Here is a 133414-nt window from a genome sequence, read left to right on the forward strand (position 1 = left end):
TGTGTGTGGGGGGGGTGACAGTGTCAGCACTGCTGCCACGTGCCACCCTGCCTACTTTGGAGGATAAATAAGAAGGCTTAGTTAGGTGGTTCGCCAAAGGCTGCAGGGTGTTTCAGTAACCCTTTCGGCTTTACCTGCCTAGCAGGTACGGGAAACAAAAACCACTCCCAGTCCTTTCCATGGAAGACAGACAACCAGTCTGACAGGTGAAATAGTGTTGCGCCTGTGACCCTTCCCCTGGCTCAGGTCACTGGCAGTGTGAGTGGCTGAGCTTCCCACCCGCCTGTGTCCAGGCAGTGACCCCGCACGGGACAGGAGGTGGCCACATTTCTCAGGCTTGTCCAACGGCCACAGAGTGGATATAAATTGAGAGCAAATCCTGGTGAGTTGCCTCTGGGCTGTGTGTGGCCTCCCCTGGTGACAGTAATTTCTTCCTTGAAGTAAGGAGGGGAACCAGTACCCTGGAAGCGTCTTGGGCGCTGTGGTCAGACCTCCACTGAGTGACAGCACCTTGTCACAGCAGAAAGCATCCAGCAATGGCACCTGCTATGTCTCTAATACATGACTCTTAAGTAAGGTATAACGTGAGCAGCACTTTGGGAGAATGGTCACCTTCTCATGCATAATTTGTCATATACATTAGATTTTTTTCTAATTCTTTAGGCTTGAAAATAAATAACCAGTGTCAGTAATTAAGATTTGGGAAAGGAGTCTACTCAACCAAGTGGATCACTGCCTTTATTGCGTCTTCACTGTGAGTTTTGAATAAAAATGCAGAGCACAATCTAAATTTATAGAAAAATAAAATTTTGGCAAAACAAACTGTTTAGGGAAATTAAATTGTATACTAATATTTTTCATATGTACTTAGCAGTGAAATATATTACAACATTCTAAGATGTCGGTTCCGTGGTTATAAAAAAAATTTAAGTTAATGAAATTTACAGTCCATATTGAAATTATACAAATTTATATTTTTGTAGTAATAAGGAAGCCCAGTTTGCTAAAGTAGCATTAATATCATTCACATTAGATTTTAATTTGTTAAACATCTTTGTAGTTCAGCAAATGCCCTTCATAATGAAAAACAATCAAAAAGTATTAGTTACTAGGACAAAAATAATGATCTATATAAAATCGGGGGGATGACCAAAAAGATTTTTTATATCCTTATTTAATTCAAAGACAGAATTTCATGAATTTTAAAAGACTGGAGATACTCAGACACTAATAGAAAATCATTAGACTCATTTGACTGTTCAAAGCTTATGCGAAATTTCAATCCATCTACTTTTAGGAAACCAGAACTTTGAACACAAACCAAAGCATAAACGTTTCCTAAGTATCAAATTGCATCAATTTATTATGAACTAAATTTAAAGAACATCACATTTAAAAGTACAGGCGTGCCTGATTCTTGTTAATTCCACAAATACTTCGCATCCCGAGGTAACATGTAAACAAGCCTCTCTGCTTCTCCATGAATTCTTTCCCATCTCAGACTAAACTAAAGGGTCTGGAGGTCCCACCTACGTAGTACCCGACCGCCCTTCATGGAAGCCTGGTTTCATTCCTTGCTTCGTATCAGTGATGTCGCAACGAGGGAACATTTTCCGCTATTGGGTTTATTTAAAACAACTCGACAGGTTCCAGCACCCGTCTTCAGAAAAGCCAGCAGCATTTTTCACACAGTCGACATAAGATTTGGCCTGAGCCCTTAAATACGTTCCTGAAGCCATGTGCCTCAGCCCTCAGGGAACGCTCCGGAGGGCAGGGAGCAGCCCCCACTTTTTCCCTGGATTCGGGAGAAACAAAGGAAAGCAAATCCAGATCATTTCTGAATGAACGGCTGTCGTGTTGAATGCACTTGGGGCTCTATAAAACTAGAGCCGCCATCACATATGCTTATAGAGATAGATGCTTATTTTTAATAGTCTCTGGTTTCAAAATTTAAGTCTGATCTTTTTCCTGGTCAGTCATTTCAAGGGAACAATAAATAAAGTAAAAAAGGATGAATTATTTTGCTTGCATATTTCTGTGGAAGAACGGAAAACATTTCTACTTGGAGACGTTCAGAAAATTCACTGTACAGAACGAACAGCTTGTACAACGTATCTGTGCAACTTTTCTTGGCTGGGTTAGTGAAATGCAAGCGCTCCTCCAAGACAAGAAGTCACGTTTATTCTTGTCCAAATCCTTCTGTCTCTTCTATAGCAAAAAGAAGTTTTTCCTTTAGCTGTTCATAACTCTTATATGGTGGTAGATCCAAGCGATTAAAGCTAAACAAAACAAAATCAGACGTTTTCAATAAAACAAACTGCAAAGACTTGTAATACAGTATTTTTAAAGCACATCTGAAAAACGAAATGAAAACTAGTTTTTGACTAGGATACTACTTCATTAACACAGAAATCTTAGAGCAGCCACTCCGACGGAAGCCCTAGTCCTAGGAGCACTTACATGCCCGGAGAACATGGGCCATCACTCGCATCCCTGCTTTGCTAAGGCTCACATCTTGTGTCTCCCTCTTGAACTGACTAATCAGTTAAGCTCCTGTCCTCAATGAATTCAACCTCTGTTCTCGCTCCTGTGCTTGAGCGGGAAATCCTGCTCCCAGGCCGTCTGCTGTCACTTTAGATGAACGGGATCCAGGGGGTGACCCACTCTTGCCAGCACCTCAGCCCGTGCCCCAGTACCTGCCTGTCGGCTCTGCCCTGACAACTCTCCCATTCTCTTTCTCAGTTTTTCCTTTCTTCACTCACCTTACACTTTGAGAAAACTGAAACTAACAGTTGGTAACTATTTTCCCATCACAGAATCGAAAATCTACATAGTTTCCCACCCACTTTCCTTCCTCCCCCTTTCTTAGAGGGGCCTGTCCTTTGGGTAGGAACCTGCCTCAGCTGCGCCTTCCCCGCTGGGCTCACCAGCTTCATCTCGGCCGGGATCTAATGTCTGTGGTCACAGGATCCCTTTTCACACTGAAAACACTGAAAACCCCAAGGAGCTGTTGTTTACGGGGAGTATATTTGTTGATATTTACTATATTAGAAGTTGAAACTCAGAAATTTAAAAATAGTAGTATTTCACAAAATAGTGTAAAGAGAGACACTGGTTTTTTGCAAATCTTTTTAGTTTCTGCCTTAATAGAAGGCATGTGCTTTCCCTCTTCCACTATATTCTGGTGAGAACCTGTCCCCACAGATACGCAGTTAGGAAACAGAGATGCGCTCTCATCATTTTCTCACATAACTGTGGCTGTCCCTTGCCCCCCTACTAGAGTCACAAGGTTACAATGAGTTCTTGTGCTCTACTGATTTCTTTCTCTCTTCCCCACGCATGATTGTGTAACGTGCATTTGTCATTTGGAAATACTGTTCACCAAGTTACAAAGAATTTCCGAATGTGACACATTTAATTATACAATAGGGGGAAAAAATCACTCCTGTCAGTACCACCACCAGTCTCACCAGAAACGTCTTGAAGCGGCCCAGCTCATGGTGGCAATATACCAGTTTTCCAAAATTCTAGCTTTTGCTCAAAACCTCCACTTTTACCATTGCCCACAAATGCTGTCAAGTCATCCCTGAAGTGACAGGTTTGCTTTACACTTCAAGAAAATGTTTCCCAAATATGTGATCTGAATACACAGTTTGCCTGTTAGCCCTTCGTTCAAGTCAAAAGCGTTCTGTAGAAAAAGCAAGCTGATCAGCTTCCAGCTCAGGCAGCATTTGTCCTGCGAGTCCTGAGGACACACACTCCAGCTCAAGATGAAGGCAGGGGATTTCACCACCTCGCCTGCGGAAGAGCCAGCTCTGCCCTGGCTTCTGTGCGTTCAGCAGGGGACACGGCGGGGACGCGGCCACTGCGCGGCCTGTGCTGAGGCAGCAGCGTGTGCGTGACAGTGCCAGGTCGGAGCAGCAGCAGGGCCGTGAGGGCTCAGCAGGCGGCTGTGACCCCAGGACCCGTGCCTGCCGGCCAGTGGCTGTCCCTGACCACCCGCCGCGGCCACGCCTGCACCCGGCTCCTCTCCCGTCCGCCAGCTGTCTGAGCCTCTCCCAAGTCACCTTCTCCTACCGCCTTCCCGGGGGCCCGCCAGCATTCACAGGCTGTCACAGGCCCCACCGTCGCAGGCTGTCTCTGCAAGCTCACTCTAACGTGGGCGCCCTTTGCCCCAGAGGCCCCTCTCGCAGCACCTCTGTTTCCATCAAGGACTCCCTGGAACTTGCAAGCAGCCACTTGCTGACCTGGGCGCCTTCCCCAGGGAGCGCAAACCTCACGGGAGGCGGGGAGCAGGCGGGGCTTCTGTCTCACGTGCAGTGGACACTACGTACGCGCCGCATCGCGTAGGACGCGGGCGCTACCGTGAGCAAGTAGGCGCGGCCCTACAGGGTTCCGGACAGGAGGCTGTGCTGCCAGCCTGTTCTCCCGGCAAATCCTGGCTCTGATGAGTCCGCAGTTACATCGGGTCTTGATTGAAAATCCAAAAGACTGACGTTCCTAGTTAGGAATCTGGAACTTACCATGTATGGCTTCTTGGTAACCAGGTGTCTTTGCCAACTTTTTCAATGCAGAATTTTTGAGGCCCATTACTTCCTAAAGCAGAAAAATAAGACAACATGTATCTGGTCCTTTAAACTGTTTGGTTTTGACAACTAGTTAAATAACAGAACATGTCACACACAGTCCTATGAACTGTACAGAATAAACTAGTGTCACTTGCTTCTGCCTAGAGAAGGTCCTTAGAGCTGGAAAGCTCGTTGCAGCCCCCTCTCCCCTTCAGTCCCCGAGGAGCAGAGAGCAGCCGGGCTGTGACACGCGTGCCGGTCTCACCGCTGTACCTGATACTAAGCACGAACTTGCTTCCCTCTGGGCCCGCCGTCCACGAGCACACGCCTGACCCTGACGTCCCAGCGCACTCACCCATGAGCTCGGCAAAGCCTCCCAGCGGCAGGCGGCAGGTCCCAGTGACAAACTGCAGCAGGCGCATTCGTACTTCATTGTCTGTCTCCTTCACAAACTGGAACGGAATCAAAGTTACTATAAAATAAACGCTCAATTACCTTCAATAGGAAAGTAGTAGACACTTATTCCTACATTTCTTCTAGAAAATTAAGAGTCAACTTGAACAATAAGAGCTTTCACACTGAAATTCGTTCAAAAGCTGTGTGATAAAAAGTTGTCGTGTTGTCATCAGAGGCCGAGGGCCCTGCTGACAACAGACATCGTCTTCTGTCAGGGTCACGACACTGTAGGTCGGGCACCGTTACGCCCACCTCGCAGACAGGAAGTGGGCGCTGAGCAGTCCTCCTTGTCTCAGGTCGCTCGCTGAAAGGGCCCCCCCCCCCCGCTGTCACCTAGCTGTCACCTTGGGAGGGTGCCGACGTATCCCGACGTATCATCAGCATCCCCAGGAGAGAAGGAAACAGGCTTGGAGAGGACAAATCACCCGCCCTGAGTCAGCTGTAAGGAGGCAGAGCTCACACTCAAATCCAGTCTAGTCAGGCTCTAAACCTGTCCCCTGACCTGAGCCAACTACCCTGGTCCCCTTTACGGCACCAAAGCCAAACGCACACTTCCCAGCTGCTACTGGGTAAACACCGTTCTCCCAGCTCCGCTCTTCATAGCTGAAAACCCAAAGCAGGCCCTCTGAACTCTAGTTCACGGTGTGTTTTCAGAGGGTCACACAGCGGATGTGCTGAAATGCTGACGTGAACCGTCTTGAGTGTCTTTGGGGCACTGAGTAGAACTGTGTCTTACAGACGGGACAAAGGACAAGGCCGAATGTGCCAGTCGCCAGCACCTATCCATGCACAGCTGTGCTCACGCACATGCTTGGTCAACACACGAGCAACGACTTCGGGGCCAGTGGTGGCACACACCTCACCGCTTCCCTGAGACGAGCCCCACTCAGAAATCACAACTGTTCGGGCACTTGGGTGTGCAGACACCCACACAGCACGTCGGGACAGAGGACCACAGACCCTGTGCGATGCACTGTGTCAGAGCCGACCGGCCGGATTCCTGCCTGTTTAGTTTATACCAAGTGACCACAGGGCACAGCAGCACTCGGTACAGAACTCAAAGGGTGACAGCAGCTGTGGCACTCACGTCCAGCGGCTCCCGTGCCGTTCACACATGGGCTCACACACATGCTCTGACCTCAGACCACAGGCGCCCTTTCACCAAATGCACGTCACACACTCCGTCCGTCCCCCTTAGCGCTGTACTGAAACATTAGCTAATGTTTTTGTTCATTTGCATTTTTTAAAAGAAGGATTCCAAGGCACAGAGTTACAGAATGGGCATGTTGTAATTTTTACTGGCTCCCTCCTCGTGGGCCTGCAGGTGTCAGGCCTGGCTGTACGCAGTAACACTGCAGGAAGTCCTCGGGCACGTGTAGGTATGCTGAAACATACCTACAGGACAGATTTCTAGGAACATCCACACATCTTTAAAGTATTAGGCAATAATCACATGACACATGTCCTTATGAAAAGATGCAACTTTTGGAAAACCTTTCTGTAGCTACAAATACTTTTCACCCAAAAGTGACAGTTAAACATAAGCCAGGCCAGTCACTAAGTTGCTCAAATGAGTCTCAATTCCTAGATTTCTGTGAATTCGCTCCCAGGCCAGAGATCGTAAATTTCACATAGACACAAAACCAAAAGTCTGTTAAGTACCATGTGCTTCACGTGACTGCGCAGCACGTGGTCGGGGAAGTAGGTCCTTGGACATGACCCTTTAGGTTGTTCTAATTCCCTAGCATATCAGCACCTTCAGAGGAATTAAGCGTCTGCGCTGACTTTCTCAGTAAAACCATACTTGCTCCTTTACTTCTAGAATTACATAGAATTTGTACAATACTTTGATGTTGCTAGAAAAACGCTACACCTAACCACTACCATTAAAAACTATTACTGAGAGAAGAGTCTGTCATCTTTCATTTACGAAGACGCTTATTTAGTCCAAACACGCATCTCTAGACAAGTACTCACGTTATTCATTTTGATGTAGAATGCAGAGACTAAAACCCATGTCCAAAGCTGTCTCAATTTATAAATGAACTCTATTTTAAACCACTGTTTCATTAGAAAACATTTTCTTAGAAAACTTTCTTTAAGAAGATAAAAGCCAATACCTGCCAAAACCAAATGATTTGCTTGCTGTTCCTGGTGTAGTGTCGGTACACGGTATTCCTCTGCCAGTCGGCCAGGTCCACCTCCTGCATGCCACACAGCATGACCTGGGGACGAGCAGAGCCTCCGGTCAGTCAGGGTTCAGCCAGGGGCTGGTCTGCCCAGCATGGTTATGCACGCGCGACGAGGAACGGTCACATTAAGCAAACCCCACAAAATCTGCCCATTTATCCAAAAAAGGATTCTTTGGACTTTACCTGATTGAGAAAATTCTTTATTGTACTCAAACTGAAAACAATACTTAGAGTAACTATTCAAGAAAACCATTAGCTGTGCTAAAAAGAGTGCCTTTACTGTAAATAGATCCTAAGTTAGGTATCCAGATTGTTGATGTTTCAAACTAAACTTCTGGGTTGTTGTTTTTTTTAATCTATGCTATCTTATTTACTTAAAAATATACTCTGTTATTCATTTATCCAGGCTTTTGGATTAAAGTACATACGTGCAAGTTTCAAATAACCCCAGTTGATTATATATGGGCTGAAACTATTTTATGTCTAACAAAAGAAACAGTGTAAGACCTATTTTGATGTACTTCTCTTAAATCAGCTTTGAACTGTAATTTACAGACAGTAAGATGCGGTCAGTCTTCTAGGCACAGTTAGATGAGTGCTGACAGATGCGTACACCTGTGGTACCACAATCGTGCGGAAGTGTCCATTCCGTCCCCTCCGTCAAACCGCGGTCCCATCGGCCCCGGGAGCCCACGGGCTCGGTTTCTGCGCACCACGCAGCCTCCGCTCACTTCCTCCTGCTCGGCCCCCAGCAGCGTTACGTGAGCGCGCTCGGGGCTGTGGGCAGCAGACAGACCCGTGTTGCTGACGAGATCTCATCACGGGAAGTTCCTGGTTTATCCATCACTGGGTGCTGGGCACTGACGGTCCTGCAGATGCTTGGCTGACACATCAAGCTGCGCCGAGCGCTGGGGAGGCTGTGTGCTCAGACGCGTCATTCCATTCGGGTACATAAGGACCCACTAGTGGGGGCGCTGCCGGCCTACGGGTGATGGGAGTCACACCTGAGGACTGCCACGCTGTCCCCAAGTGAGGTTTCACGGGCTTTAGCTTGCATTTCCCACTGGCTGACGCGCGTCTTCACATCTTTACCCGCCATCACTGAGCTGCTTTTGTGGAGAGTCTCTGCCCCTTTAAAGAAAGGTTTGCCTTGTCATCGAGTTACAGATTCTGGATAAAAGACCTTTGTCTCGTCGTCTCCAGTGTGCAGGCTGCCGTTTCATTTCCGTGACGGTATCTTGCAGAGCAGGAGGTTTTAGTTGGGACCAGGTGCAGTCTAACCTCTGGGCGTGTGTTCCCCGTATGGGCATCTTCCTCCACGGGGTGCCCTGTGGACCCAGCATCACCTGTTCAAAACACTTCCCTTTCCCACTGAAAGGCGTGAGCCCCGCTGGTAAAAATCAGGTTGCAGCGCACGTGGGTCCTATGTCTGGACTGCCTAGCGTTCCAGGCCCGTCTGCCCTCCCCCAACCACACTGCCCGAGTCACCACTGCTCCGGACTCACTCCTGACGTCAGGCAGTGCACAGCCTCCAAGTCTGTCCTCTTCCTAAACTGTCTGGCTAATCTAGAGCCTTGTGCTCCCCAGTAATTTCAGAATCTCAGGGGAGATGCTGACTGGGATTGCGCTGAGTATACAGAATAATTGGAGAACTGACATTTTTACAACAGTGGGTCTTCTGATACCTAACATCGTGTATCACTCCATATATGACAGGCACCCTTAAGTTTTCTGAGCAATGTTTTGAGTTTTTAGTATAGAGATCTTATAATGTTTCCCTGAAAATAAGACCTAATGCGTCTTTTGGAGCAAAAAGTAATATAAGACCCGGTATTATATTATAAAGACCCGGTCTTATATTATATTAGAATAAGACTGGATCTTATATTAATTTTTGCTCCAAAACATGCATTAGAGCTGATGGTCCAGCTTGATCTTATTTTCGGGGAAATATGGTACATGTCTTTAGTTAAGTTTGTTCATTTTTTGATGCTTTAAATTTCAATTTCCAAATGTCTGTTGCTAATATAGAGAAGATACAAACTGATTTTTTCATTTCTGATCTTGTGCCTCGTTGTCTTGTTAAATTCACTATGACTTCTAATAGTTTTTTGGTAGGTTCCTTGGCATTTCCTAAGTTGACAATCACCATTGTGAATAAAGACAGTTTTACATCTTCCCAATCTTTGTGCTTTTTCTTTCCGCTTTTGCCTTACTTTGTGGGGGGGCGTCTCGTTCAGAGTAGAGTGGACATCTCTGCCTCGTCCCGTCTGTGAGAAATACTCAGGTGTCAGTTAGGATGACATTAGGGTTCACCTTTTTCGTTGATGCCCTTTATGAAACTGAGAAAGGTGCCGTCTACTCTTGCTATGGTGAGTGTTTATAAAGAATAACTGTTGTACCTTAAAGTTTAAACAGGTTTTTAACCCGTAAAAAGGGGCACGATTATGAACAAGCATTATTTTAGATAACGGTTTAAATACCCATTACTGGGATGTTATTCATGGTTAAGAGACACATGAATGGGAGTAAAAGAATAGACTAGAAGTAAAAACCAAAGCAAAGCAAAACCAAATAAGGACGGATATTTTCTCACAGCTCTGTGCTATGAACTGAGGGCAAATCAGTAACCATTCAGGACATTAGTCTCCGTAAGTGCAAATTATCGAATAGCCAAACTATGTCACAGGGAAATAAGCCAGCCACTGTGAGACCAAGGATGTCTGATTTCACTTAGACATGGAAACAGGAAGCCGATGGTGGGTGCCAGGGACTGCCGAGGGGGGAGGGGTGCTCTTTAATGGGTGTAGAGTGTCAGTTTTGTTAGACGAGAAAGTTCTGGAATTGGCTGCATAATGTGCACATACTTAACATTACTGATCTCACACTTAAAAATGGTTAAAATTGTAAATTTTCTTTTATGTGTATTTTATTACAACCCCCCGGACCCCCCCCCCCCAGAAAAAGAATTCCTGATATACTTTTAAGAAGTCTAAACACAGTTAAGACCACAAGGAACTCATGACTTTAAAATCTGATCACGGGCGGGAGAGCTCGGACCGTCCCCAAGTCCAGGATTCACCCCAAACGGCCTGAAGGGCAGCCCGCCTCCCAGTACCCACAGCGCACGGCGCACAGCCTGACCTCCAGCTCCTTCTCGTCGAAGTACTGCAGCCACTGGAGGGGCACGACTTCGTTGAAGCCGTCGAGGAAAGCTTTGGTCTGCTCCTGAACGCCTCGGGAGAAGCGCCACTCCGTCATCAAACTGAAAAGAAAGCCGGTGTGAAATAGGTTAGGTGAGTGGGGGCGAGGTAAGCGGCTCAGACACACCGCGCGCTTCTCAAAGACCCTCTCCTCTCCAATAAGGGCGCCGCAGACTCGCACACGTGGAACTTTCCAGCGCCTGCGAGGAGGTCAGCGGCAGCGCATGCACAGGTGTAAGAAGGGAGGCCTGTCAGCGGCCAGGTCCCAGCACCACTGGTTCCTATCGGACACGTCACTCCAGGCGCTGCCGCCACAGCAAGGGGCTCAGCAGCCCTGCACACGGGGAAGCCCCCTGCGGGCCAGGAACGGAGCGGGTCATGGTCCCCGTCTGAGGACTGGGTCTCTGCAGGCTGACTTGCTGGGGAACCTGGAGGTTTCCTAACCACAAGTGAGGAAGGCATTTACGGTGGAAACAAACGTCCGAGGGGACGCACAGACCAGCGGTGGAGCAGGGCACTAATGAAGGGAGAGGAAGAAAACCTCAGTGGCAGCAGCTGCGAAGGAGAAAGGAACGCCGACCTGCCCGCCCTCCGTTCCAGCCGCCCGTTCCTGAGGCAAACCTGTCCCGCAGCCTCCAATCCCCCGTCAACTCTGCGCCCCCTGCCTCAGTGCCCTCCTCACTGGCTCCAGCTACCTGTCAGCCCTGCACCCAAAGTTTAAAGCACTGTAGTCTGGCTTCCCACGTCTTCACCAGCCTGGCCCCAGCATGAAAAAAGTTCCCTCACAGTGTCACCCACGAACTGGAACTGCCCGGCCCCAGCCCTCCTTTCCGGGCCTGAGCCCCGAGCGTCCCACGACGAGCAGCCCAGCCACAGCGCCCGGCCCCAGCAGCACCCCTGACCGGCCTGGCGCTGGCTGCTCCTCGGTCCCCTCACTGGGGTCATTGTCCCACAACTGCTGGTGTCACTGACAACTCTGCCTTCTTTTCTAGCCAGTCTCTATCTAAAGATGATTTCACAATTACCAGCTTCAACCACCACAGAACAGCTACTCGTTCTGAAATTCCCAAATCCTGCTTTCCTCTGCAGTTAAGGCATTTGTAACTCATCTCTCCTTGGATAGCCTAACACATCCAACTGTCGGCCGATCTGTGACCTCAGCCAACAAATACTTCATGTACGTGTCTCCCCACCATATTAAGTAAGGACCGAACCTGAACCCTTCTCGTCCTGTAACATCCTCGGACCCCATCCTCGTCATCCCATCTGCTTGGTTTTCACGAGTCTTCTGTTACAGCAGAAACCCAGGCTTTTTACACATCACGTAGGCTCTTTAGACTAAGGCACGGTCTCCACGCGAGGCTCCTACGTAGCTACTGCTTCTCACCACCGCCTACATTCCCACAGCCAAGTAGCTGCAGGGCCCAGGATAAAACCATCCCTGCATTCTCCTGGGTCCTCTCCTCCCGCTGGACCCGCCTCCTAAAAGACTGTACCGGGCCCTACTGTGTGCACAACTGAGTAGCACAACTAAAAAACAAGTGTCATCACAGGATTTTAAAGAACAAGATTAAAAACAAGGTTAAAGTCTGTTAGTGTATCAGAGACTGAAACAAAATCCTCCCTAAATTGATACTTCAGGATCAGATACCATCTCCCAGTAGTCTACGCGGGGAAGATGCGCTCCCGTTAGCGCAAAGGGGGACAGAGGACTGCCGGCTGTGGCCTCTGGGAGACCTACCCGCACACACAAAGCTGCCTTGTTCGCAGTGGCCCGAGCTGGACAGAACTGGAATGACACAGATCGGACACACCGCCACTGAGCAAGCGCTGAGGGACGAGCCAGCCCCCCGAGGCCCTGGTGAGAGCATGCTGACAGTGCATCACAGGGTCCCACTGGACAGAATTACAAAGACAGACAGACAATCCGAAAGGAAGAGACAAGATGACACTGAGAACCCAAGTCTAAAAGGAGGGGTGAAAAGGAAGGACCAATAGTAAACAGGTCCGGGAGAGGCAACAGGTAGAAAACGTGAGCCACCTGATTGTGACACATTAGATTACACACAGGTGACATAGGTCAGGAGTGGGCAAATGGCCTGTTTTCTGTATGGCGTGTGAGCTAAAACTACGCTTTAGTTTTCAAAAAGTGGTTGAAAATAATAAGACTATTCCACAATTTGAAAATCAACGAAATCCAAGTTCAGTGGCCAGTGAGTGGTTCTGCGGGAACAGCCAACCTGCCCTCACATCCGGCTGTGCTGTTGTGTGCTGAGCGCGGAGACCAGGTCATAGACCGTACGTGGCTCAGCTAAACTATGTGTCGTCTGCTGCTTTCCTGGAGTCTGGATTTACCTGGCTGGCAAATGGAAATTATTCCTGAAGTTCAGACGTTAGTGTAACAAAGAACTGACGCCATGGCAGCAGCTGAGTAAAGGGACAAACGTCCACGTTCAGCAGGAGATTCAGAGAAGCATCGTGAAAGGAGAAGTGAAGCCAATCGGGAGGGCGTGGGCGCGTGGGTTTGGGAGGGGCTGTGGGGGGCCTGCCCGTGCCGAGGGCCGCGCTCTGCTCCTGTGCTGTCTGGTGCACAGAGGACGCACTGGCACCGCTGAGAAGACACACGTGGCACAGCAAGAGGACGAGTGCTGTGGGGCCTGTTCACAGACGGGGGCACGCTGAGGGGACGGGGGCTAGAAAGCGTGGGGGACAGGGACAGCAGGCGCACGTCACCCACCCGATGTACTCGTCCTTGTTCTCCTCCGTCACCAGGATGTTGGCGCCTCCCAGCTTCAGGTCGTGCGAAGTCACTTTTCCCAAAATCTCCATGTCAACGGAAAAGTACATTTCCAAGCCGCACTCTTCAATGTTGTTGTCTCTGCGCGACAGAAACATGTGTACACACCCATTAACCAGCTGCACGAGCTGCTTCCAGAAAACGCCTCCCTGGAGCGAGCACAGGCCTGCCAACCTTATCCAGATGAGCGAGTTATAAAACTCGGTGTCGATGGACTCCAGGTCCTTGATGGTCAGCTTCTTACTCAGCATCCGCTTGTAGAACGGCAGCGAGAAGCCGGTGTCAATGAACTTCCCGTGGAAAAGCGCCTGCCAAGGAAAGACAAGTTGTACTTAGCTTCAGAATCACATTCCTACTGAGAGCACAGGAAGCAGGGAAATCGTCAGGCTTGAGGGCACAAACGAGCACGTCAGTAACCAGCGTGAATCATGACACTACAACGTAAGTGCTGAGGATGAAAAGCAAGTTAAACAAACCAGCGAACTGAGGTCAGACACTCAGCGGCACGGGCCGGTCCCTAAGTAAGAGGATGACAAAGCAGCTTTCCTAACCCCACCCTCAGACTGTCAGTTAAGCTCACCCAGCGCTGGGCTGCTTCCTTACCCCCCAGTTGCCCAGGAGATTCCCGGGCTGACGGGCACATTGTGCCTTTGCTATGGCAACAGCCAACGCACGGCCCCTCAGTTGCCCAACCCTCAGCCCCATGGCCTATCCACCCAGATATCTGGTCCCCCCCGCCCCGCTACATGTCCCGAAACTCCCCCAAACACCTCTGCTGTGCCCCGTGACTGAGGCACAGAACCCATCCATGGCGAAGCCCCAGGCCCTCAACTGTTCCTTTAAAGATCCTTTAGCGCCCTTACCAAAAACCTGCCATTTCTCTAGGGACTCGGCTTCCCCTGCAGTGCTCTCCAAGTGGTGCTGTTTCTGTGCCCCGTCACCAGGTCTGGGGGGGGGGGGGTTGCTCCTCACTACCGACCGCCCGCCAGCCCTGCAGCTCGCTGGAGACGACCCACGGCATCCTGTCCTCACTGCGTCACTCACCCTTTACACCCCGGGGCTCCTCGCCCACCCAGTGTCACGTGCTACATGAGTCCGGCCGGAGATGCCCACGCCCACGCACGGGGCTGCCTAGGCCGCGTCTCCGTGTTTCTCGGCACCACCGCAGGGGCTCTTATTAGTGGGACTGCACTTCCGTCCTGCTGTCAGTGTCCAAGCCACCTGGCGCGCAGCGCCCCCTTCTGGACACCGGCCACTTCCGCCCGCGGCGTCACCCGCCACCTCTAGCCCCGCCCTCCTTTCTCCCTCCTCCGGGCACAGCCCGCTGCCCGTTGTCAGGTGACCCTGATACCTTCAGACCCTGCGTCTGGCAAAATCCCAAGCCCAGCGTCTACACCCTGCCTGCGTCTGGGTGGGAGAACGTGCTCGAATGTGCACACATCCACGCTGGCTGGTCCATGACCAGCAGCCTCCAGGGGCTTGGAGCTGCCTGTCCCCGTCACCCAGGAAACCAGCCATCACCGAGGACTTCTGTGTCCCCATGTGCTCATAACTAGCATGGGGGTCCGCAGGCCCGATGGCACACCAGCTTCCTGCTTCCTGTGCCCACACAGCGCTGTCCCGTCCCCGACTTCCTGTGCCCACACAGCGCTGTCCCACCGTCCCCGACTTCCTGTGCCCACATGGCGCTGTCCCCGTCCCCGACTTCCTGTGCCCCACACGGAGCTGTCCCACCGTCCCACTACACAGACCGTCACAGTCCCCTCCCACTCTCTGCTCCGTCACTGCCCACTTTCTCAGGACCCACACAGCTCTCATGATGTCACGGCCCTCGGTCATTCCTCTACCACTCCTGAATGCCTGTCACCTGGTCACACCCGATGTCCCTGCTCAGCCTCTCAGCCTGGGGCACAGTTATCAGTCCTTCCTTCTTCCTTCGTCCTCTGGGAAGCATTCTTAGCAGACTGTCTGCCTCCCTGTCCCCAGCCCTTCTGCTGGTTCCCTGTCGCCTCCCCGCCGTACGAGTGTCTGTGCACACTGCTCCTGGAGCGAGCACACAGCCTTACCGCTACCCCCTCATCGCCAGGCTCATCCACTTCCCACTGTGGGGACCACAGGCAGCTGAAACTTCACAAACCCTACCCAGAGGCTGGATTCCCCCAGACCCCAAATCTGCTCTTGCCCCAACCCTGCCACCTTAGGAAATGGCAACTGCAATCAGCCGCACAGGCCTGCACTCGGCACCACACTCTCCCCTCAGCTGGCATCCAAACCATCAGGAGACACTGTGGACTCTCACGGCAGAGCACCCAGACTCCTGTCACCTGGACCAGGGCACCCCGAGTCCCCTGCCTGTGCCCAGACCGCGGCACATGGCCTTCCACTGTCCCAATGAGTCTCTTCATGCAGCAATGAAAGCGCAATCAAATCCCAGTCAGGTCGTGTCACTCAGATCCTGTCCCCGCCCTGCTCTCCCCTCCCCTTCCTTCCGTGAGCTGCCTAAGGCCCCCTCCTAGCCCGTCCCGTCCACGCTCCTACACGGCGCCAGTCAGGACGCTTTCCGTCCGGGATGTCCTCCCACCTGGGACACTGTCCCCTCTGCCTCACTGTCCCCTCTGCCTGGGACGTTGTTCTACAAGATCCCTGCGTGATTAGGAACAGACACCACCAAGCCCCTCTCTAGAAAACGTCTGAAATGAGCAAAGTGGAAGTGAATGGCACGGAAAGTCGGGGCTCACCATAGCAATAAAGCGACCGATGAAGCAGAAGTAGGAGAGGTGGTCGGGGTTGATGGTGGACGCGGGGTTTATCTGCAGACAGTAGTTGTTCTTGCCAGCGTACTCGAACAGGCAGTACATGGGGTTCAACACTTCGTGTGAGAGCAAGAAAAACCACTCTCTACAAGAAAATAAGTCAAGGTTACTTTTTAGCATCCACATATACATGAATTTAAGAACAGACCATAACTACGCAAGGTGACCTGCCAGGTAGTCCCTGCGTGGCCAGCATGAGCCGGAGTCCCCACACCTAACACGCCCGCCTGTCTGGGGACGTCCGCTGTGTGGTGCCTACGTCCAAGGCAGCCTGGAGAGCCCACGTTCTTTCAAGTTCGGCTCAGCGCCATCCCACCTCCACAACTCTGACTGCCAGCGTTTCATCTGTGTCACTAACAGCCTCACACGCAGCGTCTGCAGATGACCTGCCCGCCCACCAGAAAGAAGCGCCTCAAAGCCAAAGCCCCGTCTTCGCACCCGTCACTCTCGCAGGCATTGCAGGGCGGACACGCAGTAGGAGCTGGTGGCACTGAGATACACACCACTGCTGCTGTGAAGCTGTCATTCTACTGCCAACGCATTAAAAGTGGAACTGAAGTTAAAAAGGTGCGATCTTTAAATGCTATAAACATTCTGTAACTTACTACCACCTGTTTGTCTCATTTGTAGAAGTCAATGCACGAAATCTAACTAGAGAAAGGACAAATAACTTATATTACAAAATAAGCTCGATTTGCAAGACTCTTAAACCCAACTTCTCCTGAAGCAGGACGGCAAACTCAGGCCGCGGCGGCCAGTGGAGGCTCCCCTCTCATGACGGGCCTCGCGCTCTCCTCACCACAGCCCCAGTCCTCTGCGTCTCCCATAAACATCAGCTTTAATGGGAAATGCCTTCTGGGCACAGCCCCAGTACTTACAGGACAGGCTGCTGGCGGGGGACTGCAGAGCCTCCACTCCCTCTCATTCGGCCAGTGGAGGCCACGTGAGAAGACGGGAATGTGGATCTCATGTTTTTCAAAAGAAGCCAGAAACCTCAATTCTTAGGCATAATCTACTAATTTTCTTTAATGTTGTTAAGTAATTAAAAAAAATTTGAAATCAAAATGAGGGCCACCACTATACAGACTAGATCTGGCCTGTTTACAAATGTTTTTCTAAAGATTTTAAAACACAATCTGGGAAATGCCTGAAGGGCAGACAAGGGAGCACCCAAACAAAATCTCCTAAGAAATAAGTACCTATTCCTAACCCTAAATCCAGTCCTGGGGGACGAGGGGAAGTGAGAACTGTGTTCAGACACACAAAACTAGAAATAAAATTTCCAGTTGCTGCCGGTCAGTGTCAGCAAGCAGAAGCCTAGAGAAAACTAAGTCCATCCACAGAAGAACGACTGCCATGTGGCGTCTAACCTGTACCCTGACACAGCAGGACACCCCAACTCGCAAGAGGCGGACAGCACCCTTTTCTCAACGAACCAGAGACAGTGGCTGAAAGACCTGGGACAGCAGAAGAGCTAGCAGAGGACAGAGAAGAGAGTGCAGAACACAGGAAAACCACTAACGAAGAAAAATCACATTAGGAGCAGCAAAAGGCAAACAGTGACATGAGGACAGCTGTGAGAAAAACCAACACAAATGGAAAAGCACAGAGGTGAAGATCAGAAAAAAGATGAGACGTGTAAGGCTGACAAAGGAGATTCCACGTACCCATGACTGACGTTCCTGAAGAAAAATGGAACAAAGGGAACAGAAAAAACATTCAGACACAACAGAAGAAAATTTCCCCTCAATTATGGAAGATCTTACTGTGCTCCTAGAATACGTGTAAGACAAGCAACAATGAACTTAGTGAGTGTCAAGGAAAAGGGCCGCGTGGGTGCCCAGAGGAAAACGCTGCCCACGCGGCCGGGCTGCACTGCCCAGCGCTGTCGCTGCCAGAGGACAGGCAACCACGTCCACAGGGCGACTGCGCAGAAACTAACATCCGGTCAAGTTGCTGCTTATGTGCAAAAGCAATGGGAAACATTCTTAAACATGCAAACCTGCAGGAATATTTCACCCTTGTGAGTTCCTGAATAAACCCAAACCAGTACACAAATCAAAGAATTTGGAGTAAGAAACTTATGGTACGGAGGAACTGACTATATGCATTAAAACCGTCAAAGCATAAAAGTAAACCAAAACCACTGAGGAGAATAAGGGTTCAGACAAGAATGGGAATGTTGCAAAGTCAGACACTGTAAAAACAACACCGTTATTTCATTTCTAAGATGTACCATTCTTTGTAAAGTCTGCAAATTTCTGAAATTGAGATAAATCACAATAGATGTCATATAAACAGTTATTGTGATAGGTAGTGCTTCTTTTCTGAACAATGTTTCCGATGAGAAAACATGCCGATACACCCAAAACTCTGACTGTCCCACATACACTTTCCCACCAATTGTGCTGATCCCACATCTTTTTGCCAGTTGTACTAAAATTGTGATTTTGTAATTCTGTACACCTGTGAAATACAAGTTCAAAAAGAGTTGTTTCTATGAAAAGCAAGTTTAACTCTTTGGAAAAATTTAATGAAAGTATTTTGCTAAAAAGCAAATTATTGTCAAATTAGGTTTCGGCAAATTGAGGGGGAAAAAACATTAAAAGATTTCCCACTCATATCTTCACAAGTGTCTACTGTGAACAATACATTTAGTGAATGTAGAAAACTTTATATTCAAAAGAACTCAAACTAGATTAAAACCCAAACATAAAACCGACATACACTTGTTATAATAGCAAAATAAGAAATAACTTTATACATGCTGACCCATTAATTACAATATCTACATGTAATGGAATACTGTGCAGCCATTAAATAAAAAGTTTTAGCTCTATACACGATATGGAAAGATGCCCATGATATATAAAATAACAAAATCCAGTTGCTATTTGGGCACACTATACAACCAATTCTCCTTAAAACATAGCAAACACGTACTATGTATGTCACACTTACATACAAATTTAAGAATGTGCAGAGGAAATTTACAGGTTAAATAAAGAGTAACAAGAATGGTCACCTCTAGAATGGTGTGACCATTTTTGTTTTCAAATCAACCCTGGATTGCTACTAGCAAATACATCTTTTCAAGAACACAGCACTGCGACAGCGGAGACGCTACCTCACAGCAGACAGAGCAGACGTGCTCTGCGCTTTACCTCGCTAAGCCGCCGTAGTCGAGTCCTTCTTCTCCTCTGAATATTACGTACAATCTCCTCCTCAAGTCATAGGGTTTCAACGCCATAATCTAATTAAAAACAAAAACACAGATATTTAAACACTCATATACAACGCAAGTTTCTTCCAAAAACAATTCAAGTTAAATGTCATGTATTTTCAAAATGAGACATTTTCTCATCTCATGTGACAATGCCCTTCATGACTCTAGAGACCCATGGATTTATTCCACAAATGGCCAGGACGCTCTTACGTAAAAGCTTTCTCAGAATGTCACGTCCTCTCTCCCCCTCGTCTCGCACTAAAAGGTGGTCCCACCTGGGTTCAGTGGCAGGAGAGGAAGAGGCGGCACAGAACACTCAAGGTGAGGGAAGATTCCCTCCCGTGTCACTCCCCCAGTTTTACAAAATCCCGTGAGAGGTGACGTGTCCCCTTTCTGCCAGCAGCACTTAGTGAGAGGCACAGGGTTTTGCTGTGGGCCCTGTTTACGCCACACACTGCGTTTCTAAGCAGGAGAGGAACCCCACTCCAGCAAGGAGTCATTTCTGAGACGTGAATTTAGACGGCACACGGCACATCGGAAGGCAACACCTGGGTCCCTGTCTCCACAACCCTGATGGCTTCATGCGGTTACCAGTAAACCAGGTTTCAGTTTGGGGTAAAAATGAATTCCTTCCGCCCACGTGTGTCAGAACCCGAGCCGAGACCAGCACGTGTGGGCCTCCACCGCTCAGGCAGGCGCGTGGGACAGATGTGGCTCTCCCTCAACAGAGTGCGGAGCAAAGTCAAGTCCACCATGAATTTAGATGTTTGCTCCCTAAAATAATACTTAGGCAGTGCTGGACCACGCTGACCCATCTGACACTTCCTTTGCTACGAATTTGGTCACTCAAACCAAGAAAAGCCTTGACAGTAGCTGTGTGACGTCTTGCCCAAAGGCGGATGGTTGGTGGTGTCGAGCAGGCCATACAGGGGAGCGCCCCCACAGTCCCGGGCCCCCACTGTCATGCTCCCAGGATGGAGAGGACTTCCCCGAGGAATCCCCCACTCCCTCACCAAGAAGGCCCGGCAGTCTCGGCTGTGCAGGTGGCGCAGGCCCAGGGGCACATCACTCACTGCTCCCAGGGAGTGGTGGCTGCGTGCAGTGCGCCCCCGGGAGCTTAGTCTCCAGCCAGGGACACAGACAAGGGACACCAGGTGGCCGCCAGTTTACGAGAAAGAAGACAGTACCAAAGAGGCTGCAGGGGCCGTGAGGGAGGCCAGAGAAACCGCCGTGTCACCGGCTACTCCGACGGCGTCGCTCTGATGGTGACACTTAACCAGGGACCACCAGGGTTATTCGAGAACACGTAAATGGGTAGCGTGCATACCAATTTAATTTCAACTTGGTGGTATTATCAAGACGTTTGTTCTAGTTGGTAGTTTTGGCAAAGTGAGTGTCAGAATGTGTCAGTTTGTTACAGAAGCTGCTGAAGCTTTATTTCAACAGTCTGGCTCGCAGTAGAATGACTGTGTCTCAGCCTCAGCACGTCTGCCCATGAGGTGGAGACATGACAGGAGCCACCTCAAAGAGGCTGCTGTGGGGGGAGTCAGATGAAACGAGGACGGGGGTGCCCAGGGCCAGCAGAGGGCACTCACCGTGCGTGACGGGTTCCTTACGACCACTATTACAAAGGGCACTCAGGAAGCGGGTCTGGTTATAGCTGCCTCCTGAGTGGCTGGGATTTCTACAGCCCTCACTCCCGCTAAGTGACACAGTCGAGCTGTGTTAAGCTGATAAAACCCACTCACCTGCTGGAAGGAGTCTTCAAACAGTGTCTGCCGGGACGCATTGATTTTCACATGACTGGGCAGCGCGTTGGACTAGAGACAAAAGTAACGTGGAAACATCACGTCAGCTGTAGTCGACTGACTGTGTAAAGACAAGGCCAAATGGCTATGAAAGGAAGACTTATTTACCACTTAGTACCTGGCACAAGTAACGGAAGTGAGCAAGTTTCCATCTGAAGCTGCGCTCGTAAGCAATTTGTGGACCACCTTTAGTTCTACAGAAAAACAGAACAAACCATGTGTTAGTTAACGGTCAAGTTGGATATTTACTCCTCGGCATGGCACTGGAGTGTCCCCGCGTGCGACTGACGGCCACAGGACAGTCACGTGCGGGGAGGGGAGTGACGGTGTATGTGCTGGGCTGAGAAGCGCGAGCAGTGAGCACACGACACCACAGGAGACGCTGCTATGGACAGGGCTTCTGTAAAGAGACGAGAAATATGCAAGTCCAGTACTGACCGTGTCAAAGAAAACCTTTGACAATCCTGAAGCCTAGGGAGGATGGAGGCTCCAGACAGAAGAGACAGGGAAGGGAGTCTACCCCATCTTGAACCTAAGCTAAAACAAACAATGGTCCTGGGGACAGTAAGCAAAGCAAAATCGAATCCCTAGGCACAAGTGGCGGCCGGGTCACACAACCCAGCTGGTCAGCAAGAGGCTGAGTGGGCGGCACGTGGGCAGGTGCCCGTGGGCACGGTCCAGGTCTCCTGCCCACAGACCAAGCGCCTGAGAGACTTTCAGTCTCAGGGCCCCTTGTGAATGGAGGGGAAACGCTGTCGTGTTGTCAGGGTGAAGTTAATTCATTCAGCAAATGCTCTGGCAATGCATGGCATGTCCCTCGCACGCTCCTAGGCAGGGAGAACGTTATCTGTTAGGACAACAGATGAAAGGACTGTTTCTGTGGAGCTCAGTACTAGTGAATGAGACACACATGCAGTGTGTTTCTAGGGGTGACGGCTCACCACTCCTGCTCCTCAGAAAGGAAAGGCACAGGCTGTACGGAAGGACAGGAGGGGTGCATGCGTGAGGGCAGCAGAGTGGGGGTCGCAGACAGCAAACGCCTGAACAAAGCAGGCGGGTGAGCCATACAGGGGCTGGGGGCGAGCGCACAGAGCAGAGGGAGGCGGAGCCCCGTTGTCACAGGGCAGCCTGGGGCCAGGGAATGACGGGAGAGAACACAGATGAGGCTGAAGAGGCAACAGGGCCGGCTGTTGTCAGCGTGTAGGCCACTGGAAGGACTTTGCTTTTGACTCTGATTGAGATGGTCAGCACCGACCGCTTTGGTGCAAAGGAGTGAGTTGTCACTTAAGTGTTTTAAAAGGTCCGTCTCGCTGCTGTATGGAGAATGTCCTTATGTGAGGAGTGGGCAGAAAGCTTCTGCACTTAGTCACACTCCCTAGGCTATTTCTGCACTTAGAAAAGGGAAACTAATAATATGCTCCTCCAGGAGCTGCAGGAAGATACACTGAGCCTTCGCACACTGGAGTCAGGATGTAAGTGCTGGCGATGGTAATGGTTAAGGAGTGAGGGGCCAGGTCTACTCCGTAACAAGGTAGAGCAAAGAGGTTACTGCGGGACTGCGCCGGTGGCTTTTCTTGATCCCAAAGTACACGCTGCGGCTACGTTCGCGGCTAAACCTCAGGCTCTAACGCAGGCTCTCACTTACACAGACGACTTCCCGTTGCGAGGGTCCTTGAATGTCGTGGTCCTCGTGTTGTGATCGACAAAGTACCGGACGCCTTCCCGGGTGTACCTGATTTCCCAGCCTTCGGGCAGCGGTTCTTCGTTCTGTAAGCTGGCAGACAAAGGGGCATCAGCAGGGGAGCATGTTCCAGGTGCCGAGAACATCCAAACAGGTTTACTTGACACACATACTTACCCTTGAGTTCTGGGATCTTCCCACTGTGTGGTTTTTGTGTTATGATTCACGAAGTAGACTCTGTCTGTTGAATCTACTCTTTTCTCTAAAAAACAGAGTGAGAATGCATAGATTTACTAACTGTGCGATGTATGCACCTTTCGTATATTCTTACAGCAACACTGTCACTCACCCCAGCCTGGTGGCAAAGGCCCGTACGGGTCATTCTCTGCAGCTAACATCGAGGCCTGATTGGAGAAAGGGTGGGGGAGAGAGAGCAGCGCCTTAATATAAAAGCAGAGATAAACTAAACACTTAGCAGAATCACGTGACAGTCATTTTCTAAAAAGCGTAATGAAGGAATGTGAATGTAGTAATCTCAAGACACTAAGTCCTAAAAATGTCGTGAGTTAAGAGGAGTCGATCACCTGATTATTAGTTTTCTAAAATGATGTAGAGACAATATTTGACATCAGTATTTTAAACTCGTAGCCCTCCCTAATAATCTGCAGGCGTGTGATGGGGTGGCAGGAGAGCACAGAGAAAACCACAGTGCTTAAATGAGGCAATATTAGTCGTTTAAAAATAGAACAATTATCATAGTTCTTCTTAAAATAAATGCCTATTAATAAAGCCAATATTAAACGCCAGCATCATCATTATACAAATAAACTTTCACCTTGATATCAGAATCTTTCATATGTTCATATATAAAAAACACTTATGCCTACACATTATTACAATCCAGAAATAAGATTCTGAAGAAAATGTAAGCACTCTACCATTAATTTGAAAAGAGTGGCAACTGTAAAAACCATGACCTAAGAAATCAATTCTTAATGACAAAGCAGATGCACGTTGGTGGACACGTACTGTGGCGTGTACACCTACACGCTTCCCACTCCTCCTCGCCTGACAGCCAAGCCACCGGGCTGCGGGCGGCGGCCATGCGTCCACCCAACAGTATTCCATCCCCAGCCTCCGTGCAGCTGGCCCAGTAGGATGACCATTTGCACAGGAGGTTTGGGCACAGTCCCTGGTCAGGGCCTCCCTTCCCAAGTAACAGGGCAAGGGCTTGCTAGAAAAAGCTATCTCCCTTCCAAGTCCCTTTCCTGCTCTTGCCTAGCCTGGGCAGTGGGCCCAGGAGGTGGCAGCTGCACGAGTGAGCCTGGGTCCAACGGCCCTGCTGAGCCAGCGCAGGATGCGCCCGGACCCTCGCTGCAGAGCTGGTTCTGTGCTTAGAAAACTGAGCTGCAGCCGGTTAGGCCATGCAGGAGAGCACTCTGACACCCTGCCCCACTCCTGCCATTTCCCCAAGGTTTGTATGCACACGACCGAGTCCAACCAAAAATAAGCACGCACAGTACGTAACGTCTGGCTTACTCCAGACATGCAGCTGAATGATGGCACATCCCCACAGAATTCTGTACAAGTTACCAAAGAACCAGAATCGGTGGCAGCAGGAGATGCTATGCCAGCTGGGCTGCCCACTCCGTCTGCTGGCTACAGATAACCAGGGCAGCGGGTCACAGAGCTACTACTTAACCGCTGAAGAAAGTGGAGTCCACAGAGCCAGCCTGAGGCCAGACGCTGAAGGGTTATTCAAGCTTCTTTTCGTGTCTTTCCTACCTCCTTTCTGTCTACTCACCTCTCTATGTGCTGGGTTTAAGTTGCCTCCAAACACTGTCCATGATGCCCAGTACTTGTATTTTCTATTTCCTATGATCAAACCCCCTTAACAAGGGTTTTGGGGGTTTCACCCCGCTTTTTGTGGATGTTTGCTTATGGCAATAAATAAATCACCAACAGGTCCAATTTTCATGTAGCACTAGATGTTTTGGACAAAACCATCTCCAATCCCAGAATCTCTTTGGTGGGCCAAAAGAGAGCCAAGGGCTCCTTCTAAGAATGTGGGGTGGGAATCAGACTAGCTAGAACACGCCAAGACTGGCCGTAAGTCAAGTCAGGACGTAACTGGTTTTATGTAACGCCAACGAAATTATGAAGTTAAAGATAGAGGACTGGGCTGGAGACATAGTGTTTTATTAAGAAACTGCATTTATGAAACTATCAGTAAGGACAAAACACTGAGTATATAAGGTATGTGAGTTTAAAAAAAGAACTTAAAAAAAGAAACTTGCAGTGCTTCTGTGTATGAGAAACACTACTGCGTATGAACGACAGCGAAAGCATCCTGTGCACCGCGGTCCGTAGCAGTGTAAGCGCAGCACGCGGCTGGCGGCCCATTACCGAGTAGAGGTAACGCTGGTTGAACTGCTGCATGGCCCCCTGCAGCTGGCTGCGCTGCGACTGCCACTGCTCGAAGTTGCGCACGGACTCCACGGTGGGCCGCTGCCAGGTGGTGGTCCTGGTGTTGTGGTCCACGTAGTACACCCGCCCGCGGTCATCCACTCTTCTTTCCCAGCTGCCGAGAAGGAAATGAACAGTACAAGTAAACAGACAGCACTCTCTTCACGTAAGAAACGAGACAGCGTATAGTTAATACTACAAGCACATAATTTAAAACTCAAGTGCAAGATGTGATGAAATAACTTTAAAAGAATGTAAATTATATTCTTCAGAGAAACTATGATCATGTAACTTGCTATTTATTTCAGCTAACTACGTGCCACTCTACCACTGGCCAAGATTTCTCCCAAACGGGCCACACACCCAAAGTCCCTGTGTCACCCTGCCTGCCCTTTTGGGGCAGCATTTACCAAATGCTTATTGCACGCCAGCAACCTGCCCGTGGCCACTGCCCACGTTCAGACGTTAACTCGGCCTAGAGCTTTGTAACCGAGCTCCTGCCGCTGAGCTGCTGCCGACCTGAGCTGCAGACGGGGTCATGCCATCCCACCTGTCACAGCTCTCGGGTACGGCCTAAAAACGAGCCCATCCACCATGCAGCCTCGACACCCCTACCCTCTTCCAGGGACCCCTTTAGAGGCAACACAACTACGTTCTAATCCCCAAAGTGTCACGCTTCATCCTGTCCCGCCTTTGCTGTAGACTCCCTGACAACAGAGCGTCCTTCCCCACTTCTCCAGCACGCGGAATGCCCCCAGCTCCCAGGGCTCAGCCCACCTTAAATCAAGTGTGCTCACTGCTGCATACAACGCTCTCTGAGCAATAATCTCACAAAAGCAGCATTCCCTGCCTTGAGTTTTCTGGGCTTTGAAGCATCTGGCATTGCGTTTCGTAGGGTGGGCCTTAGGGCCCCTGTGGAAGGACAGGTGTCCCAAGTCGCGAGCACAGTGAGGCATGCCAGGCTCGGGCAGAGCGTTCGGGGAGAGTATGCACAGTACAGCAGAGCTGGCTATCAGTGCAGTGTGTGAAGAGTTAGGAGGCTAAGAAAGCGAAGGAGGACGACCAGCCTGTGAACGGCCTGTAATGGCAGCCCGCCAGCGTGAACTGTATTTATATGTAACTGAAATGCTTGTATTCATTTCAAACCTTCTATAATTTGAGCCATAACATATAATTGTACTTCTGGCAATCTCTGTAGAGCCTAACTCTGAACCACTCTAATGTCTATCATTAAATCTCATGGAATAACATAGTTTTAGGTCACTATCTATGGAGAACCACACATAGAAATACTTTTCATTCCTTTAAATAAAATAACAAGGACTGAAAATGGACCAAAATTCTGCAGCTCCTCTTAGTAACTCATGCTAGTGTTGGACAATGTCTGGAGGAAGCCCTTCAGACTAACTGTAAAAGAGATACAAGATATAACACCTCTCATTTACTAAACATCCAGCATTCACAAAAGCATATCAAGGAAACAATATAGAGAAGAATCATTTTCTGTTGCATTAAATAAACTTTTAAACCGCATGTTTGAGAAAACACAACTGCAGACACACAAAGCTGCGACATTACCCTGGAGGTAACGGTTGTGGCCTCTCCCACGTGGTCGTCCGAGTGTTATGATCCACGTAATAGGTTCTCCCGTGAGGGTCTTTCCTCTGCTCCCACCTTTAATAAAGATGCAAAAATGTAAGACAATCTGAAAAACGATTCCTTCTCAGAATCAGGAAAATTACAGAGAACTTTTACTTTAAAAGCATATATATACATACCGGTGTATATATATTATAAAGTTGTTTCTCAATTACTAGTGCTTTTTAAGTTCTCAGTGCTTTCTTTTTCATTAACACTAGTGGACACTCAGGAAGTGCAGTTGGCAGAGGAGGACAGAAAAATACCTACCGTTCTCTAAAGTGACTAATGTACAGAATGCCACCTCATCAGAACACAGAAATGTAATCAAGGGCAGAGGAACTTTCAGCCTAATGCCAATCCCAAGGCACAGAATGTCAATGAAGTAAGACCCATTTTTTCCTGCAATTTTTTTTTCTTTTTTTCACAGTGCAAAAACTGTTTTATTCAGAATTAGCCAGCTGGACTCAGCTTAGATGATCCGATATGTTGGCAACATCTGAAGCGTCCTCGTCAGGAGCCAGTGGCGCATATGCCTTCTCTCTCCCTCAGGCCCGATCAGGGGCTGAGCTCGGCCCGTCGATGTCACGGAGCCTCTTCCCAGCCTGTTGGCTCTGGAGCTTGCTGGCCCTGACACCCACAGTGAGCAATGTGGCATCGTCTTCTGTCCTCCTCACGGCCGACTCGGCAGTCAAGGGAACTTGGTAATGGCATAGTGGCCATGCTTGTTTTTCCTGGGGGCGCTTTTCTGAGGATATTTGGGAGCCGCCGTGTCTGGGCCTTGGGAAGGTGGGTGACATGCATTTTTGTGGTTGTGGACCCCGTTCAGCACTGCTTTCTTTGCCTTTAAAGCCTTTGCTTTGGCTTCGGCTCTGGGAGGGGCAGGGGTTTTATTCTTCGCTTTCAGCGCCATCTTCGTAAAAAGCTATTTTCCTGTAATTTCAAACGTGCACGTCTAAAAGATTTTAGCAGACATCCCCTTAAAAAAGCATGTGGTATCACTGCTCCGTGCTGATTCTGTGTGTTCTCTGCACACATCTGTCCCTCCCTTGTTTCTGATAAACCTGCAAGTGTGCAGACATCCCAGCTTTCTCCTCTTCTGTTCTACCTCCAAGACTTGCAATCTTTTATTTTGCCCACTCTCACTTTCTCCTTCCTCTGTGATCCGTTTCTTCCTCTCCAGCCTTTCCATAATATAGTCTAGAAGAAACATTTCAAACATAAAAACCTGGTATTTCAGAATTTAACCTTCTTTTCAACTTGAAAGTAGAATAAATAGAAGATATCTGTCTTCTTCTTAAACACAGGGACTCAACTGATTTGGATTTTTCGATTAGACAGGCCTTTAATTATTTTTTCTCTACACAATGACCCTACAGATAAAGCTACTCCCTAAACAAGGTGCACAAGCTGAAGCTGTCAGACTCTTTCCTACGCACATGTACACGTACACACGTACACGCACTCTCACACTCACCCTCCTCCCAACTGCTCTAAACCCCCCCACACACGTACACACACATGCCATGTCCTTCCTTAAATCAGTTCTCTGACTGTGGAAGCCCCAGACAGGCCATGGAGGACAACGCGATCTCTTGTTCTGGTTCTTTCCTCCCATTTCCTCATTGCCACGGACTTATTGTTCATTTAACTCCAGGTACTCCCTGCCGCCTCGGGCACGCAGCGGAGCCCTCCACGCCTCCTCCATCAGACCCCACATCAGGGGCCAGGTCTTTCACTTCCGTGTTTTGCAGAAACACGAGTCCTGACAGCTTCCTAAGAAGAAGACCCGGGCAGGAAACTTGTGTAAGCCTAGGATGTCTGTGCACACACTCAACAGTGACGCTGCACACAGAACCCGAGGTTGGAGAGACTGTCCCTCAGCATTTAAGCCACTGGCCGTTGCCTCCTAGCTGCTCGTGCTGGTTCTGAGAAGTCAAATACATTCCGAGGAGGACGAGGCCTGCTTTTCCCCTTTCTTTAACCTCTGGAAATACGTAGGATTTTTCTCTTTGGCCCCAACGTACTAAAATTTTCACAATAAGGTGTCTTAATATAGATTTATTTTCCCTTATTATCCTGGGGCTTGGTGAGCCCTTTCAATAAGAAAATTCGAAGCCCTTCACGTTTATTATTTTGTTGAGGATTTCCTCCCATTTTCTCTCTTTCAGAACTTCTCAGCTCAGATCTTCTGAACTGGTCCTCCAGTATTCATATGTAATTCCTGTTCTTTTATAAGTTTCTTTTTATTCTACTTTCTGGGCCAAGTCTTCCACTGAATTTACTGAATTAGATTTCCAAGAGCTTATAGTTCTTCAAGTATTCCACTGTTGTAACACCTCATCCTTCTGTAACTTATGTTATATCTACTCTTATCCCTGTGAGAATACTGAGACAGTCTGTTTTTTTCACGCAGAATTTTCTAGGCCGTTTGGCTGTCTGTCTTGCATGTAAGAGGCGTATCTTGTGTGTCTAATGAGCAGGTACCGAAAAGCTGAGTGGGGCTTTGTGTGCATGGGTGCGATTCATCGACTATGGGATTAATTGAAAGGTGACAGAACGAGGCTGCTTCACTGGAGAACAAACAGATGTCAGTATTTGTAGTCTTTTTCAGCGGTGGTGGTGTGGAGGGTGTTTAAATAGAAGACACTTCCAATCTCCTGAGTGGAAAGAGTAAAACCCCAATTGACAATAGTCTGGGTTTTGGGTAGAAAAGAACCAAGTGCTTCATCCGTATAAAGGGCTATGACGCACTTTTCCAGTTTTATCCTAATTGCAAATATTTCTAATTTAACATTCAACAAATATTCAGCAAGCACTTATGCTAGCTAGCCCCTGCTTCTTAATTCTTCCAAAAGTGAAAGATTACTTCCAGAATTCAGTGTTTTGCTCTAAACAGAATTGATCGTTCTCAAACTAAACTGCTTGCTACAGAGAACAGCATATTCAGAAGTACTTTTGGATATCTTCTATGCACTAGATCAAGAGTAGGCAAACATTTTCCGTAAAGTGACAAACAGTAAACATTTCAGGCTTTGTGGGGAAAGCGGCAAAAGCGAGATTATTCTGGACACACAAACCTAGTAAGAGATTACTATTGATCAGCAGTCACTCTCTCAATAGAAAGGACATTCCAATCCAATGAGGGGGGCAGTAAGGAGAGCGAAGGGGGACACTGGCTGGGCCGGGGACTCAGTGACAGCCCTCTACAGCTGTGCCTGTGCTCTGACGTATAAAAGCAGCTGGCTGGCCCTGGCCCGACACCCTTTATCCCATGAGTATCCCCTGACTGAGGAGAATTCTCAGCAGAATTCCTCCATTTCCTGGAGAGAAGTGCGAATTTGCAACGGCCACACTTCACCTTCAACCACAATACTCTCCTTTCAGGTAGTTAGATACAGCCTCCCCGTCTCACTAAGACGTCATATAGAAGTTTTCAAAGCCTATTACTGAACAAGACCTTGTTAAAACAAAAACAGGAAGTTTGGGAGAACTTTGTGAGATTTCACAATAAAAACAAGAGGAGTTAGTTCCTCATTGACTAACTGTGGGTCTCAAGGTGGGACAATGGGGTAGACGAGACCTGCCTGTCCCAAACCCAGTCACCTCCCTGCTCTGCGCCCACTGCCTTCTGCCCTTGCAGGTGACAGACCCCTTGAAGTCTCTCCCGTCTTACAAAACAAGGAACGGCCTCTCTGGTCTTGCTAAGTCCACCAAACTCGCCCCCTTCCCAGTGTTCAGGGGAGTCTTCTCACGCTTGCGCCCTCGGGCTGGCTCCACCACACTCCGTTTCCCAGAAACCACTCTGCCAGAGGTCACCAATCCATAACCGCTTTGTTGTTCAATTCAATGGATGCCAGGGGATTTTTGAGTGGAGAATTCTGACCTTGTTCCCCATTTCCTCAGAGGCACCGACAAGCCAGGGCCTGTTCCCCATGGCTCACTCACTCCAAGCGACCCAGTCAAGCTCCAGGTCACTAACTTAGCAAATATTTACTGAGAACCTGCTAAATGGCAGGCAGTTTTAGGCACAAGGAATACAGCAATAGACAAAATAAAGCCCCTTTTCAGACCAGTGCAGAGAAAACGGAGGATGTCACCTGTTGATCTAAGTGTTACAAAGAGAAACAATACCGGTCCCATCATGCTGATTCAAAGAAACTTACTCAAAACTGGTCGTACTGATTCCATCTGTTAAATGCTAGAATAGGGAAAACTAATCTATAATCTGTAGTGGGGAAAAAATCAGAACTGCGATTGCCTCTCTAAAACTAGGGCAGGGATTGACTGTAAAGAGGTTTCAGAGAATGTTCTGGGATGATGGAAATGTTTTTACCGCGGTAAGAGTTTGGGTGAACAGATATATGCATTTGTTAAAGCTCATTAAAAATGGTACACTGAAGACTTGTGTATTTCCTTCTGTGTAAACTTTACTGAAAAAAAAACAAAGAAATATTGAAGTCTAGTTAATGATATGCAAGCTGAAATATTGAGGAGAAAAATGTGCTGGCATCTGCAACTTACTGAAATGCATTTAAAAATTAGGTGGACAGAGAGATGAAGAGCTATGTGAGAAAGCAGCAGAGTGAAATGGCAGTTGTAGAATCTAGTGATGGGTTATTGTGGCCTGTGGTACAAGCTGAAGTCAGGGAGTGTGATACCTCCAGCAGTGTTCTTTGTTCTTAGGATTGCTTTGGTTATTTGAGGTCTTTTGTGGTTCCATACAAATCTGTTTTTTTGTTCTATTTCTTTGAAAAATGCCATTGGGATTTCATTAAATCTGTATATTGCTTTAGGTAATATGGCCATTTTAACTATTGTTGATTCTTCCAATCCATGAACACGCAAGGTCATTCCATTTCTTTGTATCTTCTTTAATTTCTTTTCTTTCTTTATTTTTTTCAATTTCTTTTAAAAATGTCATATAGTTTTCAGCATATAGGTCCTTCACATCCTTTGTTAAGTTTATTCCTAGGAATTTTATTCTTCTTATTGCAATTGCAAAAGGAATTGCTTTTTTCTATTTCTTTGTCTGAGGTTTCATTGATAGTATATAGAACTGCAATAGACTTTGTACATAGATTTTGTAACCGGCAACTTTACTATGTTCGTTTATTGCTTCTAATAGCTTTTTGGTGGAGTCTTTAGGGTTTTCTATATAAAGAATCATGTCATCTGCAAAAAGTGACACTTTAACTTCTTCCTTCCCAATTTGGATGCCTTTTATTTCTTTCACTTGCCTGATTGCTCTGGCAAGGACTTCCAACACTATGTTGAGTAGCAGGGGTTACAGGGGACATCCCTGTCGTGTTCCTGAACGTAGAGCAAAGGGCTTCAGTTTTTCACTGTTAATTATGAGATTAGCAGAGGGCTTGTCATATATGGCCTTTACTATGTTAAGGTATTTTCCTTCTATACCCATTTTATTAAGTGTTTTAATCATAAATGGATGTTGTATCTCGCCAAATGCTTTTTCTGCATCGACTGATATAATCTTATGATTTTTGTCCTTTATTTTGTGTATGTGATGTATCACATTGATGGATTTGCGTATGTTGAACCATCCTTGTGCCCCTGGGATGAACCCCACTTGGTCGTGACGTATAATCTTTTTAATGCATTGTTGCATTCGATTTGCTAGAATTTTGTTTAGGATTTTTGCATCTGTATTCATCAGCGATATTGGTCAGTCATTTTCTTTTGTTGTTTTCCTTACCAGGTTTTGGTATCAGGGTAATGTTGGTCTCATAAAATCAATTAGGAAGTATTGCCTCTTCTTCAATTTTTTGGAAGAGTCTGAGGAGGACAGGTGTTAGATCCTCTTTGAATGATTGATAGAATTCACTAGTGCAGCCATTTGGTCCTGGACTTTTGCTTTTGAGAAGGTTTTGGATGACTGATTCAATTTCCGTATTGTTGATCAGTCTATTTAGATTTTCCAGTTCTTTGTGATTCAGTCTATGAAGAGTATATGTTTCTAAGAACTTGTCTATTTCTAAGAACTGTCCATATCACCATTTCTTCTACGTTACTGAATTTGGTAGCATATGGTCCTTCATAGTATTCTTATATGATCCTTTGTCTTTCTGTGACATGGTATTGGCAGAAAAACAAACATACACCAATGGAATAGAATTGAAAACCCAGAAATAAGCCCACATAAATACGGACAGTTAATTTTCGACAAAGGAGTCAAAAACATACAATGGAAAAAAGAAAACCTCTTCAATAAATGGTGCTGGAAAAATTGGAAAGCCACGTGCAAAAGAATGAAACTGGACTGCTGTCACCATGTACCAAAATTAACTCAAAATAGATCAAAGACCTAAACATAAGACCTGACACAATAAAATGCATAGAAAGCATAGGTACTAAACTTATGGACCTTGGGTTCAAAGAAGATTTTATGAATTTGACCTCAAAAGCAAGGGAAGTCAAAGCTAAAATAAAGGGATGGGATTATATCATACTAAAAAGCTTCTGCACAGCAAAAGAAACCATCAACAAATCAAAGAGGCAACCAACTGAATAGGAGGAGATATTTGCAAACAACGCCTCTGATAAGGGGCCGATACCAATATATGTAAGGAACTCATACAACTCAACACCAAACCAGCGGGTGCACTAGATGCTGTTGAGTCCACTTTACAGGACCGCAGTGCAGGAGAACAAACTTCCTGAACAGTGGTTACTCTCACTGGCCACCACACCCTTCAGCACTTTTTATTCTGGTCTGTGTTGATTTCCTTCAGTACGTGTTCCAATGCCAGTCCTACCCGATGAATGGGTGCAGCCTGCAATGTGGAAATCACTCCCCTCGATACTGCACGGCGCTCCCACTGCCGCGCCCACGACGGGGGCTGCAGCGTGTGGCAGGAAGCACTGAGGTGGCTCCCGAGTTCGGTTTACACACTGACTGTTTTACTATGAAACAGCCAGCTGTCTGGTCTCCTGAATTCCTACCGTCTACACCACCACTAGAATAACCTTAATAAGATCCAAGTGTGATGTGTCACTGCTCTACTTGAAGTCCTCTAGTGCTTATGCCCGGTTTGCAGGAAGAACTCTCATACCCTCAGCGGGTACCAAATTCTCACAGGACTGCCTACTCTCCGGCACCCACAGCTCGCTGCCCGATGTGCTGTGCTCAGGCTGTGATGACCACTGAGCTCTCGAGGGGTGCTGGAGACCTGAGCACGCGCCTGGCTCTGCTGGGCGCCAGCCGGTGCCCTGCTCTGCTGACTCCCCCTCCTCTCGAGACACCCACTTCCAGTCGCCTCATCCACATAGAAGTCTTTGGCGTCCTCTGCATTGTCGCCCACGGCACCCCAGGCTTAGCTCTGGTGTAGCTCTCGCTGCATCCCCGACTGCTGCTCTTTACTCCCGCCACGAGACCATGAGGTTCCTGACGGTGAGAACAGCTTCCTGTGTGTCTGTCACAGGAGCAGGCACACAAGAGACTAGGATCGGTGACTAAGCCGCCACAGGCAGGAGACAAAGGGACAATGAGAGATCTCTGAGGGGGAAGGGAGGACAATGTCAGGTCTGAGATGCATGCAGGAGACACAAGGGAGACTTCCGGAAAGCAGATGAAAACAAGCTCAGAGAAAGCTCTGGCTGGACGGACAGATGTAACAGTTAAAGTGAGGGGGCAGTGCAAGCCCCCAGAGGACACACATGCGGGAGACCACGGCTGCAACCACAGGGAGGCGGGGGCGAGGGCGGGAAGAGCTGGAGAAGAGCCCCAGCAAACCAGCTCTGAGAGCGAGCTGCGGTGACACCGGCGGCAGTGAGAGTAGGGGGGCTGAGCCACAGGCGGACACGCCGGCTGTGCAGGGAAACGCCATGTCCTCACCTCCATTCCAGCATTTGCAGCCTCTACCGTGTACGTGCGTTTGCAAAGCTAAGCCACTGAATGAGCCTCTTGAGAGCAGAGACAATGAATCATGAATTAATGTCTGTGTCGTCAGAGCCAAGCAAAGAGTAAAAGAACAGGCGAGCAAGAAGCACAGGAGGGCGAGACAGAGCACAGAGGACACCCTGCAAAGGAAGCCATGACTAAGCGGCAGTGAAAACCCGTTTGTAACAACCCATCGGGAGGTTATGAGGTCCACGCAGCATTACGGCTGCTGGTTGTCAGGCTTGGGGTGCGAGGAACAGACCACACAGGAAGCTAGAGAACGGAGGTGACCATGGCTGTGTCCTGGTCGCTCTTACCTAACAGTCACAATGACCCAAGAACCCAATCAAGAGGGTCCCGCGATTCACATCAGTTTTTTTCCTTTTCCCTGCCTTCTGCCTGTACGTTGACTAGGTGAGCAATGGTTATTAAGTTTGTAGCAAATTGTACTTGATTTGTAGCAAACAAATAGTATGAGTAAGACTGCCACTCAGATTTCAAATTACTGAACAAAGGAAACATTGTACACACATTTAACAGTCATACTTAGGAAAAGCTGCTACTTAAATGTGAGTCAAACATCTGAAAAGGAAACGGACGTACCCTGAGGGCAAAGTGTCGGTGCCGGGGGTCCCGGAGGACGGCCGGGTGGGCTCCTCACACCCAGCCGGCTGCCTGGATTTGGCGGCCTCAAGGGCAGAGCCGGTCCCGGAGGTGGAGGTGGAGGCGGAGGCGGAGACGGAGGCAGAGGCGCCTGGGTCCAGGGCACAGCCGGCTTCAGACTCAAGTGCTGCACTGTCAGGAAGGACGCAGCCATTGTGTCCCGAGGCAGCCGGCACTTCTGGAATGGGCGGGTCCTCACTGGTGGCACTAGTGCGACCCGGAGACAAGGTGGTGTCTTCAGAGGCCACTGCAGCCCCCGCGGCATCTTCAGGGGTCGATGAGGGTGACTCTCCATTAACTGAAAAGGGAAAATTAGAAAGATGACCTGACAAGGAACGACAGAGCACTGATGGCTGCACCGTCACACTCAGTCAGAGCCGCACTCCCGCGGACTAATGGAGCAGGTGGTAATGGAAGTAAGGCACGTCATTTTTTGTTTTGTTACTCACAGTTTAGAGATGAACATGTGAATAAAAATTTAAGAATACACACACCGACATACACACCGACACACACACACCTAACTTAGGAAAGAGAAACCAACATTAGGATAACAAAGGTTTTTTTCTCCAAATTATCAGCTCTGAAAGTCTGCATGGGTTATTAAAAAAAACTTTTAAATGAACCCTTTCTATGTCCCTTTTTATGTGCAAATGGTAGCTAATATCAAGAGAAGTCTGTGCCAACAGTGGGGAACATACAATGGAATTCATTTGTAAGACAGTGCTACAGAGGGCTGCAAAGAAGGTCCGGGAGCTCATTCTGTGCTTTCCAGAGAAATAACCCAATACTGCAATCCACGGTTAGAGAGTTTTCTTAATTTCCTTTTAAATGTGATCGATCCATTTCAACTATGTCACTGTAACAGTGAGTTAAATTAAAAGTGGAAAGAACAGATTATTGAACAAAACCTATTAGAAGATTATACATGAAAGTTCTAATTGAAATGGGGAGGAAGCCTTAAATAAGAGTAATGGAATCTTCAGGTAGATTTTTAAAGGAAAAGAGACTCAAATGTTAGAAATTAGAGATGGAATCAAATGGTTAAGTGCACAAGAACGACAGAATCAACCAAGTTCTACACCAAGCGTGGGGGAGAGAAGGGCTTTGGGAAAAATATATCAGTAATGAAGTACAAGAAATAAAATATTTATATTTTAATATTTACATATGATAGCTAAGATGGAGAAATGAAAAGAGAATGTGTACATAGAGATTAAATTCTGGTGTCTCCTGATGTTCACTGACGAGAACTATCTCCTTCAATGTTTACCCTTCGATCGATGAGTGAAATTAATTTCCACAAAAGAAAAGATAAGCAGTAGTCTTTTCAGAGCAAAATCACAGTAAATGGCAAAAGAGGAACACTGGAGAAAAGATAATGCACTCCAATAAGAATCAGTCACAAACCTGTGTGCACACTAAAATACAGACCTAAAACACACACTATCAGAGACAGAGGAAGACAGCGCCTCCGTTGTTCAGGCAGACACTCCTAACCCGCCAGCAAGCACTCTCCGCAGCCCTCCCCATCTTCACACTACGCCCCGTCCGTCATTTCTGGCTTCCACCAGGCCACAGCCTGTCTCCTCTCCCGTCCAACTACAATCCATTCTCCAAATAGCAGCCACAGGAACCTTCCTAAAGCACAGGGCAGATCTGTCACTGCCCGACTTAGACAGCAGTGGAGCCCCAGTACGACCGGAATAAACTCCAAGCCCGTGACGCCGGCCCGCAGGACCCCACCCCAGCTGCACTGCCTTCTCGGTGTTCTGCGGGCTCCTTCCCACTGCGGGGTGTGCACAGCTGCCCCATGGTCTCTCCTGGGGGTCCCTGCTCAATCACACCTTCCGAAGGCAGCCTTGAGTGTCTCATGTGACGCTGCACCTGCCCCATCCCTCCCTGGCTACACAGCATTCTGTTTTGTTTCTCAGGCTGTGCAGTCATTTTATTTATTGGTTTTTATTCCTTTTTCATTAAGTTCACAGTACAAAAACTTTGTCAGGTTTGTTCAATTTGTATTCCCAACAGCTACAAAATGCCTGGCATATGAAAACAAATATTTGTTGAATCAATAAAGACAAATCAAAGAAAAACTAAACAAACCTCTCAAAACTATGCAGGTAACAGACAAACCATGAGTAGAAATATTAAGTATAGGAAGGATTTAATAACAGTCAACATACCTGACCTCAATTACAGTTAGAGAGGTAGTTTTGACTTTCTAATACATATATAGATATATGGCATCCAAATACTGTCAGAATTTTTTAAAAAATTGGCATATGTAAAGGACAAAATGAAATCCCCAATTCTACCATCAGGAGGCCACGTTCTGACTATAATTCAATCAAACCAGAAACAAGCCAAACAAAATACCACTTACTGAAATGTTTATTAGAAATCTGCTAACCCCTTTTAGGGGCATCTTACTTTATCCTCCCAGCGATGTGTCAGCGCCAGCCCCTGACCTTGCCACGGTACCAAGCTACACAAGATGTTAACACGGGGAGGCTGGAAAGGGAGCGGGGACCTCCAGGGACATTTCTTTGCAACTTTCTGTGAATGTGTAATCATTTCAGACTAAAAGGCTAAAAGCAAAGTCTAAGAAACTTGTGAAATCAGTTACTGCTGAGCTCTGACCTATTTTATTAATCAAACAATAATTGTATATTAGAAAACGTCATTTTACACTAAAAGTTAGGGGCGGGGGAAGAAAATGTTTTCCTTAAATACTGACCACTGTCCAAGGACTATGGTGAATATTTTACACTATGGCGCTTAACCTTTGAAACAATCCTAATAGGGAGTTAGTTAGTTGAGTATTATCCTCTTTTCATAAATGGAGGGGCTAAGTTTTGAGGTTGTTAAGTTTATCCAAGGTCACACAGTTACTGTGTTAAGTGGCAGAACTGGGATTTAAGTCCTATTAGGAGCCAAATCCAACCTTCCTCTACATGACTGCCTACCATTTTCGCTTAAAATGATGACCAATATTCACAGCAACTAAACTTATCAGATGGGTCCCCTTAATCAAGACTCAAGGAACAGGACGGGGGTGCCCTCATGTACAACGCTGTCTCTGGTGAAATCATTTGTCCTAAACTCCTGGCACAGGCCCATAGGCCCCTCCCGGAAACTCCTGGGCCAAGTGTGTCCCAGAATTCCTCAGTGTGGATTTCAGGACAGTGACGTGGCACAGACACTGCACATCACACGAGCACCCAAGCAGGTCTGGGGGCACACACTGTTACTTCTGCAGCAAAAGGCAGGCGCACTCATACCAAGCATGACAAACTCAAAACACCCTCAAGCCAGTGCTAGTCATTCTGCCATCACAGGAGTTTACCAAAAACCTCTGGGCTTTCAAGATTTTAGGGTCCTGGAACTGCAGGAGAGGGATTAGAAACATGCACAGTGGTACACACAGGATGTGCACACTCCCACCCCAGCCCAACAAACAGGACTAATTTTCAAAGTCCTTAATTTAGAAATGGAACGCCATTTCTACACTAACACCTTCAAAGAGACTACCCCCTTCCTGGAAAATGTACCTGAATTCATCCTCCCACTAAGGGATGGCACATGGCACAAAAGACCTTGGTGACATGGTCGCTACCAACGAGGCAGGTTCCAGAAGCCTTTGCAGCCAATGGACGGCCAGCTCTTGGATTATTTGGTCGGATGTCACCAGCAGGACTGCACGGAGGGGAAAGTAATCAGGTGCCTGCAGGAGTGTTACCTGAGGCCCAGCACAGCTCTGCCAGCCAGGTGGACAGCAAAGCAGGGTGCAGAGCTGAGAGCCGCAGGGCTGGGTGACAGGCCAGCGCTCCCCCGTCCCGCTCTGGCCTCCCTGGGCCTCCGTCCCTCCAGGACTAGTACCGATGTGAGTTACAGAGAGTTGATTCCGTAAATGGAAAGGCAGTGTCTGGAACAGGGACGGCACCGACGTCAGCCTTATACGCTGACTGTCTTAGGTTCCTCGTAGTTACTGTGACTGTCACGGGAAACAGTGATGATGGAACTTTCTTCTCCAGTTCCTCATCTGTGTCCTACTTTTACCTTGACATTTCAGGCAAGGGTAAATAAGAAGGTGGGATTGAATTTATTCCCATGGAAAGAATCTACCAAGTACCTGACAGGCTGTGGAGCGTAAACAAGGTTCTACAATGAGGGGCCTCCCTCAGGCGTCTTCTCCTGTTGCACCAACATCTGAATCTACCCAAACGCAATCTACTCAAACAGCTAAGAGCTGCAGAAAGAAGAGCTGACGCTCCGACTGCATGTCCTTAAATGGAGGGTGACGACAGAATGAGAGAAAGGCGGACGCACCCTCTCAGACCAGCCTCCGGCGCACGCGTCTCCTGCCTCAGGAGGGGGCTTACTGAAGACCTGGGCCTGCTAGCTCATCACTTCCAGAAAGGATGGGACTGGACCTGGTGTTTGGAATCCAATGCTTGTCCCACAGAACCAACCAGCTCATTCATTTGGTCACATAAGGGAATTATTTTTGTTTTTCACAGCCTCTTTGGAACATTTCCAGGAAGTCACATTGCTTAAAATAATACTTTTCTTTTTATGTGTGGATAACTAGGTTTTTCCATCATGTCTTTGCTGTGGGTATTTGACAACTCAAAAACTCCTCTGGCCAAAAACCACTGGATTCATGCTCTCTTGTGACGGATTCTAGTACTTAGATAAACCATGTTTCTAGGTGCTGGTATTTTAAAAAATGAAATTTCGGTCCTTCCTATAGGTACTTCCTCAAGCTATTTTTAAAAACTGGAAGATTTAATTTAGGATAAATAATGTAAGGCAGAGTTCTAGAAAACACTATTATATTTATTCTCAGAATTAAGGATGCTATTTACATTTATGGTCCCTTTTCATACAGATCATAAAAGATAGAATCTCAGGAATAGCAGCTGTTTTAACTGATCTGTTCTTCATATAGAGACAATTCTGAATAATCTAAGATGATGTTTCCTTTTCTGCTTTGCTAACAGAAATCTGAGACAAATGTTCTTACTAGAAAGTTGGCCAGAATCAGAAAATAAATGCATCTGCTCACACATTTTACCCCGGTTATATGTATTTTCTCTTCATTTTCCAGCACCTTAAATTAATGACTAAAAAGTTCTACCTATTCTGGTACTTAAGATCTTTAAATCCATATTTTTTAAAAAGGGCAGCTTTAAAAATTCAATTTAAAAATTTTCAAAATTCCCATCAATTCCCATGTTTACAAAAACTTTCAGGCTAATGCATGATACGTAACCCCCAACCCTGAGTATAAATACACAAGTATCTTAACTATAAATCCATCTACTTTCTTTTAACCACTGAATTGCTTCTCTACAAGTTTCTACTTTTGACTGCTTTCCCATAAATGGACAAAACCAGGAAGGGACACATGCTCTGGAATCAAGAGACCAGGACTCCAGCGCCAGCCCCAGCACACACGCTAGTCATTTTAAGCAAATTCTAAAATGTTTCAGTTTCAAGACATTCATTTGAAAGAGTTAATATACAAAGATAAAAAATAATGCATGAACTCTACAGCTGAACCCATTGAAAAACAGGGTCATTCCTTCTGTAATAGAATAATGCTTCCTCTTGGAAAATATGAAACTCTCTGAGACCTATATAGGCTCACAGTACATTTTTCTACTAAGTTATATGCCAACAAATAAATATTTGTGCACTGAAAGACAGGCTAAAGGAACCACTCATTACTGACAAATCAATGAATTCGCTTAAATTCTTTTAGAAATATATTCCACATTATTAATTAAATAGTACTTTTCGTGGCATAAAGCCTAACAATCTAGCTATCATAGAAGTTTTTTCTTAGTGAAATGTGTTGTGATCTCGAAACTAATAGATTTTTGGCGTACGTTCCTAAATAATCTTGAAAATTTCAAAATGATTACAAAAAAATTCAGGCATTGTAATTTTTAAATTCCTATCACAGAATTGAAGATCAAGAAAGACGCAAGTAAGAGTGTAGGCACAGATCCATTCAGTTTAATTTAGTTCTCGTTTCCACGTGCATCATAAAGAGCCGTGCTTACCAGTGTCGTTGGCAGGCTCAGACGCGAGTGGGGCCGGAGCTGGTGTGTTCTTGGGCCTGGCAGCGCCCTGAGACGGACATGGCGGCGTGCTGTCTCCGTTCAGCACGCATGAGCAGCGTGAGCTCTGTGCTGAGGGGTTTGCACACACAGGGTCGCCGACTCCATTAGTGCCTTCAGCAGCCAGCCTTCAAGAGAAGAAGCCTCACTTCAGAGACTTAGAACAATTAAACAGCTTTGCACCAGAAATTTTCCTAAGAAATCATTACTGAGTTCTTGATACTCCAGCAAAATGACAGATACAGAGTAATGAACAAACATACGGCATGCTTTTATTATGCAAACATTTAAATTATTGTCAGTTCTAAGTGCATCCATACTGGCAGATAAAGCTATACAAAAAAATACAAAGATGCTAAATCAAAATGAATTCAGTCCGTCGAAAGAGTGTTCAAAGTGTACATTTTAAATATTTAAGCCTAAGAAGATCAATCTTTATTTTAAATACTCTGAAAGTATTTTTGAAATGCTCGTGAAACTTACAAAAATCAATTTAAAACTATTGCAATTTTATGGAATACTGGAAAAGTCTTCAAATGTTGATGGTAAATTATTATTACTAGGCATTAAAATTATGAGTGCATGATGAGCAAAGGCTAAGTATTACACCATCGATTTAGAAGAATTTATAGTGTGTAACTTAACTACAAATAAGAAGTACAAAGGCAAACACTTTAACTCTTCTTGGTAGTGGCTAGGGAGCTGGGTGATGTTGTGTGAGTGACCAGGAGAGCTTTCCTCACACCCAGGCTGCATGGCCCCTCCTGCCTACAATCCACTGTACTTGGAATAAGATCTAGAATGCTTACCACAGTCAACAAAGCTTTTTCAAACTCGGCCCCTAACCCTGCCAATTTCTCTGATCTCGTTCTTCACACTCCCTGTGCTCACGTCACAGCAGATATACTGTATCGATTGTACTAAATAGAAAAACATGCTGAAAAGCCTTCAGATGTTTATGACAAATTTTTATATATGAGGCAGTAAAATTATGACTATGCAATTACCCCAAAGTTACCTGTTATATTCTGGAGTTAGAGGAATTTGTAGAGCATAAATTAACCACAAAGAAATTTAGGTTCTTTGCACTTAGGACGGCCTCTGCCTGAGTACTCTTCCCTCAGAACTCTGCACAAATGGTTCAGTTTCGGCTTTTTCGCGTTAGCTCGAATGGCACTTCCTCCGAGATGATTTCCAGGCATCTCTCTTTAAAACAGGCTTCCTTCCATTCCTGTCACTTGTCCTGTTTCAACGTCCCAGTTCTCATCGCTGTCTCCCACCAACTAACTCATATTCTCCCTGTGCACTATCCACCCTGATCCCACCAGCATGGAAACCTCATGGGAACAGGGCTGGGACAAGTGTCTGGCTCCAAACACTCAGCAAGTATCTGATGAGTAAACGACGAGGGCCACGCTCCTCTCCCCTTGTCACCCGTACTTTTAGAATCAGATGTGTTGAGGAAGTTTGGGCAGGTCAAGCCTGCAAACAGCTCCCAAGTGATTCTGATTTGTACATCCCTCCCCAGCCACGCAGTGAGCAGGCCAGGTTAGAGAGCCCCAGTGAAGTTCTCATGGGCTGCAGAAGGAATCTTCCTGCAAAATGTGTTACTGTGCAATGCAGTAACATTAGCTTTCAGACTGGTAGTGATGCAAGCACGCGCCTCTAGCCTTCTAAAATAGACACGCAAATACACTACATCATTTTAATGAACCTAATTGCTGTACCCTTTCAGTCCTTAAGTTTCTCAGTGTAAATTATAATACGGACGCTGGATATATTTATTTAAGCCAAATATATATTCAGAAGACATCCTTGCCTGTTTAGGTGCTCTGCGAGAATCACTCAATGGCAATTAAGGAGGAGTGACATTAGTGACTGCAGATTAATAAGGTCACATACTAGCACGCTCCTTCAAATGCACCAAGTCAGTTTTACAGCAACATATGTTCATAATTTCACGTGTTCATTCCATTGCACCTCATCTAGTATATGCTTTTATTCCAACTTAAATGATTCTAAACAGAAAGCCTCTATTAATTCTCATCAGAGTGCACGCGAGGGAGTGTCTGACACGGCAGGATGGTTTCCGAGGGAAGACACATCTGTGCAGCATTTATCACCAGTGATCTCAGGAAGCCGCCAGCTCACACAGCAGTAAGATGCCCATTTCGCACGCAATCTGACTCTCTGTACTGACAAACTGGGCCCACTCAGGTTTTAAAAAGCCCATTTCCAACAAGAAAAAAAGAAGTGCTGCCACAGGCCACATGGATGAACCTTACGCTCAGTTAAAGAAGCCAGTCACGAAAGGTCAGAGTGTGTGATGCCGTTCATGTGAAATGGCCAGAACAGGCACATGTACTGCGACAGACGTAGCTCAGTGGGCAGCAGGAGCTGGAGGCGAGGCGGGGGACGAGCCTGCTCATGAGCGCACGCGGGAGGGGAGGTTACACAACTGTGTGATGACACTCAGACCTGACGTGGGCACCTCGGGAAGGTGAATTTTATGTACGTGGATTAGAGCTCAACAGAGCTGTTATGTTTTTAAAAACGACTTTCTCAGGAACTCAGTCGAATGACGTTTTAAATTCTATGGCGAACTCTAGGAAAAGGTTAAAGTTAAAACCTGTGCATGTGGGAAATGTCCCATGACGTGCACAAACACTCCACCACGGCGTCCTACCTGGTCGTCGTCCTGGCAGAGGGCTCTGCATTCTCATGTAAGGCATCCCCATTTTGCTGTATTTCTACTGAACAACAAGAGAGAAAGACAATGGGTTTTTATGCACTTCCTGAGGCTTTCCCTTCCAACTTAAACAACCCAGCGATCAGCTTACTGGTTGGAGGTGAGCTGCAGTTCGTCAGGCTTTCCAGCTCAATGGCCAGTCCATCCAGTACGACAGTCAGCTCTCCAGTTTGCACGACACCATTCTTATTTTCCAAGGACAGTTTTAACTGTTCTTTCACTCTTTCCACTGGAAAAGAAAAATCCTAATTGAAAAGCGTTGGCCACATACAGAAATGTTTCAGAATTAGACTACAGATGCGGGATGACTGTAACCCAGTACTTCCTGGCTGCGTGTGGAGGAAGGATCAGCGTTTTTCTCAGGCCCCCTGCAGGGGGGCTCCCTTCCCCGCCGTCCTCACCCCCACTGCACGCGCTCAGTTTCCTCTTGAGTTGCTCCTCTGTACAGTATAAACCTCAGAGAACATAGAAATGCATCCAGATGACAGACTCAGCAAGTGCCCAACCCTGGACTTCAGCCCAGGCGACCGTGTATGACCTGGGGTTACAGCAAAATGTTTGCGTGACAGTCAGACGGTCTGCTTACTGATTCGGCCCTGCTACTTGTAGCTGCACTTTGAGTGAGTGGTCCAACTACTTTCAGCCTCCGTCTCCGAACACAAAATGCAGATAACAAGAGCATCACATGCAAGGGCCTGTCATCAGGTCCAAATGCAACACCACACACGACGCTCTCAGCCCCCACCTGACACAGTAAGTGCTCCCCGGCTAAGTACTATGACAACAGGTTTCTTTCTTCTTCATGTAAGGCCAGACGTTCTCTTCCTATTATCAGGATATCTAGCTCTTACCTCAACTCAAGATCATTTCGCTTCAACTTCGTCCATCCCACAGATTACATAGTAAAGTTATTAGCAGTCCTGTGTTATTCAACTGAGGCCAATCACTTCCATCTGCTCTTCCCTGGCTTCCTGTGCCTTTTGAAATGATAGTTCACTTTACTTCTGAGATAAACTCCGTGACTTTTGTCTTGGGTTTTGTTCTGTTTGCGTGTTTCATTTACCAAAGGTCCAGCATAAACACTGACTAATTATCCAGGTACAAAAAAAATAAGACCATAAACCCCACTTCTACTCCACATCACAAAACAATTAGAGAAACTAGGGGCAGGACAAAAGACACACACATCACACACACACACACACACACACACACACACACTCACACACACTCGCACACACACACACTCGCGCATACACACACACACACACACACACACACACACACACACACACACACAGTACAAAAGCATGAATTTCAGATTTATCTCGATCCTAGTAACACACACCTGGAGAAAACTATATTGACCCCTATTCTGTCATTCTTGTCATTTCTTTCCACTCAAAGTATCTGGAATTTGAAGATTTAGCTCTTGTTCCTAAAATATTTAGCTGCTTGAGTAGATTCTTAAAGAATAGCCTTTTACAATCTCTTTAGTGTAGGTTTCCTGCTGGTAAATTCTCTCATTCTTTAATCTGTAAATGTTTGTATTCTCATCCTCGAAAAATGTGTTAGGCATGCACTTTTATATTGATAATGACCTTCGCTCAACTCTTTGACGATATTTTTCTAGTATCCTCTCCTATCATGGCTAATTCGACAATTCTAATTTATAAATTTTTGCAAGTGCCCTGTTTTTATGTCTAGCTGCTTTTTTGTCTTTGGTGCTATGCATTCCACTCTGATGTGTCTAGGCATGACTTTCTCTTTAGCATCTTGCTTGGGATATTATGGCTCTGCAGGTTCCTATTTTTCATGGTGTTCAAAAACCTACCGCCATTATCTCCTCTACTCTACCCTCCATTCCAAGGGTCAGCAAACCATGGGCCACAGGTCAAATTTGACCCCCTGCCTGTTTTGTAAGTAAGGTTTTATTTGAACACAGCCACGCTCGCTCATTTGCATGTTTTCTATGGCTGCTTTCCTGCGCCATGGCAGAGCTGAACGGGTGCAACGAAGACTATGCGGCTGCAAAGCCGACATATTTACAGAACAGGTCTGCCAGCCCTGCTTACGGAGGCTGGCTCCGGTACTCTGTAGCCTTTGATGGCCAGTTCCTTCTCGGATATTCAGCTAAGGGCAATCTTTGGGCTTGAGTACAGTCAGGGTCTGTTTCTAATTCTGCCAGTGGCTGGAGAGCACGTTTAAGTTTATGTTGAAAGATAATGATAGTTAGAAAAAGTTACACTGCGACAGCATTTAGACAAAAAGAATGAGTTCACGATAGAGCCTGCATCATGGTCAAGACAAAAGAGGGGGTGGAGGGAGGATCTGCTAGATAAACAGAACACAAGATGAAAGTGGGCCAAATTCATCCATGATAAGAAAAATTCATACTATGAAAAACTGGGTAGCAACAGGGGGAAATTCACTTAGATGCACGTTTTATACCCTTCTCCGTAATAATTCCATGTACATTAAAGAATTAAATACAAAAACACACTAAGCCAATGCATAGTTATTGACAACAAGTAGAAGGCTAGCTGGACAGACACTCGGAGAACTAAGCCAGAGCAGGAAATGAGAGAAACTAAGTGAAGACTATAAGGAGTTGGACTTGATGTTCTAGCCAAGTGTTTTTCAAACTGGTTTGAGACCCAGGGTTCCACAGAAACGAGTTCCGGAACTGCTGGGGTACCCAGAGTCAGGGCCGGTGAGCGTGTGCGCGCATGTACTTGTGTGGTCCAATACCGCTGTGTTTACATACAGTAAGATTCCACTGTAAGGTTTCATTTGAATTTTTTTAAACTTTTGGCTGTTGATCATGGAAAGCACTGAAAAACACAGATGAATAAAATAGTCTCCACTTCGAAGCTGCTTGCTAATTCCATCACGTTTGTGATTTAGTTTACATAAATGCCAACTCAAATTCCTGCGATAACATTCCCCACACGACCACACCAATTCCCTGCATCCCTAAAATTACCCGAGACTATCAAGGCCCACACAAATTTCCTGGTTCCAGGTACCTCCTCCATACTGTAATGTGCCTCCAAGGGCTTTATTCTGTCTGCCATTCGTACCAGACTTCTTCGCGTCTTGCCAGAAACCATGCAGGACTTCTCAGGCCTGCAGATCCAAGGCTCCCTAAAGGCAGCCCTGCTCTCAGCGGCCTTCTCTGCTTTAGGGCCACAAGCCCTAGCATCTCAGTCTACTTCCTCCCGGCACTCCTCTCCCACGCCCTCCCTCACACACAGGAGCCGGACTCAGCACACCGCAGAACACACCCCCACCGCCCACCGCCCGGAGCCCTCTCTCCATGGAGACAGATTCTGTGCCCTTAAGGGGACGGTCAAACACTTTCTGGATACAGCTGTCCTCAGCAACATCACACCTTCTCACTGATAACCTTTCCCCTAGACCCGTGAGTGAATTCTAATTGGATGGTAGGACAGGAAATGTTTTTGTACTGAGTATCTTTATTATCACTAGGTTGTCATGTTTTTGTTGGGTTAGTGTTTGGTTCATAAGTAGTGTTTGTTGGTTTGCTTTTTAGAAATGAATCCCACAACACTCCAAAATTTAACTAGAGCTCATTCAACTGATAACTAACACCCAAGTCAAGTGCTAAGCCAAGAGGCTGAATAAAGGCAGCCAAGAATTTGATCAATCATCAGTGTATTTTTAAATGCTACAAGGCTGTCTAGAGTCGTATCAGTTTTCTATTACTTCTAATCAAAACTGAGCACCTAAGAATCAGAAAACTTATGTTCCGGTTGTAACAGCAAGTACCTGTGTTCTTGAGCAAATCATGAGGGCCTGTGGTCACGCTCTAAGTCTGTAGGATGGAGAACGGCCACCTGCTGTAAATAGTATTTCCTGTCGCAAGCAACACCAGCCATAGGCAATACCCGAAGCTCTCCATTACAAATACAAAAACTAGCATTTTTGCTTTGGGGCTTCAGGATACTTTCAAAGCATTTAAAATAAACTTTTAAAGAAACAAAGGGTAGAACAAAAACTTACACTTTCTGTTGTGTTTTAACAAAGCTTGTTTCAAATCTATTGTTGCTCTTCCTAATAAAGCATCTGCTTTTAAAGTATGATGGCTCCAAACTCGGAATTCCAGTGTGGTCTGTGGGGTCACATTTCTGTAAGGGTAAATTACAACAAAAATATAGGAGGATATACCATTATTCTACGCAATAATTCCTATTAAATTATTTACTTCAATCATTTTTCAAAAGCCATGATTCAGTTTATTTGAGGAAAAAATATTGTATGAAACAGTAAACTACCTGAATTATAAAAACAGTATTTGCCTTCAAGCACATTAGGATTTCACTAGCTAGATAAGAATTTTTATAATTGGTGAACCAAAACACCAGTAATACCTCAAGAGTCTGAGACTTCACAATAATTATTTCTATTTGAACATATTTCTATAGATTTTAGACAATTGATGGCACTGGTTAAAACACAAATTTATAACCCTGTAGTGCAGAATGCCAAAATTAAGAATAATTGACTTTATGCCCTATATTTTTACCACAGTAAGAGAAAATATGAGTACATGGAAATAATGTACTTTATAAAGCAAAAGCAATGACCATTGATGCCCCCTCTGTAAAGAAAATGAAATTAACCCCCAATGTTTATATACTTTAAAGGCTTCTTCATATGAAAAACAAGTCATCACTTTGAAGTCACCCTACAAAATAATAATTTAAAAAATCCCAAGGCGCACATGCCCCTTTGAAGCTTCTCCACTCTTTTGTACAAGGTACTTACACGGTTAGCTGTTCATCCCACTTGGGATTAGAGGAGCTATTGGATTTTGCTGTTTTCTTAATTTCTCCATCCACAGCTACTTCTGTATATATTGCTGTTCCAAACCAGTTCTTTTTTCTTTTTAGTTTGGCACTAGAAACTAACAGAAACATGATAATCACTAGTGAATATATGTAGCCAGAAAGCAGTATTTTGTGCTAATACATCAATAAAAATGGAGCTGTGCCTCTTGTGCAACCAAACTCTTTTAATTGACAGAATGAAAACAATAGAACAAGAGTATGATAACGTCTGAGAACCATTTGAGTTTTGACAGTGGTTTGAACTATAATTCACATACCATATAGTTCACTCATTTACACTATATAATTCAATGGTGGCTGTGCCACCACAACTACGATCAATTTTAAAAACTAGGCATCTCCCCAAAAAGACACCCCATACCATTAAGCAGCCACCCTCCTGTTTTCTCCCAAGCCCCCTCCCCGAAGCCCCAGGTAACTACAGCTGACCCCCGAACAATACAGGTCTACAGAGGTCCACTTATACGCAGATTTTTTTCAATAAATACACACAATACTGTAAATGTATTTTCTCTTCCTTATGGCTTTCTTAATAATATTTTCTTTTCTCTAGATTACTTTAAGAATAGAGTATATAACACACATACATACAGAATATGTTAATCGGCTGTTTTCAGTAAGGTTCCAGTCAGCAGTAGGCTATCCGTAGTTAAGTTTTGGGGGGGTCAGAAGTTATCCTCGGGGGGTCAGCACCTCTAACCCCCACACTGTTACAGGATCAACTGTAAACCTCCTTCCTTTCTCTTTAGATTTGCCTACTCGGGATATTTCACGTGGCTTTTTTGTGACTGGCTTTTGTCACTTAGCACGCTGTAAGGTTCACGCAGGTGGTAGCATGTGCCAGAACTTCATTCCTTTTGCTGACAAATAGCATTCCACTGTGTGGACACACCACTTTTTACTTCTCCATTCACCAGCTGATAGACATTCGGATTGTCTCACTTTCTGGCAATTGTATATAATCCCGCTAAGAATGTTGGTACACACTTTGGTGTGAACATGACTTTTTAGATTTAACACCCAAGGCCCGATCCATGAAAGAAATAATTGATAAGCAGGACTTCATCAAAATCAAAAATTTCTGCTCCATGAAGGATGTCAAGAGAATAAGAAAAAAAGCCACAGAATGGAGAAAATATTTACAAAAGATACATCTGACAAAGTATTGTACTCTAAAATATATTTAAAACTCAACAAGAAAACAAACAACCCGATTAAAAAGCAAGCCAAAGACCTTCACAGACACCTCACCAAAGATATACAGATGGCAAATAAGCATATGAAAAAATGTTCCATGTCACATGCCATCAGGGAAATGCAAACTAAAACAATAATTAGATCCACTGCGCACCTATCAGAAAGGACAAAATCCAGACCCCTGACAACAGCAAACACGGGCGAGGACGTGGAGCCACAGGAACTCTCAATCACTGCTGGCGGGAATGCACAACGGTACAGCCACCTTAGAGGACAGTTTGGTGGTTTCTTACAAACTAAACATACTTCCACCATGTGATCCAATAAGTGTGCTCCTTGGTATTTACCCAAAGGAGTTGGAAACTTATGTCCACACAAACCCTGCACATGGATGTTTATCACAGTTTATTCATAATCACCAGAACTTGGCAGCAAGCAAGATGTCCTTCACAAGGTGATGGATAAATAAACTGGGCTCCATCCAGGCAGTGGCATGTCATTCAGCACTAAAAAGAAATGAGCTGTCGAGCCATGACAAAACACAGAGGAAACTTAGATGCATATGACTAAGCAAGAGAAGCCAATCTGAAAAGTCTGTACACTGCATGCTTCCAACTCTGTGACATCCTGGAAAAGGCAGAATTGTGGAGACAGCGACAGACAGATGTTTGTCAGGGATTGGGGGTTGGGGGGCGACTGAACAGGAGCAGCACAAAGGATGTTTGGGCAGTGAGATGACTCTGTGTGACGCCATAATGGTGGATCCATGTCATTACACATCTGTCCAAACCCACAGAACGTACGACACCAAGAGTGACCCCAGTGGAAACTGTGGACTCTGGGGGATGATGGCGTGTCCGTGTAGTGTTATTATTGTAAGAAATGTACCACTGGTGGGGGGTGATGATAATGGGGAGACAGTGCGTGGGTGGGGGCAGGGGTGCTTGGGGATCTCTGTACCCTCCTCTCAGTTTTGCTGTGAACCTAAAACTGCTCTAAAAAAATTAAATCTTAAAAAAAAAAAAAGGAAAGGAAAAGCACTGGGTTGGACACATCCGGGTTCATATCTTAGCTCTGCCACTTACTAGCCACCTAACCTTAAGTAAGTCAATGAACCTCTCTGATCTTCGATTTCCTCAGCTGAAAAACCAAGGACCAATAGCACCTGATGTTAGGACGGGTGAGGAAGGCGTGACAAGCAAAGCTGCCATCAGCGAATGCTGACACCCGCAGGGTGACTATTACTGACTGCACAGTGTCACCTCTCCTGAGTAACTGCAGACACATTCAAAATACACCCACTGAGTACCTTTAACTGGCAAAGTCATCAAAAATACCAGATGCTGGCAAGGCAAGGACAGCGATTTTTTTTTAATTTAATTTTTAATCTCACAAGGATTTTACAGTAGGCTGACCAAAACTCTGCATGATTTTAAATAACCAAAACATAACATGAATTCAAATAAGAAGTTTAATTAGTGGGATACATAGATTTTATTTTTCCATTAATGAGTTTCCTTTCACGGTATACACAGAATGTCCTCTATGTAAGATTATATAAATATTAAAAATCGATCAGAAAAAGAGAGTCGTGTGTGTGTGCATAGAGAGAGAATTTAATTTAAAAATCTCAATCACAATATTCCCCCCCATCCAAAACTCTAGTAATAAATGTAGGAAATGTATAGGATACCCTAAGGATTACTATGCAACTTTACTGATGGGCAGAAGACTTGAAGGAAATGACGTAATATATTCCTGGAGTTGGAAGTTTTAGCACTGAATGATTTCAGTTACCTCCAATTTAATACATTATTTTTAAATGATCAAAATGGAAACATTAATAGTCGTTCTGAAACAGGTTTTTTTGAAAGCGGTGACAGAGGAAAAGGGAGAGGGACTCTATAATCTAAATGAAAGGTAAAGAAAATTAGCGAATAGTGAAGGCAAGTTTTAAAATGCAAAGTAATAGGGCAGGGAGATATTTTTCCCAATATATATTTTTAAAGTACTATAAAATAAAATAATTAAAACAGTTTTTCCCGTGATATGAGAGCAGAGGTGAAAAGAACAGAAATAAGATATCAGAGTATGATAATGGTGGCATTCCAAATCAACGAGAAGATAGATTATTCCATAAATGTTGAAGCATTTGAAAGAATAAAGCTAAATCCATAATTCACAACACTCATGAAAAAAGTACATATGATTAAAATTTTTCAAAAGTGAAACTATTAAGGTAAAAACACAACAGCTAATAATTTAAATGTGAATACAACAGCCCATTAGTTTTTCAATCTCAAGTCTTATTTTTTTATACATCTTGTACGTTGTTTCTGACCCTTTTCTATAGAAAGCCTGAAATCTAAAATATTGAGGAGTATTCACTTCTGTGTGCTCTTATGCACATGTGCACACCACACTCGGGTACAAATTCACGCACGTGTGCACACTGCACTCGGGTACAAACTCACGGACGTGTGCACACCGCACTCGGGTACAAACATGTGCACACCATACTCGGGTACAAACTCACGCACATGTGCACACACTTGGGTACAAACTCACACACATGTGCACACACTTGAGTACAAACTCACGCACATGTGCACACCGCACTGCGGTACAAACTCACGCACCTCTTCTTTCCCGACCCAACTCCCACCCTCCTGAGGCAAATCTTCTATGTAGTGTTCCAGGCACAGCCGCACACACCAGGCTGTACGTCCATGTGGCAGCTCATTCCACACTATGCCACACCTGGCTCTTTCGCTTACCGATCCTGTCTGAGAACTTGGCTCCTACAGGCGGGCGTGCAGATTCATTTCTTTCATTTCACTTTATTTCACTATCCACCTAGAATTCCACCGTCAGTCTTTTGCTATACAAACTAACTCTCTCTCCACACACATATATAACATATAAAATATATATAATGTATATTATAATCTTTCTATATATGTACATATTTATATATAATACATAATAAAAATTCTATATACAGAGGGTGCCCAAAAAACTGTATACACATTTTCAGAAAGGAAAACTGTATTAAAATTGTAATACTCAATATATTCCAATAACAAAAAATGAATCCAAGTCACGTTTGACTCCTGCAATTACAAGAGGTGCTCAAAGTGGTTCCCATCGGCGTCCAGACACTTTTGCTTACAGCCAGCTACTGCTTGAGCAACGTTCACCAGTGTCCACTTGTATACTTTTTTTGGCACCCCCGGTATACATTACTTCTAGGAAATTATCTTGCAGATATTTATATTGTTATATAAATAACATAAATATAAACAATAATTATACAAACGATATAGTTTATCATTTTATAAGTGATATTAATACTTCATCAATTATAAGCTGTTTATAGTTATATAAAAATATAAATATCTGTTATAGGACTATAACAGAAAAAAATAAATTTCTAGAAGTGAAACTGAGAGCTTAAGGACCACTCTCCTTGAATCACGTATTCCAAGCATCAAGAACGCATGATCGGAGGCCCCTCACCATGGCCCTTCCATGCCTTTGCAAACGCTGTCCCCTCGCCCTCAATGCTCTCTGCTGCCAACCTCATTTGAGATGAAAGCGAGTCCTCCTGCAGGAGTTAAAGTGTCCCCCTCTGAGTCCTCTGTGAGTCCACGGGCCCCCTCCAATCCCAAGCACACCTGCGATACCTGAGTCCCCATGTACCCAGTTAATGACGACCGTGCATAGGAACTGTCCACACAAAACGAACCTGTTTCACCACTGTAACTTCCGGGGGACCTAGGGCGTTGTGTTTTCATATACGTGTATGTCATTCCACTTAACAAATACTGGCCCACTGACTGAATGGATGGCTAAACGGATAAAAGGCCTTCAGCCTCCTTCCCCATTCTAATAAACAGTTAAGGACCAACTCATTGATGCTTATTGCAATATCCAAATTCGCCCACCATCAACGAGGATGTACCTTCTCTACATCAAGCACAGGTTCTATACATATTTACTGAATAAGTAAAATACTTTTAGAGGGTGTCTATCTTTCAGGCCTATTGCAACAAATACACTACAGTATGAATCTACAAGAAAAAATACTTATGCAATAAATCTGCTGAATTAGAAGTAAAAGAAAGTTTCATCTGGGAATCATGATTTTACTTATAAAAATAACTTACCAGTTACCTGTAACTGTAACCTTCCACTGTGGTTATTACTCGTATCAGACCTTGGTGAAGCAGTGGCCATGTCCCAAAATTCAACTTAAACCTATAAAAAATTGAATTAAGTCATGTGTTAGACGAGAGATTATAACTTTCAGTATGATTAAAACTAGCTGAATCAATTAAGAAACCACACCTAATACAGTATTTTTCAACCCATCACATGTTGGTATATGCACACTTGTACTCCATTTAAAACTCAGACGTAATCCTCTGAGCACAAGAATATGGCCAATAAACCGTGACTGGGTCAATCTGAGCAAAGACACTAGGGTCACATGATGATTTATCAATAAAATAAACATACACATAATTGTAACCTGTTTTCTTACATATTATAATATGTACGTGTTATCTGAACCACCTGAGTTCTCCCCTTACCCTTTAATATTTAGTGTGTATTTCCTAAGAATGAAAATATTCTCTTAAATAACCACAATACAATGACCAAATTCAGGAATTTAACTAGTGTAGATGTTACTATTATCCAATACACATTCTATAATTTCATCAACTGTCCCAATAATGCCCTGTGTCATAGTTTTCCAACATAGTACCTAGTTCAGGTCTATCTCCCGCATCAGTCGGCATGTCCCTAGTAAGCCTTTCATGCTTCTTTTTATTTTTTTTTTCAAGTTCTGCTTCACTCCTCCACCCCAATTTCTACTTTTTAAATAAACTACAAGGCAGAGCTACTTCAGTTTTCTTCTGCATGACAAATACTTTAAGGCTAAACTATCCACCATTAACTTACTAAACATAGAGCAGAACATTCTGGGCAAGATTGAGAAATATTAATGAATACTGATGTCTAGCCTGATTTGCCCTGTCTGTAGTCTTTTCTAGGCTCCACCGGAGTCTTCTCTAACTTAAGGAGTCCAGCGCTCTAAAATCATTCTACTTTCTTCACTTATAGTTGCAAACGCTATGTATCTGTGTGTGCCTGTGTGTATTTGTGTAAAAAGACAAGATAAACTGCTCACTATGAGTATCCAATTCTAATTAACATATAGTCACATGTTCTGAAACGTCATTCAGGCAGATGAGAAAAAGGGCTCAAGGACTGCATCTACCCGCAGCTGTCATGTTTATATCAGTTGTCATGTTTATATGAGAAAACAATGGAAAATGTGGGTTTGCAGTTTCTAGCAGTCTGGTTTGTAGATATTTTGAAAGGTCTTCCTGCTTTAATGCAAACAGATCCTGGATAAATTAAAACCAATGTACTTTTCAAACACTGTTATGTTCTCAAGAAGTATGAAATTATCAAGTCGGCTCTCACTCCATATAATGGTAGCCAAAAAAAAACAAACACCCACTTCTAAAAAGTTTGTTGAAGTAACAGAGGGAATGGTGAGTAGTAAGCAAAACAATTCTGTTTAATTAGAGCACTGCCCTAGATGTGCAGACAGACAGAGGCACTGGGGCCTGGAGACACAGGGGAGGGAGCTGAGACCCTGCCCCCTCCCGGGAGCAAGGGCCCAACCCTAGGAACCTCTGCTCACAGCAGGACTATATGCACAGGTTCTCAGGAAGACACCCCACAGAAGCCACTGGGGTTACCAGGACGAAGAGGAGCCAACATGAGCCTAAATTTGAAAAAATCAAACTTACAGAGAATAACCCACCATAAGTGAGTCAGCAGAAACAAAAAAATACTAGTTTCCAACCCTCCAAGGACTTTATATATTATGATTACCAAATATAAACTTCTAAAAATTAGTTTCAGCAAAAAAAGATAAAATAAAACATGGTCAAGCAATAAGAGGCTACGAAAATGGAACTGCATTATTTGAAAAAGAACCCACTAGAATTTAAACTGTTTATTATAGAATAGTTTCAGATTTACAGAAGAGTTGTGAAAATAGTAGAGATCTCACATGCCCCAGACCTAGTTTCTCCTATTAGTACATCTTACAGTAGTATGTGACATTTGTCATAATTAATGAACCAATATCAATATTGGAAATTTCTCTAAAAATGCTAGGAATTGAATAACAAAAATGCCATATATGAAAATCTGTGGGATACATTAAGTTAGAGGCACATCTATAGCCTCACCGACTTATACCAGGAAAAGAAGAAAGGTTGAGAACTAATGAGTTAACAAGACAATCTGTTGTGTTAAAATGAATAACAGAGTAAAACCAAAGGAAGTAGGGAAACTAATGAAGTAAAAGGAAAAGGTAACAGAGAGGATCAATAGGTCAGAGTTTTTAGAAACACTAACACCACAACTGCTGGTGAGACTGATGAAGCGTAAATGCAACAGACAGACCAGTGCATGTCAGGCCGCACTGATGTGACAGACGCAGCGATGCAGAGCTCTGGGAAAGGAGGGACCATCATATGGTCCTGAAATTATCTATCGTGCATGGAAAACACGAAACTGTCCCTACCGCACATCACATACAAAATCAACTCAAGGTGGACTGGGGATGTAAGTACGAAAGGCCAACTTTAAAACTTTTAGAAGAAATTACAGCAGAAAATTATTGTTTCGTGTCTTCCTAGAACAGAAGGATTTCTTAAACATACATACTAACCAAAAAAGAAAAGAGTGAATGTTTTGACTATGTGAAAGCCGAGAACTTGTCACAAAACATCATAAGGAAAACCAAAAGGCAAACACAAACTGGGAGATATTTATAAAACACGAAACTAATTATAGAGTAATACTTAAACTATATAAGAACTACAGAAAATAAGGCAACACAGTAGGCAAATGGGCAAAAACCCAAACAGGAACTTTACAGACAAGGAAATCTGTAAGGCCGATAATTACATGAAAAGACAGAATCTCATGCTTCATCAGAGAAATAGAAGTTAAGACCACATGAGATGAGATGACATTTTCAACTCACTGGAAGTTTTGACAGTACCAAATAATGGCCAAACAGTGGTGGCTCTTGGACACTGGTACTAGGTGTTTCCATTGGTAAAATCTTGATGGTAGGTGTCAAGATTGTTGAAAACAATGCGGCATTATCATGCAAAGTGAACACTTGCTTATCCTTCAATGAGCAATTCTAGATATAGACTATAAAAATTTTCTATTTATGTGCCAAGTATAAGCATTCCTCATAAACAGAAACACGAACAATACTGCAAGGGCCACGGATAGAAAGCCATTCAATGCCCTCATATAACGGCTAACTCATATAACGGGCATTATGCAGCAGAGAGGAGGAATGCAGTAGGTGTCGCTTAGGCAACCACACAAATGGACCTTAGGAACATAACAGTGAATGAAACAGACACACAAACAGGCTCTGAGGATTAACACTGCCTCTCCCTAGTCCCACCTCCAAGACGTAACACTCTACGCTGAGGCCATCCAAAGGTGCCTCCAACTCCGAAAGACAAGAAAGAAATGAATTTATTTGGCGTTTATCATGATCCATCTTCTGCTCTGCACTTCTCTGAAAATGCCATGAGTTATGATTGAAGAAGAAGCCCAGAAACACGGGCACTGTGGACCCTGAGTCTCAGGCTGTCTGACCAACACACACTGAATGAAGCCCACTAAAGAGCTGAGGTCAAAGGGCCAACCAGTGAAAAGCTGTCACTTCCAGGGAGTCCGCCAGGACTCTAAACGAAACACGTCGGCACAAACTAGCGTGGGAAGCCTCTGTGACATTCCGCACTCTGGACAAGGAGCTTTACTTTGTATGTGGTACAGCAACAGCCACACCGTCCAAAAATAAGTCTCCACGACTATATTCTTGTTATAAATTTAAATGTGCACACTGAGATTTTTCTATGTACTTTTATGATGCTTGAATGTCTTCTTAGAAGTGTATAAAGATTTGTAAATTAGATTTTCCTCTATAATAAAATATTATACCATTTGCTCAAGCTTTAAAAGGCCTATAAACATAAAAACTATTAAACTCAATATATTTGTGGTAATACCATTTAAAAAAAAGAGGAGATCAAAACACACTCAGAATAGCAGTTCCTTCAGGGGTTGGGGAGAGAGGAATATGGGGTTACAGAGACGCTCGCGGAAACTCTAACTGCTGGTACTGACCCAGTTTACACTGAGCGGCTAGCTCGCAAATGCCTGCTCTCATTATTAACTTCCAAATGTTAACATAGAAATTGGGATGTTCACGTCACATGACTTAAACATTTGAACAATGCACGGAAGGCAGAGCAGCAGAAACGAGAACGCCAGTTCCCTGATTCGTCGGGTGTGAGGGAAGGGAGCACGTCTGCAGCCATGAGGGAAAGGAAGGAGAGGCACAGCTTTCACACAGTGTAACGGGTTTTCCAGGAAAGACTCTGAACAGCAACAAAGGACCTACGCGTAGGTGAGATATTATGTCAGTGGGAGGGAGATTAAAAGAAAATTGAGGGGCTTTGTTAGTGAGTTAGCCAGGAAGGCAACTGCGGAGAATAAAGGACACTAGGCATAGGATTAGCTACTTGAAAAGAACTGTGAAGTCTGAAACACTATGCAGACTGGGAAACAACGCCAACTAGGTAAAAGATTGCTCACTCTACCACTTTCTGTCCCCAGGTCCCGCCCCCAAGGCATTTCTCCCTTTGTTCCATGTAAACCAACCCTCCCCCTCGTGCGTGCATGACTCTGGTAACTAGTGACTGCAATTTCAAACAGCAAAACATGGTGGACAAGGTTCGAAAATGGTACCATCTTGCCTTGAAGGGAAGATAGACAACAAATAAAATTCTCAATTTCAACAAACACTTAGCTCCCACACTCCACTTAATAACAAAGTTGTATGGCACATAGAACAATATCACACACTGCTCTATAGTGTTTAATCTAAGCATGACAGTGACTGTATGAGAGGAAGGTACTCTCCATTCTTATCCATGAGGAAATTGAACCTCAGACGTGTTAAAAGTCTATGGCCCTATTTTTTTTAATGACCACATATTATCCTATTTAATTACCACCTGTGAGAGGTCTACACAGGTATAATTAACTACCAACATGTATCGAGTTGGACGATTAAATACAGTGTTAGTGTAAAAAGAATTGTTGATCACTTACTCTGTACCAGGAACTGTGCTAGACACTGGGGATATAAAGATGAGTGAGACACGATGCCTTCTTTCAAGGAGCTCATAGTCTAGTGAGGAGACAAACCTGTGAACAGATAAAGAGCTTTCAGTGTGAGTTCCTGAAACAAATGCGGGCGGTCAAGCAGTACATAGGGGGCACCCAAGAGAAAGTGGAGAATCCAACCTTCAGGAATCAGGACGAGGTTCAAAGGCAACCTTTGCGTGAACTGCGTCTCGAATGACGGAGAGCAGAGAGCACGCAGAGAACTGCTGGAATGGCTGGGAAATGGAACGCAAGGACAGTGTAACGTGACGAGGCGAGGAGCAAACCAGCAACCGACAACCACAGGATCCTGGGGAACGGTTTATGTGGCATTCAAAATATACCAAGCCTAGTTTGAAGTTTATCCTGAAGGTAACTGACACACACTGAGAGATTTCAATAATCAGAACTGCATTTTAGAAGAATAACTTGGGCAGCCATGGCATTCAATTTAAAATGCATTTATCTGAACCAAAGCACTGGTAGTGTGAACAAAAAACCAGAGGATTTGTGTAAGTCCTTTGCACAGATGGTTACAGAATAGCTGAGGGTTAGAAAGCATTCTGAAAGACTAAAACTTCCACCTCACTCCCTGGGTAGATGATGGTGCCATAACCAGGACAGGGAGTATGAAGAGGAGCAAACGGTGGGAGACAAAACGGCACCAAGTTTGCAAGAGCCAACTCTGGAGTCAGACCATGTGGATTTCATTTCCGATCCTGCCACTTAACAGCTGTGTGACCAAGAAGCATGGCGACAGAAAAAACAAAGCCTGAGTTTTAACAGACTTTAAGCAAATTCGTTACGCATCCAAATGAATTTAGGTCATAACCTATGCCCGGAGCATATGGCCATTTATGCATAAACTGATGACGTGCAGCTCAACCCTTTAAAAATGCCAAATAAAGGTTCATTTTTATTCAGCTGCAAAGAATGGAGTCCTTAATGTAGAGATTAAACTACATTTTCATTCTTCCAAGGTTACAGACTGTCAAACCCTCACTTACAAGATCTTAGTTGCCTGTTTACTTTCAGATGTCATTCTTCAGTCAGGAAGCAACATTTTGAAAAACAACAGACCTGATCCATTTTGCACATAATGCATACACAGCATGAACACTTGGAAAAGCCAGAGAAATAATGTCACATATCTATCTGCCTGGATCAATTAATAACATCCTTATTGACTGCTTAGTCTGTAAAGTGGGTACGGCAAGAACACAAAGATGGCAAAGGACAAAGTCCCAACTTCAACATCAAGTCTAGAAGACAATATTAACACACAGGAAACATCTCAGGAAAAGACAGGATGGTAGACATCAGGTGCTAGAGAAGTTTAGTCTAATGAACATGGAACTTACAAGGTTAGAAAGCCTGCATTTAGGCATAGCTATTGCAACAACAGCATAACATTCAGAACTCTATGAACGTGGCAAAGATAGAGATGAACCAAGCAGCCTCCCTTGCCCTAAAATATCCAAGATTCTGCAACTCTAAAGCAGAAAATAAGTATTTCATAAAAACGTAAATTCAAACTATGGAATTTGATTTTAAACAAATTACTTCCATATGTAGAGAACATTTACAGAAGATATTTTTGATCATCTCAAAGAGTTTATGAGACAGTAAACAAGAGGGTGACAGCTCATCCAGGTTTTGGTCCTGCTCCCTGGGAAACCCGCAGTTCTGGGTCCACCCGGAAGGGTGTTTGGTAACCGCAGTAAACCTTGGAATGGTTCTACTGCATAGATATCTTTTTAAATGTAACTCAAAGAGATTTTTCTAGTGGAATCCTGTGATAATAAAGTGTAATTCTGTTAGATTTTACCTTTCTGTATGACCCAAATATTCAGAAGGAGGAAATACACTTTCCAGGGACGGCGCACCACTAGGCCACAGGGTCACACCACTGGATTGCAAGTGCGGACGATGAAGACAAGGGAGCAGCTTTCTCAGCGTAGCCCTGAGAATCGCTCACTGTCACCAAACTCTCCGAATAATCACCGCTGTGGTCTCCTAAGGGTCTGAAGACACTGCCAACTTCCTGAATAGCTTCCTAAGGACACTGAATCCTACTGTTCTTCCCACGCCGGTCTCCACACCTCTGCCAGCAACTGCTGGCCACTCTCCCTCCCACTGATTAGCACAGATGACCGCCCGGACTTGAAGCCCTACTGTGCTCACAATCTCCCAACGGTTCTCTCTGCCCCTTTAGTACCTGTCCACTCCCCTCAGCACCCTCACTCCCTGCAGCTCTGGGTCCCAGCAGCACCTAGTGGCAAGAGCACCACTACTTTCTGTTTGCACAGCACTTTCACACCATATCTCAGGGAAATAGGCGAAGTGCGATGGTTTTCAGTGTTAACAATGCAACGCCAACGTTCCTTTACCTTCCGATGCTATCGCCCACAGGCCTTTTCTTCCCAGGATCTCTCCTCAACCACCGCGCCCTGCCCTCCACCTTCACAGTTGGGCAGCCAGATCTCAATGCACGCTTCCGCTTTGAACCGTTTGGGATAGCAGCCCGCGGTGTTCTTAGAACAGCCTTTCCATGTTTACTTGTGCTTTACTTAGAGCCCTTTACTCAGAATCTCTGCGATCACTGATTAATCCTCTTGAATGCAAGACACAGGAACGTCACCCTCCTGATAATTTACAAGTGCCACCAGAGGAAAAAGAACCACCCTTCTAAACAGAGCCACTCCAGTGACTTGAAGAGCACTTGCCATACCTACCAAAGGACAAATACGGATGGGCCCCCACGGGGACCTTTTAACCTCTGACTAGAGTTTGGGTGCTTATTTTAATCTCACAAGGCCTATCTAACCGTAGGATCTAATAACTTCATCTTTCTGTCTTCATCTTTGTGTACTTTCAGTCAGTTTCAAAGTTCCTCTTAGTGCACGATATATGGCACTTCACCGGAGGACCACTGAAGTGGTTTTGATGAGAAAAATGTATTTATCTTCAAAATGCCATATTTCCTAAGTCAGTATTAATACCCAACTCTTATTATCTCCACCCAATTTCAGATTTTCAACCAGAGGCGGTAAATACATTTTTTCCCAAGCCTTTTGGTTCTGTTTTCATTCCTCCAATTTTCACCTCTTATTTTCCAGCAATACAAATTGAGACCGCTTTTCTTGACTTCTTTTTCAAACATATCTCACATCTCCCCTTTCATAAATTAATTTTCTTCCTACTTTCTTAACCAATCTCACTTTCTCGTGTATGAGTTTATATTCAACTGTATTTTTTATTTTTAAGTGTTCTTTTCAAACAATTACACGGAAAATCTCTCTGCTTTACAATTAACTTGTCTCAAAAATCTTACTGAAATGCACCACACACATCGTTTTCATTTTCTAAGCACTGTTAAATTAATTAAACAAGGAAGCAATTTGAGGCACTGCTGCCTCTAATGCGATGGGGGCCTACATAATCAAACCAAAAATCTATGCCTGAATGCCACAAGGTGCTGAAATCAAAACGCTCATCAAAACAACCAATCTCAAACAGCCAACTAGGTTCAAGCTATAGCCAGTCAAATAATTTCTCTTTTCTGCTTTGGCACTTTCTCTATAAATCGTTCCCCTGACTCTTGTCCACAGGGCACTCCTAACCACTTCCTGCTTGATATTCCATTTGAATAGATTCTTGCTCAAATAAACTCTTCAAATTCTTTTTTTTAAAGATATTTTTGGAGAAGGAGAACAGGACTTTATTGGGGAACAGTGTGTACTTCAAGGACTTTTTTCCAAGTCAAGTTGTTGTCCTTTCAATCTTAGTTGTAGAGGGTGCCATTCAGCTTCAAGTTGTTGCCCTTTCAGTCTTAATTGTGGAGGGCTCAGCTCAGCTCCAGATCCAGTTGCCGTTGCTAGTTGTAGGGGGTGCAGCCCACCATCCCTTGCGGGAGTCGAACCAGCAACCTTGTGGTTGAGAGGAGGCGCTCCAACCAACTGAGCCATCTGGGAGCTCAGTGGCAGCTCAGCTCAAAGTGCCATCCATGTTCAATCTTAGTTGCAGGGGGCACTGCCCACCATCCCTTGCAGGACTCGTGGAGTTGAACCAGCAACCTTGTGGTTGAGAACCCACTGGCCCATGTGGGAATCGAACCGGCAGCCTTTGGAGTTAGGAGCATGGAGCTCTAACCGCCTGAGCCACCGGGCCAGCCCCTTCAAATTCTTAATATGCCTGTTTATCCTGTAACAGTTCTAAAACCCTGACCCATCTCTAGGGTCCCTTTTACTGCCAATATCCAATCATTTCCAAACTATCTGAATGCCTTGCTCTCAAAATTACTCTATAACCCATCTGTTCTATCAATTTTATAATACAAATTTCTTTCCCTTACTCAAATCAACAAACATTTGCATATACTCTTCACTGCAGTCATCAAAACCCTTGTTGAATTTAACCTTATGCCTCCTCCAATTACCATGGCTTATAACACCCTTGGAACTGATGCCCATTAATTTCCTGGATTTTACTTCCTCACTGTTCATCGACCTAATTTTTAATCATCTTTCAAGATTCAGCTCAAGAGTCATCTCTCCCGTTTTGGACTGTTTAGTTGCTATGTGTTTCATAGCACTCTAACCATGTATATTTTTCTATCTCCCCCATTATACTGTAAATGTCTTTATTACAACTCTTTTTGTTTTGTTTTTTCAATTAGAGTTGACATACAGTATTAGTTTTAGGTGTACAACATAGTGATTAGACATTCATGTAACTTAAAAAGTGATCCCCCAGATAAACCCAGTACCCATCTGACACCATACATAACTATTACAATACTATTGACTGTATTCTCTGTGCTGTACTTTACATCCCTATTTTCACAACTGACAATTTGCACATCTTAATCTCTTCCCCTTTTTTCACCCATTTCACCAACTCCCCCCCCCAATGTGGCAACCATCAAAATGTTCTCTGTAAGTTTTGTTTGTTCATTTACTGTTTTTTTAAATTCCACATATAAGTGAAATCATATGGTATTTGTCTGTTTCTGACTTATTTCACTTAGTTTAATACCCTCTAGGCCCATCCAGGTTGTCACAATAACAAGATTTCATTCTTTTTATGGTTGAGTAATATTCCATTGTATATATGTGCCATCTCTTCTTTATCCATTCATCTACAGATGGAAACTTAGGTTGTTTCCGTATCTTGGCTATTGTAAATAATGCTGCAATGAACATAGCGATGCATATGTCTTTTCGAATTAGTGTTCTGGTTTTCTTTGGATAATTACCCAGAAGTGGAACTGCTGGGTCCTTGTACCTTGTTATAGCCTTTGTTTTTAGTTTATTTTGTCTGGCATAAGTATTGCTACCCCAGCTTTTTTTTTTTTTTTTCTTTTCCATTTTCATGAAATTATCTTTTTCCATTTCTTTACTTTCAGTCCATCTTTCAATCTGACGTGGGTCTCTTGTTGGCAGAATATGTAAGGGTTTTGTTTTCTTATCCATTCAGCCACCCTATGTCTTTTGATTGGAGCATTTAATTCGTTTATATTTAAAGTAATTATTAACAGGTATGTACTTATTGCCATTTTAACATTCATATTTTTTATCTTTTCTTCTTCTGAAAGAGTTCCCTTTAACATTTCTTGTAATACTGCTTTAGTGGTGATGAACTCCTTCAGGTTTTTCTTGTATGGGGAGCTCTTTATCTGTCCTTGGATTCTAAATGATAGCTTTGCTGGGTAGAGTTATTTTGGTTGTAGGTTCTTCCTTTTCATCACTTTGAATATTTTGTGCCAGTCCCTTCTGACCTGCAGTTTCTGTTGAGAAATCAATTGACAGTCTTATGGGAGCTCCCTTGTAGGTAACTAAGGGATTTTTTCTTGCTGCTTTTAAGATTTTCTCTTTGTTTTTAACCTTCGGCACTTTAATTATGATGTGGCTTGGTGTGGGCCTCTTTGGGCTCATCTTGTTTGGGACTCTCTGTACTTTCTGGGCTTGTATGTCTGTTTCCTTCACCAAGTTAGTGAAGTTTTCATTCATTATTTCTTCAAATAGGTTTTCAATCCCTTGCTCTCTCTTCTCCTTCTGGTACACCTATGATGTGAATGTTGGTATGCTTCATGGTGGCACAGGGGCCCCTTAAACTCTCATTTTTTTGGATTCTTTTTTCTTTTTGCTGTTCTGATTGCGTGTTTTCCACTACCTTGTCTTCCAAATCACTGATTCAATATTCTGCTTCATCTAATCTACTGATATATTCTTAATGTCAGTTATTGTAGTCTTCATTTCTAACTGGTTCTTTTTTATGTTTCTTATCTCTTTGTTAAAGTTCTGACTGAGTTCATCCACTCTTCCCCTTAAGTTCATTGAGCATCCTTATAGCCAGTGTTTTAAACTATGCATCTGGTAAATTGTCTCCATTTTGTTTCATTCTTTTTCTGGAGTTTTGTTCTGTTCTTTCATTTGGGATGTGTTTCTTTGTCTCCTAATTTTGGCTGCCTCCCTGTGTTTGTTTCTATGTGTTATGTAGAGCTGTTACATCTCCCAGTGTTGGTAGAGTGGCCTCATGTACCGTGTTTCCCTGAAAATAAGACCTAGCCGGGCCATCAGCTCTAATGCGTCTTTTGGAGCAACAATTAATAATATAAGACCCGGTCTTATACTAAAATAAGACCTACCTAACATAATATAAGACCGAGTCTTATATTAATTTTTGCTCCAAAAGACGCATTAGAGCTGATGGTCCGGCTAGGTCTTATTTTCAGGGAAACACGGTAGTAGGTGTCCCATGGGACCCAGTGGTACAGTCTCCCTGGTCACCTGAATCAGATGCTCCAGATGTGTCCCTTGTGTGGGTTGTGTGTGTCCTCCTGTTATAGTTGAGATTTGATGGCTGTTGGCACGCAATAGGAGGGATTGGCTCTTAGGCTGACTGGCTGTGAGGATGGCCATGGCTACAGTGGAGGAGCTGTGGTGCAGGGGCTGAGCCCATGGAGCACAATTCACTTTGGTGGGGCTCTGGTGCCAGCTGAGTTCACCCTTTGGGTGTACAACTCATCTTTATAATTCCAGCCCCTACCCCAGGTTTCAGCCTTTACTAAATACCCAATAAATGAGTGTTAAATGAAGATTGACAATTAATAAAACATTAGCCCTGTGGAATTGGTTAGGATAGTTAGGGTTTTTTTTTTTTTTTTCCTAATGTAACTAAATTAAAATATCATGAAGAAAATCCTGTACAGGCAGGACTAGCTCCCATCTTTGCCCAGCTAATTCTGACCTTCAAGTCCACGTCCACCTAAGCAGTGTGATTTCATCTCCACAGACCTAACTAAATGCTCAATACAAAAATGTCCAATACAAAAGTAAAGGATGTTACCCAAAATGTTCCTTTGACTTATTAAATACTCAAACAGCCAAAAGTATATAAACCAGAGAAAAGCTCATTAAGCTTGCACATTCTCTAGCCCTAGTTATTCAAAATAATTCAGAAGTCATATACTAATCCCCAGATTATATATCAACTGGATTTCTCTAAAAATCTGGGAGAAACATGGCTGTGTAGAACACAGTATAGATTTTCCCACAGAAACACTACAAATCGTGGTAAGCAATCAAGACCAAGGCACAGAAGCCTGCCAGACCCATACAGCTAAAGTACTTGTACTGTACAATGACAGCTATTGTTCCACAGACGTGTTTCAGGGCTGGCACACATACTTATTTGCACGTACGTGCATTACTCCTGCATAATCAAAGCAAAATTCCAAAATAAATTGCTGACCGAGAAAAACTACCAAAAGCCTTTGCATGGTGCCTGGCACATAGTAAATACTGAATGAATTCTATCTATTTTTATCCAGAATCCCTGATTACAAAATTTTGTGTTCATCAAAATAGCTTCATTTTTCTCACTGCATACTAATTGTAAATTCCGAAAGAGTAGGACAAATCATACCACTGCATCCACGTGCCTCCCTCAAAGACTGGTGCCCACGAGTGTTTGATACATATCTGCTAACGAAGGACAATTAGTGCCCATTGAATCTCAAAACAACAAGCAAACAGGCTTAAAATCAAGGAGTCTTATTTAGTTTCAGGTGCTCCTTTAAACGCACTACTGTACTTCTCAAATTAATTTTGTTGCTGTTTAAAATTGTCATCAAAATGAAAAAAATTCATGAAAAAAATACTCCTCCAAGAGCCACCAGCTTAGAGAACACTGTCCTAGACAAAAGCAGTCTTGTTTAATGGCTGGTGAGACACCGCTTCTAAATTTTCTGGGACTGCATAATCTTATTAAATAAGAAATGTAGCACAGAACACACTGAGATTTTCTAGCTTAGAATTGCTTGACTAAAATTACTGCATATTTCATGAAAACATGAAATAGCAGCAATCATCCATAATCACACCAACCTAACTCACAATTATTTTCATTTTTATACCGTTATTTTCCTCCAATACACATTTTTTCACAAAGTTGCAATTGTAGTTTACAAACAATTTAATTTTGTACTCCCTGTCCTCCATTTACAGTAAGAACAGCCAATTACAAATTTCACTGATCCCTTGGCCAACATCTGAACAGTCTGTGCTTATACTTGAGAAAACCGAACCCTGGCGACAATATTCTAGAAGGCCACAAGATGGTGATGTTGTTCCATTAGATGCACCTTTAAAAACTATAGTAAACACACACCAACTTTCCAAAAAAATAAAAGTTTCCCTTCATTGTAAGTAAAAGTTATTAAAACGGTTTGTGCTTTACTAGGAAACATTAGTGAAAAGGAAAATACATTCATCAAATTTAGAGGCAACTATTCTAATTTTAAAGCTGAACAGTTATGGTCCCTAAAAACAACAGAAACACGGGACTTCGGCCCTATTGCAATCTTTCATCAGTCATCTTCTCTCCCTGCTCCATCCTCTACCTCCTTAGGTCATAACACAAAAATGAAATACATTTTCACTAATTATGCATTGACTAACTTAATTTTTCACAATTGTTCTTAATCTAGGGTGATGATTCCTATTTGTTTTAAAAGAACTGATACTAAAATTTACTTACGTCAACATAGTACACCAAAATGGTATCAATGAGAATCAGATAATTTATAATTTGCTATAATTTCCTCAATTTCTTATAATGTGCAACATTATCTTTACAATGGCAAAATACCAAACCGTTTCAAGCAAAAATCCTTGCACTTGGTAATTTCCCCCCATGCCTCAGTGATTATCATAGAAATAGGTTCCCACTCCTGCACTGCATGTCAATTAAGAAAATAAAATTCGAATAACACTGAGCATCTTAAATCTTGGGTTTCAAACTTAGACAATGAATTTAAGTTAATATATAGAAAAAGCTGTGTAACACTCCCTAGGCAGAAGAATAAGATGACAGAACTTAACTACCTGGGACCACCTGCACTTAATGGGTATCTAGGTGATACAGAAACACAAAACCCAGCGGGTCTTAAACCTGGAGTGTGAATCAGGTCTCGGACTCCCAAAATAGTAAGAATAACAGTGACCACTTACTGGGCTCCTAGAATTTGTCAATCACCTTACTAAAAAACCTGTCTCTAATGTTAACAATTACCCTTCAGAGTCTTTATTATTCTTACTAACAGATGAGGAAAATTAGGTTTTAGGAATTAAAGATGCTCAGGGCCACAGAAACTAGAGAAAGTCAGTATTTTTGAACCCAGATTTCTTGGGTTCAAAGCCAGTGCTCTTTTCACTACATCTGCACTGCAAAAACAGAACCTAAAATGAGAAATGTTGAGCGAAACCCATGCCTTAAAATAAGCAGTTTGCTGCATCCATCAGATGTTATTATTCTCTTATTTTTTTCTCTTAAAGATTCACAGTACGGTGATTTTGTGGGGTTTTTCAGCTAGTCATTGAAAATGCTTTTTCTTAGGGTTGAGGGAGAAGAGCAAGTAATCTTTAAAAAGATCATGTGTGAAAGTGTAAGCACATTAACACTGCAGAGGAGGGAAGCTGCACGGACTGTCTAATAAATCACTACCATGTGTTCTGGGAAAAATATCCTTTCTAATGTTAAAAATCAACTAATTCTGGAACACACCTGACATTAGTAACATATTATGAACCCATCCTAGTGAATACTTTTACTGAACAGGAAATGACAGGTTTAAGCCACACAATAGATCTGTGAAGGAAGTATTATTAGTACCACTTTACATATATATGAACACCATTTACATATGCTAAAACTAGTGCTTAACCTAAAGCTAACTTGACCAAGCTCACTCAGCCAGTAAATGAGGTTTATCTTACTGGAATGCCCAAGTTCTTAAATAGCCAACATTTTAAAAGAAAATTAACCACAAAGTTTTAAACCAAGTCATAATTACCAAAACTTGACCCTAGGAAAATGAAATTCCTGAATACAGTGTATACTTTCCATTCTGGGTATTCACATCTAAACATCGACACCATATTTCACAACTCATAGGACAAAAAGAGATGAATTTGTTGTTTTTCTCTCCAAACTACTGGCCACAAAGTCATGAAAACAAGCACAAAAACAAAAGCCTCCTCAAACAAATGCCAACTAATCCTTTCCACTCAAATTTAGACAGAATCACGGGCTTGCCATGTTTTTCACCACATAATGTACTAACACAATAAAAACATGGTTGATATAAACATAGGTTAAGTTTTTCCAGTAACAGCCCTAATTTAAAGATCTGCCTTTCCAATGACAGATACAGTGACAGGCCTGAAGAGGGTTTAAGAGACACAGACACAGACTGTCACCACCACTGCCCCAAGGTTTGGGGTTTTTATCAAATCAATTTAAAATTTAAACCTTTTCCCAGGACTTCTTCCCAAGTCAATGCCCTTACGCTCAGCAATGGCTTTTCCCCACAAGAGACAAATCATGGCCCCAAGCCATCCAACCTACTTTCTACCCAGATTCTAAATTAGACATACTTGAGTCAGAATCTCTATTTTTGAGTAGCTTATCTTAGCAAAGTGGAAAGCAATTAGATTATCTGATAAATAATCACAATATCTAACTTAACTGTTTCTGCGGGCATTTTTAAAAAAGAGATGTCTTCATTCAGAAGAACTTCTTTTGTGGAAGTATGGGGAAGAGTCTCGGACAAGAAAGCCTGCCGGATGCCTCTTGCAGAGTCACTTCTCCAGCTTGTTCTTTACTGTAATCCCCGGTTATCAGGTTTCTACAGTTTCTCTGGATCAAGTCCTTGGCAATCACCTTGAGCCTCTCTAAACATCTGAAAGGTTCAGATTAAGCTCTCTTTGTATTTACATTATACATGCGCCTCAGGAACTAACTGTAGCCTAGAAAAGGGTCTGAGGGACACGAGAACTCCACATTACAGACTCAGCGTCCACCAGCAGCTCTCAAACGCATGTGTATGGGAGTCAGCCGTTAATCATGAAACTTCTTGAACTCGACTAGCAAGGACCATAGCACAGACCTCAACCACCTCCATGGTTAACACGTATCCCAGATGTGTGTTAACTGATGACAAACACTGGTCTACACTGTATTTCATCTACCAGTAGTGTTCACAGCATCTCCTTCCCAGATGCATAGCCAAACCATCACCAGCTCAGCCATGTTGGGTCAGTATCTTTCTCAGATTCATTTCAGCAACTGTTTTTTTAAGTTAAGAGGTGAGATTTGATCATGAAATCTGTTCATGCCAAAACAAATGTCCTTGAGAAATGACTGGCTCACAGAAAAGTGGACTTACTTGTATTTTCAACTTATTAATAAGGAATTACGAGCAATACAAACAGTTCCAGGCTGCTTCTGTCCCAGGGACCATCCTTTCTGCTTTACAAACATTATTGCCATTGAGCCTTATAAAAATCCAGTAAGAAAGATATTCTTTATGTTTCACAGAAGATGAAACTGAGGCCACACTGCCACTAAGCAGTACTGCCGACTTGAAAGCTATGACGTTTAAGCCATTTGCCAGCATGTTTTTACTTCTTAAACTGCAAGTTATTTACTATTTCCTTTAAGGTGCCGTGTGACCTGATTTACACAGAGCAGGTTCATTTAACTAACCCTGCTCCACACAGTAACTAAGCACATGCAAGGAGCAGGGCATGTTGGCAAGTTGGGGCCCATGTATGGTCACAGATCCGACGACTTCAAGTCAGGACTCAACAGTTTGCTTCCACCCACCCTATTTAATAATTACGGGTCTACTAAACAGCTATCAAAAGAACTTGTTTCCCTTAGTTAAATAAAAAGCCACCACACCTACAATTCAGTGAAGGCTAGTACATTTTTCAACTACCCAAGTCAAAGCAGGGAGGAGAGCCATGGGGAAACACCTTAATGTAATTCTATCTCTGCCCCCCACCCCGCTTTGCACCCTGGCCTTCCGTGTATTTATGTAAATCATGTGTCTCAGTACATTCAATCACCAAATGCCTCCTCACCACAGCCAACATACTATTTTCAGAAATTCAGAGATTTGTACTAGGATGCAGGAGCCCACTTTTGAGTATACATGAAATGCTTCAAACGTGCTCCACAGCTACACCTAAATTTTTTAAGTGAGATACACAGATTCATTATTCCACTCAGAAGCTATAACGTAATAGCAACGAAAGACTCATTTTCTTCATTGCAGTTCGCCATAACACAGTTAGATAACCTGAACTAAACACACACACACACACCAAAAACTGAGACTACAAAAGTGATCGTGAGATAAAGACGAGAGATGAAGACAAAGTGAGAGAAACCCAGCTTGCAGGGCCCAGACTCAAAGCACTAAAAGTACCAGGCAGCTTAAGTCTCAGCTTCCAAAAGCTTTCCAGAAGCCCGTTTCAGTGTCATGCTTAGCTGTCTGGTATAATCCTGGGATTCAGGCACTTGTCTAGTGCCTTTCCCTTGAACTTGGGCTGGACCTGCGAACTGCTAACAGACTGTAGCAGAAATGCTACGCTCGTTCCAAGCCCATGGCTTCAGGAGGCCTGGTTGCTTCTGCTTTTGCCCTCTTGTGAGCCCTAGGCCACCAGGTAAGGCCAGCAATCCTGGAAAGGCCACCCAGAGAGCAAGTGGCCCAGTAGGAGAGAGAGACCAGCACCCAGCTGATCTGCCGCTGAATACAGTCATCAGCGACCAGCAGCAGACCAGCTCCAGTGAGCCCAGCCTAGGACAGCAAAACTGTGAGCCAAAAAAAAAGGGTGTCTTAAGTCACTTCATTTTAGGATTGTTTGTTACACAGCAAGAAAAATGCTCAGCTGGTTCCTTGCGTTGTTGCATAATTTGTTCAAAACCCAGAGCAAAGGCGGGGTGTAATTACAGGCAGACCGTATTGTACTGTGCTTCTCTTTACTGAGCTTCACAGATGTCGCATTTTTTACAAACTGAAGAAAAGACTCTCCACCAGCAAAAAGATGACAACTCGTTTTATTGCGATTCTCGCTTTCTTGTGGTGGCCTGGAGCCAAATCCACACTATGTCCGAGGTGTGCCTGTGATTATAATTCCACAGTCACACAATCCCAGACGACAATGTCTGTGCCCGTCCTGACGTCAGGGAGCCTACTAAACTCCGTCACAGCAGGACCGGCTTCCTGGGTGTTCTCAGCACTGCACCCCACCAGCACCTCGCACACGTCTGACATGTAGCAGGTATACCAGCATGTGCTGTGACAAGTAACAGGATTAAGGAATGTCGGGAGAGATGCCAGTCTCCTCATATATTAGGAGTGATCTGACAGGGGTTTCACTTAACTTCTCCCCCCCAAAATTGTTTAAACATATGAAGTATATACACTAAGAGCTTTGAAGTGGTCAATCATTTTTTATGATAGAACTTTTCATGCAATGGTAAAAATCATCAAATATCATTATAGTTTTAGAAATCAGATTCTGATTTATTTGCTCCAAAAATACAAATTTTCATAAACTGGGCTTTTATAAAAGAACAAACTTCATCTGTAAAAACACCTGAATTAAAATCCTCAAGTTTTCAAAAGGCAACTAATACCTACACTTTGCCAATGTATTTTCAGATGAGAAATCAACTTTTGCTTTTTCCTTGACAGAAGGATAATGATTTTGATAAATAGTTATAAATTTCAAAATTACATACCAAACCCCACTGCAAGGAGGTTACTATTTGCACACAAAGGAGGAAACAGACAAGTTCAGATCTACACAGTACAAAAGTGTGACACAGATTCCAAACAGGTAAGTTCAGACTCCTCACATGCAGTCTTCAGGTACCTTTCCACCATTGAGTTAGTGGGAAAAAATACTGACCCAGGAACAAAAATATGAGTTATGGCTCTAGTTCTATTTTGGCCACTGACTAGCCATATATCTTGGAAATTTAACTTCTTTTTAACTTCTTTGAGCCTCGGTGTCTTCATCTAGAAAGCAATGATTATCTCTGACACCCCTACAGTTGTCATGAGCGTCAAATGATAATGTATATAGAGCCATTGTGAAAATGTTATGCTATGATACACTTCTTAATGCCAGCAGAGTAGAAAATCATCTTTGTAGGTACTTTCGTTAGACATTTTTCCTCCATTAAGTAATAGCAACTTCAATATATATACCATTATAAAGGCCAATTAATTGGTTTTTCCACTGCTTGTTATAACTACATATTTTTATAGAAAGAGTAAAAAAGACCCCAGTGTTTCTAATAATTATGGAATCAAAGTTTCTAGAGCTATAAAAGATACTAATAACTTTCTCTGGTTCTCTCCAGGAAGATAATCCTATAGGTGCAGAAAAGTCAATTGTTTACTAATCAAATTATGTTTTAACCATACTAGGGAGAGTTAGCTACTTAATCCAAGGGAAAAAATTCACTGACTAGGTTCCAGCATTTCCTTTCCTTTGTAGCTTCAATTTTTACTTGATAAAGGCTTCTTGAATGGAGGAGTATTCTTAAGTAGGGCATACCTGAATAGAGAAGATAAAAGTTCTGACAGTTTTTTATTTCACTTGCTTCACTTCCCCCTGCCCATCCAAAGGAATAAGTAAATGATGGGTCTGATGTCACTCTCCACATGCCCAGTTCATTCCTCAGCCTCACCAGCTCTCTCGCACATGGGAAACAAGGTACAGACAGTCCAGTGAAAACCTAAGACCCCAAATCACAAAATGTTAAGAACTGGAAGGAACTGCCAAAGGATCATCTAGACCTCACTGATGAGGTCACGTAAAGGCAGTAACAATATCCAATGATGGTAAATCAGTTGCATATAATACATCTTCATACAAGAAAGAAACCATCACTGTCAATCAACTCCTGATTCCCCTTTACCCACTCACTAATTGAAATACTCAGGGCAAATCATTTAACCTCTTGGGCTAGTTTGCTCTGTAATATAACAGCAAATAAGTCCAAATTCACTGCAAACCATAATACAAGTGTAAGGAGATACTGTCTTTAGCTGTATATACAGTATGTCTCTACAATAGGGGTTCTTATCAGTAGTGGAAGAATCTGAAGCTTCTATTGTTTTAAAAGGCCCCCAGTAATTCTGAGCCGCTTCCCAGCCCACCCACTGGCCCATGGGTTCCGTGGATGAGCTTCAGGGGGTCCAGGGACACCTCTAAACTTACAACCACAAAACACAGGTGCATATGGAAATTTTCTGGGCCAGCAGATTAATTTCACCAAGGATTACTAATCCCCAAATGGCCGACAAGTACTGCTGCAAAGTGACACTCACGTGCCGAAGACGAAGCGTCCATGGAAGTTGCTCAAAATGGTACCACTATTCTCCCAACCAACCTGGATCAGAATCATAGTTATTTTCACTTTCTTCATTTTCTCTTTCATCAGCAGTTCTGTCTAATCTACTTCCTTCCTCATTTCCTGTCCTATTCTTACCGGCCACAGCGCAGACACCCGCTACCTATGACCACAGCAATCCAGAGGTCTCTCTACCCCCAGGTTCTCTCTATTCAATTCACACTACACACTGTTGCCAGATTGATCCTCTGAAAACAAAGCTTTTAATCGTTACATTGCTAACTCAAAAATCGTCTGTAAAACCCCCACCACCTACTAAATCCAAGGTCATTAGCCGGGCATTAAAAGGAATAATAAACTGGCCCACTTTCTACTTCTAGCTTTACCCCCCTTCTTACTGGTACAAATACTTGATGTTCCATCCCAGCATAATTACTTGCCTCTCCCCAAATGTATGACGTCTGTGCTGTCCCTTCTCTCTGCTTGGATTATACCTTTCCCTGCCTAGCAAGGGTCTTAGTCATCCTCAAAACAAAGATTTCGGAAGCCAGAAGCTCGACAACTAACCTCCCTAACCCCACCCTGCCAAACGGGTTGTGAGCTCTACCCCCTCTGAATCTGGATTCTGGACGTAGCTTAACTATCTGTTAAAAGACAAATGAGGCATTTGTGTATGGTCCCATCTGCCTAACTTGTCTGTGAAGGCAGAAACTGTTATCCTCATCTTTATAGTCCCCCAAACACCCCACAATCATACGTATGGAAGTAGGTGTTCAATCAGTGTGCAAACGAGTAAAAGAAATTGCAGACTTGGTGGGGTAAACAGCAAAGATTTCTCTCTCTTCAAAAGCAGAGACTTTATCTGTGACATTCTCTATGGGGCATGGCCTCCAAAAAGCATCACCCTTCCTTTCAGCTTTCCAACGCCTATGTGTTGCAAAGAAAAACTGTGTGAAAATGTTAGTAAACTACATCTGAAAGACCTACTCCACATACTTTTTACACTTCTCAACCTGAGTACCTCCCAACACTTGGCCACTAAGTTTCAATTTAAAAAATATTAACTATTTATGAAAAGTGATCATTTGCAGCCAGAGTTAATTTACTACTTTATAGCTATAAACAAGTCACGTAAATAAAAGAATGCCTTTCTTTTCTAAAAAGTTGCACTCTGTTTGTACAATACACCCAGAGACCTAGTGAGACAGAGAAAGTGGATTTACACGCGAAGCGTGACCTCTTGCCAAAACCTGCACACAACTGCTCACCAGGTACTTCACGTAAAACACCAAAGGGCCCGAAAGATAACTCTGGACATTATTCTTTTCCACTGCTCCTGCCAACAGCACATTACAGCAGACACTCAAATCTCTCTGAACATTAGGCTACACAAAACGATACAAGACTTAGCAAACAGAAACAGAGAGCCACGTCAGGCCCCTGGAAATGATATTATCCTGGAAGAGAAAAAAGGTCACAATAACAGGTACCGCTCTTCTCTGGCTGAAGGTTTCCTGTAATCCCGGGAGCGAGGGAGGCTGCACTGCAAACCGACGGGGTGAAGCAAGGACGGCGCCCAAGCCTGGTCCTTCCCCAGCGACGGGCAAACCACAAAATGCATGTCTGTGCACAACAGGACGACAGGGAAAGGTGCAAGTCACAGACGAGACAGGGGCTAGTGCAAACTGCAAGGTCACGGGGACCTACCGGGTCACCGAGGTGGAGGTGGGGTTGCGCCGGCGCTGCGGTCCGTGAGCACCCGGAGCGACCCAAACGGCCGGGCAGAGGCGTCCCAAGGCGGGCGCCCGGGTCCGGGACGCGCCGAGGTGAAAGTCGCGGCACCGGCGACGAGTCCACACTGGTGTTTCCGGAGCGGGGTCCGGGGAAGGGGGACGACAAGGTGAGGACGCTGGACAGCCGCGCACGGAAACACTTCGCGCCGCTCGGGGATCACTCGCTCGGGCCTGGGCCAGGCGACTCGGGCGGACCCGCGACCCCGCCCCGGACAAGTCCGGCCCGCGGGCGGGCACCGTCCGAGGGTCCCGCCCGGCGATCGACGCCCGGCCCCGCGCCCCCGCCCTCAGCGCGCGCCCCGCGGTCCTCACCGGCTCCCCGCGGCCTCGCAGCGGCGCGTCCCCCGCGGCGGCGCCTCAGCCCTCGGCGCCCAGGACCGCCATCTCGCCGCAGGCGCGGCCCCGCAGCCCAGGCCGCCCGCAGCCGCTCGGATCAGCTCGCGGACACCCGGCCCTCCCCCCACCCACCCCGGCCGCGCGCCGCCCCCGCCGACCCACACCTCCCTCCTCGGGCGCGCGCTCCCCAGCCGGCCGATCCGCGCTGCACCGCGGCCGCCCTGCCGCCGACTCCGGACCGGATCGGGCTTTCCCGAGCATGCGCAGCCAGCCGGCCCGGCGACGCCTGTGGGGAAGTCCGCTGCTCCGGGTCTTCGGGGCGGCCGGGGGACAGGGCGGGCCAGCCAATGGGAGAGGGGGGCGGGGCCCGAGGAGCGGAGGGTGGGGCCAGAGCAGCGGAGGGGCGGAGACTGGGGGGAGAAGGTACTCAAGGCGGGAGGTGCGTGCTGCTGACGTGACTTTCGGGCTGGGGCGGGACGGCGCGTCACCTCAAGTGAGGACCTCGGGGCACCAGCGTTCCAGTGTGGAACGCTTTACCACAAAGGTAGGCTGTTTATAAATAGTCCTGGAACTAGCTGGGCGCTTGAGGAAACCATTGCAAGAGTAAATACTTGCATTCCGCCAAGGACTTCCAGGCCATTATTAGTCACCAAACTTTTGTTCCCCTTACCCCACCATGAGTACAATGGTAAAAGTCACACTGAGCAAGTACGTGGGTCATTGTAACTAACCCACAGAGCAGCCCCACAAAGAAGAGTCTGTCATCCCCATTTAGCTCGTTTGCAGAGGTGCTGCTGGTTCCTCATGTTGCTTTTAGAAAAAAAGGCCACACTGCAACTGGAAGTCGGTGGTGACCCCATTACTCACCAGATGACCTTGTCAACAAAAGGTCGCTGCCGCCAAGCCTATGCCAATAGGAGTTCCCCATATGGGATGCCAAGAAAGCAGAAGCTGTATTCAGGTAAACAGTTTGCACACCAGGGAGGAAGCCTCAGGAGGAAACCCACAGCTCACTCCCCAGAGACAAGGGGGAAGCCTGGTCATGTAGAGGAAGTTCCCACTTGGTGCCTGATTGGTCCATTTCTATGCAAATGAGGAATCCCAATGTGCACGGTGTGATTGGTCCAAATTGCACTGTCCTGATTGGGCAGAATGATGTGATCTGATTGGTTGTTAAGTAACCACTCTGATTGGTCAGTAAAGATGCAAATGAGGATATAGCTGTGTAGCTCCAATTGGGCGGGGCAGGCCTCAGTCCCATTAGTCAAAATACAATACCAGGAGCTTCTTTGTAACTTCAGAGACATAATAAAGGCTACAGAGCGTGGATTTCTACAATTGTTGCCCAACTGCCTCACCCAGACACCACAAATTACCTATAGCTGCACCCAAGTTGAAACCTCTCCAAAGTGAACCTCTTCACTGTATGCTCTCTCCTGTGACCCCCCTCCTTGTTATAGCTTTAACCCCGCCTTTGCTATTGGCTACAATTCCTCAGCAGAATTACGTTTTAAGTCTTTTCTATCTTAAATTATGCTTTGACTTTAAAAACCTCTTTCTAGTTCTCTCTCTTCTGTCATAATTAAGCTTTTAAAAGAATCATGTACTAGGAACAGCATCAACCCTCCGTGAATATTTGTAAGAGTCAGTAAATATCTCTTGTTTGAATGAATATATATTATTTTCCACTCCAATGCATCATTCCCACCCTCCTATCTCATACCTACATGCGAGGCACAATATATATTCAATGATTATTCTAAACTACGCATCTGAGCATGTCACTCCAAGGCTTCAAATCTTTTATTGGCTCTTCGGGGCTTTCAAAACAAAGATTAACGTCTTCAAGTCTTCTATGTTCAAGTACTTGGTCCCTCCTGTTATGAAAACGCTTCAGAGGAGTCCCCTGACTGTTCTCTGCTTTACCGAGTATTATTTCTTCTAACCTTTTCCTCACCTGTCCAGTTCCCTTAAAAATAAATTCAAGAACACACTTATTATACAAGTACACTCTCAGACATTACATGCCCAACAGAAGTCTGCAGTCCATGTCCAGAATACATACAGGCCTCCTTCTGCGTCCTGCTTGACTCAATCTCACTTCCAGCACTTTTGAGTCCTCAGTTTCCCCCTCAGTTCAGCTCCATTCAGAAGCTCCTAATATTCACCTAGGTCCCTAAGTTGACATCCTTTTATTGTTACATATTCTTTGGTTTCAAATGAACACTATTACAAATAAATATATTTTCATAAATCATTGTCCGTGTCCTTACTTGCTATCTGTTTAAATCATTGAAAAGTAATCAAATGAATGAACAGTTTTAGCCCTTTTGAAGCATTGGCAAGTTACCTTCCGGAAAGTACCTAGGCTTAGATGTCACCATTGCCTGGGATCAAAATGCAGCTCTGCCACACATGGCCACATTCAGACTTTTGTGGGTCCTAGATGCTTTTATCTTTGTGGGCCTCTTCCTCCATAAAATAATATTAAAAATTATAACTGCATTGACATAAACGTGAACATACTGATTGCATACATTAAAACGTTTTCTTCAACCTAAACATTCAGTTGCTTTTCTTCTGATTTTAACAGAAATTAAAACATTTTTTGTGGGCCCCTGAAAGTACAGTCACAATGAGTTGAAATAATTTCTGATGAAAGTCAAAGAAGAAAGTGCCAAAGCAGCACCACATTTGAACATCAAGAAGACAAAAATTATGACGACAGAAGAAACACAACTTTAACATAGACAATGACGACATAAAAATTGTTAAAGATTTTGTTTCACTTGGTTCAGTTATCAATTCAAATGAAGCCTGCAGCCAAAAAATCACATGAAAGCTGAGACTTGGAAGGGCAGCAATGGAAGAATTAGGAAAGATCATCAAGAACAAAGATGTATCATTAGAGACGAAGGCTAAGAGCATCCACACCCTCATCTTCCCAATTATTATGTACAGATGTGAACGTTGGACAGTGAAGAAGCCTGTTAGGAAACAAATAATAATTCATTTGAGATATGGTGTTGAAGGCGAACTTTACGGATACCCTGGACCTCCAGAAAGATGAACAAGTGGGTCCTAAAGAAAATTAAGCCTGAAACATCACGGGAGGCAGATAGGACAAAACTGAAGCTGTCCTACTTTGGGCCCATCATGAGAAGGCAGGGTTCCTTGCAAAAGACAATAATGCTGTGTTAAATAGAAGGCAGCAGAAAAAGAGGACCAAATAGGAGATGGACTGACTCCATAAAGGAAGTCATAGGCTGAGTCTCCAGGAGCTGAGCAGGCCTGTGAGGACAGGACATTGTGGACATCACGCATTTACAGGGTCTCCAGGAGTCAGAGCCAATTCAATAGCACGTAACACAAAAGTACGGTGAGCCTGAGGTACTGTGCTGACTGTGACAATTGGCTAAGTCAACCCTGTGGCCACCTATAGCTGTGAGATTTAGCCAAATTCCTTAAGTTGACTGTGCCTCAACCAGAAAACCTGTATAAGTCTACCATATGATGTTTTTATAAAAAGTAAATGAGTTACTACAAATAAAGTACCTAGCATTACATGGCACATAATCAGTAAATTACTATTGCAATATTGTTATTATCAAATTCCCATAATACTATGTGAGAGTGTATAATTGTCCTTCACCATACCAAATTTGTTGAACAAACTCAACAAGAGTCTGGAGGCTTTGCTAGAAATAAATGATATTTATTCAAGGGTCTTGGAGTTTACAAACTGGAAACACAGTTCGATGAAAACCTAGAAGTGTTTCAAAGAAGAAAGAAAAGTTAAAAGTTTTTAGCCAAAAGTACATTTTTTAGAATTATCAGTCTTGCTTTCTTAGCCCTAAGATTGGTCCAGGACAATTATCAGTCAGATGACAGGCAGGATGGTGGATGCCGGTGGTCCCAAGAATGGGTACTAGGTATGGTCAGATCAGTGGTCTGGATAACAGATGTCATGTGGATGAATACATGAGTGCTTTAGGGGGTCATCAGGTGGCCTGGACACATGAGTCCCCAGGGGGTAATTAGAGTGCTGCCTGGAAATCCACATGTCTAGTCAGGCACTGACGCAGGACTGGAAAGCTCAAAGGAGTTAAAGTTTCCAGGCAGGTTAGAACAAGAATGGTCTCCTCAGGTCTCAGCCTTCATAATGGTAATAATTTCAGCAGCTTGGTTAAAGTGACTCCATTGTGTATATTCCCTATCTTCACTCCTCAAAGTCATCATGGTATATTTTTATGTGGGAAATATGGAATCCTCTTGTTGGTTCATTGTTCATTTTCTTACTAGAATATTCGCAAAAAGGCAATTTATATATAATGTAGATAAAAGTATTGGTCTTGTCCATTTTTGTTTTCTACTACTATATTGTGTTTCACAAGTCCTCTCCTATCCTGAGATCATGTCATTTACCTGGCCTTATTTTTTTCTACTTGTTTGATAATTTCACTTTTCCATTAAATAATCTAATCTTTTGGGGGCAGCATCCATTTTGTGGGTCCCAACATATGAATTAATTTTTTCATTACTAACATGTAATAATATAGACAATGGTGTTAAGATTACCATGGTGTCACATAGGAGGGAGGGAGTAGGATTTGAAATAGAGTTTTCTATCCTATCTAAACATCTTGCAAATGAAGAGTTTTGAATCCTTTTGTTATTTTTTTTTTAACGCAATGCCTACATCAAAGTGATATTGAGGTCAAATGAATTTCCTATCTGAATTTCAACAAAAAGTTTGGCGTAACTGGGAATGAAAAATGAGTACTATATGTTAATATCTAAAGACAATGATATACTTTGTCCACTTGTATTGACATATTTTTGAAGTGTATTTTTCATGTATGATAGCCTTTAAAATTAAGTATTGAATCAATTGAACTTAGAACTCAAGCACATAAAATTTGTATCTCTAAATATTGTGCCAAGACTAAAGTAAGATGATCTCACAAAATAATTTATATTATTAATAAACATAATAAAATATCACTTTAGTTTAAAATATTTATTTTATTATCTAACCTTTCCTTTTAATTTCTCATTTCTTGCTTATGGTGAATCCACATAAAATAGTAAAATAATACATGTATGTAATTTGTAAATATGTATAAATGTATTTTCTACTGATCGAGATATGTGATCAAAAAATTTGGAAATCACTGGATTGGTGAAAAGGATGGAAAGGCCTTTCTAGAGATACTTAATCTGATAGAGTAACATGATATATTGGGAAGGAAAAAATAGAAGCAATATAAAAAAATTGTAACACTGTAAAACAGAAAGCGGAATAATTTAGTGTAGAGACTAACAGTTCCACACATTTCAAAACCCTCTTACAGTATTACTATGTTCATTTCAGTTCAGTAGTTGGGCATCTCCTGTGCTCTGCTTGGCCCTGGCAATGAAAAGATGAGTAAGACGTGGTCTTCTGGCCAGAGACACTACTGTCTAATGGGGAAAACAGAGTATGACCATGTGAAGTAGTGAAACCATGTGAATAAACAGATAATTTCCCCAAAATATTGCAAGCAGTATACAAAGTGTCCCATGAATAGCGTAAGACGGTATCTAGTGACGTCTGATGGGATAGGGTTAGGGTTAGGGAAGGCTTCCTGGTAGAGGAGTACCTGAGCTAAGCTTTCTTGAGAACACAGAGAATAGTGTAATTGATTCATGAAGAAGAATTTGAATAAATTAGGAAATATTCATTATGGTTGTTTCATTTTGTTTAATGAGGCAGAAAAAGCTATAAGACAATTTGTAAAGATTTCTGTCTTCATAAAACACTTTAAAAGTTTTGATTGCTGAAGGTGTAAACTTCAGTGATCTGGAAGGTTCCTCAGACTACACTTGCGCCAAATCAATGATGTGCTTTCATTTATTCTCCCTCATCCAGTCAACAGATCTTGAACATCAACTCTATCTCAGGCACTGAGCTAATGCCAGAAATATACAGTCAAATAAGACACTGTTTGTGCCCTCAAGGGACTGAAAGTCCCATTGTAGGCGCCCTGTGGTAAAGCAATATATAGGAAAGTTAGTGTGAGAACTGCTGAAATAAAGGTTGAGACAAGGTACATGTTGAATCTTGATCGAAGAAGAGAGTAGTTATCTTTGCCTGGAAGAGAGGAAAGTGGGCTACGTCAGAAAAGGATTTCTAGAAGAAGTGATGGTTAATCTAGGTCTTGAAGAATGAGTAAGACTTTGCCAAGAAGATGGTGGAGGGAAAGACACTGCAGGCAAAGGGACAGCACATGTACATGCAAGGAAGCCTGCCTTCATTTTCTAGCCTCATAAACTCTTTTATCCATTTTCTTTTCATCATTACTTCACAAGTTCTTGCTTCACTAGACTAATTCAGTTAGATCAAGATTTACCAAACGTGTAGCTTTAGCACATCTACTGTCTGATTTGCCTTTGGAAAGTGGACACATTTAGAACTACATTCAACACCCACAGTGATCAAGTCAAGCACTGATACAAACTGGAGACATCAGATGCTTCATGGCTGTTGGTCTAGAAAGTGTGACATCATTAGCAGTTACGGGTTGTGACTGGACTTGGTAGCTTCACTGGACCTGAATGCTGATCATTGCCTCCCTCACCTGCCCCCCATCTAAGGAAATATCCCCCCTTACCACACTCATGCTATTAGGCTTATAGCACAGCAGCTTAAGATTCTCAACTCCAGGGGCTCGCCACTGCTGACTGAAGACATAACCCAGAGAAAACAACCAAAACCCAGCTGGGCCGATTAGATTCTCTTTCTGAGAATCTGAGGTTAAGATGTTATGCTTGGAACCCTTAGTGGTAACGGGTCTTGAACACGGCAGCTAAACTCCAGGCCTGCTGGTTGGCTTCCCATCGGTACCCAATGTCCACTGTCTGTGAGGTACACCTGTGGGCAGAGGTGGAGGAAACACCTGTGGGATCACCCACCCCAGAATTAATAGGCCAGGGGTCTGGTCTCTGCGAAAGAGTTTGAGGTACCCCGAAATAGCTACGTACCTTCTCGTTCCAAAATCATTTGAGTGTGGAGCTGAGGACTTTCCAATAGGCCAGGTGAAAGGGGCATTTATTCAAAGGCTACGTGGGAATCTCACATAATCCCACTGCCGATAGAACCACCAAATCTCATCAATGCTAAAACCAGCTTCGGACAAGCTACTTCTCCTGCTTGTAGCTTCCAAGCAGCTCCATCTCTCTTCTCTGCCCCTCTCTATCTGTACCTCCATTTCGCTCTTTATGCAGCCAGCCTTCTTTTACGAGGTTCTTTGTTTCTGTTCCTGAGTCGCTTCAGCTGCACTGAGCCTCTGCCAGGCTCTGGAGCCACTTTGGACCAGTCCTGACCTGATGTGACGGCTCCAATAACCACAAGTCAAACTCTCCTGTCTTAGTTCGAATAGGTATACCTCTCAGACAGCAGATATTTGGGCACTGATGGGGAGCGTTCCTCTCTGCCATCCAGCCGGCCTGGGTTTTAGCTTTTGTATTCAGGATATTTTACCACCTATGGTTCAAAGCATAACATCTTAACCTCAATTGGCAAAATATTCAAGATAGTACAAATTTAAAAGGCACTGCTGGAGCATTTGTAAGAATAGGCAAGTTGGCAAAAGTCCTGGGGCTGACAGGGAATGACCAGGTTCTGCCAGCACGTCGTCACTGTGGGCATGTCAGCAGCATGTCCCATCCCAGTTACCAGCACAGGGAGTTAGGCCCAGGATAGGACTGAGTGAGCTTGCCTTGTTGGAGAAAGCAAGCTGGATAGTCCAGGAGGGGCAGTAGAGGAGGGGAGTGAGGCTCAAGGTTAATGGAATCTGATACTAACGTGTTAAGGCAATCGGGACAGTAACCAAGCAGGCGGTAAATAAGGACTTGCTTGCACAGAGCAGTTATTTTAGTCAAGGAGCACCTGCTGAAGTTGGTCCGTAACATCAGAGCGCTCAGAGCGATTGGAAACCCGTCCTGCTTCTGGATCATAAAGAGCCTCTTGTAGCCCAGGCAGGTCTGGGGCCAGCAGGGAGCCTTCAGAGCTGCTGTCCGGTATGGACAAAGGTGCTGTCTGCCTTTGCAGACTTGGATTTTGAATGATCCATGATCCCCATGGTGGCTCTGATAGGCCAGACCCCACTGGAGCCAGTCTGGTACCTTGGAGGGGATTTTATTCAGCTGAATGTCAAGGTCACAATGTATCATATCACCTGAGTTTAGTTTCTTCATGAGACTTACCACCATATGAAAGTCTTACTTGCTTATTGTCTGTCTCTCCCTAGATAAACGTAAATTCTCCTAGAGCAGAGACTTGAGTCTGATTTTCCTCCCATCACTGTGTTTCAGCATCTTGAACAATGTTTGGTTTTTCGTATGTTTTCAGTAAATACTCATTGAATGTACAGGCAAAGTCCATGAACTTGGGAACATGTCATGGGCCAAGGGCCTGGACAGAAAGTCCAAGTCCTGGAGGTCCTGACTGTCCTTGATTAAAATGTCTAAGTTTAGACACACCTGGAAACCTTACCTGGGTGTCAACAACTGCCACTGAACACCCACCCCATCACACCCACATTCTATCCTCAACTCCGATTTTGCAAATGTTCTAAGCAGATAAAATATTTCCTCTTTTTCAGCCTGCTTCTGAGATGACTATCCAGTGTCTGCTCCCTCCTGCACCCCAGTTCTCACAGGTAAGAAAACATCTCTCTTATCAGAGAAATGGAAGGCAGCCTCTTTTGAGGAAACAGCTGAAATTTCTCCGTGGACTTGGCTGTTTTGAAAAGCAGCCACGTGGCTCCATGTGTCTATCGCACATGTTTACTAATTAACAAACACCCTCCCACTGAATCAGCCTCCCTCACTCTCCGTTTCTTCTTCCATTCCTAGGAAATGGTTTGAATGAGTACTAACTTGGCCCAACACTTCCCGACATGTAGGGTGACTACATTTTTTTAGCGTGAGCATGGCCATTCTTGAAATACATATTTCTTTAGATGGTGTAATCAGAATGAAAAGAGCATTCTGTTAACAAAAGTCAGTTTTGCAGATGCTTCAGAGGCTGCCTTCTTCTATGATGAATTTACACACAATGCCTTTCTTTGACGGCAAGCATGTTATTTAGATGCAGTAATGATATTTGCATTAGGTTTCCATCAATCAATGGTATTTATGGAAAACCTGTCACATAAAATGATCTGAGAGGGGTAGCCAAGTTGTTCCCGGTGGGAAAGATGTGGTAAGATAGGCTGTATGTTCATTTAAGAAAACAAGCAAATGGTTAAAAAAGGGTTCCTAGGAAGGAAAGATTACTTTTATCAGACATGCTCACTCAAGGATTCCAAGAGCAGACAGGATTCAGGAGAGGCTTTGGAGACAGGTCACAGGAAACTACAGTGGAGGCTTCCAGTCATTTCTAGGGAACAGGAAAAGATATGGCCGATTTGAACGTCATCAACGACTCCAACTTGGAAAGATGAGCATTGAGTTGGGAAGGTCATTTTGCAATTTAAGATCCTTTAAAACTTGTCATATCATAAATTTTCCTCATCTTTTCATGGGAAGGAGATTTCGGTGCTGTTTAACAAATTGCACCAATAGTCAGTAGCTTCAAACAACCATTTGCTTACAGTCACGGACACTATGGGTCAGAAACAGGAACAGGGCTCAGCGGGACCCGCTTGTCCCCACATCGGGAGCTTCACCTAAGGAGACTTGAACGCTGAGCTTGACCTGAGGGCTGGGAACCAGAATCGCCTGGAGACAATTTCACTCATGCATCTGATGGCAGCTGCTGGCTTTGGGATGGGACTTTAGCTGGAATTGTCATGGCTTCTCCGTGTGGCACGGGTTGCCTCCCACCGTGACAGCTTCCTTGTAGTTAGACTTCGGTCACGTTGGCTCAGGGCTCCCGAGATGAGTGTCTGAGTAGCAAGACAGAGAGAAGCTAGACGGCCTTTTCTGACCTAGCCTCAAAAGTCAAGCAATGTGCCTTCTACCCTGTTCTTTTGGCTATAAGAGAATCACAGCCCTTCCACTAGGCCGTTGCTCATAACTTACCTGAAACCACCCCATTTCAGATGAACCTTGACCTTCGTTGGGACGAAATCTTTATGTGCTTATTAGTTTTGAATTGACATGAGCTATGTTATATCTTCTTGAGAAGCCCTCTGTGCATCTTCGTTTTTCCTTGGTTTCTGTGACCTTGTTCTGTCTTGGTTTTCTTCACGTTACTCACTGTTTTCTCCTTTTCATCCCCTGGGTGCTCATTCTCCCCTTTTCTTTTTCGGACCACCCCTTTGATGTTGTTCCTCAGGGCTTCGTTTTTAATTCTCTCCTTCCTGTAAGCCCTTTACAACTTTAATTCTCTCCTTCCTATAACCCCTTGCCTGAGAAATCGGTTCCATATGTTTACTTCCATTACCACCACCATTACAGATAGTCTTGACTTAAAAACTGTGTATTGAACCCAAACTCATATTTCCAACTGCCACTTTGATATTTGCTTAAGTCCTCCAGGCACCTCTAACTCCACCTTTCAAAACCTGAACTCGCTAGCCTCTGCCTGTGCCCCAAATATGCTTAGCGTCTTCAATCACCGTCTTGAGGATCCATCCAGATGCCCCTGTTAGAAACCTAGAATTCATTTTCAGTTCCTCTCTTTCCTTGTCTACGTATGCCCATGGATCAATAAATCCTGTTTTTCCTCTCCTCCTAAATATTTCTGGCATCTGTCATTTTCTTTTTATGCCTGCTACCCAAGTTCAGACTCTTCATATTTATCTACAGCTTTGTAACTGCTCTCCTCACTTTATTTATCTTCTCCGACTCTCCTAACTGCCAGAGGAAGCTTTCTGTATGCAAATCTGGCCACGCTCCTGCCACAGTGTAAAACACTTAAATGCCTCTTCTTTGTAGCGCGGAATTAAATGCTTGTTGTAGTGAAGTCAATCATAAGACGGTTTGCGAACTCAAAAGTGCTATTCAGTGTGAGGCGTTTATAAATGTATTCATCATGGCAGGAACAGGAAGAGGAGTAAGCCATGCAATAACATGGTTGTATCCTGGTTCTTGTCTCAGACTGACTGCAAAATGAGCTCAGTGTTCCCACCTTTTCCTGTATCCACACCCCTTGCAATTTGAGGCAGGAGAGTCAGTCTTTCTACTGTGTTTCCCTGAAAAGAAGACCTAACCAGAAAATAAGCCCTAACATGATTTTTCAGGATGACATCCCCTGAACATAAGCCCTAATGCATCTTTTGGAGCAAAATTTAATATAAGACCCGGTCTTATTTTCGGGGAAACACGGTCCTTCTCGAGTCTGGGCTGGCCTTATGACTTGCTTTGGCCAATAGGATATTATAGTGGTGCTGATATACAAATTTTGCATCTGGCTCTCAAGAGGGCAAATAGGCATCTATAAGACTCTTTGTATTGGGCCATCGCCACCTCCTGAGAATGAGTACAGGCTAGCTTGCTGGAGGACAGAAGACCTTGTGTGACGGAGCCCAGGCTTCCCAGCTGAGGCCACTCTGAGCCAGCCAGCCCCAAACCTACCTTCAGGCTGACCACAGACAGTGTGAGTAGGTTCAGCCCTGACCAGCCAAGCCCAGATGAGGTGAGCAGAACCCTGGGACTCATCCAGAGAGGTGAGAAATTAAAAAAGAAAATGATTGTTTTGAGCCACGAAGGTTTGTGGTGGCTTGTTATGCAGAATTATGCGTTAAAAGCAACTTTTTGTCCCTGCAGTGCTTGGTATCACCATAAACTTTATCTTTTCTAACATTTGGTCTCAAACATGTGACTTTCCAACCACCCCCTCCCATCCTTCCACTTTGCTTGCTTTCATACTCCCCCTGCTAGACCCCTGCCTTGGATTCGAGGTCTCCAAACCAGAGATGACGCTACTTGGTTCCGATCCATCTGTCCCCTCCTATTTCTCTCAGGAACAAGCTTAGGTTTTACGGTCCATCATCCAAATGTCTCCTCAGCCAAAGCGTTCCCTTCTTCATCTTTCCCCATTGGAATTGCCTGGCAGGGCCTCAGCCCAAGCTGAACCCGACTGTTTAGCTTCTCTTTGTTATAGCTGACTAGCAGAATATTACATGTGAACACGATGCATAGTGCTGCTGCCACCTCTGGTGGGACTACACATGTCACGTGGGCGCTCAGCATTGGCAGTCATACTGCACTCCTCCAGCCTGGCTTCCTTTCCTCTTCTGCGTGACTAATGACTTCCTGCTCTTCTGCCCTCCCCTTTGTTCTCAGCCAATGACCTTCACACTTCACTGAGAAAATAGAGCATCCTCATTTTTGTTCAATGACTTCTAATCCCTTTTGCATCTTCTTCTTTCCTCCTGTTACAAAGGAGAAAAGTTACTCTTTTACCAAAGGCCGGCATTTCCACCAGTGAACAAAGTCTCCTGTGTTCTCTCGTACTCCAGGAGTTTGCTCCTTCAGCGTGCCCTCTCTTTCGTACTTATCAACTTCTTGTGGTCTGTTCTGCTGTTTCCATTAGGAGACCAATACAGTCATGCGTCACAGAATGTCTCAGTAACAGTGGACCACACAGACAGTGGAGCTCCCATAAGACTATAAAGGCACTGAGCAAATCCTATCACTAGTGACATCACGTCCATTGTAATGTCATAGCACAACGCCTTACCTACGTGTTTGTGGTGATGCTGTGTAAACAACCTATTACACTGCCAACTGTACACAAGTGTAGCACATACTGTTACAGTAGTGGTTGTACCACCTATGCAGGTGCACATGCTGTAGGATGTTCACACGAGGACGAACTCGCCTCAGGACACGTTTCTCAGAACATAGCCTGTCACTACACTAATGACATACGTAGCCCTGTGTGATCACACACACACACACACACCACTCACCTCATGTGCCTACTGCTAACTTCTATCCATCTCTAGTCTCCTTCACAGCCAAACCTTTCAAAATGCTGCCTTCACTCTCTTACGCATCGTTCTGTTTTTAACAAGGTCATCTGTTGTGGACAGTTCCCCCAAGCGAATATTTTTCTGTTTTAGTCTTATTCATCCTCTCAGCCACATTTGACCCTTCTCTTTCTCTTTTTGAAATATTTTGTCCTTTTCATCCCTCTTGAAACACACCACAGTCTCTTGATTTTCCTTCTCTGTCATTACCACTCCTGTTTCCTTTGCTGCCTCTTTTTTCTCTATTTGACCTCTAAATGCTAGAATTTTCTATAATCCAGTTTGGAAGCATCTCCTCTTAGCTACCTACATGCTCTCCTCTAGGTGATGTCAACTACTTACATCGACCATGATTCATTTCCTCAGCCATATTTTGCCTCTACTATCCAGATTTATGTATCCCAGTGCCTTTTTAACATCATTACTTGGACACGTCAGAGGCATCCCAAACTTAACAAGTTCAGAATTGAACCACTCCTGTCCCTATTAGGACGTTTCTTAGTGGTCCTTATTTCAACATGTGGTTCACAATCTAGTGGAAGAAGTAGATGAAAACGAACATTTATGAAACAGTATTAGTACTTTAATAGAGTTGGGCACACGATATTATATGCATTTCAAGGAGGAATATGAATGCAGCTAAATGAAATGGAACACAGAATTCAATAAAGTGTGAGTAGCAGTGGTGTCAATTCCAGACAGAACCGTTAAGAGTCGTCCTGTGACTCCACTCTCACTCTTTTCTCTCCACCACTACTTGACCTGTCCCGAGAAGGGCAGCTTTTTGAACCTATATCCTAGAATGAAGACAACCTGGTGCGGAGACAAAGCTGAACTGCAAAGAGCAAGAAATAAGCCTTTGTTGTTACAAAGCCAGTGGTGGCTTGTGGGACATGATTGTCCTCATCTCCCAATTCTGCAGATGTGCTGCCACATTCGCAGCTGAAAATTGGCCAAGGTGGGAGTATTTACTATGGAAATTGCCAAATCCTACAAATTGGAGCTTTTATTCCTGGAAAACTTGTCGTTAAATATTTATCAGTACTCCAATGGTAAACGTCACTAATATTTGACTTTCACATCACAGACCAAGCTGTCTGATACACGATTTTCAAACAGTTTACAATATGTGGTAGATATTCATAGGTCCAAAGAGAGTAACGTTACGGTAAGTGCTCCTTTAAGTCAAAACCAGGGTTTTATGGGTGTCAGGACCTGTGAAAGGTCTGAGATTTTGACCCTACATGCAAGCTCACCAGTTAGCCTGCCAGTTTCAAGGGTGCTGGCAGAAGACATGAGACTTCTGGATTAGAGACAAAGGACTTTATTCAGCACAAAAAGCAGCCTAAGCTTCCCGTTCTAGTCTGGTCCCTTTGTTCCCAAAGTCCCATGGGAGTGGAGTGGTCCAGGTAAAGGCTGCATGTGCCATGAGTTTGTGTCAGTGCTAAGGAACTTCAGGCTTAGGACACTGGAACCATTCTTAATGCACTGGCAGCAGAAACCCACAGTGTTGGCCCTGGAGAAAGTCATTGTCTTTGTTATGTTTGATAGTAAACGAACTTGCCTTCTCTGGTAGAGAGAGGCACCTTTTCCGTCTCCCAAAGTTGTTGGCTATACAGACATTCTTGGAAAACAGTCCGGAATATCAATGGCCTTGCTCACAAGTGCAGGAATTTGAGACACCCCTGTAGAATTGTCTCCCCAAATGGATACAATCCCTGAGGAGCACCCAACTTTGACAGGAAGGTTCCCATGGCCCCCCATTTGAGCATCCTCCTAGAGTCTGTCCTGAACACTGACACATGGTAGAATTGCTTTTCTCCCTCTGTTTTCTCTGCTTCCTGTGTCTTAGATCTTTGTCCTAGATCGTTAAACTTGACCAATTATTGAACTTAATGAAATAGAAATAGAGGAAGGAATAGTGGGTGTTGGTTTGTTTTGTTGTTCTCTGAGTGACACTATAAATAGGGGAAGTGAGAGCTGAGGCTCTGAAGTCAGTCCTATCTGAGGAGAATCCCAGACTTTTCACTCACCCGCCGTCTGGCCGTGCACGAGTTATGTAAGATAACCTGTGTGTCGTGGGAGAGTCTTTGTGTGGTATGAACAGAGAGAGACCTTCGTCATTCTTGGGATTTCCCGGGCTTTACCCACTTGCCCTGGGCTTCCAGGGTAGAATCAACATAGAGAAGGTAGATTCAGCTTAGAATGAAAGTACTGCTTATCTTTAAGTTACCAAACAGCAAGTTAAAATCCATCATAGAGACAATCCCGTGAGTACATGAAGACCAGGCTGGAGAAACGATCCTGGAGCAGCAGAGGCAGTCTTGGGGTTGGGCCCGTCCTCATCTCACACCCCCACCACCACCACCCTCCTGGAGAAAAGAGGAGATCAAGGGAGAGCTGGAAAGTTTGTACCGACTGAGATTGAATTCGGAATCCGCCTCTTTTAAAATCAGAAGTTCCTGGGATCACTTTGATTGGGCAAGTTTATATTTTTCCTCAATTAGTGCACATACGAGTACACGTACTCATGAACTACTTTGTGTTCAGTTCTAGAGAAATGACGGAACCTTTACAGCATCTGAGAACCTTTGGACTGTTCATTTCAAATCTACTACCCACCGAGGGGTCGGCACACATAGAATGTATTCAGTTGGCATTATTTATTGTTACTAACAGTATTATGCACATAAATTTACAAAGACAACTGAGAATGTTTGAAATTTGTCTCAGGGTACCCTGCTTAGTGCTTCTTTCGTGTTGCTTCAGACCTCTCACTCCCTTATCTAGTACCTAATACTCTCTACAGTGTTAACTGACAGATTTACTCTTCCTAGAAATATTTTCAGTTGCATAAGACAACCAAACACAAAAGCCCTTCAAGAACCCAAAAGAACACACATCTATTAGGTTGGTGCAAAAATAATTGAGGTTTTTGCAATTATTTTTAACCTTTTAAACCACAATTAGTTTTGCACCAACCTAATAATTATGGGCTTCAAAATAGGAGACTAGCTGTGGAGATATCTTGGGGGAGGGGAGAGGGCTTGCTTTTCTCAAGTTATACCTCAGACATATCTGCGGACTTTATTTCTTTCCAAGCTTTCCAGTTTAGTGCCGCATTCTCAATGTGTTACATCAAAGGAGAGCGTAATAGTGGAGATTTATGTTCGCCCTGGCCAACTTTAAGGAGAATTATTTTGGCCAGGTTTCCAAATTTCCTCTCCTCCCCATCCGTTCACAGGCCTGAAATGACACCATTTGGTGTTGATCTTTTCCAACTGTGAATAACGATAGACACGAAGATATGACTTGTGTTTTTTATCATTGGTGTTTTCTGTCCAATGAAACACACTGATGTTTATGTTGGCTCCATGGAAACCCTAAAACGATTCATTGTACCACGCGAGTTCGCACTGTGCTTAGCCGACGGCCTCCGCTCCGAACGAGGAACACTATTTCATCAGTCTAGTTCTTCAGTGTCAACTTTTGGGCCAATATCCTTCAAAAATAACCTATCATGTCTCTTTGAAAATCGGTCTTAGCTAACAACTTAATATTAGCTCATTTTTTCCCCCAGTAACTCATTTGTTGTTTCCTATATCTCTATAGGAAGATATATAGAAACGTATCTGAAATTTTATAGATAGCATTTTTTTAAATGTGTTTATTTTCTGTGCCAGAAAGCCTTAATTTCTACTTCACTTTGATCCCAATGATTAGGCCTCAACAGATACATTTTCTTGTGTGCCTTTCTCCTTTTTCTAGAGGAATTTTTATTATAATTAACTTGACCGTGCTTTCAATTTTATTCTATTTAGTTTGAAAAAAAAAAAAAATCACTTACTCTTTAAATGACCATTGAATGCTTCCCTCCTTGAAGTATCCGGTAATGGATTCTCCAAATTCTATGTAAAGGTAAACCATGGTAAAACCATCAGTGTGAAAGTTCTATATCCCTTTTTTCTTTTTTAAAGAATGCGATCATATATCCACATAGTGCTAGATATCTAGATACAGGATATGGTATATTTTTAAAACTGCACAGAATTTATACTTACAAAGCACTTTCTTTTGTTAAAATGAAAATCAAATGCCTTTCTTCACAGGGCTGCTTCTTAAGGTAGCGCAGGTGAGTGGGGCGGCCGTGCCAGCGGGCACTGCTTGCTGGGTGCCCACAGCAAAGACCGCAGATGCCCAGGGAAGCCACCTTCTGTTGTGGTACAGACCCTCTGTTTTCTGCCCTGATCAATGATCCCCTTCCTCTCCCACTCATCCATTCTTCCTCTAGTAAATCTATACTACATTCACCGAAAATTCATGAAAATAAAATATTTTCCTCTTTCTGGAAACCTGTTTGGGGCCCTGATTTCAAGTTAAGAGGAGAACTTGGTTTGCTCTGTTGGCTTTTTAAATTTCTCATACTACCACCTTAATCTGTTTTGTGGTGTGTACATTGCCTGGCAATATTAAATGCCAGAGGAAAGCATTTCTGTGTTTTTATACAATTACTAATAAGGTACCTGCTTAGAACTAGTTTATCCTTGTAGATTATTAACTTACGCCCAGCTTATCCTGTAGTCCCAATGATGGGGAACTCTCTGCCTTCAGAATATTGCAAAAGCCTGCAGCTTTCACAAATTGGTGGTAATAACTCTGTCATTTAAATAGTTGAAGGCAAAATTGTCCTCACCTTTCGCCTATATTTCTCTAGGCTAATCATTCCAAATTTCTCTGCAAAATGCCTGGTTTTGATCTGATTTACCAACCTGGTCAATTGTCTTTACTTCATACACTTTCTAAGGATGTCATGCCCAAGCATGAACGCATTCCCTTCAGAGAGAGTCTGACAAAGGACTGTATCTTTTTCCTAATTCTAGATATTTTTAAAAAAAGAGTTTTGACTCAGATCACGCATTGCTTCATGTGTGTCGTAAACCTTTTGCCCAAACTAGAGCCTGATTATCACATTCACCCAAAATAGTAAATATGACTCCCACGGAACGTATTCTTCCAGGAAAAGATAAGAAGAAATTGGATAATGGTGTCAGAAAGGAGGGATGTAAAGTCTGTCTTGGAAGGAAGCAAAAAGCAAAATACCTTTACAACATGAATTGTCTGTTGGGTATTTTTGTTGTTGTTGTTGTTGTTGTTGTTTAAATAAGAGCTGATAGAACATTTGCTCAGTGAATTTGCGTCTTCCGGTTCCTTGTCCCCCGTTCCTGCAGGCTCCTACGCGTTGCAGGAGCCATGACAATATTGAATGGAGTGAGGTTTGGAGCCAGGGTTTTAAAATGTGTATCCCCTTGAGGACCTTAGGGAAGCTGTTTAATTGCTGTACTTTCCAAAATGGGGCTAATAACACTTCCAGCAATACCCATATTTGTTGTGTACATTATTCCACTGATGTGTGTGCCACGGTGAGAAGATAAAATGTAACTGACACCCTGACGCTGGGGTAAAGGACTAAGCAGATCTTTAATGACTGGTTTGTCAACATGTAATCAAAGGAGGAGGTGGTGTCTTGTGAGCTCACTGTTCATTACTGCTTTAAAACAGCCCAGGGAGAGCAGAACTGGGTTTTCCAAGTTTTTCAATTAAATTCCTCATTTGTTGTCGAGGACCCCCTGGTGTGGCAGAGGCCGGTCCCGCAGGCGGGAACTCACTAACAGGCCAATGGGAGCTGTAAGACGAAGGTCTCCGACTCAGACCTTACAAAGGAGTGTGATTAGACCCTGATCTGTTAGCCTGGTTTGATTGCAGCCAACAGGAATTAACGCCAGCTGACGTAAACAAAGTCAGCTTATTGGAAAACTGGGGGGCGTTATTGTAGCGAACTGGGCTTGAGAATGAGCGAGAACTGAAGACGCTCAGACACACAACACGCTCATGGCAGGAACCGTGGAGTCGGGATGCTCTGGACCCACTGGCATGTGGTGTGTTTGATTTCAGAATCTCTGCTCCTCTGTTGAAGATTGTTTGGTTCCGCTTGTTCATGGGACGGTAGGGCCCTGCTGACTATCCTCTAGGCCACTGGCCCTCAAGCTTTGGGGTTTCAGGGACTCTTTACCCTCTTTAAGATCGTTGAGGGCTCCAGAGAGCTTCTGTTAATGTGGGTTATATCCACTTACTCTTACCGTATTATATGCTAAAAGTGAGACATTAGAAACATTAATGTATTCGTTTATTTTAAAATATCAATACTAAACTCATCGCATGTTAACATAGATAGCCTACTGTTAGGAAAAATAATTGCATTTCTCAAAAAAAAAAATCACAAAGGACACAAGCGTATTGTTTTACATTTTTGCAACTGTCTTTAATGTTTGTCTTGATAGTAGACAGATGAATTCTCACGTTTACTTCCGCATTCAATCTTTTGCAGTACACTCCAATTTAAGGAGACGAAGAAAATTGGGTCTCACACGGATATATGGTTAGGAAACAGAGGAGTATTTTAAACGCCTTTTTCCGTGACTTGTGCGTCAATTGTGTTAAGCTATATAGTGACAGAGACAACAATCTGAAAGCCTGAAGACCAGGCTAGTGAAGCGGAAGCTGGGGGAGGCCTCTGGGGACCAGGGACAACCTGGACAGGAACAGCTGCTCCCACACCAGGAAGCTAGAGAAAGCCTCCGCCCATCACCGTCTTCCTCACGCCATTTCTGGGGACAGGTGATATCGAGGGGGAATGTTGAGAGTCTTGCAGTGACTGAGATTAAATTCTGAGTTCACTTTCTTTGAAATCAGAAGTGTCTGGATTGCACATGGTCACGTAGAGGGTTTCCCAGGCTTCCACAGTGAACCCAATCAGTGTGCTCCCTTCTTCGAGCCTGCTGACCCCTCCTCCACTCACCTGCCATGGCAGAGCTGCCATCTTTACTTTATTTAATGTGGGCCGTCCTTTTCTCTAAGCTTTCAGAAACGAACTCAGAGCATACTGAGCCCTCACCCTGGGCCCCGGCCAAGATTAAGTCCTGCGTGACGGTAGAACGTCCCCATATTGACAAGCACCCGTCTCCGGTTTTCCATCCCATCTGTGCTGATTCAGCACTCCACATACACTCGCTCCCTCCGTTCCTGCTGGGACGTAGTAACCGGCTTCCACAGCAGCTTGGCCATATCTTCTCTTTCCTCCCTGAGCAGGCCCAGCCTCGCTCCACTCTAGTTATGTGCAGACTTGACCCTAAGTTGTGTCTGCAGCCAGGGAGGTGGGGGGCAGATCTGAGGCGGTCGTCCAGCCTCGTGAGGCTTCTGCCTCACATGAGATCTCCACATGGGCTTCAAGCACAGACGTGAAGGAGGCTCTATCTCCTGTAAGAGACGCTAGGTCGGTTCTCCCCACCCAGAGGGCTCAGGGAGTCTGGAGGTTCAAGGTTCTGTAGTGCATCTGCCCCGATATCCCATGTCAGATCTCAGTCCCATCAGCACCCTGCCTCTGCCACAGGAGAACTGTCGGAATCAGCATTTAGCCGTTTCTGGGGTCCGACCACTTTACAATCAAATCCTGTTTCTAATCTTCCGTGCTTCGACTCTAACCAATGAGATTCTCCTTAAAGAAGCCCAGCGAGGTCCTCGGCGTCCATGTTTTGCTCTAAGCTGTTGATAATAAATCTGAGACTATTTTTTTCTCTTCAGTGAACAACTGAAGAGAAACTCTTAGCAACTCATCGCAGTTGTCATATCTGCGCTTTCTCTCGTCCTTCTCAAATGCCCCCACATAGCACCAGCTTCTGTGTGCCCTTACGCGTCCTTCAGGTTTCCCAGAGGTGAAAGTCTTAACCTTCGCACAGTGACAGCAGGACAGGGATTGAGATACAACCTGTGTTCCCGCGGGATATGTCCTAACCCCCTTTCCACCAGTAAGTCCAGAATCGTCCTTATGGGCAGCTTCTTAGGAGCGCATTCCGGAACAAACAGAGCCTGAGAATGGGATCTCACTGAAGTGATTTATTGCACGAATGTGCTTAGGATAAGTGGAAGGAAGGAAGCAAGATAGGGCCAGGGATTGGAAAAAAAAAAATCTAAGCCAAACTGCGGTCTCGAGAGGCCACTTTGATCTCCCCGAGGAGCGAGCTCTACAGCAGAGATTGTGTCACAGTCGATGCCTCCTTATTGTACCTTCCTAGACAAGGGGGCTCCTGCTCGGCTGGGGGCAGTTCTCTGGCGAAGGGGACAGCCATGTGCTGTCATCAGCCAGTAGCAAGAATTAAAGCAGTTCTTGATAACATGTACAAACGCTTGGAAGGCACAGTACTGCCGTAACCAGTTACTGAAAGGAAAATACTGAGAGTGAAGTAAGCCAAACGGAGAATGACAATTACTGCATGGTCTCTGTTATATGAGGAGTCTTGAAAAACAAACAAACAGAAACAAAAAAACAAGCAAAAAGAACCCATAGAAACAGTACGATGGTGGTTGCAGAGGCTTGGAGGTGGGAGAAACAGGGACAGCTTGCTAGAAAGGCACGAACTGTTAGTTATAGCGGAATAATGTCTGAGGGTCTAATAAATGGGGTGAGCACAGTTAATCACGCTGTACTGTATAGCTGAAATTTGCTGAGAGTATAACTTGTGTGCTCAATCCCGACAAGTGAAAACAATTACTGAGGACTTTCATAGAAGGACATGTTCATTTCCATTTGGAGAAGGTTTTATGGAGAAGGAGGCAATTTGAGCCGAGTCTTGAAAAGTGGCCTTGGAGATCTTTTAGCCAAGACAAACACTGGAAGTAAGGTCTGGAAGAACAGGGTGTGTACTGAAATTGGCACTTACCCCCGGGGGCGATGATAGGCCAGACCGTGAACAGGACTCCCACTCACTGAAGGAATGGAGGAGACAAAAGGGAAGACGACCTAGGCTAGGGAATGCCTGATCTTAAGAGACAAGTGCCCGAAGAGGATCCATGCAAGACAGCAGACAATCACGTTCAGAGAGAACCAGTCTCGTTCCAGGAAGGAAAGGCTAGTCAAGTAAGGCACATGCCACGGAGCAATTAAAGAGATTGAAGGGGGAGGAGACATGTTTGGATTGTTGAGATGACTAGTGATGTCTGAGAAGGAAGGCTCAGTACACGGGTTACGTGGTGGAAAGAGAGTTATTTTTATGACACTTGTGATGAAAGAAAGGCATGCGAGGATGGTAATTTGAGGGGAGCGCAGAGTGAAGACTGCTTCTATGTAATAGTCTTTCTGGCTGCAGTCAGAGCTGGTTTCCTCTGGCCCCACGGCTAGCTGGGGTAGGATGGAAGACACCGTCCCTCTCCCCAACGAGAGTGTGAGAAAAGCTAGTCACAGCCCCAGGCGGTCCCCCCCCAGGCTGCTATTTCAGTAGGAATCAATCTGATGGAGCAGCGGCTGGAAAAACGTCACTGTTCACTGTGGGCCTGGGTGCCATCTTTACTTTGGCATAAAATGTTTCCTGGGCAAGGATAACTTAAAGGCACATTGGACTGAGATGCATAACAAGCATTTATCTACTGTCCCTTCGGTCCAGTGGTGGATGATAATGGTATTTTATTACCCTTATTGACATCTGTTCTAGGCCTTCTTTTTTCTTACCAGTTTCATGGCGTATCGTACAACATGAAGTTATCAGGAGGGTGCAGATAAGCCAAACAGATGTCCTTCTCGCTGCCAAATCCTTGCACTGTCAGTATTATTAATAGTAATAATGATTTGTTTAACACCTACTGTTTTTCAGGAACATTAATTATATCTAATCTAGATACTACCGCGTTTCCCTGAAAACATGGCGAAACAGGGTATCACTCCCATTTCACTTTAAGGAAACTGAGTCTTTAGGAGTTCAATTAAATTGGCCTAGATCACAGTGCTAGTAAGATAGAGATCAGAATTTCCTGTTCTTGTGGTCTCTACTAACTCTATTTTTAAAACCAAAAATTGGGAGCCACACGGTGACAACAGGATGTCATATTTGAAACAGGGTTTCACTTTCATGAACTTTGCAATATTATGAAAAATCTGTGATATATGTCTGTAACATTACTATTGCAAAGTACATTTTTTCAGGAATAATAAATAATACTTATTTTTTCATGATTTTTTTTTTCTTTTGTTATTTAGGGAAACTAAAGAATTCCAGATGAGTAAAGGCCCTGGTGAAAGCTAGAAAATAGGCAAAGAATAAAAATATGCACCACGGAAATTTCAAAGAGAAAAACATGTATTAAACAGGAGCAACATATCCAAGCAATATGAGGAAATTTGGAAAAGAGAACTAGGGAAGTAGGAAATTAGTAATTTCCTAAATAAAACACTACGCCGCCTTTACTTATCTACTGCAAACACTGAAAGCAAATTCCTTTCCAGAACAAGACTATTACCTCTTTAGTGAATGTTTGAGGTTTGAGAACGTTTATGTGAGACTTTCATAATAGTTTTCAGTTTTCTCTTTGTTCTTAAATTGTGCCAAGAGTAGACATTGGGTTTCAGTGATCTGGCCGTGCCAGGGGCATGATAACTAAACAAAAGCAAGATAGGTTTTTATGGTAACAAACTTTGAAAGCATTTATATATGAATAATGATCACTTAACTTTCCAGAAGCATGAGTGTGTGGGGAATAGGATAATTTTTATGTAGTATAAGAGGTTTACTTGGATGTGGGAATGCCGTGAAGTATACTGAGTAGAATGTGATCTGCTTTCCTTTTATTTAAAATGCCTACTCTTAGACTAATTTTGGCCATAGTTTAACTTTTTAAATTTTTAGATATAGTTTTAATTCTACGTCTAGATGTTTATTAATTCATAATCTTTTAGTGCCTGCAAGTATGCTAGACACTTTTCTAGGAACTGAGGGTTTGTAAGTGAAAAAAAGAGATGAAAATCTTTGTTTTCATAGAACTTACATTTTAGCAGAGGGAGAGAGATGATAACAGTAAATATAGCAACTAAGTAATCGATTGCAGTTTCAAATGGGGTGGTCCCAAGAGGCTTTATTGGAAAGATGATATTTGGGAAAAGGCTTCAAGGGTGAGAGAGGTTGCCATATAACAATCAGGGAAAAGAGAATTCCAGGCATGGGGGGACAACCAGGACAGAGTCCGTAAGGCAGGAAGCGTCTGACATTTTCGAGGAACAGCAGGGAGGAAAGCGTGGCTGGAAAGGGGAGTGGTAAGGCTATGTGCTAAGGTAAAAATTGGGGGTGCGCAAGGGTTTCCGCACACTGACGTCCGGTAGTGGGTGTGGTGGGATAACTAGGGGATCAACGCGTGGTGGAATCTCATACAGCCAGTGTTTGTGATGAACATTTAATGACCTAATAAAATGCGCATAACTTAGTGGTAACAGACATAGGCTATAAAATATATCAACATGGGTATAGATTTATTTATGGATGTATAATTGTAGCAAACTCAAGTAATACTATGTTGTTCCTGTTATTCTGGACAATTTTTATGTATACTGTGTTTTCTAAATTATTCATACATTATTATTTTTGAAAAGATGTTTTCAATCGAGATAATTTTCCTTAAATTGAAAGAAAACACACCATGATAGAGGGAATGTTTTCAAACAACCGATGACATGGGAGCTGTGCGGAGGCGTGTATAACGTGAGGGAACTGTTCTGTGATAAGCTGTGGGGAACTGTTCTGTCTGTTCTGTGATAAGCTGTGGAATCCCTCAGCGGGTACCCACTCCCCGCCCCCTCACACTGTGGGTGGAGTACATGTCACCAGCCTCAGGATGTTGGGTGTGGCCTTGTGACTTGCTCAGGCCAATGAAATGTTCACCATGATATGAGAGCAGAAGCTTTGAATGTGCTTGGTTCTTAACTTGGCTTGATCCTGACGTCCCAGTTATGTTCCGTGAAGAGAGCGTGCCTCAGGTAGAACACACCTGAACCAAACCCATCTCTGGACCCAAGCCAGAGCAGAGCCACCAGCTGAGCCCAGCTTACAGCAGGTGACCTGTAGTTAACCTGCAGATGGAACCCCGAGTGTGAGAATAAATGCTTGTTTTTGTCAGTCACGGATCTCTTATTGCAGTGTTCTTGCAGCAATAACTAACACACGGCAGGCCGTGTTTCTCTTGATCAACGTTGAAACTCTTGTCCACAGTATAATGAATAAACAGAAGATCGAAAAGGAAAGGTACAAGGTCATTATTCCTGTGCATTTTGCTCCCTGGCCCAGGCTCTGAATTCTGACCTGTTTGTTCACATGTTGCTTCATTGGAGGAATTGGATATTGATCTAATTGGCAAGTAAATTCTGGTAGCAAGAGTGAAGTGGATGACGTTAGGATAAAACCATGTAGAGTCACCCAAGGGGGACCTGGGGACCAAAGCTCTTGGCATCGCAGTTGCCCTCTCCTCTCTCCTCTCCTGCTGCCCCGTCTGTTGCCTTTATTCTTCCCCCTCCATCTCTAAGTCTGTTTCCCAGGGAACCTGACTTAAGGTGGCGAACAATGTGTGTAGTTTTATCTTGTATATGTAAAAATTTGTGATTAGACACGTTTTCAGCACACATGTGTGCACACTTGGGAGTGCCTAGAAATCTGAAATGCTGTAAATTGTTGCAACAGAACTGGGAATGGGCGTTTCAATGACAGGATTTATTTTTCTCAATGCCTTTTTTCTTTGAAATTTTCTAAGCGTTTACATTACTTTTCTAATAAAGAACTTTTAAAAATATTTTAAAAGAAAATCAAATATGATAAAAAAAAAATAAAATCTCCTCCAGACTCTACAAGGGTAGAGAGCTGAACCGAAAGATCTATCGACTAGAAACCAACTCGTTTTAGCAAGGGCATGGTGTTTGGTTGTATAAAATCCCTTAATATTTCAATAGTAAACATAGTAAGTCCATAACACCCAAAGATACACAATCTAAGGAATGTAAGAAACAAATTTTTTTGTTCTCATAGAATATTATTTCCATTTAAATAGCATGGGATCAATATAAAGACGTTAAATAATGCCAAAAAAGTTTTTAAAAAGTTGAAAAAATTATTACCAATCCCACTACATAATAGAAATAAACTTTACTCCAGATGTCTTTGTACACATATATACAGATGGCAGCATAGGTACACAAATTGTGAGAGTACATTTTTAATGAGATCATATTCTAAATTAAAAATATTAAATTTAAATGTATTTGAGTTTGAGAGAAATAAAATCAATGGGATATTATATTCTAAAAGATTTCTCTAAGCTTAAGAAAAGAGATAAGAAAATGCATTAAGAAGTTGGAGATGTTCTTAAAAATTACTTATTTCCACTGTAAACAGTGTTGATTGACGTCTCGGCTGTGGGAAATGATGTCGCTAACAGCTCGCATCTACTGAGTGATTACAGTGCGACAAGTACTACTAGTCTAAATGCCTAAGTGTATTAATCAGGTAACCCTTAAACAACCCCCGGTGGGGGGGAGGGATCATCCCCATTTTTAAGATGAAAAAGCTAAGGTGAGGAAAATGTCCATGATTGCCCAGGGCCACACTACCCAGAAAGCATCAGGCTGAGAATTGAGCCCTGAGCCCAGAGCCCTGGGTACCCCTCCCACTGCCGCCTGCCACACTGGTGCCTGCCTTCCCCAACCCCCACCATGGTGAACCCTTTTTTCTGCTGTCAAATTCTGTGTGATGTCTGCTGTTACATGCCATTATCTTTTTTATTTTATTTTATTTTATTTTATTTTATTTTATTTTATTTTATTTTATTTTATTTTATTTTATTTTATTTTATTTTTTTGCCATTATCTTTTGACCACACTAGTTCAGTGTTTCTTCCATATTAAGTGGATCTCATCCCATCCCAAGTTCTTGTCATGGATTTTCCATTTCTGGGTTCAATACTTTGTTTTGTTTAGTTTTTCTCCCAGTAAGAACCCATGAGTCCTGTATTTCTGGAATTCTTTCAAATTTGGAGGGTTCTGACATCTTGGTTGAATATAATCTTCTTGGGCCATTCATTTTTGTTTTGTTTTGTTTTTTTCTTTAAGTATTTTCTTATATATTTCTCCACTAGGTTTTGGCTTGGATCGTGCTGTCCCTCAATGTTTTATCCTCTTCAGGGGTTGTTTTTCTGCCGGATGCCTAAAGAATTTCTTTTTTTCCTGACTCTGCCTTTCCTTGTCCCTCTCTTTCTCCGCCCCCTCTCTTTCTTTCTTTGGGTTTTCTTATCTTGCTTTTAGCTCTTGTTTTATTTATTAACATAGTGGATTGTCTTCCCATTCCTTTTCACCTTATTCTTGTTGGGTAGTGTTGTTTAGAATTTATCTTGTTCTAATATATTTAATTATTGATTCTCTTTCCACTATGCCTAAGAGGAGTTGACTTTCTTTTTTGCGATACAGTTTAGAGATGTTTTCTCTAGCACGAAGCATGATAGCGGGAAGGGATCACTTGGAGGAAATGGTATCTAGTGTTTGCAACAATACCTGGGCTCCGCTCTCATTGCTGACGTTTTCTTAATGTTCTGTACTGGGGTTACTATTAGGATAAACTGTCTGCTGTACCAGGCGAGTCTCAAACCTTGCAGATTTAACACCATAAAAGTTTATCATAGTGCACTTGAGTTTTAGTCCAGTGAGGGTGTTGTGGGGGAAGGGGACCCCAGTCATTCGGAAGCAGCCGTCCAGTGTTGGCTGCCACGTGTGCAACCATCTCACACACCATGAGGTAATTGACAGCTGTCAGAACAGGAGGGCTCGGAGGCTCGCCACACTGCATCGCCCAGTTTTGCTTCAGCGTCTTGTGGGTTTTTCTTTTTTTCTTCTCATCATTTTTGTTAAGAATACCACATTAGATGGCACCTGTTTCATTGTTTTGTTTAGTTGTCTTTTTTTGGTCCAATTACTTAAATGTTGTGGAGAGACAGTTTCAAAAAACGTTGTTTTGTCTCCAAAGTCTTTATAGACCATGGTCTTGTAGAAAAGTGGAGAAGGCCGATGTGTAGATAAAGGACACCCAGAAGCAGCCAGTGTCAGCACCGTGACTGAGCAGGAACAGTAGGCGAGACAGACGAACCTCTAAGTAAGAACGAGACTGTTTGTGTCCTGGCATTAGGAAGGGAGCGAAAATAACTCAGAAGCTCTTTACAAAATGAACGCAGGGAAGCTGTGAGCGTGTTGGAACCGTATGATGTCATTGTCATTTCATCACGCTGAAAATTCTTGATTTGATGAGAGGCCAATATGTTGATGCAGCTGAGTTCCCTGGAGCGCCGTACAGAGCCAGCACCCCCCACCCACCCCAACACCGGGGCCTGTGTCCTAGGACCTGGCTCTGCCTCCACGGGGCAGCTGTGCAGCTAGTCAGGCAGCCCATCTGAAAACCACTGATGGCGCCGTCACGGACCAGCACTCGGCATTTCTTCTCATCATACGGCCAGTGCAGTGGTTACCTGCTCCAGCCGTGCTCTGGGAACTCCTACCCCAACGTGTCAACCCACCACCTTCCAATTTCCATCTGAACCTTCCTCCTTCCTGCTTCCTCCAGAACCTTTGGGTCTGGAAAACTATTTGGTTTTCAGTGCCCCGAAGGAGAAGGAGGATTTGGACAGAAGAAATGAGGGGGTAACCGCGTTCCTACGGTGGAGAATTAGGTCCAAAAGTTCTGGACTTAAACTATTTATGAAAAGATGCTCTACATTTAAGCTTGTGTCAAGTACCTAAAATAATAATAATAATAATAATAATAATAATGGCAACTCACATATATGAAGCAATTACAAAATACTGGGCTTATTGCTAAGAATTTAATTATCATAGCTGATACATCAGCAGAAAGTTAGGTACTTTTATCACCTATGTTTTGCAGACAAAGAAGCTGAGGCTTAGAGAAATGGAGCCCAGAGCCACAGGCAAACAGCTCCCTAACCTTGGATTTCTAGCTCTGCTGTCAGAGCTCTTAACCAATGCCCTGCGGGTATTCTGGGCTGCGGGAAAGCACGTCTAGAACAGACTACTTGGCTGTCTTCTTCAGACTGGTTTCTCTCAAACTCCAACTGAATGGCTCGTTTATTCACCCAGTGGTTGTGTACTGGCCACCAGCTGTGCTCTCAGGACTGTGCTAGGGATTGGGAATATGAAAAGGAATGCAAGCGTCCCTGCCCTCAAGCAGCTCACGGCCCAAGGGGACAGTTAGAAAATAAGCAAAGTGATGTAGATGCAGCATGGTAAGGGTGGTGGGGACAAGCAGAGTGCCAGATACCCGACTGCTGGCCTGCGGGGGTTTCTGTGACTGGCGGTGGGGCGTTAGCCTATGGTTTACCTTCCTTTCAAAGTTCTAGGGGTACAGTATTTCCCCTCCCTTTCTTCTTTGCTCTTCTTTGTCCCATTCTTTCATCAAACAGTGAACACAGTAAAATAAAAATAACTGTGATAACCGCACAGCGGTCATGAGCTCAAGTTCACCTTGCTCGCTCATGAGCTGTGTGGCCTTGGTCTAGTTACTCAACCTCTCGGAACCTCATTTTTTCTCATTTGTGCTTCTTACGTTTGCTGTGAACATAATGACATGAGCCATCACATTCTGACCGTCTTTCCCTGCTTTGTTTCTCAGCATAACCCTCGTCCCTGTGGGGTATGTTTTATTGATTTACTGTGTTTTTTAAATTACATTTCACTTTTTGATTAAAATTGTTGATTTATAATTGCGATCAAATGCTTCCTTACCTGATATAGCTGATGAATAGCTACCAGAGCAGGAAGCTATGAAAAAAAAAAAAAAAAAAAATCACAGTTTTGTAAGGATGCTCCAAATTCCAAATACAGATTAGGTGTCTGCTAAACCAATAACGGTGAAATCTATAATCCACTTATTTCTGAAAGGAGATAACTGTGTAAATATACCTGAATTCACACCTACTCTATTGTGGCTTCATGTCGTTTTAGACAGTATGTATGTACCTCTTTGATATTGATCTGCGTGATTGTTTCACTAAAAAAAAAAAGAATTGCTCGTATTTATTCTTTCTTCCTGTACTTTCTCTATTGAATTTATAAGATATGCTCAATTAAAAGGAAGTAATTGCGATAAAATAAAATAGCCTTTTTAGCTTTTTGAATGTTTCTACTGATACTGGTTTGAAGATGAGGGTAATGGCATTTGCCCAATCAACATAATTTTCCTTAGTATTTTATTCCTCGGGGGAGGCCGATATATTACCATGTTTCCCTGAAAATAAGACCTAGCCGGACCATCAGCTCTAATGTGTCTTTTGGAGCAGAAATTAATATAAGACCCGGTCTTATTTTACTATAAGACCCAGAATATAATATAAAATACAATATAGTATAATATAATATAATATCATACTGGGTCTTATATTAATTTTTGCTCCAAAAGACGCATTAGAGCGGATGGTCTGGCTAGGTCTTATTTTTGGGGAAACACAGTAGGATATTTATGTCTATTTTTTCCCGTGTGCCTTTAAAAAATTTTCAAATGCCTGAGGGAAACAATGTCATTGAGTGTGTGTATTCAATTCGAAATAAGACTCATATCAATTTCCTGCTCAAACACCATAATTATATGGCAGAATTTGATGCCTGCGGGTTAAGGTTTGTTGTCATTATCCCCGGGTTTTGTAGATTCAGTGTCACAGCTTCAAATTCCCAATAAGTGGCAGCCACTGAAATTGTAAATGAGAATCAGCATCTGTGATTCTAGATGCCTCACTTCCCTTAATCGCGTCGGAAGTCACCTCAGCCATTGGGTTATGTGTGACATTGTTTTACAGGTAAAACCGTTAGGCTTTTACATAAAGTTGTAACCGTGAAGCCACACTTTCTCTTCCTGACGCACGATGACAGCAGAGCAGCTGATTGGCTGGCCTCTAAATTGGGGCTAAGGGCACTCACCTACAAGCACAGCTATGCGTGGTATCTGGACTTCACTCTGAAGGTGAGAGTGTGAGGTGTCTTGGCCAGGCCGTGGAGAGCCGCACGGGTCTTGTAAACATGTCATCAGAAGATCTGATGCTGCCTGAGATTCCAGAGAGGTTTAAAATAGCTCACAGAGAGCGAGGCTGGGCTTTCCAAGTCCAAGTTATCAAAAATAGTTTCCTAGCTTGTGTGTCTGACCTTTCCCGGCCCCAGACCCTGAGCCAGGAGAGTTTGTTCTGCCTTTCTTTGCCTGTCTCCCGAGGCAGAGCAAACTCAGGACGGTTTCAGATATAAGCCAATTACGAATCTGAACAACTTCAGACGCGGTCCTGGCATTCAGCCCTGGGAGGCTCGTGGATTTCCCTGAATTCAGTGGAATCACTCTTTCTCCCAAATGCCTCTAAGGTCAGGAACCTCCGTGGCCAGATCCTGCCCCCCACCCCCTCAGGCCATGCAGCCAGAAACAGACAGCCCAGAGAGGGGCCTGAGGCACCTTCTAGAGGCGACTTGAGAATCCCTGACTCATTGACTCCCTTGTGTTACCTGACCTGTCTAATAACTTACTGGAAGGAGCATTAATACTGACGGCTTTGCTCCTTTTGTGAGGACTGGAAGACAGGTTCCAACTTTCCCACAGCTCTTTTATCAACCAACCACCCTCCTCCCCACCCCCCACGCCCTCCTAACAGTTCTGACCCACACCTATGTGTGAAACCAGCGGGCAGCTAAAAGATGATTGCCCGCGGATGCTGACGCAGTTTCTAGAATGCTAATAGTGTGGAAGTATTGTGAAACATGAAAAATAAACTAAGTCGATCTAGAGGATAAACATTCAAAGTACTTAGGCAACCCAATTTTGGCCCTATTCTCCACTTTAAAAACCTACAGCTTTGGTCTAGGGGAAAAAAAAAAAAGTAAGTTTCAGTGTTTCTTCTGTAAGGAGATTTCTAAGCTCCCACCCGTAGAACGTGTTAATATTCATTTGAAATACTGGATCATGATCTCCGAATGCCATTGTTATTCAGCAAAGGACTTGGTTTAATTTTCCAGGAGAGTTGGTTGCAGTTTAATACTGTGTGTTTTGCTGATCCCTAATTCTAAGTCAACATTTGTTCGAAGAATGTGATACAGAGCATTGTATTTTCCTTATGTATAAAATAAGTAGCTATTACCTCCAACTTTGCCTGACTCTTTTCCCACTATTTTAATGCGAGCAATTCACTAGGCCTGTTGTTTTTTTAACTTACTGAGTCTTGAATCTCGTAGAACAAAGAAATGGCACATTCTAGACCTTCTTCATTACTCTGTCGTAGCTTTTCTTGCACACAGATACTGCTCACCATGAAATGGGTCCATTTCAACCTCATGGAACCCTTTCACATTCGCAACCACGACCATTCCTGCCTGTTTTTCCGTTTTAATTTCTTAAGAGAGGAATCTGACTGCCCCAACTGGTCTCTGGTCAGGTCTCAGAGAGCATACAAAGTAGGGGCCTAAAGATTAACCTGGTTCCTAGAATATGTCGCTCTTTTGAAGTAAATTCCTTACAAGTTGTTATAGAGCTCTTGAACTTGATTTATTTCAGAATGAGGATCTTAGCACAAAGAATTGAAAACCGCTCTTGAAAACTATGGCTGACACTGTCAGTTGGCTGACCCGACAGTGCTTCCTGCCCCTCTAGCTGCAGAATCTCTATGTGTTGTCTTGATTTTAGGTAAAAGAAACAGTTGAGGTGACCTGATGAAGGTAAGCGTTCAGCTGAGGGCCAACCCCAATCTTCCTCTGGGGCAAGAAAAAAATATGACCATACTTTTAAAAGCCACTCAGATTTCCTGTAACTTGATTTGCATGTGGCCCTAATTGATACAACAAAATAGGGCTCTATGTAATATCACGTAATATCACGGTGCCAAAGACTTACAGGGCTCACGATGCTAAAGCCAAACTGGACACTGTCCCATTTTTCAGTGCAGTGAAAAATTTCAAGACCAATTTCAAAATTGAAAAGTACATTTGCTAGTTTGTCATTTTCCCTTTCCATTTACCATTTTTCTCTTCATCAGTCTAATTATAAGTCCTACTTCATATGCACTGGACAAACTATATTGTGTTATAAGCAGTGATTTTTATAAATTGGCCATTTCCCTCAAAACCTTATTATAAATCAATTTAAAAAAAAACTCTACCTGGAAGAACTCCTAAGATTTGAATAGTACAATTTAATTAATAGCAAGAGGATTTTCTTTTCTTCTTTATCTTTTTTCCTCCAACTCTTTCCTTCCTTTCTCAGTGTTTGTCTGGATTTAGTCTTCCCATTCTCCATTTTCTTATCTTTCATATAGCTGTGTTTTTTTAAAATCAGTGTAATATGATATAGTTTTTATAAAGAATATGGATATTTTTCTTAGTACTCGTATGTATGTGCCTTTGTGGCAGACATCATTTCCTTATGAATTTTGTGAGGGTGTTGCCAGCTTGTTATATAATAGAACCAGTAATGGAAAAGTTTTCAGATCTTCAAGTAATTTCCCCCAATTTTTTTTCTATAGAAACACAGTCCTTATTTGAAGTACGAGGCATTATGTCACGGTTGTGGATTTTTGATCCAAGCCAAATGTGAGCTCACAATGATAATGACATTTGATTATTTGCCAGTGTTTTCCCACTCGCTTGTATTTTAATCATATAACGAAATGTTATAACTCCGTCAGTGTCTGAGAAATAAGATAGGATTAAAAAACATAATTTGGTCTGTTATACATGCTTTAAACTGAACAGGATCAGAAAAAAATGTGTATTGTTGAGCAAAACATACCGAAAGCCAGCCTTTAACATTTCCTAGTACAAAAAGGACCACTTACATAGTACGTACATGATAGAAACAAAACAGAACATATTTTCCACTCTTTACTCAATTCAAGAAAGTTTAAAGTCATGTATTAAAATAATGGTTCTCTGCCCCTATTAGTCTGCAAATCTGAACAGACGTTACTTAACCAGAATCCAAAGTTCAGGGGAAAGACTATTGAAAAATCTCTAGCTTTAAAACCACTGTTTGTAGCAGTAAACCTTTGTTCTCAGTCTGTAAATTATTGAAATAAGTGAGTGACCCATGCCCGGATCTTTTAGTATATGTACTGGGCTGTTTCCTGAGGCGCCTCACTCGGGGTGGTTGGGGACAGTAGCCGGTGCCACGGGCATCTGTGGATGGACAGTCACAGCCAGCACGGACCCGCAGGCAAATTACAGGCCAAGTGTTCCTGCCACATCCTCTACAAGCTAAAGCTTAAGAATCTCTGTGAGGGTAGAATTCTTGGGTTAGAAGCTTCTCAAATGCCCGTTCCTTTATTTTCTGTATAATTCACTTTGATTTTTGTCTCGGAGTTCTTAAGTTGCCTGAAACAGAAAACTTACTCATTTCTAAGTAAAAATAAATCCAGTTATTTTTCAGTCATTTGATTTTGAAATTTAATTGTGTTCAGGATGCCCCCACCCCCACCACCCTTCAGTCTTTTCCTGCTATCCTTTTTCCTGGGTTGGAATTTTAAATTGTAGGGGCTTCTGCACCGGCCATGATGGATGATGAGAGGGGCCTGATCCCATCCAGGTCTTGATTTGTTCATTCCCAACCTGGGTCCTTGCTGTCTATATGATCTATCATATCAGATCCTTGGCCAAGGTTATGTATGACACTTTCTCAAATGGCGACCTGGATAGAATGTGGCGATAGCTTGGCATCTACACTGTTTTACAGCTCTGGTGACTCCTTGAGCCATTCTTATCACTTCTCTTTTGAGAATGGCCCCCATAGGACCTGTTGGCTAGGACCCTCTCCGTCCCACTTGTAGGGCAATCTGCAAAGGTAATTGTACTTTTTCCCTGTAGCTTCCATGCTCATGTGGGGTGTAGAGGGACTTTTCAGGCCCTCTTCTACATTCCACAGCCATCTCTAGAGGATGTGTATGTCTCTTTCCCTCCTAGGCCTGCCCACTGCCATCTCTACGTCTCTACCCTTATCCTATTTCCTTGAGGATACAGTAGGCCCCTGACTTTCAGAAATGCCAGGTGGCAACCAGAGCACATGTTTCTTCTACTCTTGGTTCCCCCACCTCATATTGTCTGAGTCTAGTCTTGGTTCCCCTGCCTCAATCCTCCAGGACTAGCCTCAGACAATATGAGCTAAGAGTAAGGTGGCCAACCCTCTGATTTGCCTGACAATGAAGGGTTCCCCGGATGCAGGGCCTTCGGGTTGAGAACACGGGAAGTCTCACAGTCAGTCACCCTCGAAGAGGTATGTCCTTCAGAGCGCTTAACTCTCTTTCCTCTCCAACGGCTCTTCTTGCTCAGAAGGCTCTGTTCCCTGGGGGCTCCCTCGCTCAGGTCACTTTTTCTCCTTGGGAGTATTTTCTGTCTGGAAGGGGCCTTTTCAGCTGAGAAGTGAAGAATCTGACTTCTGTTTTCCCCCCTTCACCTTGGAAATCATATGAGGAAAAGCATACTTTCTTCTCTCATATAGTTATATTTGGAGGATCCAAAGGAGACCAAGGGGAATAAGAGAAGATACCAATTAGTACTTCACCTACCACATTACTATACTTCTTTTAAAAAAAAAACAAACACTTTGTTGAGGTATATTTTACATATCCTAAAATTCACCTACTTCAAGTGTACAGTTCAATCATTTTAAGTAATTTGAGCAAGTGGTGTTACCATTCCCATAAAAACGTTTTAGAACATTTTCCTCCTCCCCAATGAAATCCCTAAAGCTTATTTACCATTCAATCCTTTTACATCTTCAGCTATGAATCTACTCTCTAGCTCTTCAAATATGCTGTTTCTGGACATGTCATGTCAACAGAATCATACAATATGTGGTCTCTTTTCCTCGGCTTCTTTCATTTAGTATCATGTTTTTGGGGCTCATCCATGATGTCTCATGTCTTAGTAAGTTACTTGATTTTTGTAGAATAATATCTCATTGTATAGACAAACCACCTTTTTGGTTTTTTCCTCTCTATTCATCAGTTGGTGGGCATGTAAGTTGTTGCCAGTTCTGGGTTATTATAAATAATGTTGCCATGAACATTTTTGTGCGAGTCTTTGTGCTGATAGATATTTTTTCCTTTCTCTTGGGCTTAAGAGTGGAATTGTTGGGTGATATGATAGCTTAATGTTTAACATTTTGAGAAATGACCAAACAGTTTTCCAAAATGGCTGCCTTGTTTTCCATCCCCACCAGCGCTGTAGGAGGGCTCCTGTTTACTTACCTCCTTGCCAGCTCTTGTTATTGCCTATCAAACTTATTGTAGCCATTCTGGTGGGTATGGTTTCAACTTACACTTCACTAATGATGAACACACTGGGCGTCTTTTCGTGTGCCCTTGTTTTCATTGGTCATTCATATATCATCTTTCGTAAGTGTCTGTTCACACGTTTATCCATTTTTGATGGATTTTCTTCTTACTGAGTTATAAGCATTTTTTTGTAAATTTTGTAAGTACTTTATTGGGTACGTGTTTTGAAAATATTTGCTTCCCATCTATTGTTTGTCTTTTCATTTTCTTAATGGTGCCTTTTGAAGTGTAAAAGCTTTAAACTTTGATGAGGTCCAATTTAACAATTTTTTCTCCTATGAACCATGTTTTTCATCTTAATACAAGGTCTTGCAGATTTTCTTCTATATATTCTGTTGTAAAGTTTTATTATTTTAATGCCTACATTCAAGTATATGATCCATTTTGAGTTAATTTTTGTGTATGGTCTGAGAAGAAGATCTAGTTGATTTTTTTGTGGCTATCTAATGGTCCCAGCACCATTTGTTGAACAGACAGACAATCTTTTCCCCCATTGAATGGCTTTGGCACCGTTGTAAAAAAAAAAAAAAAAAAAAAAAAAAATCAATTAACTAAAATATAAGGCTTTATTTTTGGACTCTCAGTTCTGTTCCTTTGATCTATTTGTCTGTTCTTTTGCCAATATCACATAGTCTTGATTACTGTAGCTTCCTTACATTTTTTATTTTTAATTTAACTCCATTTGTATGACTGAAATACTTTTAAATTCATAATACTTATTTCGTGCCTTAACATATGATCTATCCTGGAGAATGTCCCATGTATGGTTGAAAATAATTTCTATTCTGCTCTTGATGGATATTAGGTCAAGTGGGCTGATGATATTTTTTAAGTTGTATATATTCTTGTTGATTTTTCTAGTTTTTCTATCAAGTTTTGAAAGCAGGGTATTGAAGTCTACAACTATTGTTGAATTTTCTGTTTGTGCCTCTAATTCTGTCAATTCTAGTTTCATATATTTGGCGCTCAACTGTTAGGTGTTTATAGCTTATAATTATTATTTCTTTCTCCTGAGTTGATCCCTTTGTCATTATAAAATCTGTCCTGTCTTGTAGCAATTTTTTCTTAATGTCTAGTTTGCCTTTTATTAGTATTGCCGCTCCACTCTTTTCTGGGTATTGTTTCCATTATACAGAGCGTGCCAAAAAATGTACACACATTTTAAGAAAGGAAAAAACTGTATGAATTGTAATACTCAATATATACTAATACAAGATGAATATAAGTCACGTTTGACTTCTGCAATTACAAGAAGTTTGACTTCTGCAATTACCATCAGCATCCGGATACATGATTTCAGCGAACTACTGCTTGAGCATAGATAACATCGCTTAAAATGTATATACATTTTTTTTGGCATCCCTGGTATATCTACTTGTGTCTTTTTACTTTTAACCTAGCTATGTGTTTGAATCTAAGGTGTCACTTATAGACTGTATATAATTGGATCTTTTTTAAAAAATTCATTCTCCCTGTGTCTGCATTTTGGATCAGAGCATTTAATTATTTACATTTAATGTAACTACTGGTAGGGTGGGACTTATGTCTGCTGTTTTGCTATTTGTTTTCTATATGCCTTTTTAGTCCTCTGTTCCTTCATTGCTTCCCTCTATTGTGATAAATAGGTATTTTCTAGTGTACCATTTAAATCTGCTTATTGTTTCTTTTACTCTTTTTTGAAAGTTATTTTCTTTATGGTTTCCCTGGGGATTATAACTTGCTTAACTTAAAGCAATCCAGTTTAGATTCATATTGACTTAGTTTCAATAGTTTACAGAAATTTTGCACCTTGTACACTCAGAACAGCAGGACCACTAGGAAATGTGTGTCTGTATTTGTCTATTTATCTATAGCCACATCTATAAATCTATATCTATCAAGATCTATTTATCTTTATCAATCTGTATCTGAATCTCTATTTCTATATCTAACTACATGCCTATATTAATTAAAAAGGTTTGTTATAGAGACTTGACCTTAGGCAATGGTGGGAGCTGGTTAAGTCTCTGTTAAGGCTGCTGTCCCCATGTCTGGGTCGACAGATGGTACTGGGAAGTCAAAGTTCCGGTGACCTGGAACGGGTGGTGGACATACAAGTGGGGGGAATGAGACCCAGCTGGACCCCACGGGTGTGAGTTGGAGCCCACAGGACGTACTGAGACCTGCATCAGTTCTCATGACCGCTAACCTTGAAGGTGTGGCTATTTTGCAGAAGCGGGAGCCCGTGGTCACAGATGGAAACACACGCGTGGCCTGGAAGTGGCAGGAGCTGGAGGACGAGCTTGCTGCAGGTGAAGCAGGGGCCATGCCCGCCTCCCGCTCACGACAATGAGGAGAGCTCGCACACACGTGACCGTTAGCAGCGAGGTGAGTGCGCCATCGTGTGTAAGACAATGGACGGTGTAAAAGAAAAATGGCACAGAACACTCGGTAAAGCCGGCGAGACAGCTTATCCGAGCTCCCGCAGTGGGGGAGAGAGACTTCGGTCTAGAACTGAGCCCAGTTCCAACGCAGCGAAGACAGCTGGGGATTTATAGCCAATGGGCAGAGTGAGGGGATCGGTGGATAGAAAATTATTGAGAGGACCTTGGTTAGAGAGCAGGGCTGTGGGTATTCTTGCTAAACAACGCTTTGCAGGCCCGGACGAGGCCTGGTTCAGTCCCGGGCTCAAAGGAACATGACTAAGGTTTGGACAAGTTGGGGTTCCTTGTCAGTGTGAACTGTCAAAATAACGGCTGTGTCATTTCTGCTCTCCAACTTTCACACAAATATCTTCCTTATGGTCCCTTTTCGCTGAGAAATTTGGAAATGTCACTCAGCCTAGCCAGGGTGACGACCCCAAAGCCACCGCCCTCCTGTTGGAGGGCCACAGCTCTTCTCTCGTCTTTTCCCTGGGAGAGAATGCCTCACTTTCTCTCCTGGAAGCAGACAGGTAAGTGGGAGAATGATTGGAAGGACATTGGCTAACTCTGCCCCTGCTTCTACTTTGTTTCTACCTTTTTATTTTTTTAAGAGTGAAATTATATTTTACTCTCTTTTTAAACATCTTGCTGTGGTAAGAACACTCAGTGTGAGATCGGTCCTCGTAACAGATCTTCAGTTGGCGACAGGCACAATTGCAGCATACCTGCAGAGCTTATTCCTCTCACTTTGGTGAAACTTGAAGACTATTGATTAATAACGCCCCATTCCACCCTCCCTCCCAGCCCCTGGTAACCAGCATTTCGCTCTCTGATTTTATGAATGTGACGATTTCAGGTAGCTCGTATCAGAGAAGTCATACAGTACTTGTCTGTCTGCGACTGGCTCACCCCATGTACTTCATCTCGACCTTAGGTGAGCTTTCTGGTCTCCTCCCTCACTCCCAGGTCCTTGCTGTCTGGGACGGGAGGGAAGCATGGTTTCATTGGGGACGTGGACCTGGTCCTGTTTATTGAGATCTATACAATCTTATCAGTGGATTTTCTTGGATGTAAGCTGACAGAAAATAGCCAGTTTACCCACAACCGAGGCAAAACCAGAAACATTTTCATTTACTCTGAGAGGATAGTTTGGAAATAATTTACTTACGAGGCTGGTGTGTGCTCCAAGACTGTGGGGCTTTGGAGATACTCGGGACAATGCTTTGCATAGTCAAGTCAGCATGTGTAAGCGCGCCGAACGCCCTGCCTCCGTCCGCCCGTCCATGGCGTCAGGCCTTCTCTACGTGCTGTCCTCACCTTCTGCCTGTGACCCAGGCTACCGGGGTGGTAAATGGTTAAGGGACGGGGCGTAGGCTGCAAGGTGTTTCACTCCCTGGCTTCGTTAATTGGCTTCCATAAGCCTGATGAAAGGTAAATACTTTGTTTCTTGAAGGTTTAATGATAAAAAGTGGGAGGGAGAGGGAGTAGAGTAAGTGAGAGGCTCGTGAGCAAGCTAATTCCCCAACTCCATGCCAGGAAGTCATAGCCGCTTTCTAAAGTTGAGATGTTTAAGAATCAGAGTCTTCTTATCTTACTTAAGAGTTGTGGGGGCAACCACACGTTATAAGATGAATGTTTCTGGAGAAAGGAACTGGGAATGGCCTCGGGAAGGAGTGACGCTGAGCAGGAAGCTCCTGTTTTGGCTGTAGTCCCGGTCTTATTTGAAATTCCTTTTTCCATCTGAATGTATTATTTTGATAATAATTAAAAAGAAACCAGCCAAACTAAACTCCTGCAAGTAACCTTATCCTATTTTACTTGGATGCATCACCTATACTTTGTTAATGATTGAAAGTAGGTTACATTAAACGAAGGTGGGACACAACAGACGCCACTGCTTTATTTTAGAGCCTCCATGCACGTCCTTTTCAGCTGGATAGGCAGGGAAATTCAGAAACTGGCTTTTATGTAGACTTTTGAAAGTCTTCAGTTACAATGGATACAGGGAAGACGATACAGCTCAAGAGAGTGTTTGGGTACGGCTGGGGCACGAGTTTTTTGATCGTCAATGTCATAGGGACAGGGATTTTCGTGGCCCCCGGTGGGGTGCTGAAGTACTCCTGCATGAACGTGGGGCTGTCCCTGTGTATCTGGGCCGTCTGCGCCCTGTTGACCACAATGGACGCCCTGTGCTCCGCAGAGATAGGCATCAGCTTCCCGTGCAGCGGGGCTCACTACTATTTCCTCAAGAGATGCTTCGGCAGCTCCGTGTCTTTCCTGAGCCTCTGGACCACCTTGTTTGTGGCGGCGGGGCTGGCCGCCAGCCAGGCCCTGCTCCTGGCCGAGCACACCATCCAGCCTTTCTACCCCAGTTGCTCGGCCCCCCAGCTGCCCAAGCAGTGTCTGGCGCTGGCCTTGCTGTGGCTCGTGGGGATTCTGAATTCTCGGGGTGTGAAAGAGGTGACCTGGCTCCAGACGGCCGGCACCGCGCTGAAAGCGCTCATCCTCGGCCTCATCTCTCTAAGTGGACTGGTGCTGCTGCTCAGAGGGAGGAAGGAGAATGTGCAAAGGTTTCAGAAGGCTTTCGATGCCGAGCTCCCGGAAGCCTCGCAGTTCATACAAGCTGTCTTCCAGGGACTGTTTGCATATTCAGGCGCGGGATGCTTAACTTTTATTGCAGGTAATTAACAGTCCATTGAGAACAATAGCTCAGGCCATGACTTAATTGCATACAGCAGGAAATGTATATCTTTTATTATATTTTGAATTTTATTTTACATAAGTGAGTCCATTTTTTCGTTTGTTTTTAAATTCTTTGTGGCTTCCTAAATCAGGTCAGAACATGCCAGCCTTGCACTTCCCCACCTACTCCTAATTTTTCCCTCCGTGTATGCCAAAGTACTTACTTTACTGAACAACTTCTGTTTTTCAGCTTTCATTGCTGGGACCACAGATAGGGGCGCTCCGTGCTAACCTCGTTTCCTTTCTGTTAATAGATGAATTCTGGGGTTGTGGGAATAACCCCGCCCATGGACCTGCGAATCCAGGAATGGGCAAGCCAGTGCCAGATGGCATTTGTGCGGTGGTGGGCGTGGTACACTGAGACTCCTGAGTATTTTCAGAGAGACGAGAATCGCAGAGCTCCGCTGCTCTGAGCCGGGTTAAATACTCTTCCTTTCTACGTCAGGACAAAAGTTCTCTCCATTTTTTAAGTCAGGCTCTTTCCTTGAATCCTATTCATAGCCTTTCTCTCACACCACCTTGGGGACCGTTCACATTTATTTATTTCATTTTTCTCGACTTCAACCTTTTTACCAGTTCTTTTCCAGGACATTTAAACATGAAATAGACTCTACCCTTAAGCCAAGTTTTCCTTTATTTTTTGGACTGATGTGTCCTCCATTCATTAAATAATTCAATCAGCAGATAACATTGTCAACACTGACTATTTTTAAAACCCTTGAGGCATTAGTGCCTTAAGATGAGTAAGAGGTATTCTGCACCGCAAAGCGGCTTGCCGTCTCGTAGAAGAGCCAATCCCTGGACTTCGCTCTGGCCCTGCCTCTCACCAGCTGTGGGAAGTAGCTTTACGCTCTGGACTTACTTTTTTCTTTCCTCCTTCATCTGAAAAAATGGGCATCATGGCTCAAAATCACTGTCATTCTGTGCCTTATAAACAAGTAATGGTTTGATAGGATTTAATAACTGGCTCTGAGAGAATAATATAATTACTATGGAAATTCAGTAGAGGGTCAAATCACCTTTTGCTGTGTCATCCACTGGAAAAGGTGACAATTTTAATTGAATCCAAAACATTATAGCGGTAGAAAAATACGAGTGAAGCTGTAGAGACCAGAAACATGCAGGTGCCTCTAAGGCATGGCAGGTAATCTTGGGCGACGGCAGAATGCTTTGCACTTGCTGGGCTTGTAATAGGCATGATTTCTAAGCACGTGCATAGAGAGAAGCAGGACAAAATGGCACAAGATTGGAGGCCAATGCCTGGAGGATGCCCGCTTTAGGTGGTAGGTGGAGAAGTCCTGATGCAGAAACCAGAGGACGTTTAGAGAATTCTGAAAGAAAATGACCACATGTTCCAAGAAGAGGGTGTAATGGACACAGTGAAATGCTGGTCACAAGCTGTTTCACTGACTAAGTCAGAGGTCGTTGGTGAACTCTGAGCATGAGTGGAACGTCAGTCTGCATGGAGTTAAAAAGTGAGGTATTGAGGAAAGGAAGCTACGAGAGAGGAGGTAACTCATTTGTACAATTTGTGATTCCACGGGCCACTGCGATTTGAGAGGCTGGTGTCGTTAGCTGATCTGTCTCTCACAGTATCTCTCGTTCTTTGGACGATAGAAGAGTTATCATTCTGTTTGAGCCAACTTCACCTCGTTCCACTGGCACAGATGTTCTGTTGCTACATCATTTTTCTCTGCTGAAAGTAGATTTCCAAAGTTTCCTCACCTATCAATTAGGATTCTCCCCAAGCCGCCGGCAGTAAACAAAAACTGGAGGAATTCCAGGGTATGCCGGGATTGTTAATTTACTTAATGCATTTTCAGTACAGCTAAGTTCTGAGCACCACCTTTACCTGCACAGTGGTGATTTGTAGGCAGCTGACTTTGCATGTTGTAGGAACATCCATTTTCTAAGTCCAAGACCAAGAATATTCACTACCTGTCTGGCCATTACAACCTTCAATTATGTTATGTTGTATTATATTCCTTACCTCCTCTCTATAAATCTAATACATAACGAGAAAGAGGAAAAGGCCCAAAGGAAAGTAGACTTAATCCTAAAAGTTGTCCTTTTGCGTGCTCAAAGCTTTAATAACCATATAGCCATTAATAACTTAGTAAGTACGGCAGTTGACGGGAATTTTATTATCCCTATATTTTACATGTCTCCCAATATACAGGTAAGGAAATTGAAGCCCTGACAGTCAGTAAATTGTCCAGAAACCCACGACTAGACAGCGTTTCAGTGAGCGCTTCCCCTTTCTTTGTTCTTCAAGTGCTTAATCCTCTCCTGTCAGTGTACGTACGCCATGGATGTCCCTTCCAACCCGGGCACGTGCAGATGGAAGAAAGATGACAAAAGTGTCAAAAGGCAGACATTTGTCAGTCAGGGGGAGCTGGCTGTAAGTAACAGAAACCCACATCCATTTGTATAAACAATAAAAGGAGAACTTGCTGGAAGAATATGCTGCATTTTGAAGGAAGACCTGAGCCGCCAATGGCAGGAGCAAAAGGATGTAGGAAAACTGTAGCACGTAGGCAGCTAGGGTTCTCAGCTGCCTTCATTTTTTTTCCTTCTTTTGGCCGCCATTGCATTAATTTTTTCCCGATTCTCTCAGTTTTGTTGACATTGGGTTCAGTCTTGAGAGAAATCTCGGGTACGAGCATTGACTGGCTTTCGTGAGTCAGAGGCGTGTACCTGGTTTTATTACAGTGGCCCGGGCACAGGGTGACATGACAGTGCGTGCCCATAGCTCCAATGTTTCATTCTGTGCCAGGGGCCATTCTCAGAGAAGGGCCAAATGGGGGAAATAGTGTGACAAATGGGAAGTAGTTGAGAATAAGAAGACTACCCTGGACAATCCATTCTACATGATGCTGAGTCGTGACCTTTTTTTTCTTTTTCGCATTTAATATTGACCGAAAGGGAAGGGAAGGCGCCTACAGGGACAGCAGATTTGTGACTGATTCATGCTATGAGAACACTTTTGCTAGCCAAGCAAAGTTTTCTCTCCTGTTTTCCCGCAAGTTATGATTCGCTGAGATCTGAAGGAAGAGCAAAGGTTAAGTAGGCAAGGAGGAAAGCAGAGAACGGACCCTGTGGGTGTGAGGAACACAGAGAGCACAGGGGCCCCCAAACTGTCACGTGACATCGTCCCACAGCATGTCATCTGTTATCACAGGGATCCATACCCTAGTCACAATTTTAGCTTTGATTTCTGTGACTATTGAGTTACTCTGTAGTGCCTCTTCTTGTGGGCAGGCTTTGCCTGTGCAGACCCAGCGCCCAGACTCAGGGCTTTGTACTGAACCAAGGAGGCTGCACCCACAGGTGGGCTCCACCCCACACGGGCTCCTATGGGCTCCACCTTCATTCTCATGCTTCTGTTTTCCTGCGGTCGGTTTACCATCTATGGGGAAAGTGAAGACATTTCCCCCTTTCTTAGTTTAGCACCAAGCTCAGAAAGGAGGTGGGTGTGTAGCAGTTCACGTGTGTGTGTGTGTGTGTGTGTGTGTGTGTATGTGTATGTGCAGCGATGGTGGTCGGGGTGGATAAGAATCCAGCCGGACACTTGCTACAGGGAGCGATTTTAATGATAATTTTAAGATGTAATTTTTACCAATCGTGATTTCGCTTTTTGTGTGTCGTAGGGGAGCTGAAGAAACCCAGAAAGACAATTCCAAAATGCATACTTACCGTGATTCCTCTGGTGACTGTCGTTTATTTACTGGTTAACATTTCCTACCTGACTGTTCTGACCCCCAGGGAAATTCTCTCTTCAGGTTTGTATTCAAATGACTAATAAGGACACTTCTGGGCCTTTCAGGATACGTGAAGTATCACCTTCCCGTGGGGACTATTTGTTTTTCATTATTTTATTTACAGCGTCAGCTTGTAATTTTCGAAAATAACGAAGGGGCCAAAGAGTATGACTTGACTTAGAGAAGAGTCTCCTATGTGAGGTCAGTGATGAGTTTCCTGATAATGTGGAGAAGTACATTAGTGCTGGTGCGTGGGGAAAGCTGGGTTCCGGCCATGATCCGTGCAGACCAGAGCGAGGCTGTGTGATCAGGGTTTATATCCGCTACAACTTTCACAACATCGATTTTCCTAACGTTCTCCTAGGTGACTTACAGGCTGATACACTTGAAAGGTAGGATATTAGTCGCTAAAAGAGTAGATGATAATGGCCAATCGATGCTTTTAATTTGTATTATTAATATGTAATATAATATTGTTTATCATAAATAACTCTGATTTATGGTGGCAATGGGCCCTGAATGTATTGAAAATATGAGTCAGTGATAACTATTTTAGGGCCTTAATTGTAGAATAAAGAATGAAAGAATAAAATATTAAAAAAATAAACGTATTTAAAAATGAATAATAGATTCTAGAAATCCGAGGACATTTGGAAAGAAATGAGAAACAGGGAGCATAACAGTTTCCTCACAGCAGCGTGAAACCTTCTGAGATAAACTATTGTCCAGTACCTTTAGGACGGCCTGACCTCAGGTATCCCCTACAGTCTGGGTAAGTCTGTGAGGCACTGGTGGTCAGTCTAAGGGACATGCACTATAAAAGTCCTGACACTTTGCCCTGACTCCTGTGTTACTGCTGGGCTGGAAGTGCGGTAAGCCTGGGACCAGCGTTGTGTCCTCACGGTCTGCTCGCTTAGGGACCTGGAAACTAGGTAGCATCAAAACTCTGAGGATTCGTGGGAACGAACCAATGCTAAATTGGATAAGAATAAGCTATGATCTATTAACTCCTTTGGTGATGTAGAGAATAAATTCACAAGGTAATTCTGGGTGTGATGAGGGCTGCTGGCCAGCTGGCCTGGCGGGTACGGTTCATTGAAGTGGGCGTCTGTTAGGGCTGCCAATGCACTGGCCATACTGGTGGTTAAAAAATTATGAAGATGTCCTCTGGTGTGTCACAATGATTGCAGCCCGTCTGTGGGTGGTGCCATAGTTTTGGCATGTGTAGAACATCCATGAGGTGTTTCGACTATAATTGCTTATAATTTAGTTTACTCTTTTAGGCACTTAATCCTTAGACCTTGTTTAAATTCTGAAATACTTTTTTTTTAAATTCATGGATCTACCTTTTATTGTTTTGGTAATTTAAACTAAGAAAATCAGAGCCATACATGAAAAATGTATGTATAGGGCAACCCATCATAGCATGCATAGGAGAGCAAAAACATTAAAGATCCCAAAACATCCAACACATTCGGATGGCATAAATAATTGATGAAAATCCATATAATATACCATTCTGAGCTTCTTCAAAGATCACATTGTTGATGAATACTCAAAGTAAAGGACAGTGTTTATGATGTAATAATGAGCGAAAAGCCTGCATCTGTGTTACGATGTAAAACAGAAAGTAAATAGCTAAGAGTAGGGAACTGCCAGAATGACATTGTGGGTGATTTTGCTTGATTCTTTATTGAATTTTCCATATTTTCTTTAATGAACTGCATGATTTATACAAGAAGAAAAAATTAGAAGCAATAGAATTGGATTTCTGAAATAAGGAATTTTATGCACTAAGGGTGAACGTTTCCATCAAATGGGACTATTTAGAAGACGTGAAAAGTTCATAAGGAACGAAGAGTATCTAGGATGTGGCGTGAATGGAACGCTACATTTTTTTTGATGGGCATTGAAAAAAGTTATACCCACCTGTGATACGTATCAGACTCTGTGGTTTACATAGAAAAAGAACCAGTGAAATTAGTCACGTAAGGTTTCTGTTTGTGTCACTGTCACAGCCCTGACCTATTTCTTCACTGATTTGTTGAGGAAAAAAAAAATTAGCCTTCACTTGGAATAAGTTCTACAACAGAGAGGGAAACAGTGTCCCTCTGGAGTGAGCTGTGTGGACATGTCCCAGTGAGGGCCTGTTCCTGGCTTTTTCAGCCTGAGGCTTTCAATGCTCCTGCCATCCTGGGAACGCACTGCCCCCAGGGGCTCCCGTTTGGTGTTCTTGGGGGGTTCCCTGTTCTAGTTAGAACTAGAGGATGTTGATGTAGGAAAAGATCATCTAAGACAGTAAGTAAGTTGTGGGCGCAGAGGCCTGGGAGGGCTCCCTGACGGAAGCAGCCTGCCGTAGCTGGCCAGGCAGGTGTGGTAGAGAATTTCAAGAGGACAGTGAGATGTTAGGCTCCCCTGTTGGTCTATTGGTGCAGTCATTCATCAGTGGAGGGACATTTGTGAAAAAGCCAGGAACACGCCTCACTGGGACATGTCCACACAGCTCACTCCAGGGGGACACTGTTCCCCCTGTGTTGTAGAACTTATTCCAAATGAAGGCTCCTTTTTTTTCCCCTTAACAATCAGTGAAGAAATAGGTCAGGGCTGTGACAGTGACACAAATAAAACCTTACGTGACTAATGTCACTGGTTCTTTTTCTATGTAAACCTCAGAGCCTGATATGTATTACAGGTGGGTATAACTTTTTTCAACGTCCGTCAAAAAAAAAAAAAAAAAAGTAACATTCCATTCACACCACATCCTAGATACCTTTAGAAAAGGTACAGACCTTTGACGCACAAGTGCCACTGCTAAGAATTTACCCTAAGAGGAGAATTGCACAACTACCAGACCTAGAGGCATGAGTGTGTTTGTTAAAGCACCTTCTATATTAGCAAAAGAGTGGAAACAACCTAAAAATCCACCAAGTCAAAAATTGGTAAATAATTTAGTTTACAGTTATGTAATGGAATGCTGAGAATCCTTTAAAATAATGAGATGGATGCATATGTACTGGTATGATCAAGGTATATTGAGAAGTGAGAAAAGCAAGTGTAAGCATACACACACATGCGGACACACAGACATACCCCTCACAGATGCTTATATGTGCCTAGAAAATTCCTGGAAGAATATCCAAAAAGATGTTAATAGTTCTTGCATCTGGGGTGTGTGCATGAGGGATTGGCAAAGAGAGGGACATTTACTCTTTTACTTCGTGTGTTTCCATGCTATTTATTTTACTTTTTACCAGAAGCATATACAATATCATTTCTAAAAGAAAATAAATGACATAAGGAAAGGAATGAAAAAGTCACTTATGGGATTGAGAGAAAGATTATGTAGCAGAGCTGAGCTCACACCTCCTCGACTTATAACCAACCAGGTTTGTAGAATCCACGACGGGAAATCAAAGGAGAACAGGGTTCACGGCTGGAAAGAGGCATTTCTGGAATGTGTCTGAAAGTGGAAAATGGATGGAGAGATGGGTGTCCAGGGGGAATGACCGACTCTACCTTATTTGAAATGAACAGTCAGTGAGACAGGAGATGTTTCAAAACAACAGGAGATGTTTCTTTGTAGCAAAGCACTAAACGGAAAAGGGAAAAATGGTACTTGAGGCAAGTGGAAAATGGGTTTAAAAATAAAGATTTTTAAGAGGCAAAACCATGGATGACATTTTAATTTTGCCGTATCGAAAAAGTTTTCCTATTTGTGATAAGCCACGGCACTGATGTCCTGGAGACCCCCCGGGAAAGTAATCTTGACACCAGCGACAGTGGCCCCCAGGGATGCTAGATCTTGCTGTCAGTCGTCCCCCTGAAAGACTGTGTCTGTGTGTCTGAGTGATCTGTCCTGCTTATAGCGACATAATGCGAATTGGACCCGAATCGATTCTCATAAGCAATGGGTGCTTGTCTCAGTTGGTGCCTTTTACGTTTACTGACTTACAGGGAAATACTGCTCAGAAGAGCTCTTCACCTTTAAGTAACGGAATCAGAATCTTCTCTAAGTGTTGGTCGATTGCAGCGTTTCTCAAGCTCAGCACTAGACAGTAGCTTGCAGGGGGGCTGCCCTGTGCATTGTGGGGTGTTCAGTAGCGTCCTTGGCCTCCACCCGCTAGGGGCCAGGCGTAACCTCCGACCTCCCCAGGTGTGACCACCAAAAAACGTCTGCAGGCATTGGCAAATGACCTCTGAGTGCAGTCACCCCAGCTAAGAACCTGGTCTGTGCTTTAGACGATTGCCCACCTGTGAGAAGTATTTTAACTAGTGTGTAATGTGCTTTCTCTGTCTGCATGGTTTGTTTTTATTTCTGTTAAGTATTTCAAATTGCCCTATGATATGGGGCTCTGTCCGTCTCGTTCCTGTGTTGGCCGCATTGCACGGTGCTTTTTGGACTCTGGCCGCGACTGTCAGCACTCGGTAAAACAGTTTTAGAAAATCAGCATGCATTCAGTCACCCATGCCACACAATCCATTCATTTCCCAGGGCTGTTGAAAACTTCCACTATGTCTGTCACTGAGTGAAGTATCAGTGCTATAGAAAAGAAATGAATGATCCTCTCCTTACGAAGGAAAGTTCCTGGTCTAGTGAGGAAGACGTACAAGATGATAACCATGTATGATACAGTATGATGGGGTGAAACTGGACCCACGCGTGCATATGTGTTATGCACGTGTGCAATAGAGACACAAACCGTGACATTAAGCAGCATTCAGTTTTCCCAATTACTGCTTAAATTTCTCGTGTTCCCTTTGAAATGATTTCTAAAGGTTTATCATCAGTTCCGCGTTTTTCATACATGCCTTTTGTGTGCTCTGTTTTTCTGCAGACGCTGTGGCTATTACTTGGACAAACAGAGTTCTCCCCTCATTAACATGGGTCGTTCCTTTCGGCATTTCGGCCTCGTTATTTAGCAACCTCCTGATTAATATATTTCAGTCATCAAGAGTAACATACATCGCGGGCCAAGAGGGTCAGCTACCTTTGTTATTTAATACGCTTAATAGTCACTCGTCCCCGTTAATATCGGTGCTACTGCTTGTCACGATGGCCTCTATTGCGGTTGTCTCGACAAACCTAATTGATTTGATAAACTATCTTTATTTTGTAGTTTCTATTTGGTCTGTATTATCAATGATAGGAATACTAAAACTGAGATTCCAGGAGCCCAATCTGCCCAGACCTTATAAGGTAAAAGTGAGTTCTCTAATTTTTTTTTTCTTTTCTGTGTGAAATAAAATGTATTGAGTGTAATCCTGTTTGAAGACTCTATTCGGAATATCCATGAGTAGATCTTTTTACCACTAACAAATTGTGAAACACATACAGGTAATCTGGTCAGAGTTTTAATTTTCATTTTTGTTGGGGAGATTCTACTCACTATAAAATTGCTTAGGATCTGTTAGGCTTATCAGAGAGAAGGACAGACAGATCATCACATGTCTCTTGACCAGAGATGACTTTGTTCACATGTGTGATAATATCCTCTGTCCTGAAACATCCACCTAATTTCATCACTGATCAATGCCATCTTTTCATCTTTACTTACTTTTAACCTCTTTCAACATCCTAACGAAACCAGATTTACCTACACGCATACAGAATTACCCCATTTTTCTATTATTAGCTTAAATCTTATTTTTTTTTGTTTATATAAATATGCAGGTACCTTATATGGCTTTTCATATCTAATTTTTTTTTTTTTTAATTTTGCTTTTTCCAGGTGTCTTTGCCATTTCCATTGGTAACGATGGCCATCAGCCTATGCTTGGTTTTGGTACCTTTGGTGACGTCCCCACACATGCATTACATCTATGTGTGTCTCTTTATTCTCAGCGGACTTCTGTTTTATGTCCCTTTCGTGTATTTTAAATTGAAGTTGGTTGGGTTTGAGAAGATGACATGCTATTTACAGTTGCTCTTTAATATTTGCATCCCTGATGTGTCTGATGAACAGGTGTCAGAAGCACAAACTGTCAGCAAAAAACTAGCCAAATTCTAACATCATGCCAAATTCCAAGTAAGATTAAGCACATATTGGAGAATTAATGATGAAATGCCTAGGGTAACTTTTTTAGTCGAATGAGATAATATGTATTTAAAAAGTACCCAGGACGGTACCTAGCTGTAAAAATCACACAGAAATTGTTTTGTATACCTGTTTTGTTTGGCTAAAAGCTGAAGTCTTGGTTTTGCATTGCTTGATTGATATATTGATGATATCTCTCCTAGTCTTCCTTTTTTTTCTTGCACCCCACCCCTTCTCTTCTGATTTGTGGGGATCTTGTAATGAAAGTTAATGGTTAAAAATAAAAAAAAAGTATTCTCTTCATTTTTCCCGAGTCGTTCTTTTGGTGCCAAGTAGCCCCATTTGTCTTGTCAGCATTTCCCCTCTACTGGTATTTTTTTCAACCTAAAAGCAATTTTAGAAGCAAGAGTTTTGAGGTTTGTTTCCTTTGGGATCATTTTCCTTAAATTCAGAGGTGCCTTAGCAGAACAGCTTTACTGTGTCTTCATTTGACTGAAATGTGGCCTATCTTCCATGACGCTGTTGTGTGGCTAATGTGTGTGTGACAGAGGGCTGAGCAGATGGCATTCCTAGAGTAGCATCCACCCAGTATCATTCAATCTAAAAACTCGGTCTGCTTAGCTTAAAGTTGTAGAGGATTGGGGTTGGAGATGTGCTCTCAGAAGGCAGAGAGGCCGTATGGGAAGAGGGTCCATGACCTTTGCTAGCCGACTCTGCTCCCCGTCCCTCTTCATCCCTCAGAGGTGGTAGTCACAGATGTCACAGGACTTGTCAAGTCTGAGAACCCGTCCCCTGATGTGATGGCTTAATTTCTGTGTCACCCCTGGCTGGGCCACTGTGCCCAGATACCTGGGCAAACATTATTCTGGATATCTCTGTGAGGGTGTTTTTTGGATGAGATTAACGTTTAGATCAGTGGACTTTGTGGAAAACAGATTGCCCTCCATAATGTGGGTGGGCCTCAACCAATCAGTTGAAGGTCTAAACAGAAAGACTAACCTTCTCTGAGCAAGAAGGAATTCTGTCAGGAGACGGCCTTTGGACTTGAACTGCAGCATTGATTCTCCAGCCCGCCAGCCCACACTGCGAATTTTGGACTTGCCCGCTTCCATAATCATGTGAGCCAATTCCTTAAAATAAATCTCAGTACGTCCCTCTCCTTCTTTTGCTTCCTCTTCCTTTTCCCCTCCTTCCCCTGTCCGTTCCCCTCTCCTTCTGCCTGTGTATACACATCCTCTTGGTTCTGTCTCTCTGTAGACCCCTGATTTTCTCAACCAACTTAGATACTCTGTTGTTGCTCACAAAAGATCTCCCTCCCATGTCTTCCCACTCCACCCCCTTTCAGCATTTCATTAACATGCTTCAAACTCCAACAATAACAGATTGAAGTTAGCAGGTAGATACATCCATTTGTATCATCCTACTTATTGATTTCCCAAGACTGCTGCCCACATGGGCCTTAGGGCTCAACTGTAGCCCCACCTGCACCTCATGTGACAGTGGCCTAACATTCCCATCCAAAGGGCTTCCAGCCCAGTGTGTGGCAAAGTAATTCCCGGGCTTTGCTTCCAGAGAGTCACGTGCATTCTGCAGATTCAAGATCACATCTACAGATCTGACCCCTATTAGAAGAAAGCTTAACCATCTACAGCACCCCCAGAAAGTAACTCACCCCCACCCCACACTTGGTGGCCCTGGGGTCACTACCTGTTAAAGATGCTCATTCTGTCGTTGGACAGCTCTGCCTTCCCACCCTACCTCCTTGTAAAAAAGCCACAGTCATTTTGTGGCACAAAGTTTCAGGATTGTATTTCTAAGTAAGGGGTGCCTGTTACTTTAAGATGACAGGAACAATTGAGCTTCCCTGTATTTAGTTAGAAGAGTAAAGTGAGTCATTCCTCAGGCCCTCCCAGGTGTAACAGAGGACACATCGAGGCTTTCTGGATCTTTTACTGCTAAGTGTGACATTAGAGGAACTCAGTTTAGTTCTCTCCGGCCGTTGGAAGATGCCCATTGTGTTTATTATTAATACAGGGTATTGAGTTAATATTTACCTAATGAGTGTGGTGCTGAGAGCTTCTTTCCATTTCTGTAAAATACATAAGGATCTCTCCAATCTCCCCGTTTATGTTCACTTTTACTGACATAGCACTGTTTGGACAACCCTCATTGCTCATTTATATTGTTGAGACAGTCTCCTAACTCAGTGACCCCGCAACCTGACCTCTTATGAGAATCATGAAAGAGGATTCGAGGAACATAGATTCAAGGCCCTTGGCAAATATACTTCGGTAGGGTGAACCCCCAACCTTACTATTATTGTGTAATATAAACGTATTAGGAAAGTAATGTATTCTCATTATAGAAGATGCAGCTGTTCACACATGTCTATAACAAAATGAGTAAGTATGCACTTGGGAAGTCTTGTTCTATTCAGATGGAAATTGGTAAAAGTGGTATATGAACTTACAGTTCTGTCTCTGTAAAGTTGGGCGTGCATGTATACTTTTACACACACATTCCGTTTTTTAAATAAATAGAATCATATCATTTGTAATACTTTGAAACTATTTTCTAATCTGCCAGTCTGTATCATAATGCAGATATTGTTTCCTGACTCATTTGTTTTTCTCACTTACCACTGTATCTGGAGTTCTTTCCATGTCATTATACCCAACGATGCTTTACTCTTTCTACTGGCTGCTTAGTGTTCTGAAATGTAGTTAGTTTTTATTGATTCCTATGAAAAATAACGCTAAAATCAGCAGCATTGTGCATATAACCCTGCACTTGGATGTCAATGATTATTTTGGAGAGGCAGATTTTTAGCAGTGATGTTGCTCCAAGTGTTAACTTTGAGATATTACCTAATCGTCTCCCAGTAAGCCTTTACCTACCCACTCAACTCGCACTATCGCAGTGCAGATAAATAACAAATTATCTGAATTTTGCCAAATTAATAGCTCATGTTTGAGTATATATTTTGCATTTCTTTGCTTATTAGTAAGGATGGCTGTTTTTTCTTTGGTGTTTGGACCTCCTGGGCTGGTCTTCTGGTTTTCTTATCTTTTCGCTCCTATTTTTCATCTTGATTTGTTTGTTTATTTTTACTCTTCCTGTCTGGAGATGTCCTCATGTTTCCCCTTTCTCTCATTGTAATTATGTTTTTAATTTCCGAGGTCCTGTTTGTGTTACTTTTTAACAACATAATTGTTTTGGCTAGCGGATGCAGTATCTTCACTTCTATTTCTGTTCTCCATGTTAGACTAGATGTGTCGTCAGTCTTAACCATCTGCTCATAATTCATATTAAGGAAACAAAAACGTTGACAGGAAAGTCTGAATGTATGCACGAGGCTTACAAACTTTCAGACTGACTGACTATATGATGATCGGGGTGGGCCCGGTGTTAGAGAACCCCCGAAGTCCGAATTTGTAGATCTTGCATCTCGGATTGGCCAGGTTCCCCAGAGAAGCCTTCAAACCTTCTTCCAAAGGACAAAGCTCCAGCTGCTGGAGACTTGACGCTGAGCTGGGGACTGGCAGTGGAGAGGGCCGGCTCAGCCTTTGGTAACCAGCATGCATGTATAAGTGCATTTCGATCTCTTGTTTTCACACGGCACCTAGAGCTGCAGCTGTGTTGCCTGGTATCTCCCAAAATCAACTCGGTCCCCAGCACAGGAGCACTTGTGAGGGGTAGAGAGTAGGACGGGGAATCCAGAAATTATTTCCATTAATTATGTGATGCTTTTGAGCATTCCGTGGGGTAAGGCAGCTTGGTTCTTAGCTTTCCTACTTCTAGTCCAGGACCTCTATCCGCAGTCTGCTAAATCAGTTACCTGTCATGCATTTACTTTCCAGTTTCCAATATTTTGTAGCTCTCCAATTTTCCTCCTTCCTCCTGGGGTTATTTTAAAATTTGCTTTATTACAGTTTTAGTGGGATTCCAGAAGAAGGGACTTAAAGAGATGTTTCTCCAGTCTGCTGTCTTAATCTAGAAGCCTAAGTTGCAATACATTTAAGAACTTAATAATACGTGTTGCAAAGTACTTGTTATAAATACAATGTCAGCCAAGAAATCTGAATTGATAAGACTACTCCTAATAGATTTTAAAAGAAAAGCGTTGAAAGGGGTTTGCCTTACAAGTCTTTGTTTCAAAGATGTAAATTGCGTTGAAACAAAAATATAATTTCCTCACTGTGTTTTGTGATTTAGTATAATGTCTTCTTCAATGGCTGACCCCATTCACAGCTTAAAGTTGGTGTCAGCCCATTTCCATATCGTTCACAAAACACAAAATCTACGAAGACATTCTGTAGTTTTCTCACTCCCAGGCCCACATTTTTAGGTTAACTGTTCACTCAGAATTTCTGCCTGGGTTAGTCTTATGGAGGACGATGTGTCTTGTGGCAAACTGGAAACTTCTGTATCTTAGGAGCACTTTAATGTAGGAAGGAGATCCTACCGGTTGCCCATTTCCCCCTTGCTAAGCAAAACTGACTTTATTCAGGTAAAAAGCAAAATCATTCCCGGCTTCCAGGGATGGCTTCTAATTGACCTTCCCAGTCATTGAAACCCGTGCCTCCCCTCCACACCCCCGCTTAGGGGTGGGCATGTGACCCAGGTTTTGTCAATGAAATGTAAGGATGAGTCTGATGTAGAGTTTATAAAAAAGATTGTTCTTCTTGGTTAAAAGACAGAAAGCAGAACAAGTTCTCTACCCTGCCTTTCCTGGGTTTTGTCATGTACAGGTGTAATGTCTGGAGCTGTGCTCGTCCTCTCGTGGTCCTGAGGGG

General features: G+C 43.7%; 2 protein-coding genes across 19 annotated transcripts; one reads left to right on the top strand and one right to left on the bottom strand.

Moving 5' to 3' along the window:
* Window positions 1-721: 721 nt before the first annotated feature.
* On the bottom strand, window positions 722-78535 carry WWP1 (WW domain containing E3 ubiquitin protein ligase 1). 10 transcript variants are annotated; one of them, XM_074319037.2, is made up of 26 exons: window positions 77479-77624; window positions 77081-77231; window positions 59600-59695; window positions 54532-54622; window positions 49083-49221; window positions 48318-48442; window positions 44383-44520; window positions 44229-44295; window positions 41486-41670; window positions 35352-35709; window positions 26789-26884; window positions 25151-25325; window positions 23094-23148; window positions 22922-23006; window positions 22709-22837; window positions 21182-21257; window positions 21004-21075; window positions 19194-19282; window positions 15955-16114; window positions 13391-13524; window positions 13157-13297; window positions 10361-10481; window positions 7145-7249; window positions 4924-5020; window positions 4524-4596; window positions 722-2279 (listed from the first exon to the last, which is right to left on the bottom strand). In XM_074319037.2, the coding sequence occupies exons 4-26, from the start codon at window positions 54599-54601 to the stop codon at window positions 2180-2182; spliced, it is 2790 nt and encodes a 929-aa protein (XP_074175138.2). In that variant the 5' UTR covers window positions 54602-54622; window positions 59600-59695; window positions 77081-77231; window positions 77479-77624; the 3' UTR covers window positions 722-2179. The 10 variants fall into 10 exon arrangements, with proteins under 10 accessions (XP_074175138.2, XP_074175140.2, XP_074175139.2 ...); XM_074319039.2 differs by lacking the exons at window positions 77081-77231; window positions 77479-77624 and adding an exon at window positions 78370-78535; XM_074319038.2 differs by lacking the exons at window positions 77081-77231; window positions 77479-77624 and adding an exon at window positions 77667-77762.
* Window positions 78536-117796: 39261 nt separating this feature from the next.
* On the top strand, window positions 117797-128921 carry SLC7A13 (solute carrier family 7 member 13). Of its 9 annotated transcripts, none has more exons than XM_019726261.3 (5): window positions 117873-118760; window positions 122473-122604; window positions 127419-127562; window positions 127701-127786; window positions 128313-128921. In XM_019726261.3, the coding sequence occupies exons 1-5, from the start codon at window positions 118076-118078 to the stop codon at window positions 128589-128591; spliced, it is 1326 nt and encodes a 441-aa protein (XP_019581820.1). In that variant the 5' UTR covers window positions 117873-118075; the 3' UTR covers window positions 128592-128921. The 9 variants fall into 9 exon arrangements, with proteins under 9 accessions (XP_074175150.1, XP_088655465.1, XP_074175152.1 ...); XM_074319050.2 differs by having other exon boundaries at window positions 117901-118760; window positions 127701-127780; XM_074319051.2 differs by lacking the exon at window positions 127419-127562 and having other exon boundaries at window positions 117870-118760.
* The last annotated feature ends 4493 nt before the right edge of the window (window positions 128922-133414 follow it).

The sequence above is a fragment of the Rhinolophus sinicus genome, chromosome 7 (assembly GCF_057876585.1).
Source record: "Rhinolophus sinicus isolate RSI-liver-muscle chromosome 7, RSI-T2T, whole genome shotgun sequence".
NCBI lineage: Eukaryota > Metazoa > Chordata > Mammalia > Chiroptera > Rhinolophidae > Rhinolophus > Rhinolophus sinicus.

What these genes read in the sequence shown, in the direction of transcription:
- WWP1 (XM_074319039.2), bottom strand. Translation starts at nt 54,601, where the DNA reads ATGGCCACTGCTTCACCAAGGTCTGATACGAGTAATAACCACAGTGGA. An exon ending in ACCAGCGTTACCTCTACTCG is followed by an intron (nt 23,149 to 25,150) that starts GTAATGGGCCGC and finishes TTCTCCAATCAG; the next exon opens with GCCTCGATGTTAGCTGCAGA. An exon ending in AAATCATTTGGTTTTGGCAG is followed by an intron (nt 5,021 to 7,144) that starts GTATTGGCTTTT and finishes ATTCCGTTCCAG; the next exon opens with TTTGTGAAGGAGACAGACAA.
- SLC7A13 (XM_019726259.3), top strand. Translation starts at nt 118,076, where the DNA reads ATGGATACAGGGAAGACGATACAGCTCAAGAGAGTGTTTGGGTACGGC. An exon ending in ATGCTTAACTTTTATTGCAG is followed by an intron (nt 118,761 to 122,472) that starts GTAATTAACAGT and finishes TGTGTGTCGTAG; the next exon opens with GGGAGCTGAAGAAACCCAGA. An exon ending in CAGGGAAATTCTCTCTTCAG is followed by an intron (nt 122,605 to 127,418) that starts GTTTGTATTCAA and finishes GTTTTTCTGCAG; the next exon opens with ACGCTGTGGCTATTACTTGG.